Consider the following 115311-nt stretch of genomic DNA (forward strand, 5'->3'; position numbering starts at 1 on the left):
AGTTTTGTATTTCATCAAATGCCTTTTCTGCACCTATTGAAATAATCATGTGATTTTTAACTTTAAGTCTGTTGATATGGTGAATTACATTTATTGATTTCTGGATGTCAAACCAACCTTGCATCCCTGGGATGACACCCCCTTAATCATGGGGCTCTATCTTTTTAATATGTTTTTGTATGTGATTTGCCAGGATTTTGTTAAGAATTTTTGCATCTATGTTCATCAGTGATATTGGTCTGAAGTTTTCTTTCCTTGTTATGTCTTTGTCTGCTTTTGGCATCAGGGCAATACCAGCTTCATAGGATGAGTTTTGAAGGGTTCCCTTCTTTTCTATTTCATGGAATACTTTGAGGAGTATTGGAATTAATTTTTCTTTGAAGGTCTTGTAGAACTCGGCTGAGAATCCATCTGGTCCTGGGTTTTTCTTGGATGGCAGGCTTTTGATGATTTCTTCTATTTCATTGCTTGAAATTGATCTGTTCAAATTGTGTATATTCTCCTGATTCAGTTTGGGTGGATCATATGTCTCTAGAAATCTGTCAAAGTCTTTGAGATTTTCTATTTTGTTGGAGTATAGATTTTCAAAATAGCCTCTAATTATGTTTTGTATTTCAAAGGTGTCTGTCGTGATATTTTCTTTTTCATCATAAATTTTAGTAATTTGAGTTTTCTCTCTCCTCTTCATTAGTGCAGCTAAGTTTTTATCAATTTTGTTCATTTTGTCAAAGAACCAGCTTTTTTGTCAATTTTTTGAATCATTTCTTTTGTTTCAATTTCATCAATATCAGCTCTTATTTTTATTGTTTCCTCTCTTCTACTACTTTTGGTTCTTCTTTTTCCAGGGCTTTGAGTTATAATGTTAGGTCATTTCATTGTTAACTTTTTATTCTTATATTGAATGCATTCCATGCAATGAATTTTTCTCCTTAGTACTGCTTTCGTAGTGTCCCAGAGATTTTGATATGTTGTATCATTGTTCTCATTTACCTCTAACAAGTTTTTTTTATCTCCTTCCTGAATTCTTCTGCTATCTATGCATCATTCAATAGCATATTATTTAGTCTCCAGGTGTTGGAGTAGTTTCTATTTTTTATTTTATCATTGATTTCTAATTTCTTTCCATTATGATCTGATAGAATACAAGGTAATATCTCTATTTTTTGGTATTTGCTAAGAGTAGCTTTGTGTCATAGCATAAGGCCTATTTTAGAGAAGGATCTATGTACTGCTGAGAAAAAAGCTCATTGATGGATAGTAAATTCTATATGTGTCTGTTAAGTCTAAATTATTGATTGTGTTATTGAGTTCTATGGTTTCTTTGTTCTTTTTGTTTGGAAGATCTATCCAGTGGTGAGAGAGGTATGTTAAAGTCACCCAGTATTATTGTGTTGAGGTCTATTTGGTTTCTGGAATTGAGGAGAATTTGTTTGACATACATGGATGCACAATTGTTTGAGGCATAAATATTTATGATCATTATGTCTTCCTGATTTATGCTTCTGTTAAGCAGTATGAAATGTCCTTATTTATCCCTTCTTACTAACTTTGACTTGAAGTCCACTTTATCTGATATGAGAATGGAAACACCCACTTTTTTACTGACTCTGTGTGTGTGGTATGTTTTTTCCCATCCTTTCACCTTTAGTCTCTGGGTCTTTTTCTGAGATGAGTCTCTTAAAGGCAGGGTGTTGGTTCTTTTTTTTTTTTTTTTTTTTTTAATCCAACCTGCCAGTCTATGTCTTTAGATTGATGAGTTTAGCCCATTAACATTCAGGATTATTATTGAGATATAGTTTGTATTCCTGGTCATTTTGTCTTTTTCAAGTTTTGGTTTTTAACTTGAACTTGGTTTCTCCTCTGATTGGCTTTTCCTTTAAGGTAGTTCCTCCCTTTGCTGACCTACATTGTTGTTTTTCATTTCCTCCTCATGAACTATTTCGCTGAGGATGTTCTGTAGTGCAGGATTTCTATTTGTAAATTCTTTTAACTTTTGTTTATCATGGAAGGATTTTATTTCATAATCTAATCTGAAGGTTAGTTTTTCTGGGTATAGGATTCTTGGTTGGCAACCATGTTCTTTCAGAACTTGAAATATGTTGCTCCAGGCCCTTCTAACTTTTAGGGCCTGGGCTGAGAAATCTGCTGATATCCGTATTAGTTTCCCCCTATATGTAATCTGATGCTTTTCTCTTGCAGCCATTAAAATTCTATCTTTATTTTGTATGTTAGGTTTTTTCATTATAATGTGCCTTGGTGTGGATCTGTTGTAATTTTGTACATTTGATGTCCTGTAAGCCTCTTGTATTTGATTTTCCATTTTTTTTTTTCTTCACGTTTGGGAAGTTTTCTGATATTGTTTCATTGAATAGGTTGTTCATTCCTTTGGTTTTTATCTTTGTGCCTTCCTCAATTCTGATAATTCCTAAATTTGGTCTTTTCATAGTTCTCAGAGATTGTAATTTCTTACCATCTTCTCTGGTCAACTTTATTTTCCAGATTAAATATTTTGTCTTCATTGTTTGAGGTTCTGTCTTCTAAGTGATCTAATCTTTTGGTGATGCTTTCTATGGAGTTTATAATTTGGTTTATTTTTTCCTTCATTTCAAGGATTTCTGTTTTGTTTTGTTTTGTTTTCAGAATCTCTCTTTATTGAAATGATCTTTTGATTCCTGTATTTACCCTTTTAACTGTTTTATTGAAGTGATCATTTATTGCCTGCATTTGCTCTCTTAGCTCATTCTTGGCTTCGCAGATCATTTTAATTATGTATATTCTGAACTCATTTTCTGACATTTCTTCTACCAAGCTGTTATTGAATTCTATTAATATAACATCTTTATTTGTTTGAGACACTTTCTTCCCCTGTTTTTTCATGTTGTTTGTGTATCACCCCTTCTAGCAGTGCGAATCTAAGGTATTTCTGTTTCCCCACTATACGCTTATAGTGCCCCTGCAGGTTTCCAATACTTCACCTTAAAGGGGGAGATCAATATTAGCAGCACACAATACAAGTGATATGCAGTTTTAACCCAATATGATTAAGATATTAACCATATTGTCTTAATAAACAGAGATGATGAGTTCTATTATTATCTACAGCATGAACAATAGGTTTACAATAAGGTTTATAATTTCTAATGGTGAACAAAGAGGATGGGGAGGGGTGTAGGATGTAATGTTAATGAGATAAGAAGTGAGTGTATAGAGATACTATATCATAGGAAGAGTGAAAGTGGAATCAAAAGAAGTTGGTTGTTAGCATGGGAAAAAATACTACAAGGAAACAGATCGATAAGAGGAAAATAGAGTGAGAAAAATAATTAACAAATAGAAAAGTAGGAATAATAATAATAATAATAATGAATCTACAACAAAAGTGTAATATACTATTCAACCCTCCCAGTCTTCAGTAGCCTGATGCATGAAATGTACTTGATAATGTGGTGTCCCAGGATGGGAGCTGCCCCAACTAAATATGGCGGTGTCCAGGTCGGGGATAACCCCTGATGGTGGGCAGAGGCATCCCCACTTGTTGGTAGATGGGGAGCCACAGTGCAGCACTGAGTCCACATGGGTGCAGGCTGGGAGGAACTTATTTTTGATGAGCAGACTTTGTGCTCCAGGCATGATTCTTCCATGAACTCATAAGCTCATTAACCTTATTCCAAAATGAAGTTTTCTATGCAAAGAGTTCATGATCTCAATAGGAACAGCCCTCACTTTTCCACTTAGTGCTTATGTGAGTCTCTGTTTTCTCCTATATGAAATAGAAAATAAAATAGTGATCATCACAGCAATGTTAGTTGTTCAATAAGTCTTTTTCTACTCCATAAAATGTCATGGCACAAGGTGTTCAATTCACATTATAAAACAGAAACAACACCAGAACAAAAGGCCCTCCAGCACCCCGTTCAGGCCTGTCCCCAGCACTCTGCCTTCCTCAAGCTCAGTCTGCTCTTTCTGGATGATTTCAAGATGAGACCTTAGGAAGAATCCATCCTGAAACCCTGGAGAAGTGGCAGGTGCTCAAAACACACATCTGCCAAAGGAAATAGATTGATGTATTTAGCAGGAAAGCTGCTTAGCCAAACCACAGAAGCAGCCTTGGCCATAGGTTTTTCAGACTGATCGAGGCCTGGGCAGAAGAAAGTAGTGCTTTTCCTGGCTGAAATACAGCCTGCAGCATTGCCCCACCCCTGCTGAGTTTTCTGGAAAGGCTCCCTGCCCATACCTAGTACTCCAGACACTGCCATTGGACCTGAACCCACCGAGGACCAAAGGGCCTAGGGCAAGACATTTCCTGTTTCTGGCTATAATCACAGCTAAAATAAATCTCTGCAGATACTAACATTGGCTCCTGATTGAATTCAAAACTTTTAATTATCATTTACCTGATCACTGCTGTGTCCCTCGGAATAAACTATCACTATCTCCTTCCTTCTGAAATTCTTGGTTTCCCCCTGAGCCCTGAAACTTGCACTAAAGAGTAAATCTGCTTCCAGGAAAACTTCTAGTTCAGGTTTAGAGGGTGAGGCAAAATGTCAAGGAGTCATCAAAGTGAATCCAGGATGGAGAAAATATTTATAAATCTGATAAGATCTAGTCCTTATCAGAATCCTGAATATATAAAGAACTCTTATAGCTCAACAACTAAAAATTAATAACTACCCAAATTTTAAAATGAGCAAAAATTATCATCTTGTTTGTAATTTTGAGGAATTTGAGTTTTTCACTTATATTGAAAATATTTGTTTATCTTGATGTGGTTGTGATGGTGGTTAATTTTATAATTTGACCCATAGACATCTATGTGCTGGCGCTTTTGTTGGGGGAAGATACTAGGGATTGAACTCAGGGGCACTTGACCACTGAGCCACATCCCCAGCCCTATTTTGTATTTTATTTAGAGACAGGGTCTCACTGAGTTGCTTAGCACCTCACTTTTGCTGAGGCTGTCTTTGAACTCATGATCCTCCTGTCTCAGCCTTCCAAGCAGCTGGAATTATAGGTGTGTGCCACAATGCCCAGCTTGCTGGCACATTTTTAATGAAATATATGTATACGTAAGTTCATTATAAATTTTACTGATTAAAAAGGTTGTATTGCACACAGTTTATAAATAATATGCAATACTCTATAATTCCAGGGTCCCCAAATAATTCTCAAAGATGGCTTTTATTGATTTTTGCCAAACTCTTGCAGACAAAGCCAATCTCTGATTGTAGTTGATGAAGTAGTGTTGTTTTGATTTAATTATTGGTAGATAATTTCACTTTTGTTAACAAGATGGAAGTGAAGCAATGAAGATATATGTTAGACTTCACTTGTTTGTCGGCAGCATGAGAAATTTCATGGCTGAATCAGATAATAGTTTTCAAGTACCAGAAAATATTTCCTCAATTTTTATGCCATTCAAAATGTAACAGCTGTAGATGTGACCCTTTTTCAAGTTTAATGGCCATTATTGACATTTTTCTCCATCACTTTTAACTCTAGCTGATCATCCAAAAACATACAAGGCTTGATTTGTAGTGTTTAACATTTTTTGTGGTATAAATACTCCACTATGGCCAGTCTCATGCCACTAAAATGACATCACTGAACAGAGTTGGAAAGATGTTTGGTAGAACATCATTATACAGTATTTCTACCATGGATCCAATAGATGTAGATGACCTCAAGAGCATAGATATTAATAAAATGTAGTAATTAGGAAGTAATGAGTTTTAACTGTTTACTACTTTTGCTTTTAAGATAATTTATTTTATTATAAACAAATATAGTTTAATTTTTAACAATGGCTATGTTTAATGACCACTCAGAGAATTCCTGGTATGAGCTGGTTCTAGTACACTAGAGTTTATAGAACACAGAAATGGAACAGTGATAATTGGAGGTAGGACACCCATGAGAAAAAAATCTGTCTGTAATAATTGAAGGGACCCAGGGCTGTCTACCTTTAAGAAAGAAGTCTTTCTTCTTTCTTAAAGTAGGGAGGATGGTTGCTGAATTGAGGGAATGTGTGTTTTTAATTTTTCTATACTTTGTGAAAGTAACTACCCAACAGTCCTGACCAAATTATAATTCTATACAAAGTGTAGGGGAGTACCCCTGTTAAACCTGAACATAATCAACCATGTTACTCTTTGCAATTAAAAAGCAAAGAGGGGCATGTTGTTTTAATTTGTATTTTCCAGATTATTTGTGTTTAAATATGGGCTTATTGGTCATCTTGTGTATGTTCTTTTCAATGTCTCTGTATGTCCTCAGTGGCTGTTAGATTATTTGATTTTTCTCCTTTGATTTATAGTAGCTATTTCCTTTGTCTATTAGATATTTTGAAAACATTCTCCCAGGGTTGCCTTCGTTATACTGAGTTCCTGAATTTTCCTGTAGTTAAGTTGTCCATTTTTCTTCCTCTTGGCTTTTGATTTGTATCCTCCCTAGCAGAGATCTCCCTTGCTATTACTTCTTTTTGTTTTCCTTTTTGCAGATTCTGAATCCAGACTTCTTGTGTTCAGATCTTGAGTCCACTTCCTGCTGGCTCCCGGCCTGTTTGCTCATCTGCAAAACACAGATGATGGTACATGGACACTTGCTGACAGTCAGCAATCAACTTAGATATTATCTTTATTGTTATTCAAACAATTTTATAGTTTTTACATATACATTTACCTGTTTTAATCCCTCGGGAGTGAATTTCCACATGTGACATTAGGTAAGGGGTTGCATTAGTTCCTTAGCAATAAAGTAGCACAAACTTGGTGACTTAAAACAACAAAAAGTGATTCTTTCACAGTTCTGGAAGGTAGAAGTCTAATTAAGGTGACAACGGGGTCACACTCCCTCTGAGAATTTGAGTAGAACCTTCTGTGTTAGTCAGTTTTTCATCGTTGTGACCAAAATACCTGACAAGGACAATTTAGGGGAGAAGTTTATACTGGCTCATGAACTCAGAGCTCTCCATCTTTGGTCAGCCAACTCCACTGCTCTGGGCCTGAGATGAGGCAGAACATCATGGCCAAAGGGTGTGGTGGAGGACTGCTCAGCTCATGGTGGCCAGGAAGCAGAGAAAGAGGGAACGAAGGAAGGAGGGAAAGAGGGAAAGAGAGGGAGATTGAGAAACTGGGGATAAAATATAAACCCCAAAGGCACACCCCAGGCTCCCCCTCCTCCAGTCTCTCCCCACCTGCCAACAGTTAGCACCCACTTAGTCCATTCAAAGTAGGATGGACAGATGAGGTTACAGCTCTTATAATCTAATCATTTCACATTTTAATATTCTTGCACTTACCCAGGAGCTTTCCAGGGACACCTCACGTCCAAACCTAACACCTTCCTTACATTGTCTTAGGTTTCTGGTGGTGATAGACATTCCTTGGCACTCCCTGGGCTGCTTCTACATCACTCCAATCTCTTTCTTTCAAGAACACCACTCATACTGTAACAATCAGAATTCTCCAGAGACATAGAAGTGTGAATGGGGTAGGTAGAGAGAGATTTCGATGTATTGGCTTAAGCAATTATGGTGTCTGGCAAATGTAAAATTTGGCAGGTTGGAAACTTAGGTCAAAGTTGATATTACAGTCTTGGGTCCAAAACCTATAGGGCAGGCTGGCAGGCTGGAAACTCAGGCAGTTTTCTGTGTTAACAATCTTGAGGTAGAATTCCTTTTTTTTTTTTTTCTTTATTTCCAGAAAGTATCAGGTGTTTTTCCTTCAACTGATCAGATGAGTCTCACCTACATTATGGAAGAAAATCTTCTCTATTTAAAGACAACTGATTGCGATGTTAACCACATCTACAAAATACCTCCACAACAACGTCTAAACTAGCATTTGACCAACTAACTGGGCTCCAAGCCTAACCAAGTTGATACATAAAATTAACCATCATAGTCACATTCACAGGTACTAGATGCAAATTCTATTAAATATGTACAGAGACAAATCTTTTTAATTCAACCCATAATAGAAGATCACATTGATTTTGTTTTTAAACAGACAGCTAGTTGACCCAGCAATAGATATTGAAAAGTTCATATTTTCCTTACAGATTTGAAATACTTATTAATATTCATGAGCAGTCAGTTATCCTAGGTACCCTTGAGGGATTGGTTTCAGGATACCCTGAAAATACCAAAATTTATGGATGTTCATCTCTTTATATAAAATGACATATAACATTTGCATATAATCTATGCACATCTTCCCATATACAGTCATATGTTTTTTAACAATAGGGATTAAAAGAAATGGATTGTTAGGCCATTTGGTCATTGTGTGACTATCATAAAGTTACAGTTCACACAAATGTCATAGAATTTACATTAAAAGGCAACTATGATGTGATTAGGTGAACACTGTTGTATATGCAGTTCATCATCAACTGAAATTTTCTGAATATTCCTGACCCTCAGTTAGTCAAATCTGAAGATGTAGAATCCAGGTGCAGAGGGCCAGCTGGACTTGTGTGCTTCTCTTTCTCAGATCCACACTCTATTGTAATATTTTTTTTCTTTTCTTCTGCCAATACTGTACTGCTTTATTTCCTATAGCTCTATAGTATGTTAAAATAGATAATGTTCCTTCTCTTTTTCCAATTTTTCTTGACTATTCTTTCATATTTTTCTTCAACATGAACTTGAGAATCAGTTTAATCGTCTAAATATTTCTTATTGGAGGACTTCAATTTAAACATGTTGTGATAGCTAAGTGCTCCTATTTCTCCGTTTCATGAAATACCACAAATATGAGGATAATGCAGGAAAAAAGTATAGACACATCCAGATAATAGGAACTGGAAAAGAGTCAATAGTAGAATAGAAGTTTCAGAACAGCTTTGAAAATGGAAAACAGATGATGAAGCAGTGACTAATTTGGTAGAGCAAAAGAAGATACAGCCTCATTGCTTAAAGAAGCAACGGTAAGATGTGGACAACATTTCCCCAGACATGGGCTAGGGTGGGGCACAGGAGACTCCGAAGTTAAAGGCAGCACAATAGGTAGAGGTATGGAGCTGCAAATGTATTGTAAGTTTCCTCTGCTCCAAGCTCAGAAGTAAATGGAAAAGCAGAGATTTGAGAAGCCCAAATAAAGACTGTGAGGAACTCCAGGAGACAGAGGGTGGTTCACATCTGATTTGAGGAGGAAGGAGCAGCTCCCAGCAGAATATGGACAGGCACCACACTCCACCACAGTGCCTGGAGTGGGTGGTGACCCTCCTTGGCCCCTATAGGCTAGAATGACAGCAGCTCTAGAGGGGACCACAGAATGAGTGGGAGAAGCACCAAGGAAGCAACTGCTAAACAGCAGGAGACAGCAGGTGTAGGAGACCAGCAAGCCCGGAGAGTTCTTTCCTCCCCTAAGAACAGGATTTAGAGCTCTGAAGAATAAAATACAGTGTCACCCCCTGTACAATAGAAGAAAGGGAAATGTCAAAGGAAAAATAACCCCCGAATTTCCAGGATTAGGAAAGATGAAAGACCTCAGACTGAAAGGGCCCAAGGAGTAAGATAAATATAATAAAACACATTATATAAAAAATTAGCAACACAAAGAAAAAGACAAAATTGTACAAGCTGCTAAAGAAAGAGAGACAATCACTCATAAAGGAATAAGAATCTGATTGACATGCAGCTTCTGTTCAACAGCGACAATAGAAGCAAAAAGACAGGTGCATAATATTTTCAAAGTGCTGAAGAACTTCAAACCTCAAATCTATATTCAGAAAAAAATTAAATAAGAGGATGCCATAAAAGTAATTGCAGGCATAAAAAAGGCCTAGTTAACACACAAAACTCTCTTTGAAAACACTCGAGAGAATACTCTGGTTGGAAGAGAAATAAATTCATGATGCTACTATGAGCTATAAAGGAAATGAGTGTGGATTCATAACATAGAAAAGTTAATTTAAGTACTGTATAAAAGAGGAGGGAAGAAGGAAGGAGAGAAAAGGAGGAATGGGCAAGGACAGAGAGTATGCAAAGCACTCAGAACCATCTGGAAATAAAACCTGCGTGCCCCCAGTATGACGAATAATGGGCAGCGGGTGAAAAACAGTCAGCTCCAAAGAGAGCTGGGGTAGGTGAGAGTAGACTTCTTTTGTTATAGAGAAATACATAGGAGCAGTGGCACATGTCTGTATCCCAGTGACTTAGACGTTCAAGGCAGGAGGATGGCAACTTTGGGGCCAGCCTTGGCAACTTGGCAAGACCCTGTTTCAAAAAGGGCTGAAGATGTATCTTCAGTGCTAAAGTGCCCCTGGGTTCAATCCCCAGCAGCACACACACAAAAGATATTTATATCTATCTAGATAGATAGAGCTACATCAATAAATATATGTGGTATAGATCAATCTATATCTATACACATACATATACATACACATACATACAATACTGATTGGGAATTAGTGAGAAATAATAAACACAAATATGATTGCTAGAATTCATTTTAACTACCAAGAGCATAGAGAATAAAATTCAAAATGTTCACATCTTCTGAAGAAATCCTATCCAAAGAAATATTAAAAAGAAGAGAGAACAGTAAAATATGTTAAGTATAAATTAGAAATGAGATGGCTGAAATAAATCCTAATATAGAATTAATTACATTATTTGTGTTATGAATTGAATTGTGTCCCTCCAAAAAAAAATGTACTGAATTTCTAACCCCTAATATCTTAGATTGTAACCTTGCTTGGAATAGGGTAGTTGCAGATGTCATTAAGAGGAAGTCATGAGGCTGGGGTTGTATAGCTCAGTGGTAGAGCACTTACCTGGCATGCCCAAGGCCCTGGGATTGATCCCCAGCACCACGAAGAAGAAGTAGGAAGAAGGAGCAGGAGGAAGAGAAGAAGGAGGAGGGGAGAGAAATACAATTTGTAATCAGATAAAACTCACTAATCAAAAGATAGACACTCTATCTGTTATTGTTTAAAGTAATATCTGGTAATATGTTTTGAACAAGAGATGACAGAGAAGTCACAAGTAAGATGACAGAAAAAATATTTGAGGCAATTTTGAGAGAAATAAAACCAGGGAACAAATTTCATATCAAGCAATATTGAATTTAAGGCAAAAGGCAATCATACAGATAGATGTAACAATATGACTATATATAGAAATAACAATATGAATATATATGCACATTAAAACATAGCTTCACAATACAAAATGCAACGACTAACAGCAGTAGAGAAACACATAGCAACTACATTTAGAGCCTTTTTTGTAACCATCCAAGAAATTGATAGAGCAAGCAGGCAAAATAGAAGCAATGATGAAGAAGATCCAAATGGTCTGGTTCATTAAAAAGTAGATATTATAAGAGAACTTTCCAATTATCAGTTAATAAGAGGAGAAAACATTTTTGAGCATACTTATAACATTCAAAAATCAGCATTTATCAGATCACAATGAGAAATTCAATACTTTAATAAATTGCCATGATCATTATACATTTTATATCTTAATACAAAGGAACAAAATTGGAAATTATTAATAAAATAGCATTAAATCTTTGTAAACTGCAATGTGAATAACATAATGCTAATAATTCTTGGGTTAATAAGAAAAACTAATGGAAATAATAAAATACTTAGAAATTAATGATAATAATGAAAAAGCCATGCCAGATATCTAGAAAGACAGCAGAACCAACCCCGAGAATGAAAGATTGGTTTTGAATACATTTACCAGAAAAAAATGAACTATCAAAAGCAAATGAGCTAAGGTTTCAACTGAAGATGTTAGAGAAAGAAAAATAGACCAAACACATAAAAATAAGAATTCAATACAAGAATGATTACAACAGGGTTGTAGCTCACTGGTAGAGCACTTGCCTAGCATATGTGAGGCACTGGGTTTGATTCTCAGCACCACATACAAATCAATAAATAAATAAATATCCATCGACAACTAAAAATGTTTTTTTAAAAAAATAAAAGAATGATTACAACAGCAGCAGCAACTGCAAAATAGATGAAAGTAATCAAACCCAAAATTGACCTTCAAAAAGATTGTGATGATGTACCAACCTCTAGCAGAAGCTGATTAAGTATAAAAAGATGCAAAAATATAAAATTCAGAGTAAAAGAAAGAAAAATCTTGAAGACAGTCATAAAAGAGTGTTTTGTATAACTATTCACTAATAAAATTAAAATCAAGACCAAATTGATACATTGATAGAAAAATATAAAACTGGCCCAACCAAAATGTGAATAAGCCAACAACAAAGAAATTGAAATTGTTAATTACGCCAACAGAAAAGACACATCTTCCCCAACTCTAAGGGGGAAAAAATGTCCTAGGCTGGGTGGATTTACAAATGATATTTCAAAAAACAAGGTACTCCAGTCTGGAAAATGTGTCCCAGAAAGCGGAAAAAAGATAAAAACTACACAAGTCATTCTATTCAATTATTATAGATTAATTCCAAAACCTAACAAGAATAAGATAAGAAAATAATATGATTTTTTACTTACAGATCCTAAAATCTTAAATAAAGTATAATTCAAGTGAATTCAATAGCATATAAAAAGTATAAATCTGGATTAAGTGAGGTTTATTCCTTTAATGACATAAAGTCATTCCACAACAGAAGTCTATTAACATAATCCATAGGGAGAAAACAATTCAAATAATTTCTCAATCCAGAAAATCATTTAATAGAAATTTCATGTACATCAGTGATAAAACCCCTCACTAAAATAGGAATAGAAAGCAATTAATTTCCTTAATTTAGTAAACTATCTGTACTCAAAATACATAGCAAACATATTCAGTGGAGAAGACCAGAAATAACACAAAGACCACAAACAATGTTGACTATCCAACTTCTGGATATCCCAGCTAATGCTATCTAAAACAGAATAACAACAATCAGAGGATTTAGGTTGAAAGGAAAGTGACAAAACTTTCATAGTTTTCAAAGTATGCACTCTTGAATGACAAACTAAGACTAATGAGAGTTCGGCGGGAGGGCTAAATGCAAGATCCATCTACAAAAAAATCAGCAAAATTTCTACAGTCTTGCAAACACTAAATAAATGGAAAATAAGACATTATTCACAATAGCAACAAAATCTGTAACATAAGAAATTAATAAGTGATGCACATGCTTCCAATGACAAAAGTTTAAAACTTATTGAAGTTCTTTTTTTATGAACCCAAACTCCAACCTATATTCTGATAATCGGTTTTTTGATCAAAAAAAAAAAAAAATAGAGAAAATCCCAAAGTACAAAAATTTTTCTGATGCTTTTCATTATCACAGAACACATCACTTACAGTATGTACAGAAAGGACATGATGGGTGGAAGGAGAGGAATTCAAACTGGGAAAGGCTGGTTGGTCATTTCACGTCTTTTATTTTATCTTTCTCCTTTATAGTCAGACTATCATCATGAGTTTTCTGAAGAGAGTAACAAAATCTAAGAAGAGATCAACACAGTACCAGATATAATCCTACTGCCATTTTCAGCCTTTTCAATAATGAGTTGAATATCAAAAAGGACTAAGCCACACATGACCACCAGACCCTATGCAGGTTTGCCTGGAAAAGCCAAATGGATCCAAAGAAAAGGTTCCCCAGGGAAGACAAAATCATTAGGCTTATGGCTGACATCAAGAAACCTCCCAGAAAGAGATAGCTCCAGCGCTTGGCCTAAAGTGCACTCAGGGGGAAGCAGGTGAAGATCATAGCTGTGCCCATGAAGGCCTGGGAAGGATGCTGGGATTGACAGCAATGCACAGCAGAGCAGGGCCCAGGCCAACTCCTACAAGAAAAGCAGATCTGACCAGAAGTCCCAGTCTTTTCTGCTCAGTTTCACAGCTTCAAGATGTTTCCATCAGACAAATCATTAACCCCAGGGAACCCAAGGCGGAGGAGAGCAGACCAACCTGAATGAAATGAGTGACCACATGGACACAGGCCCCACAATCACCAGAAACTTACAAAGGGAAAAATTGGCATAAACCTTCTTAAAGTGCTACTGTCTTGAGGGGGTTATACGTGAAAATTTTTAAAGTGCATCAAAGTCAATCTTCTGATCAAATCTGTTCATGGTTCTGGAGTCTGTGTGACAGCCACCACTCTTCTGAATCTGCTTCTCTGGCGCCTACCAACTCTTCTAACCTCGGTGTGCTCTCTAAAACTTATTGAACTTTTAAAAGTTTGTCTAAAAGACATAAAGAAGGTAGAAAATGTAGAGCTCTCATTTTTCCAGAATTAATCTATAAAATCAATGCAATCCCAAACAAAATACTATCTGAACTTTTTGAGAAACTTGACAAAATAATTCTACATTATGTTTGGTAAACTAAGGATGTCAACTTGCAATAGGAACAGCCAATATCCAACAACAAAATAAAATATAAAAATTCCAAAAACAAGTCAGAGACTGGGGTTGAGGCTCAGTGGTAGAATGCTTGCCCAGCATGTGTGAGGCACTGGGTTTTATTCTCAGCACCACATAAAAATAAAAAATAAAGGTCCGTTGACAACTAAATATATATATATATATATATATATATATATTTAAAATATATATATATTTTAAAAAAACAAGTCAACTGACTTACAGGATAATAACTATTATACATGACTAGAGGACATTAAAGAAAACCTGAATATAGAGACATAGCAACATACCATTTTCCCAAATACCATAGTTCAGTGTTGCAAAGAAGTCAATTCTCCCATGTAAATCTATAAATTCAGTGCTATTCAAATTCAATTGGTGCCATTTGTGGACACACACACAGACACATACATGTACATGTATTTATTCAATACAAGAGTCTTTATTTCCAAGTATATTGAGAGAATAAAGAAGAAAAAATGTTCTTGCTTACTCTCTCATCTTAGCCCAATCTGTGCACATCCCTTTCTGTTTTGGGAGAGAAGGGATCAAAAAACAAACGAAAACATGCCCAAGGCTGACGAGAGGGGTAAAATCTCAGTATGCATCTCTTCTCTAGCAAAAGAAATCTACCACCTACAAAAATGTCCCAAAGATACCAAGGGGGGTCCTGTGAGTACCTTATAACCATCAGTGAATAGATAGACTTCTGCCACCTCATGGTAGTCTGCTCTAAGAACAGAGTAAAGGTGACAAGTGGAACAGTGGCTCCGCTTGGCTTACTCAGAAAGGCAGGAACAGACTCCTCTTTCCAGATGGCTAGGGACCCAGACTCCCCTGCATTCCCCATAACACCTCAGAGCAGAGAATCTCTGCACTGCAAGGACCCACACTGTGCTGAAGTACTCCTCCCAGGAAGAGAAAAAAACCTTTCCATCCCTCAGCAAAATCAGGAAGAGGGGCACACTCCCATTCATTGTACCAGTCAGCACCCTAGCTCCCTCTTACACTTCTTGGTCTTTCCTTTTCACATCCTTTCCACACTCGTTCTCTCATTCAACAAATTCTACTAGAATTTTCCTACTTACTGAGCACTAGGTCTCTGAGGAAAACATCCTAATTTAGGTACTAATCCAAAGGATGCAACATGCTTCTTCTCCAAAAAGGTTTGTGTTCTAAGAGAGCTCAAAGAGAAGGCAATGCTTAACCCAAAGATGGTCATCTTTCTAAGAAAGATATTTCAGATATTTATTATTATATATTGATAAAAAAAACTTAACCCAACAAAAATCTTTACGTTATTCCTCAAATCAACAATTTAAAAATTTTTTAAATTTTAAAAAAAGCTTCCTAAGAACATTTTCTCATTTAACCATGAAGTACAATGATTGTCACAGTAGGACTTGTCAGAAGATCTATAGGATAGAAAAAAGAATAATATGAGAACTTCTAATACCTCAGAACTATTTCATTTTATGAATCATTTATTTTCTGTATGAACTTTATAACACATACATTGGTATAAATGTACTTGTGTAGAATTTATAAATAAATACATAAAAACTGGGGTGGTACTTAAAAATGTTTTACTAATAAGAAAGCATGATGGAAATTTAAAAGATGCTAGCATCAATAGACAAACAGATATCAGGAACAAACCGTCCAGTGTGTGATGCCTTAAGTCAGTCTTGGTAGCTACAGTCTTGGCAGGTACCTGAGATATCAGGGTCTGTGTCCCCAGACCACAGTCCAGCTCAGTTTATCTCTGGGTCATTTCATTCCAGTCCATAGCCCAAAGGAAATTCTAGTAGAACAATAGAGGGAAATAAGGGAGTCAGAAACAGAGATTGGAGGGAGAATTGGCTTTTCCAGGTCACCGGCACATTCATGGGCAATATCCCAGCATCTAAAAATAGAAGAACCATCTGCAGTTTGCCTCCTGGAGCTTGGATAAGCCCCAAGACAAGCCCTGGCACACTGGTGGCCATGATGACAGCATGGGCCTCCTCAGATGACCTCATCAGATGTTGACCAGGAGACAAAGCAGAAATGCTTTCACAGCCAGGGTCCTCATGGTAAAACAAGAGAACCAGGATTAAGCAGGGACTTTGGCTGTTTAACCAGAGAGCTGACTCTTCCTCCTAGGTTCACAGATTGGCAGCAGTGTGTGAAAGGAAAGGAGAGGGCTAGGGAGGAATTCAAAGGGAATCTCTATTATCAAGTGTGGCTGCAGGACCAAGTGACTGCTCAATGTCCTTTTTTATTTATCTATGAATTTTCCTTGGGACTCTCCGGGCCTGAAACATAGTGGGATTTAAAAATGCCACATGAGAGAAAGAAAATGAGGGTTTATCAGTGCAAGTTCTTGAACTGGACTATATGGTGAGCTTGATTTCCAGTTGGTATCTTCACCTGGAAACAGTTATTCAGGAACAAAGGGAAGGTCCCGACTGAATCCTGGGAACATCTTTGGGCTGGATTTTTGTGAAAATCCACTAGGAAAGGAGAGAAATGAAACTTCCCTCTCCCTCCCTTTCTTAGGGAAAGAGGGTGAAGAACTGGAAAGTTCAGAAGTAACAGGAAAGGGCTCTTCCCCACACTGAAGAAAAATGATAGAATTCAAAGTGCCCAAAGAGGGGCAGGGTCTCCTAAGTAGGACTTCCTCTTCCTCTGTTCCTTCCTGTTTCCCATCTCCAAACTTTCTAGTCTCCACTCCTTCATTCTTTCTAGATGTGCCCTTCACTTTTATTTTGCCCATTTCCCAAGGGCTTTTGAAAATAGACATTTACATGAATTTTTGTTCTTAATCACTTAGATAAACAGCCCATCTTTTCTCATCCCCTCCTTCCATTTGTTCTCCAAGAAAAGGAATGAAGCTGACCTGTGGTGGATAATTCCTGCTACTCCAAATGCATAGAAATGAAGTAAAAAAGTAAAAGCAAAATATATACATATATATGTACATAATCAATTTCAATAAGTATTTGCATTGAGCAAAAACAAAACAAAACTTTAAAAAGTTGTGAGTCAGCTTTTCATCATTGTAACCAATACATCCAACAAGAACAAATTACAGAAAAGACTGAATTTGGCCCACAGATTCAAAGATATCACTCTATGGTCAGCTGGTTCCATTGCTGTTGGCCTGAGGTAAGGCGGAATATCATGGCAGAAGAGCATGATGGAGGAAAACTGCTCAGCTCATAGTTGCTAGAACAGGTTAGGGCGTGAAAGGGAGTTGAAGGGGCTTAGGAGAAGATAAATCCTTCCAGGGCACATCCCCAGTGACCTACTTCCTCCCACTAGGTCCCACCTCCCAGTAGTCCATTCAGGTATCAATGGATTCATCCATCAAATGAATTAATCCATTGATGAAGTCAGAACCCAAATAATCCAATCCTTGCCCAAAAGACCCACCTCTGAACCTTGCTGCCTTAGGGATCATGCTTCCAACACATGAGTTTTGGGGGACATTCCAGATCCAAACCATAACAAGAATGACCTTCAATGGAACTTCTTGTTGGGGTCTAGGCCCAGAAGCTGAAAGGGGCAGCTGAGGGACCTCAGCTCCTAGGGAAACAGGAATGAAAAATAAGGTACTGAAGCCAGGAGTTTCTACCACCCTATGCCTCTCTTAGGTGGAAAAAAAAAGAGGTTAGAAAATACTACTGACAAATGCTAAGAAAATACTACTTACAAATCTCTGTAAACTGAAGCCTGAAGATGTGGGAGGCCAGAGGCAGCTTATACCAGACCCCGAGATCTGTGACAATCCACCATCACCTCAAGGGAGATCTCTGAGTAACCATTATTATAAAACCAGATTCCGAAATAGGTATCAAGTAGGTTGGGAGGAGTTAAATGCAAACCACTAGGGAAGAAGGGATGGGAGGAGAGAAGAATCATAACACAAAAGAAATTAAGCTTTTCACTCAGTTTTTCTTCACAGGAAATGTGCACATTTTTTGATAGTTTTCTGTGTTGGTACTATCAATGAAATTTTTTTCTAATTATAATTCTGATTGGTTACTGTTTGGGGAAGGAATGCCATTGTCTTTATATGTTGATCTGGTATCCAGGGAACATGATAAATTTTTTGTTAATTCTCATGCCTTGTATATTCTCTTGAATGCTTTTTTTTTTTTTTTTTTTTGTAAACACATGGGATACGTGTTGTTTCTGTGTTTGTACATGGAGTAAAGGCGTACCATTGTGTAATCATAAATTTACATAGGTTAATGTTATTTTTCCCTTCCCCCCACCCCTCCCACCCCTCTTTTCCCTCTGTACACTCCTTCCTTCCTCCATTCTTGACACCCTCCCTAACCCTAACCCTAACCCTAACCCTAACCCCTACCACACCCAATTATGTGTCATCATCCGCTTATCAGCAAGAACATTCGTCCTTTGGTCTTTTGAGATTAGCATGATATTCTCCAATTTCATCCATTTGCCTGCAAATGCCATAATTTTATCATTCTTTATGGCTGAGTAATATTCCATTGTATATATATATACCACAATTTCTTTATCCATCAATTGAAGGACATCTAGGTTGGTTCCACAATCTGGCTATTGTGAATTGAGCAGCTATGAACATTGATGTGGCTGTATATCTGTAGTATGCTGATTTTAAGTCCTTGGGGTATAGGCCAAGGAGTGGGATAGCTGGCTCAAATGGTGGGTCCATTCCAAGCCTTCTGAGGAATCTCCATACTGCTTTCCAGAGTGGCTGCACTAATTTGCAACCCCACCAGCAATGTATGAGTGTACCTTTTTCCCCACATCCTCACCAACACCTATTGTTGCTTGTGTTCTTGATGATCACCATTCTAATTGGAGTGAGATGGAATCTTAGGGTAGTTTTGATTTGCATTTCTCTTATTACTAGAGATGTTGAACTTTTTTTCATGTATCTTGATTGCTTGTACATCTTCTTCTGTGAAGTGTCTGTTCATTTCCTTAGCCCATTTGTTGATTGGGTTATTTGTATTCTTGGTGTAGACTTTTTTGAGTTCTTTATACATTCTGGAAATTAGCGCTCTATCTGAAGTATGAGTGGCAAAGATATTCTCCCACTCTGTAGACTCTCTCTTCACATTACTGATAGTTTCCTTTGCTGAGAGAAAGCTGATTAGTTTGAATCTATCCCAGTGGTTGATTCTAGCTTTTATTTCTTATGCTATGGGAGTCCTGTGAAGGAAGTCTGATCCTAAGCCAACAAGTTGAAGATTTGGACCTACTTTTTCTTCTATAAGATGAAAGGTCTCTAATCTGATTCCGAGGTCCTTGATCCATTTTGAGTTGAGTTTTGTGCAGGGTAGGGGTTTAATTTCATTCTATTGCATATGGATTTCCAGTTTTCCCAGCACCATTTGTTGAAGAGGCTATCTTTTCTCCATTGCATATTTTTGGCCCCTTTGTCTACTATGAGAAAATTGTATTTATTTGGGTTTGTGTCTGTGTCCTCTGTTCTGTACCATTGATCTACCTGTCTATTTGGTACCAATACCATGCCGTTTCTGTTACTATTGCTTTGTAGTAGAGTTGAAGATCTGGTATTGCGATACCCCCTGTTTCGTTTTTCCTGCTAAGTATTGCTTTAGCTATTCTGGGTTTTTTATTCTTCCAGATGAACTTCATAATTGCTTGCTCTATTTCTGTAAGGTACATCATTGGGATTTTAATTGGAATTGCATTGAATCTGTATAGCACTTTTGGTAGTATGGCCATTTTGACAATATTAATTCTGCCTATCCAAGAAGATGGGAGATCTTTCCATCTTCTAAGGTGTTCTTTAATTTCTTTCTTTAGTGTTCTGTAGTTCTCATTGTAGAGGTCTTTCACCTCTTTTGTGAGATTGATTCCCAAGTATTTTATTTTTTTCGATGCTATTGTGAATGGGGTAGTTTTCCTAATTTCTCTTTCTGAAGATTCATCACTTATGTATAAAAATGTGTTCGATTTATGAGCATTGATCTTGTAACCTGCTACTTTACTGAATTCACTTATGAGTTCTAAGAGTTTTCTGGTGGAATTTCCAGGTTCCTCTAAATATATAATCATGTCATCAGCGAACAGGGATAGTTTGAGTTCTTCTTTTCCTATTCGTATCCCATGGTATGATATCCCATAGTTTAATTTCTTTGGTTTGTCTAATTGTTCTGGCTAAGAGTTTCAAGGATGATATTGAATAGAAGTGGTGAAAGAGGGCATTCTTGCCTTGTTCCACTTTTTAGGGGGAATGCTTTCAGTTTTTCACCATTTAAAATGATATTGATCATGGGCTTAGCATAGATGGCTTTTGTTAAGGAATGATCCCACTACCCCTATTTTTTCTAGTGTTTTGAGCATGAAGGGATGCTGTATTTTATCGAATGCTTTTTCTGCATCTATTGAAATAATCATGTGATTCTTAATTTTAAGTCTGTCGATATGGTAAATGACATTTATTGATTTCCTGATGTTGAACCAACCTTGCATCCCTGGGATAAAACCCACTTGATCGTGGTGCACTATCTTTTTAATATATTTTTGTATGTGATTTGCTAAAATTTTGTTGATAATTTTTGCGTCGATGTTCATTAAGGATATTGGTCTGAAATTTTCTTTCCTCGGTGTGTCTCTGTCTGGTTTAGGTATCAGGGTGATATTGGCTTCATAGAATGAGTTTGGGAGGGTTCCCTCCTCTTCTATTTTATGGAATACTTTGAGAAGTATTGGAATGAGCTCTTCTTTAAAGGTTTTGTAGAACTCGGCTGAGAACCCATCTGGTCTCGGACTTTTCTTTGTTGGTAGGCTTTTGATGACTTCTATTTCAGTACTTGAAATTGGTCTATTTAAATTGTGTATGTCCTCCTCGTTCAGTTTAGGCAATTCATATGTCTCTAGAAACCTGTTGATGTCTTCGAAATTTTCTATTTTGTTGGAGTATAGATTTTCAAAATAGCTTCTAATTATGTTTTGTATTTCAATCGTGTCTGTTGTGATATTTCCTTGTTCATTCTGAATTTTAGTGATTTGGGTTTTCTCTCATCTTCTCTTTGTTAGTGTGGCTAAAGGTTTATCAATTTTGTTTATTTTTTCAAAGAATCAACTATTTATTTTGTCAATTTTTTGTATTGTTTCTTTTGTTTCAATTTCGTTGATTTCAGCTCTGAGTTTAACTATTTCCTGTCTTCTACTACTTTTGGTGCTGTTCTGTTCTTCTTTTTCTAGGGCTTTGAGCTGTAGTGTTAGGTCGTTTATTTGTTGAGTTTTACTTCTTTTATTAAATGCGCTCCATGAAATAAATTTCCCTCTAAGTACTGCGTTCATAGTGTCCCAGAGATTTTGATATGATGTTTCTTTGTTCTCATTTACCTCTAAGAATTTTTTAATTTCCTTCCTAATATCTTCTGTTATCCATTCATCATATAATAGCATATTGTTTAATCTCCAGATGTTGGAATAGTTTGTGTTTTACTCTTTCATTTATTTCTAACTTCAATCCATTATAATCTGATAGAATACAAGGTAGTGTCTCTATCTTCTTGTATTTGCTAACATTAGCTTTGTGGCATAATATATGGTCTATTTTAGAGAAGGATCCATGTGCTGCTGAGAAGAAAGTGTATTCGCTCTTGGTTGGATGGTATATTCTATAAACGTCTGTTAAGTCTAAATTATTGATTGTGTTATTGAGATCTATGGTTTCTTTGTTCAATTTTTGTTTGGAAGATCTATCCAGTGGTGAGAGAGGCATGTTAAAATCACCTAGTATTATTGGGTTATGGTCTATTTGGTTTCTGAAATTGAGAAGGATTTGTTTGACATACATGGATGAGCCACTATTTGGGGCATAGATGTTTATGATTGTTATATCTTGCTGATTTATGCTTCCCTTAAGCAGTATGAAATGACCTTCTTTATCCCTTCTGACTAACTTTGGCTTGAAGTCCACATTATCTGAAATGAGGATGGATACTCCAGCTTTTTTGCTGAGTCCATGTGCATGGTATGTTTTTCCCCATCCTTTCACCTTTAGTCTATGGGTATCTTTTTCTATGAGGTGAGTCTCTTGTAGGCAACATATTGTTGGATCTTTCTTTTTAATCCAATCTGCCAGTGTATGTCTTTTGATTGATGAGTTCAGGCCATTAACGTTCAGGGTTATTATTGAGATATGATTTGGTTTCCCGGTCATTTGGTTCATTTTTTAAATTTTATTTATTTATTTATTTGACACGACTTGGTTCCTCCTTTATTTGACAATTCCTTTAGGATAATTCCTCCCTTTGCTGATTTGCTTCTTTGTTTTTCATCTCTTCCTCATGGAATATTCTGCTGAAAATGTTCTGTAATGCTGGCTTTCTTTTTGTAAATTCTTTTAGCTTTTGTTTATCATGGAAGGATTTTATTTCATTGTCAAATTTGAAGGTAAGTTTTGCTGGGTATAAGATTCTTGGTTGGCATCCATTTTCTTTCAGGGCTTGAAAAATGTTGTTCCAGGCCCTTCTAGCTTTTAGGGTCTGGATTGAAAAATCTGCTGATATGCGTATTGGTTTCCCCCTGAATGTAATTTGGTTCTTTTCTCTCACAGCTTTAAAATTCTGTCTGTATTTTGTATGTTAGGTATTTGCATTATAATGTGCCTTGGTGTGGGTCTGTTGTAATTTTGTGTATTTGGAGTCCTATAAGCCTCTTGAACTTGATTTTCCATTTCATTCTTCAGATTTGGGAAATTTTCTGATATTATTTCATTGAATAGATTGTTCATTCCTTTGGTTTGTTTCTCTAGGCCTTCCTCAATCCCAATAATTCTTAAATTTGGCCTTTTCATGATATCCCATAGTTCTTGTAGATTCTGTTCATGATTTCTTACCATCTTCTCTATTTGTTCAACTTTGCTTTCAAGGTTAAATATTTTGTCTTCAATGTCTGAGGTTCTGTCTTCCAGGTGTTCTATCCTACTGGATATGCTTTCTATGGAGTTCTTAATTTGGTTTATTGTTTCCTTCATGTCAAGGATTTCTGTTTGTTTTTTTTTTTCAATATCTCTCACTCTTTATTGAAATGATCTTTTGCTTCCTGTATTTGCTCTTTTAACTGTCGATTGTGCGATCATTCAATGCCTGCATTTGCTCTTTCATCTCATCATTCAGTGCGTGCATTTGCTCTTTCATCTCATCGTTTGCTTCCCTGATCATTTTAATTATGTATATTCTGAACTCCTTTTCTGTCATTTCTTCTGCCATGCTGTCATTGGGTTTTATTGATGTAACATCTAGATTTGTTTGCAGCATTTTCTTTCCTTGTTTTCTCATATTGTTCAGGTATCAGTGGACCACTGAGATATTGCAGATTTCCTCTATTGACTTACAATGTCCCTGAAGATTTCTATATATATCCCCTCTTAGCCTTCAGTAGGATGAAGTCTTGGAGGAAGTTGATAATGTGGTGCTCCACAAGGAAGCTGCCTCTCTAGGAGTGGTGGCCTTCAGGTGGGGTATATTCCCTGCTAGTGGGCAGAGGTGCCTCCACTTGTTGACCAATGGTCATCCAAAGGGGAACTAGGCTGCGGGCTGAGGCAAGGCCTGTTTGGGCCTGTGTCTCTGGTTTTACCGTCCTTGTAGGAAACCTCACCCGGCAGGGAAGACTCACCCGGTGGGGAGGTCTCGCTGGTAAGTTCCCTCCTAGAGGTTCCCCTCAATTTAAAGCTACTGCCTGGGCTGGGCTGCCTTCCTCTGCAAAGTTCCCAGGGGCCCGGCCCTACCTCCTGGGCCTGGGAGCCTCACCCTTCACAGATGAATCTCCTTAGGCTGCCCGTCCTCAGAGAATCTGCCCACAGTCCTTCACTCCGCCCCTAAGCATGTCTCTGTGCGGCTCTTCCACCAAGAAGCCTCCTAGATCCTGGGACCCTGCTCTGCACCTAATCACCTGGCTATGTGGCCCCTCCTCTGAGCAGCCACCTGGGGCCCCATAGAATCGCTCTGAGTCCCAGAGACCCGCCGCATGCCTCTTCCTCCAGACAGCCGCCCAGTATTCCGGTGCGGTCACTAGGAGTCCAAGCAACTCACTGCGTGCCTCCTCCTCCCACCAACTGCCCGTAGCCCTGGGCAATCACTCCGAGTCGAAATGACCCGCCCCGTTCCTCCTCCTCCTCCAGGTAACCCCCTGGGTGTTCAGGAGCGGTTGCTCTGAGTGGCTCTGAATCCACGTGACCCACTGCATGCCTCCTCTGGGCAGCTGCCCGGAGCTCTGGTGCGGCCACTCGAGACCAATTGACCCACAGTGCTTCTCCTCCAGGGAGCCCCCCTGTGTTCAGGTGCAGTCGCTTTAAGTCCAAACAACTCACCAATCACCTTCTCCTCTGAGCAGCCGCCTGGAGCTCTAATGCAGTCACTGCAAGTCCAAACAACCCGCTGCGCTCCTCCTCCTCCTCCTCCTCCTACTCCTCCAGGCAGGCCCCGGTGTTCAGAAGTGGTCTGAGTCCAAACAGCTCGCCACGCAGCTCCTCCTCTGGCAACCGCCTGTAGCTCTGGTATAGCCACTCCGAATCCAAGCGGCCACGCTCCTCCTCCTCCTCCTCCTACTCAGGGCAGACCCCGGTGTTCTGAGTCCACACAGCTCTCCTCGCCGCTCCTCCCCTGGGCAGCCACCGGAGCCCAGTGGTTGCTCTGAGTCCCAGCACTGTGCTGAGCGGCCTCCTCTACGACGCTCCCAGTTGTCCGAGTTCACTGCTCCAGCGGGGAGAGTGGTGTCTCGCTGGGCAGCTCTACTTCACAAAGTTCCCTGCATTCCGGGACTACCATCTCATCCGGGATGCCTCCCCAACGGGAGAGACTCACCCGGCTGCTTTGAGTTGGTCCCAAGTCTCTCAATATCTCCTCTTTTGAATCCTGAGTCCTGGAGCAACATGAAATGCAGCCACCCTCTAGTCCGCCATCTTGAAACCGCTCTATGGAGTTTTTAACTTGGTTTATTGTTTCCTTCATTTCAAGGATTTCTGTTTGTTTGTTTTTTTCAGTATCTCTAACTCTTTATTGAAATGATCTTTTGCTTCCTGTATTTGCTCCTTTAACTGTTGATTGGTGCGATCATTTAATGCCTGCATTTGCTCTTTCATCTCCTCGTTTGCTTCCCTGATTGTTTTAATTATATACATTCTGAACTCCCTTTCTGACATTTCTTCTGCTGTGGTGTCATTGGGTTTTATTGATATAGTATCTAGGTTTGTTTGGGACATTTTCTTCCCTTGTTTTCTCATATTGGTCAGATATCAGTGGGACTCTGAGATATTGCAGAATTCCTCTGTGGGCTTATAGTGTCCCTGTAGATTTCCAGTATATCACCTCCCAGCCTTCAGTAGCCTGAAGTCTTGGAGGAACATGATAATGCAGTGCTTCTGAAGAAAGCTGCCCCTAGCCTGCTACTGGGTCCAGGGCTGGGGGCTGGTTCTGTGTGGAAATCCTCTCACTGGGTAGTCCAGCTCCTAGAAGCTGGCCATAGACAGGGCCTGCCCCCGCCTGAGGGAGCCAGGCTGCTAGAGGAAAGCCTCTCCCTGCCCTGCCTTGGTCCCAGAAGCCGCCTGCAAACCGGGGCCCGCCACTGGGTTCATGACTTGGGGTTGGCTCTGTACGGAAAAGCTCTCCCTGGGCGGGCCTGTTCCAAGAAGCTGGCTGTGGACCCCACCTGCTGCCGGAGACAGCAGGGCTGCTTGGGGAAGTCTCTCGCTGCCCTGCCCTGCTCCGAGAAGCTGCCCCCATCCGGGCCTGCCACCTGGGCCGAGCTTCACCCAGTGGGAGAGACTCACCCCACAGTTCTATGTTGGTCCGAGTCTCTCAATACCTCCCCTTCTTTTATTTATTTATTATTTTTTTGTGGTGCTGGGGATCAAACCCTGGGCCTGTGCTTGCAAGGCAAGCACTCTACTGACTGAGCTATCTCCCCAGCCCAATACCTCCCCTTCTTGAATCCTGAGTTCTGGAGGGACAGGAGATGCAATCACCCTCTAGTCCGCCATCTTGGATCCTCCTCTTGAATGCCTTTTTAAAAAATATTTTTGTAGTTGTCAATGGATTTTTATTATGTATGTATGCATGTACGTATGTATGTATTTATATGCAGTGCTGAGAATCAAACCCAGTTCCTCACACATGTGAGCAAGACAAGTGCTCTACCACTGAGCTACAACCCCAGCCCATCTCTTGAATGTGTGATGTAATTACATCATCTGCAAAGGAAGCATATATGCGTCTTTCCAATCTTTTACTTCTTATTTTGTTGCATTATCTATAGAATCAATTGTAGTTGTCCTGTTCTTATTCCTGTATCTAATAGAAATACTTCTACAACTTCATCATTAAGTATGTTGTTTATTAATCTTTTAGAAGTATCCTTAATCAAGTTAGGGAAACCTCTTGTAACAATCTGCAAAGACTTATATTTCTTAATCCAGAAAGAGTGTTGGTTCAATTGAATGTTTTTTGCTTTGCCTCTATTGGAATGATAAAATGTTTCCTTTTGGCTTAAAATCAGCATACTACAGGATGCAGACACATTGATGTTTATAGCAGCTCAATTCACAAAGCTAAACTAAGGAACCAATCTAGATGTACTTCAACAGATGAATGGATAAAGAAAATGTGGTATATATACACATACTTAAAGACGAATGAAATTATAGCATTTGCTGGTAAATGGATAGAACTGGAAAACTTTATGCTAAGTGAATAAGCCAATCCCAAAGAATCAAAAGCTGAATGTTTTCTAATTCACAATAAGGGGGTGGGAAATAGAGGTATCTTGAACTAGACAGAGGGGAGTGAAGAGAGGGGAGGGGATATGGGGGTAGAAATGATAGTATAATGAATCAGACACCATTACCCTATGTGCATGTATGATTACATGACCTGTGTACTCTACATCATGTGCAACCAGACGAATGAGAAGTTATATTCCATTTATGTATGATGTGTCAAAATGCATTCTACTGTCATGTTTAACTAATTAGAATAAATGAATAAATAAATTTTCCTTTAATCTATTAAAATGAGATATTACAGTCAGGGGCAATGGCACACATCTATAATCACAGTGACTCTAGAGGTTAAGGCCAGAGGATCACAAGTTCAAGGCCAACCTCAGGGAGATAACCAGCAACTTATTGAGACCCTGTTTCAAAATAAAAACATATTGAGATATTTTGGGTGATGGAGCTTAGTGGTAAAGTGCCCCTGGATACAATTCCTAGATTTTTAAAAAATGAGATATTACCTAAATATATTTTCTAAGCCATATGGTTTGGATGTGACGTGCCCCCCTAAAGCTCATGTGTGAAACAATGCAAGAACATACAGAATTTAAATGATTGGGTTATGAGAGAACACAGTCAGAGAATTAATCCCCTGATAGGGATTAAGTGAGTGGTAACTGAAGGTGGGTAGGGTGTGGTTAGAAGAGGGCAGGTCACTGAGGGTCACAGAAGACAGGGAGAGCAGGAAATGGCCTGAGCTTAGATTCTCTATGCTTCCTGATCATCATGTGAGCCGCTTTCCTCTATCACACTCTTCCACCAAGATGTTCTGACTCACCCAGAGCCCTGAGGAATGGAGTTGACTGTCCATGGACTAAGACCTCTGAAACTGTGAGCCCTCAAAGAAACTTTTCCTACTTAAAATTATTTTTGTCAGTTCTTTTAGACACAGCAGCAAAAAAAATGACTAAAACATAAGCAAATGTGGCTTAAAAATAATCCTTTCAAAAATGAGATTATAGAGGCAAGAGTGCCTGTTTTATTAGTTTTATTCTTGTTTTCATGATTGAAATATTTCACAACATAAAAAGGAAATTAAGTTAACAAAAAGAAATGAGACTAATTATGCTCTTAGTCCTGGTTCCATAAATTATCTCCACAGGGGATATCTGACTTTAAAAAAATGCAGTATCTATTCACTTTCTTCCAGTAACAGCACCCTGATTTTAATCTAGGATGCAAAACCTTGTTATTAAAACCCTTCATTTCCCCTTTGTAAATTTTAGTTTAAAAATTTTTCACTCCCCCTTTTTAAATTTTAGTTTAACACATACCCTACAATATTATTACTCAAAGGCAATAATAATAAAAGGAACTGCAGTATCCATCTACTTGGGCCGCCATAACAAAATACCATAGACTGAGCCTTAAACAATGAAAATTTATTTTCTCACAGTCTAGAGGCTGGAAAGTCTAAGATCAAAGTCCAGCAGTGTTCAGAGTCTGTGAAGATACTCTTACTAGCTTGCAAATAGCCACCTCCTTGCTGTGTCCTTACAGGATGAAGAAAGATAGAGAGCAAGCTGTCTGGTAACTCTTCTTAAAATGGCACTGATTCTATCATGAATCAGTGATAATCATGTGACCTCCTCTAAATCTCTTTCCTTCTCAAAGACCCCATCCCTAAATACTATTATACTGGTGGTTATGGCTTCAATATGAACTTGGGGGGTGTAGACATAAACATTTAGTCCAGTCAGTGCAAAACAAAACAAAACTTTAAATGTTTTCAATAATCCTATTGTTGACAGGAGCATTGGCATATTCTCAGTATTTTGTAGGATAAAGCAAATGAATAATTGAGAACTAGTATTATTGTCATGGAAAAAAGACGATGGAGATATTTAAACATTTAAATCCAAACCTTGTAGTCCTTTTTTTTTTTTTTAACTGTAGATTGAACCCAGGGGCACTTTTTGTTTTTATTTTTTTTGAGACAGGGTCTTACTAAATTGCTTAGGACTTAACTAAGAAAGAACTTGAAATCCTCCTGTCTCAATCTCCCAAACCATTGGGATTACAGGCATGCACCACCGCACCCAACTAAACTTGTAGTCTTGAATTTGAATTAGAAGCATCAAAAATGAGCTAATGAAACATTTTTAAAAAATACATCCCATCTCTGAAAAGCTCTAGAACCAATGACTAAGCTAGTAGCTTAGTAGTGATCTTCAAAGCTATATCCCACTAAAATAATCCAAGACTCAAAGAAGAAATGACTGATTCCTTAGGCAGAACATTTGCAAGATGAACCTAAAACATCCTTTTTTTTTAAATATGTTTTTGGTTGTAGATGGACACAATACCTTATTTTATTTATTTTTATATGGTGCTGAGCATCGAACCCAGTGCCTCATACATCCTAGGCAAGTACTCTGTCACTGAATTACAAACTCAACCCCGAGTCTAAAACATCTTGTCTTATCAGAAACCTGTCAACAACTGGGTTCAGGTCAAGAAAGCTCAAGAGTCAACTTAAAGAGGTCAAAGATGAGAAAATTTACATGTTACTAAGAATAACTATAATTATTTAAGCTCATTAAATATGTTTCAATCATGAGTTAATAATGTTTCATTTTTAATTTTTTAATAATAAGTTTCATCTGTCACTTGGAGTGTAAAATGAATATTGAATTTCAATGACAATAAATAAAATGTAAAATATCTCAATAATGTTTATATTAATTACATGTTAAAATGATAGTGTATGAAATATGTTGGATTAAATAAAATATTTTATTAGAATTACTTTTATCTGTTCCTTTTTTATATTTTTAAACTATGATATTAAAGAAAATTTTAAATGGAGATCACAGTTTTGATATATCCCTAAGCCGATCACCCATAGCCACATAACTAAAACTTAAGCTATTCTGGTTTCCCTGAAAAGTTATATCTAATCATAAATGAAACTTACATTTTTCCTTTTTTTGATTCTGAACCAATCAGGTACAAATGAACTTACACAGCTCTACTTGTCCTTAATAGAATGTAAGTTTATAATAGCCATACACAGCAGCAGTCAATGTGTTTCCTCATCTGTACTTTATAAGCTGCCCTGTAATTACTGTGAGTTGAGCTTCTTGCCTTTTGTGGTTTGAGGTTTCCCAGTTTAAGAACTGGTTTCTTATGCATAATAAATTCTTAAAATTTTAACTGATTCTGATTTTATTTTTGACAATGACTACTAGAAAAGTTTATCTAGGCAAAAAGCACCAATGGCTACCAACAATACAAAATGACACAAAACAGATATTATATGCCTCCTGGTAGATGTACACAACACTATTAAAAAGCATTCTTACAAAACAAAAATGGGTCCTAAGTCTGAGGAAGCTTTACATCTAGACACTAAACCATTGTAATTACAGGCAGTAGAGGAACAAGGTAATGACATTTTGGGCATGAAATCAGCAAAATCCAAGAGACTCCTGTTTGTACAGCAGATAAACTACAAAGGGGAAAAAAAGAGGAAACTTAGGCGCAAAAAGAGATTTTAAAGCATGTCAACTATGTGCAAGATATTACTGTATTTGGATCTTGATTCAAATGAACTATACCAAAAAACTAGCATACAATAGGATCAATTTGAACACTAACCAGATACATGGTTATATTAAGAAATTCTTAATATTTTAGATAATGGTATTATAGCTTTTCTTAAAGATATATACAGAAATATATATGGGTAAAAATGGTAGAACCTCCAGGATTTGCTTCAAAACAATTTTAGAGGTAGAGGAACAAGAATGGGAATATTATGAAAAGAGATTGGCTATAAGTTAATAGTGCAGGATGATGGGTTCATGGGTGCTATTATATCATTCTCGCTACTTTGATAGGTATATTAAATTTCCCATAATAAAAAGCTAAAAACAACTTTAGAGTATGAAACTCATTATTAAAAATAGAAAGAGGGAAAAAATTCAATGATTTCACCATTCTAATAGGGAACAGGGTTATAGAGCTAATGATTTGTTAAATTTCTTCTGGTATTTTTTCCTACATATTTTATATATAGCACATATTTCACTTAATGTAGAACTTTTTCATCTTGTTTTGTTTGCTTAATGTTTTATTTGTTCAACAAATGAATATACTCAGCAATAAATAATTGTTGAATAAATGAACTGTATTTTCATGCTGCTATGTAGTTTTTGGGGTTTTTTTTTTTTTTTGGCGGTACTGGGGATTGAACTCAGGGCCCTGTGTTTGCAAGGCAAGCACTCTACCAACTGAGCTATCTCCCCAGCCCCTGCTATGTAGTTTTTACATCTGTCTTCACTGACAGCTACATAATACTTTATCCAGTGGGTTGTATCATATACTCAAGTGAGGCCTTCCTAAGTTTAATATTGTAGATGAGACCTCAGGCCTCCTAACCCACCCCAGAGGGAAATTTGTTTCCCTTACTTTAAAAGTTAGTAGTCCTCAGTCAAATGTGTACCTGGGCTGGGGATGTGGCTCAGTGGTAAAGTGCTTACCTGGCATGTGTGAGGCCCTGGGTTTGATTCCTAGTACCACCAAAAAGAAAAAGGAAAAAAAAAAAAAAAAGACAGATCTGCTTACCTCCCAGAATTTTCCCACATGCCACAAGGTTGGCCAGTGTCTGAGCACTGGCCAATCATCATTTCTTATTTTTCACAGAACACTGATTCCAAGACCCTGGTGGATTGCCTCTAGATTACTTGAAACATCTAATCAAGGCAAATGCTGTGTAAATAATTGACATACTGTATTGTTTGAATTACAATGACAAGGAAAAAAAAAAAAAACTATTCATGCTCAGGGCAGATACCATGTTTTTTCAAATATTTACAATCCATGGATGAGGGAGGAAATGATGTGTGCCGGTTCTAGGCCCAGCCTGTAGCAAGTACAAATGTCCCACCTGAGATATTAACTAATCATAAAGTAGAAGGAGCTAGGCTGGGTCTCTGAGCCACCGCTTGGAAGGTAGTTGTCCAATAGACTAACACGGTCAGCATCATCATAACTCTAACACACCCTCCAAGCCAGAATTCAGCCCAAGAAGTCAAAAAAGGAGAGACCTTCTAAGCATTTGAGATAAGAGTGAGTGAAAGCAATTGCCTGGATATTACTCAGGGTCACTACAAAACACAGGAAGACATTTTTCCAGAAAGTAATGTGTAAAGTCATGGTAGGTTTTGTAGCACATGTATAAATTAGTTTTACCACTGGTGAGTTCAAGTTCTGTATTACAATAGAGATAAAAATCAGATCTGAAGTTAGAGAACTGTCACTATAATCCAAGGAATAATTATGTGAAAGGATGGTGATGTATTCAGGAGTTAGACACTTCCTGAAACAGTTCAAGATTTTATTTAAATGGTGATTATAGATCATTGGTAGAATTAATGGTCCTATTAAATCTACCTACCAGATATGAGTAAGTGCATGTGATTATACTAGATTAGAAATCTTATCGCAAGTGAAAGATAAAGAGAAAAGCAACCATTTCTTGAAACAACAAGAAGAGTATAGAAAAGATACTTTCAAGAACTGGATATTGAACATCACAAAAATCACCATTACACAGAAAGAAATTGGTTTCTAAGAAAGGAAACTAAGTAAATTCTAGGAGTGTTGCTTTATATGAAATTAAAGCTAGTCTTTATGTCCAGATTCACTCTAATTTTTACCAACACTGACATTATGTTAAAGGCAATCAATCCATTATGTTTTACTAAGAGATCAAATATTGAGTAGGATATTGAAATTGCTTAGTTTTGGTTTGTGCAGTGATTTTAAAACAAAGTCATGTTAGTTATAATTTGTTATATATTTTTTAAATGAAACTGTAGAATCTGTGGGACCCCTTGGGGAGGAATGTGGATAAGCAGTGTGGGCTTCACAGGGTTTGGAACAGGAAGTGTCAGCAAATATACTTTTGGAGGATAATATTTTTATCAAGTGCAGAGTAGATGACATGGGGAAGAAACTGAGGTATAAATAAAGCTAGTTAGAAGGACTTACAAGAATTCAGAAAGTGTGAAGACCTGGAACAACAGCAGAGGAATTGGAAAAAGAGGAAAGAAATATATCAGAAAAAAGACAGGATATGATTACTGAAGAGAGGGGAAGAAGGATAAAAGATATTAAAGTCCTAAACCCAGGTGCCAGGGAGAAGGACAGAGGAACTGAAAGATGCTGCTGGGGGTGGAGGAAGATGATGATGCCTTGCTCATGAAGACTCGGACAGCAGACAGCAGATTATTCTTGGTGGAGAAGCAAAAACATCATCCGTATGTTAGTAAAACAAAGAAACACCTGGGCCAGCCCGAGAGCAGCTTCCAAAGACAACCCTGGTACCCAGAATAAAGCACAGTACTGGGTGTCAGTCAAGTCTGCTTTTGGATCCTGGCTCTGCCCCTTAGGAGCTGTGTTACTTTGGGTAACTTACTTTATCTTTCTTGGTTTCCATTTCCTCTGCTATAAAGTGAGATCAACCATAAATTAGATTAGGTATTCATAAGTAGGAACAAGCAATTTTGTCTTGATTCTTTAAGACTATTCCCCAAACTAGTCTTAGACACAACCTTTCCTGGGATCACAGAAAGAAATTATTTTTAAATCCCCTCTCCCTTGATCCATCCATAAAACACAGATAATACTGTTTACATCTATGGTTCTCAAGTGTCATTAGTGCATCAAAATCACCTACAAAATGTTCTTAAGACAGAGATTCCTGCTAATCCAAGAAATTCTGCCCTAATCCGAACTTCTAATTTAGCCCTTATGGGAGAGGCACCCGGCATCATTATCTTTCTAGTTGAAAACCACTATTCTTCATCAAAAAGCTGGAGGGGAGATAGAATAAAATGATCAAGAGAAATTGAATAAAACCACATAGCACATTGCCTGGCACACGGTGCACTGATTGGGAGTGGAGGGATGGGGATGGGATGGGTGGTGGTAAGTGATGGAGGTGGAGGTGGATCCTGGCAGTGGAGGTGATAGATGATGACAGGGGTTGAGACCAGGAGGCAGGGAATGGGACATTCCCAATGGGAACAATTGTGTGCTCTCACTTCCATTAAGGATTTGTTCCTGGACTAAGTCAGAGGAGAGGCAACTCTTTGGATGTCAACTTCTATTCTCTGAGGTAAGAAACAAAGCTGAAACCGTAACACAGAGCATGAGTGCATGAGTTCTTTGGGTGGATCCGTTGTCCAGGGGTTTTTATGGGCTCGATTGTCCCTGTAGGTGGGGTATAGGATTCAGAAAGGGGCCAAGCAACTCTATTTTGTCTTCTTCAACAAATCTGGAAGAGTAGTTTTCAAGACTTTATTAACATAAAGGTGGGGGTGAGGGTTTGTTGGCACAAGAGGAAGAGGAAGTGTTTCAGGGATGATTTTGTGGTTGTCCATTGCTAGGGGTAGGGGTGGAGGCAACTAAGGAAGAGCTGTTGTGGTTGAAGCCACCAGGGGCAGTGACAGATGTTCTCTAGACCCTTTGTCTCCTTCCAGGATGGCTTGATGTTCTCCTCCCCTCCTTGCCTTCTCCCAGGCCCTATCCTGTCTGCCTATGGGAGATCTACTTTCCTGCCTTGTTCCCCATAACCGCAAGTTGTGAAACTGTACTTCAACTTGCAAAATTGATCAATTGTACCAAACCATGCTTAGGGAAAACAACTAAAATCAAACTATTTTAACACCATGTCATAAAGATGCAAATGTTGGCACGTGCCTGTAATCCCAGCAGCCCAGGAAACTGAGCCAGGAAGATGGCAAGTTCAGCCTCACCAATATAGCAGAGCCCTAAGCAACTCAGCAAGACCCTCTCTCTAATTAAAGTATTGATAAAGGGCTGGGGACGTGTCTCAGTGGTAAAGCACCCCCGTGTTCAATCCCTGGTATCGAAAAATAAATAAATAATTTGTTTTTGAAAAGATGCAAATGTTCCACGCTAAGAACATGGGGAATGATTTAACAGTGATTCTGAATGGACTCAGGCTTCAGAGACAAAACCTGTAACTATTCCAGAAGTTCACTTGGTTTACAAATGAAAGGCCCAGACTTCACTAATTTCCATCCTACAACTACCCTATCAAAAAAGCTTACTAACATCCCCCTCTTGAGCCCTGTCCAGGTAATGCTCCCTTTCTTGGCATGTTTAATAAACCCCACTATGCTCAGTCACTAGGTTTCCCAGTGGCCTTTGTCAGAGGGCTTCAATAGGCAGAAAGAACCCTGGTCCTTTGCTCTTGGAAGGTCAGCTTGGTTTATCAAAATGGTCAGGTCAGCACCTGGATTTACTGCATATGGAAAATGGACTACCAAGTACCAAATGCTTCAAAGAGGTTAGTGAATCATGCTTCTCAATTCACATCTTAGAATGTTTGGACAAAACCTTGAAGTTAAGTTTGTTTTGAGTCTTTTCATATTCATTTTGAACAGTGACCACAGGCCTGAAGGAAACATCCACAGGACACTTGTCTTTCAATGTTTGGAGCTCTCTGGGTACTGATGGCAGAAATAAAGGCCAATGGAAAGAGAGGATTGATGTGGTTTTTGTCTGCCTGGCCCAGGGCTGGAGGATAAGCTGTCCCTGAAGGTAGTTTGTGTCCTTTCTGTGGATGAGCCTGCATGGGGAAGAAGTGAGAGCCAAGAGAGAACCCCACTTCCACACACCAAGAGCAATCACCTTCCCCTCATCACCTCCAGCTCCTGTTCTAGAATGTTCCCTGCTCTTTCACTCCTCTCAACCTTTGCCCCATGATGCTTGTTAGTAAGTGTCCTAGCCCATTCAGTCTACTGTATTAAAAATCATAAAATGTGTGGCTTATCAACAACAGAAATGCATTGCTCACAGTTCTGGAAGCTGAGAAGTCCATGATAAGACACTGACAGACTCAGGTCTGGGGAGAGCCCATTACGTGGTTCATAGATGGCACCTTCTCCCTTTGTTCTGACATAGTGGAGGGGCAATGCAGCTCTCTGTGGTCTCTTAAAGGACACTGACCCCAATTATGAGGGCTCCACTCTAATGACTTAATCACTTCCAAAGGCCTCAGCTCCTACTACTGATACTGCTCTTCACCGGTGACGAGGCCTGCTTCCTCAGGTGTTGAATTATAACGCCGGCGCCGAGGCAAATGTAGAGTGGAAATGCAGCTTTATTAAAGAAAAGTAAAAGCAGACTTCTCCCGGGTGGAAGAAGGGGACCCAAAGGCGGAATCCATGGGATGAGCAAATTTTGTCCTTTTTATGGGTTTTATTCTCCCATTCTCTCCCCCTTATCTCTTTCCTTCCTGCCTACGGGATTAGGCCTGGTTTTGCAGGTGAGATGTAAAAAGTGAAAAGCGGATGGGGCAGGGGGAGGGCCAAAGTGATTCAGGCAGGTAAGGGCCCAGGGGGCATTCATCAGCATCTTCCTGCCTGTAGTCTCTGACAAGGGCAGGTAAATTTGGTTATCAATGGGCTCTGCAGGTCCTTGACATTCCATTGTCCCACAGCAGTCTCCAACTTCCAGAGGCAGATGACTTTCATGGCCTCAATTTCCTGGATCTCACCCGATCCCCTATTTCGACACTAACTGCCTGTCCCCAATTCTGGCTTCACTACCTTTACTTTGCAGGTTAGGATGCAAACATTCAAACCACAGCCATCGGTATAAAGGTTATTCAGGAAGCGGGGAGGAAAAGAAAGAGAGGAGGGAAAGAGGCAAACAGCAGACCTTGAAGTTCCCTGATATCCTCGCCTTGGACGTGAAGCTGTGCAGTCAGGAAGCTGCCATCTCTGTTCCGATGCCACCATCCCATTCTTAACAGCCTGCTTAGGGAGCAGTTCTCCTTTTCTTTCTCTCAGTTCAACTCTTGTTTTCTTTATTCTTCTGCTTCCAAAATGTCTCCCTGAGACTGATCTTGCTCATTCTCTAAACCACGTCTTTGCCAGCTCTGGCACATGTCTGCCTCTGGGCAGGGCTCCCCAGTTCTAACTCCCAATCCCGGAGATCTTGCCTCCCTGCCAAAGGGGACAGAGCAGAATCTTCTACTCTTGCATTCACCTCCTCTGTCTTCACCAATAATTAACATTGTTGTCGTTGTGGTTAATAAAGACACATAGGATATATTCCTATTAAAGCACCATATTAACACTTGACCCCAAATAACATTTGGAATCACAATGTCACAACCATTACCAGCCAGAAAGTGAATGAAGAGAAAGAACTTGGTGTTTGAGGGGTTTCTGCACTTCCCGCACTAGTGACAGATGGTTCCCAACAACAACAACAAAACATCAGGCACATTTGATGGAAAATGTGCTCACCAAGCCAGAAAGACAGGCGAGAGAAGGACAAATTGACAGCTGTTACTATTACAGCTTCTATTTTGCATTTGAAGACAGGATATGTACACAGACTTCACATCATGCCATAATAAAATCTTTACTTAATTTGAAAAAAAAAAAAAAAAGAAAGAAAGAAAAAAACGTTTATGTGTTCAGTATTTTTTTTCCACCAGACATTGAGATCAAACACCAGACTGAAAGAATGGACATTTTTTTAAGCTGTCTGTTTTATCTCAACTCCCTAAGGTCTCCCTCCCAGTGATGGGAACAAAGCCCTTAAAGCTGTTCCAGGAAACAGCCCCAAACAGAGAGTAAAAGGGTAAATTGAGCAAGATAGTGCTCAGACAGTTAAGATATATAGGATATAAGATTACCAGAAACTGTTGACCAGAATCTATGCCCTGTTGTAAAACATTGTGAAACATGTTGTATGTTATCAGCAAACCCAGACCCCCTTTGGAATTTCCCAGCGGCTTTGTTCCCCTTTTCCCTTCTGTGTGCGACCCCTCCCGATGTGTGGTTTCTGCCTTTATAAACTTGTAAGATTTTCTGCTAGGGACTCGACTCCTCGACTCCTGCGTGAGTCACGAGTTGGGTCCCAGCACGCTGGAATAAAAGCCTCTTGCGGGTTGCATCAAGTGACGCCTCCTGCGGTTGATTGGGGTTGCCGTCGATCCATGGGACAGAGTTAGGGTCTCCTTTTTGAGGGTCTTACAAGTTCAAAACCAGCACTTGGTAACTCTGTTGCCTGCGTGGGTCCCTGGGCCAGACTTAACCAGTTTCACATCCTCAGGAACAAGTTGAGGGGGAGCAATTCCAGCACTGTGGGATTTCCAGGGTCAATTGCTCCAATAGCTGCCATCCTATAACTGCCTTCCCTAACTCCTTCAAGGGCAGGTTTTGAAACTTCCACAAAGGACCCTTATTTTGGTCTTCACTAGAAAGTCATCCATGAAAGGGGAAGAGAGAGTAGTTTCAACCCCAGGGCCTGCTACCACTACCACAGGAGAAGGATGGAGAAGTCAGAGCCAACTCAGTCGCCCTCCCAGATCACCTTCCCTCTACCTAGGAGCTCACAGCAGAGTAAACTTAGGGAAATCACTTCTCCCAAAAATCTTGCTAAGAAGCAGAAAAAAAAAAAAAATCAAGTGAGTTGTTTTGCTTCAAGACTGCCCCAGGGAGCCTCTGCAAGCCCTTACTCTGAAGGAGAAGCAATGACCTCCCGGGGTGTTTTGCTTTCACAGGTACTAAGAGACCAAACAAAAACACTCAATTTCAGAGCTTCCAAGAACCCCTGAAGAGGCTGGAGTTCCCTCAGGCAGCACAATGGTTCCACATGTGCCCAAATTCTAGGAGTCAGGTGTCAGAGGAAAGGAGGGGGAGCACTAAGAACCAGCCCAGTGAAAAGCAGAGATGTCAGTAGTTACCACCTCTTGGGTCCCCCAAAATCCCGGGTAGCTCCAAACTGGACAGTTTTCATTCATTCATTCAGCACCTAATATGTATCTAGGGTTTCCCCAGTTTCTGCCCTGTTAGAACTGGGTTTTTAAAAATATTTTTATTGGTTGTTGATGAACCTTTATTTATTCATTTGTATGTGGCATTGAGAATCAAACCCAGAGCCTCACACAGGCTAAGCAAGTCTCAACCACTGAGCCACCACCCCAGCCCCTATTAGAACTGTTTTAATGGAGAAATAAACAATTTATGGTCTAAAGTACCTAAGGCATTTTCTCAAATAAGCTCAAGCAAGTTGAGGAGTGGAGCTTGAGAGAGAGGGAAGAAGACATAATCCCCAAGGCAGGAAGAGGTGCTTGGGAGAAGTCATATCTAAACTGAAGAAAGTATTTGGCCAGGAGAAATGGGACAGAGGGGTATCTCAGGCAGCTTTCCCTGAGACCTGGGAGTGACGGAGTTGCCATATTCTATACTTTTGAAAGAATTCCGTTTAACTGGTACAGAGAATGGAAAGGAGGGTTAATGACCCAAGAGAATGGAAAAAGAAGTAATGGTCGCTGGCACATTGCAAGTGCGTTAAGGAGTTCAGACATCCTCCTGCAAGTATCCAGACAGTATTAAGGGGGAGAGAGGGATGATGTGGAGACTGGGAGCAAGTGATATGATTAGCTCTGCAAGTTAGAATGATTTCTTAGAAGCAGCACCTTGACCTTAGACTCTGTTGTCTTTGACACTAAATATTGGTAATGCCATGGCCCTCATTAAAAAAAAAAAATAGCATTTTTTTATAAATGGAAAAGTAAAGGTAGGAAATAGAAGATGGGAGGACTTCCTTGACACATATGAGTGTCTTTATGGGATACCAGTTTAAGACTTGCAGGATTAGAAGCTCTCTACAATCCAGAAGTAAGGTGTGTGCCTGCCTCTCTGGCAATGCCAGAGAAAGACCAGGCCTCATACCCTGCCCTGCAGGGAAGCGGAGTACTGCACACAGACTCTCTCTTCCTCTACTGTCCCCAGAATGGGTCAGTTAGATTCCATCAGTTTCCAGTCGACTGAATACTATCAGATAAGGTTGAGTGTATGTTTATAAAAGATGGTAAGGTCCCCGCCACTCCACCTCTCTCCACCATCTCCCATCCCAAGAGAGAAGCCACCCTCCCGCTGCCCTTGAAAGAATGGACATTTTTTTAAGCTGTCTGTTTTATCTTAACTCCCTAAGGTCACCCTCCCAGTCATCTCAACTCCCTAAGGTCTCCCTCCCATTGTCTCAACTCCCTAAGGTCACCCTCCCAGTAATGGGAACAAAGCCCCTAAAGCTGTTCCAAGAAACAGCCCCAAACAGAGAGTAAAAGAGTAAATTGAGCCAGATAGCTAGATAGTGCTCAAACAGTAGGATTACCAGAAACTATTGACCAGAATCTATGCCCTGTTGTAAAACAATGTAAAACATGAAGTATGTTATCAGCAAACCCAGACCCCCTTTGAAATTTCCCGGCAGCTTTGTTCCCCTTTTCCCTTTCATGTGCGACCCCTCCCGATGTGTGATCTCTGCCTTTATAAACCTACAAGATTTTCTGCTAGGGACTCGACTCCTGGACTCCTGCGTGAGTCATGAGTCGGGTCCCAGCGCGCTGGAATAAACACCTCTTGCGGTTTGCATCAAGTGACGCCTCCTGCAGTTGATTGGGGTTGCCGTAGATCCATGGGACAGAGTTGGGGTTTCCTTTTTGGGGGCCTTACACCCTCACTCAGGTAACTGCTCTAGGAGTCTCCATGGAGCCCAGTGGCCCAAAATTTACTGTCCTGTCCATGAAATAGATGTCTCTCTCTCAGGGCCAGGGAACCCAGCAGGCCTGCCTGCTGTCTCACTGACAACTGGAAAAGGTAGGATCCTGCCTCCAAGACCAGAGGGTTTTCTGTGTTGGGACTGAGTGAGTGGAAATCAGGTGGAGGAGGTTCCAGGTCAGTCCCCAGTAAGGGCCTTCTGGTCAGATCTCAGTACCCCGGCAATGTCTTATCCTTACAGAAAGTATCTGAAATTGGGGGTACATGATCATTTTGCCTAGAGATGGGAAGATTTTGAAATATATGCTGTAGTGAGAAAAGGAGAGGAGACTAAAAACTCTTGGTAGTTCCAAATGATCTACTTAATTATAAATTATCTATACCTCAGGTGCCAAGAGTAATAGAAAAACAACACAAGACTTTTGATGCCAAGAATATAACAGCACTTTCTTGAACAATTTAGATCACCTAGAGGTTGAGTGACTCTAAAGAAGTGTCTTAATTTAGGCAAAAATAGATGTTAAATACGGCTCCTTACACAGATGTACAGATGTATAGAGCTTTATAAGCTTGCAAAGATTTATCATCCTCATATTAGATACTCTCCACAAATCAAATGGCATAACAAAGGAAGGTATTATTGTCATTACCATTTGACAGATGAGAAAGCTGGGTTAGTTTTCTTGTTTGGATGCTCTGATTTTGAAACTCTTGTTCAGTGCACACAGGAGCTGTTCATCATGCCGCCAAGCCAGAAGACTGGAAAGAGCCTGGAAAAGAGCCCACCCTGGAGTTGTAGGTTCATCAGTGAACACTGAGTCATCAATGGACAGGTGATGGCTTAAGCCATGGGAGAAGGTGAGATCAAACAGGAAAAGAATCTAATACGTTTTGGCCATGCATGGGAACAAACGTGAGGTGACTATTCTGCCCAAATCTTGGAAAGAGGGAAATATGGTCACCCTCATAAGAATTAAATAGCATTATACAAATACAATGGATGTGAGAAGCTGATTGTGAAAGTAATCTAAAATATCTGTAGTTGCATGCTGGAAAAATTTGAGAAGTCCTTAAACATCGACCAGAATGGTCTGATGTAAACGCCTGTCTTAGGATCTTATCTTTAGCTATGAAGCTTAGTATTCTGCAGCTATCTTACTTTGCAGCCTAAGAAAGGTACAGTATACCAAGAACATCTCAAAGAAACCAAACCAGAGACAAGTTTGAACTATACTCCAATCCTGGGCTTTTACATATCAAATAACTCCCTGTTATTATTTTCCACTGATTTGAGTCAAGTTTTCCAATCTTTGCACTGGGAAGCATGTTAAGCTGGCACCCATGGTGAGCTTGGAAGCACAGTGAGGTGAGGAGATGAATGAGTTTCAGTAGGGACCCACCCGGGACCTACCCACCCAGGCACCAGGCACTTGAGTCTGAGGAATAGGCCTTGTTCCCCATGCTTATTGCATGGATGGTCTGGACCTTTGGTTTTCAGTTTTCAGAACTCTAGACTCAGTAGCACAGAGTTTCTATGGCTCCCTCTTCAGAGTGAAGAAGCATCTTTCTGAACAAACCCAGTAAATTTGCCTTCCTGGGTCCCTGGAACAAAGTAGGTGTTATAGTTTGAACGTGATATATCTATTCCCCAAAAGTTCACATGTGGGAGAGGGTTCAGAGGAGAAATGATTAGGTTTTGAGAACCTTAACCCAATCAGTGAGTTAATCACCTGATGGGATTAATTGAGTGGTAACTAAAGGTCTGTGAGTGTGGCTGGAGGTGTGGGACATTGAGGACATGGCTTTGGGGTATATATTTATATCTGGCAAGTGGAGATCTCACACTCTGCTTTCTGATCATCATGTGAGCCGCTTCCCTCTACCATACTCTTCTACCTTGTTGTTCTGCCTTACCTTAAGCCCCAAGGAATGTAGCTTGCTATCTATGGACTTAGACCTCTGAAACTGTGAGTCTCAAATAAACTTTTCCTCCTCTACAGTTGTTCTGGTCAGGTCCTTTAATCACAGCAGCGAAAAAGCTGACTAAAACAGTAGGCTACAGCCTTCTTTGAACTAACCCTGAAATTAAAACTGAGTCACATTAGCCTGAAATCCCAAGGCCAAGTGAATGAGGTTTTCCTTAGATTAGTCGCAAGCTTGCAGCTGAGGGGTAGGGATGGCTTCCCTTCACTTTTATGTGAACGAGGTTGAAAACCTGAAAAATACTGGGATAATTACCAAATGAAGGGAAATGGTTGTCAGGGAGACAGCCAAGACTTCAAAAAGATCAACCAACTTTACCAATTTCTGGATATTAGTAGGTTTCCTATTTAGACCTAACAGAGGAAAGAACGAAAACACTGCCAATGCAAATATTAAGGTTCAATGTGTCCTAACATGTGTGAGATCTTGGTTCAATCCCCAGCTCTGAAAAAAGAAAAAAGTGTCCAAGTTGTCCTGCACATTAATAAGGATTTACATGGGACTACTGTAACAAATAAACCAAGAAATCTCAGGGATTTAATATGATAAAGGTTTTCTTGCTCAAACTCTAAAAAGTGACAAGGGGAGAGTGATGATAAGTGCTCTGCTTTCAGGATGGGGTTTCAGCCTTCTTCAAAGTGATTTTGAAGATTATCCTGGACAGTAACATGCAGCCAGCAGATGGAGTAAGAGAAAGTGGAAGATGGAGGCAGGTGTTTTATGGGGCAAGCCTGGCAGTGAGTTGCCTTGCTTCTTTTCACAGATACATGCCACACAACTGCAGTTAAGTTTGGGAGAGGTACTCTAACTGACCTAGAGGAAAGGAAAATGGGTGAGTAAACAGTGGCCAATCTGCCACAGTGGCTTCTTGGCATCAACTGGCTGCCTTCCCTGCTTCTACCCAACCTGCCCCTCCATCTCATCTGAATTTCCTAAAAGAGAAAAAAGAACAGGAGAGAGGAGAGAACTCTGGAGAGCAATGAAACTTCATCTGTAAGCCAAGGAGAAAAAGGAGCAATGAAGAAGACTGAGACAGGTTCCTAGAGAACTAAAGACCAAACCCAGAAGAGAGGAGACACAGAGATACAAGGAGGAGGGAGTTCCAAGAAGTGCAATGAGAACACTTAACCCATCTTCCTGTCTCATCAGATGATGCTGAGGAAGAAATAAGAAAGGATGTTCAAAATGGTAATGTACTATAATCCTATAGGACATGATCCCTGATCATCTGCCTGCCTCTTGTTATAGTACAGAGCCCAGCCTATGACATCCAGCTCCTGTAATTGTTAGGTCCCATTCTGATCCCTCCCTTCCTGTACTCCCAGTTGATGGGCCACCTAGCACCTGCAAAAACACCCAATGACTTCAGAACCTCCAGCAGAGTTTCCAAATCAAGCTGTTTCCAAACCCAGTGAGGTCATAAAAGTTACAGCCCCAAAAAGCAATGTCCCATGCCTCCCAGAGAAATACCCACCCCTTGATCACGCTGGACCTGACTAGTCTATGCTTGTGCTTGAAAAAAAGAAAGAGGAGAGAAAATAAATACAAGAAATCTTTTGTACAGGAGGGGGGTGGGAGGGTAGGAGGAGTGTTTCAAAAGCTCTTCTAAATTTAATTATATGTCATTTTCTAATTGTATTTCATAATTGTGTAATTATCCCCAACTATTTTTCTTTAAGTAATAGAACTAGTAATTACATACTAATTGAAATGTGTAATCTCGTCATTAGGATATGTAAATATATAATAGTGTGCAGATAAGGTAATTAAAATTCCAAGGATAACTCTGCCATAAAATCCTGTGACATATTCCTGCTTCTGTCCCAGGATTCTCTGCTTCAATAGGCTATGAAATTCCACCTGGACAGGGAAGATAAGCTCCAAGGCCCGGGAAGCATGTGATGAGAGAGAACACTCACCAGCAAATACAGGCAGCAGGTGGCAGGATTTCTGCCTCTTTCCCCACAGTCACCCAAAAAGCCTCCTTGGGATTTCCTCTTTCACTCTTCCCCATTGGGAAGGAACCCTAGAGTTGTAGAGTAGCTAAATATGGGCTGTCTGAGAAAACTCCCCTCACACCTGAATGCAGAACTCTGAGAGGGCTAGATTGGCCATGGCCCACTGATGCACTAAGGGAAAACTTAACATCTCCTTCCTGTCCTGGAGCAGCTGTGACCCCACAACCCAACACTGATGGATAGGTGAGGTTCCCCACCGTTAGGGAGCCCCATTAATCAGGATCACTATGCAAGGGGTTCAGTCACCTGGATGGACCCAAGATGGAGGAAAAGGCACCTTGGCCATAGCTACCAGTTTGCTGCTCCTAAGTTAGGCCAGGACTCATTCCTTGAGTAAACTCCACTTAAGCTCCTCTGAGCCCTCATCCTTGCCCAGTTTTGGCAAAAGATATGGCTGAGCCAGTTTATCAAGACTCCCTTACCAATTTGGGGATATAGCTCAGTTGGTAGAGAGCCTGTCCCGCAAGCACAAGGCCCTGGGTTCAATCCCCAGCACTGCAAAAACAAAAAAAAGACTCCCTTACCTTTCATACCAAGCCAGGTTCCTCTTACTAATCTATCACCTACTCCTTCACCTACCCATTGGTTTTAAATTCTCATTTGTCTCTGTTGTACAATAGGAGAGTCACATCTCTCCTATTGAAATAGTCTTGATCCCTATTGAAATAGTCTTGAATAAAGTCTTCCTAGCCAATTTTGACAAGCATCTGGCACAATTCCTTTTATAACTAAATCTCAGGGATATAGGCTGTTTCAGTATTTTTGTGCTGCTATAAAATAATACCACAACTGTATAATTTATAAGAACAGAAAATTATTTCTCTCAGTTCTAGAGGCTGAAGACATCCAAGATCAAAAGGACAGCATCTAATGAGGGCTTTCTTGCTGCATTATCCCATGGTAGAAGGCAGAAAGGCAAGAGAAGGCCAAAGGGGATCAAACTTACCTTTGATAATAACACCACTTCCACCTGTGAGGAAAGAGCCATCATGGCCTAATCACCTCTTAAAGATTGCACTTATTAGTACTGTTACAATGGTTACTAAATTTCAACATGAATTTTTGGAGGGGAACATTCATATCACAGCATGGATCTTGGGCAGATCTATCCAAACTGAGATGATATATGTGGTCTCGCCTATAGGGTGACAGGTGTTCTTGTGGGGTAAACAGACTAAAGTAACATGATCTCAACCAGCAGGAGTCAAGATAGGGTTCATGTTCCACCAAGTCAAAGAATGAACACTGTAAACACAAGGTAAGCAAGCAAAAAAGAATTTTATTTAAAAGGAAAGTGAGAGACTCAGAACTCCCAGCACAGCACACCTTAGAGAGGCAAGAGGACTGTTCAAGTCTTACAGAGTTCCTTCTTTTAAAGGCACATAAGAAGCAACTGATAAGAAACTGATAAGATTCTCTTGATTGGTTTTTGATATTTCAGTTGTCCCTTGGTGGGCAGGGGCCAGATTATGGATCATTCTGTCACTTTCCACAAGATGGAAACTTTGAGAAACAAGAACTGTTTTACAACATGTTAAAATGGCTGTTCTTGTGCTTGCCCTCTTGTCAACCTCCACTACCTATCCTTCTCTATCTCGGACACATGGGTGAGGAGAGATCCTTACCCAAACATAGGCAATGGGCAGATGCAGGAAGGGCTTCCTGAGGGGGGGATGACATGTCAACTGAAGCCTGAGGATGAGTGAAAGGCAGGTATGGTAGAGGACTCCAAGCACAACACGGTATGAGGAAGTGGGGACAATATGCACCCTAACTGGGAGGTGAGAATGTGGCCTATTCATGGGGTATAGACCATGCAGTAGATTATTCAGAAGAGACAAGGCTAGAGGGGAGACAGGACCTGAGTTGAAGAGCCTTGTAACCTTCATCAAAGCTCAGACTCTCTTGAGTCTCACTTTTCACTGATATAGAAAATAAGACGTCCAAATGGATGGAAAGATGGACAAATTAGTGAACTGATGGAAATAATAGATGGAAAGTCCCAGATATCAGAGTCTGAGGCAAAATTATAAGCTGGGCTCTACCAAAGTTATGATATTAGTTGAATCTCTGGTTCCCTGGTTCCAGAAGGTCAAGTCTGGCAAAACAGAGACTAGGACCCAAGGCCTACTTTTCTGTCCACCCTGTATGCTCATCCTGGGGACAGAAAGAGCTTTCCCTTCTCCATCCAACACTTCTTATTTGTACTAATCACTTCGCATAGACACACACTTCCAGTGGCTCACACAACACAACAACATGAAAGGCCCTGAGCTTCATGTCCCAGAGGAAGGAACTCTCCAAGGACAGAGTCAGAGACAATCTCTCAATGTTGGATACATTATCAAACATTAGATTGATTTCTTCCCCCACAATATATTTAGAAAGGCTTTGAGATTGTTTGTGGACCTCCAACATCTCAAAGGGACCAAGGATTAACAGGCCAGAAGGGACAAGGCAGAGGCAGGTCACACCTTTGTCTCTGGAGCAGGAATGTCTAAGTGTGGCTTGAGTGACAGAAAGGAGGAGGGAGGGTGGTACCCTGCAGGGAAGCCACTGGAACCCCCCCATGACAGCTTTGCTGTGGGAGGGAAGGGAAAGGGAGATTAATGTCAGAAATTAAGAGAAAGTAAATGAAGACCCTGAGTGTATTAAGCATTTTCTCTGAGTTCCTAGTCAGGTGAGGGTTGAGCTGTGACGGTCCACTGGCTTAAGATGCCAGCTATCTGTTATTAGACCCTTCTCAACACTAACCCTGAAGAATATTTTTTGTAAATCATTTTCCTCTTTCTTTCCTCTGAGCTGTTTCTTTTTATTATTAATGTTCAAAATTCATCCCACGTGCACTCAAAAATTCCTATGCAGATGTTAGCAGCTTTGTTCACAGCACCATGACAGGGCTACGGTGTGGAGGAAGCACCAAAACAGAGGGATTCTCAGCACTTACAGCCTTCCATGCCACTCCCCATGGATAATGGGACCTTCTTCCTGACATTTTCTTGGAAGCAGGACAGGCGGGGGTGGGGGGTGGGGTGGTTGTGGGTCTTGACTGCAGTCCCCGAGGCCACTAATGCTAGGCCCTAGCCAGATGGTTAGAACCTCACCACATTTGTTCAGAAAAATAACTGTTGCCTGGCTTTAGACCTTCTCTATGTAAATTTCTTTATGGACCACCTCAGAGGCACACACAATGGGGCTTACATTAGGGACAATACGGCAGTGCATTAAGTTAAATTACATTTTGAAAGCCATTCTCTACTTTGGAAATCTCTCCCATGAGGCTGTGAAGGCAGGGCTGTGCAGCTCCCCTCTGAGTCATTGCTCAGGGTCTCAGTAGGAATCAGCCAGCTGGCTGGGTGGGGAGAAAGGGGGAAAAGAGTAACTGGTTGCTCAGGATGTGAAGCTGGGATCCCTGGGCACAGCCTGGGGCCTGAGACCTGCCATCCTGCTGTGGTCTCGCAGCCCCAGGCTCTTCAATCCTAGCACTACTGGACCAGAGGTATGGTAGAGGGAGCATCAGCTCTCCAGTCACATCAAGATTTCTCATCAAGACATTTACTTCACCTCTTTGAACTTTATAGTTTCTTTCAGTAAGATTGAAATAGATATACAAGAACAAATTTGAAAAAGAAACATAAAAATAGGAGATCCAAGATGGCAGACTAGAGGAGGTGGAATTCTTGGCTGCCCCATGGTGTGAAACCAAGAATGCAGACAGGCAGCTTCTCCACGAGGCGAGTGAACAAAAAAAAAAAAAAAAGCGGGGGGAGGGGTACTTAATTGGAACCTGAAACTGGACATTCAAAGCAGCTCAGGGACACAGGAGGTTGGATATAATAAAATAAGGAAAAAATCCCTAGCGGCACAACTGCTGCCACAGCTGGACTGGAAGCTCCAGCCAAGGGAATTAAAGGAAGCTGCATTTTGGGGAGGTCTGAGGTGTGTCTGGGTTTGGAGTGTTTAGAAACCAAAGACATTGCCCTACAAACCTGAAAGGTACAATGGAAAGAAGCCACCATCTCTCCAGGGGGCATGCAAAGACAAAGGAAGTAATCATTTTGCAGCAGTGGCCCATGCCAGCAACTGAGGAAGCCGATTCCTGGGAAATGCAAGTTTGGCCCAAAATACAAGCTCAGTAAACACAGGCTGCATGGCATAGAGTGTGCTTAGTGACCAGAAGAAAATCAAACGTGGAGAGAGATTTACACAGGGGACAACTGGTCATGGAGCCCACCGGGCTCTACCCCTCCCCCTCCAATCCAAGTGCTTGTCTAACCAGTTGGGAGATTAGAGAAATTCTTTGGAGACTGAACCCGAGACCAGGAAATGTGGGGTCTTCAGGTGACACAGGGGACTAAGAATTGGTTCCCCACCATACAAGTGGAACACAGGGAAATGCTGAAGTAAAGTTCTCCAGCATGGACCAGCAAGTACCGGGCACTGGAGGTGCACTGATTTTAAATCTCCAGACCAGCTGGAATTCAGTGAAAAGCCTGGAGTGCGCCTATGCCTAAACCCTGCCTCCAGGATTGCCCGTCTCACTCCAGCGATCCAGAGGGTGGAGCATCACACTCCAGATGACTCCACCTGTAACTGCTGAGAAGAGAACCTGAGAATTTTTGAACTCCCGTGGAAAGAATTCTTTAACTTTCCATCAAGATTTTTTTCTTTAATCTTTTTCACTGTTTGTGACCTGAATGGTACATGACATTTATAGTTTTCTATTTTTTCTTCTCATCTCTAGCATTTTTGAAGCCAATTATTTTACATGGATTAGTTTTTTGTGAACAAGGATGTTTGATTAGTATATTTTAGTTTTGTTTTGTATTCTTTTAATTTATTTAAATTTTTGCTTTATGTATATTTTTCTCCCACTTGTTTCCCTTGATTCTCTCTTTTCTTCTGCTAACAGCCAATCTCTATTGTTCTTTCACTCTTCCTTTAATTTTTTACTTCTGTCTTCTCTTCTCCTCCCTCATAATCATCATATCCTATATCACTTCTGTTCTCTCCCTGTCCACCATTTGAAAATGTAAACCCTTTTGCAAATTTGATGTTTTTATTATACGCATAGCTGATCATATTATTTCTGTTTATTGTGATAATTAACATTGTAGATGTCATAGTAGAACTACTTGGTTTAATGCTGTAGATTGTTTGCATTGGTTGTTGTTATTATTTGTCTCCCCCTAAACAGGAAGTTACTGGAAACCTTCAGGGACAATATAAGTCCATAGGATAGAAACTCTACTGCCTCAGAGCCATACAGTTAGATGGGTAGACACACAAACAACATGAAAAAGCAAGAGAAAAAAATCACACCAAGAAAACCAAGATACTCCAATAACAGAATCCATCCATACCACAGTGGAAGAAATGTCAGAGAAGGAGTTTAGAATGTACATAGTTAAACTGAGCTGCAAAGTAAAGGATGATATAAGAGAGCAAATACAGGTAGCAAAGATCACTTAAATAAAGAGATAGAGATTTTGAAAAAAAAAAAAAAAAAAGCAGAAATCCTTGAAATGAAGGAAACAATAAACCAAATTAAAAATTCAATAGAAACCATCACCAATAGACTAGACTAATAGGTTAGAAGACAGAACCTCAGGGATGAAGACAAAATACATAATCTTGAAAATAGAGTTGACCACAGAGAGAAGATGTTAAGAAACCTTGAACAGAACAGAATTATGGGATAACATGAAAAGACCAAATTTAAAATTTATTGAGATAGATGAAGGCAGAGAGATACAAACCAAAGGAATACACAATCTTTTCAATAAAATAATATCAGAAGACTTCCCAAAGCTAAAGAATGAAATGGAAAATCAAATACAAAAGGCTTAGAGGACCCCAAATGTGCAAAATCACAACAGACCCACATTAAGGCACATTATAATGAAAATGCCCAGCATACAGAAAAAAGATAAAACTTTAAAGGCTTCAAAGGAAAAATATCAGAACACATATATAGGGGGAAACCAATTCAGATCTCAGCTAATTTCTCAACCCAGACCCTCAAAGCTAGGAAGTCCTGGAATAACATATACCAAGCTCTGAAAGAAAATGGATGCCAACCAAGAATCCTATATCCAGAAAAATTAAGCTTCAGATTTGAAAATGAAATAAAATCCTTTCATGATAAATGAAAATTAAAAGACTTCTCAATCAGAAAGCCTGCACTTCAGAATATTCTAAACAAAATATTCCATGAAGATGAAATGGAAAAAAAAAAAGTGAAAACCAGGGAAGGGAAGATCTATACTAAAGGGATAGTCAGTCAAAGTAGAAACTAATTCAAATTAAAAACTAGAAATAAACCCAAATGACTAGGAACACAAATTATATCTCAAGAACCCCTGCTTGTTCACATGATCCACGTGAGTGATATTTTTTTCCCAACCTATCACTTCAGTCTGTGGATGTCTTTGCCTATGAGGTGAGCCTCTTGGAGACAGCATATTGTTGGGTCTTGTTTTTTAATCCAATCTGCCAATCTATGTCTTTTTATTGATGAGTTTAGATCATTAATGTTCAAGATTATTATTGAGATATGATTTATGATTTCTAATGTAATAAATCATGCAGGAAACACAGTCTGCATGATTTCAAATTTTTAAAATTTCTCACAGCTTATTTTATGATGGAACATAGTCTATCCTTATTAATTTTCTACTTATCATTTTTGTGCCTAGATCTCTATAAATAACAAATAGGTCAAGGTAGCTGTTAATGTTGTTATGCCTTCTGTATCATTACTCCTTCCAGCAAAGTGAAGGGGGCTTAAAACCTCCAAATATGATTGTGGATTTGTCTTTCTAGTTTTATTAATTCTTACCTCATGTATTTTGAAATTTTCTTATTAGGTACATGCCCCTGTTATACTTTCCTGAAGAAGTTACCCTATTGTGGTTATAAAATCTTCCACTTTATCTCTGAAAATATTTTTCCTTGAAATTTATTTATATTAATAGCTCTGCTTCAGATTTCCCATGCTTATTTTCCCTTCTTTTGCTTTTAATCTATTGGTATATTGATATTTAAAGTGTGACATTTAGTGCATGTAGTTATTATTTGTTTTGTACACAACTTGAACATTTATACCTTTTAATTAAATATCTAGATCATTTATATCTAAATTAATTATTGATATTGTTGAAAAAAAAAAGAAACACCTGACATGAAGGTCAATGGAAAATTGGGTTAATGATAGGTTTGACAATGTAATGTTTTAGAAAATGGGTTTGAATAGTCCTGCTCTCAGACTCAGAGAGATGATTGTTGGAATGCTTTTGTTGCAATTGTTCATCCTCTCATTTATCATTTGGTACACAGCAATAGACTTATTTTATTGTTTGTTAACAATTTTTATTTTGCAAATAATAATATATACATTATATATGTATATATGCAATATATATACATATGTGTGTATATGTATTGTACCATAAAAAATAGGCATACAGATTCATATGATTGTTGTAAAGATTAGATTAGATTAGATAGTGTCATCAAGGCCTGTCACTTATAGGTATGAAATGGTGGTCCTTTCTTGGCTTCCTCTTGATATAGAACCATAACCTGCAGGATGATAACCATAACCTATAGGATTCATTCCTCCTCCCCAGGAAGGAATGTCTACTTGACTGGTTCATCTCCCTGCTGCCCAGCCTAATAAGAAAATAATATTTCTTCAACAATTGCTAACATTTTTGCGTTGTCTCCTTTAATCCTCCCAACAACTCCATGGGATAAGCACTATTATTATCTCCTTTTCAGGTCTGAAAACTAAAGCTTGGCAAGGTTGGGCACTTGTCCAAGGTGGCATATTTGGTAAGTGGAGAGTGAAGAGAAGGATTCACATTCAAGTGCCCCTGACTGCAGGGCTCAGTCACTTGCCCAGCTCACAACACACCTCCCACGGCAGGGCGGCAAACTCAAACAGCTAACCACAGACAGTGTGTACCAGGCATTGCACTAGATTTGAAGGGTCCAAAAGTAAGTAATACCCGGGGAACCTGAAGTCATAAGTAAAGTAGTATAGGTAGTAAACTGATATATGTGTACAGGGCATAACAGAGATCTTCCTCTGGGAAACTTGGTAACGTTCAACCAACCAGGTAATAGAGTTCCATTATTACTCGGTAAGCCAGAGTAGCAGCCAAAAAAGAAAAGGACATTATAAGTAGAGGGGACAACATTAGCAAAGACACAAGGCATAAAACAAAAGATTTTAGGGGAATTCAAGATTTGCTATACCTGAAATGAAATTTGCATGAGCATCATGGGGTAGTGGAGACTGACCAGGCCATGAGGACCTTTCATGCTATCCTGAGAACCTTGTCAATTAGCCTAAAGATGTCAGGAATCACTGATGGGTTTTAAGTGGGGGGGCAGGGAGACATTTTTTTCAGATAGATTGCCCATAATGTTATGTAGAGACTGGATGAGACAGGAGAGAAACTGAAGGCCAGGGAACTCTGGGAGAATATTGCAAATAGTCCAAGTAAGAGATGATGAGAACTTGAACTGCAACTGCAAGAGGCTGAAGACACAGCAGGGACACAGGTGCTATTAAGGAAGCAGCATCTACCACCTGGGGAACCAGGATGATGTGGAGGATGAGGAAAGCATAGTGGATAGCGTGACCAGGGGGATGGTCCTACCATTCCCAATGAGGACCATGGTGTAACAGGGTCCATGTCATGCTTTGACTCTAACCCTTGCTGTTCTGCCATTGTGGTTTATTTTAAAACTGACATTTTTTCCTTTCTTTTCTCCCTCTTTCATCCCTAATCTTAAAGGAAGCAAGATTAACCTTTTTCCCATCCTATGCTAAGTTATCTGTTCTTTGGTTAGAGACACCTGAAGATCTAAGAAATGGCTGTATCTCAAAGCTACTAAGAAATAATAACTCCTGATCAGACACAGCAAGAGTGTAGCCATGATATCTCCACTTTAAAAGCCCACTATTCCCACTGGCAGTCAAAATCACAGCTTCCAGGACAGGATTCCACTGTGTACTCGCCTCTGCTAGAAAAACAATAAACCTTCTTTTTCCTTTTTCTCAAAATCTTGTCCTAGTTATTGGATCATCATCAGGGATAAGAACAAAACCTTGGGTATCACTGGGAGGAATAGGTTTGGGGTGGGGAGAATAAAAAGCTTCCAGTTTTTAGGCACACTGATTGAAGTATCTGTGGGACATTCAGGTAAAGATAAAATATGTGGTTGGAGGTATAGCTTGGACTCAGGAGAGAGATCTGGACAAGAGGTAAAAAATTAGCAGCCATTGATAAAAAATGGTAATCAATGCAAATTGAAATGTGTATGATCATGAAGCAGAAGACATGGAGAAAGGTCAAAGACAGGAGCCTGAAGAACTGCAGTATTATAGGAGAGGACACCATAAACACATCTGCAACAAAAACTAAAAAGGAATAATCAGAAGAGTAGAAAATAAGGGAAGCTTATTGGAAGCTGAGGAGACAGCCCTTTTGGGATGTCTGGCAATGAAGAGAGGAAGATAAACAAGGTGTTACCAAAGTCCTGGCTGCAGAGGAGAAAAGATGGAATGGAATTAAATATGTCAGTGCAGAACTGCATCTGATGAGAAGGAATACTTCCTTCTGAGAGCCTTGGAAGGCAAGGAGAGATGAGTGCTCAATATAGGTGTGGGGAAAGAAAACTAAGGGGGAGGAGGCAGATTAAAGTGCTCTACTAAGATTGAAAGCCATATGTCTGCAGGAGACCTAGCCTAGGTGGCTCTGTGATTGTCTACGTTTGACTATAGGAACAATGAAGGCAAATGGCTAGTGATCTGTCAGACAAGTGGAGAGGGAGAGATAAAACAAGCCAAGAATCTTCAAAGATACTAACAAGAGAAAGATGGAGGCAGTGCATGATGGCTGACAATTGTTCCAGTTAAGAGAACCCCTAGCTGGGTACAAAGGGCAATAAAACCACGAGTGCAGTGATGGATTGGGATTAAAGAAAGAGGCATTGGGTAGGCTTTAGCTCAAGTGATTACTTCCTCACAACAGACTTTCCATCTGTCTAAAGAAAGAGGCAGAAAGATGGGAGAGGCTGAGAGGGCAAGGAATCCACACAGTGAATGATAACCTAGAAGAATGGGGGTGTGGATAATCAGAATGTGATGTCCTGGGGTTTCATAGGCACAGCCATTTTAGCTAATGACCAGGTACCTGGTTTGAGTGAGGGCATGAGTAAGATTACTGAGCCCAGGAAATCAAGGATTTCAAAACCAGGCACAGGTTGGAATTGTATCTCAGTGGCAGGGCACTTGCCTAGCAAACACAAAGCCCTGGGTTCCTTCCCCTGTGCTGCAGGGCGGGCAATGACAGAGCTGCCAGAAGTAATGCACTAGCCAGAATATAATACTGCCTACTTTAAAAGGCTTAGAAATGACTTAAAAGAGAAGATATGCATATACAAAGCAGGTGTGGCCTTAGGATATAAGATTATGGTTACCTGGGGAATCACAGAGGGCTGTGTGGAACAGATACTAATTAAAATGGGCATTAGAGAATAATGGGCAATATTTGGCAATGCAAAGATCAGAGGAAGCAAGCTCAAGAAAATAACATGTTGACTCAATTATTACAAAGTATTCTAATTAGTCTCCTTGACATGTGGTTCCCCCAAGGAGCTGAAACAGAATCAAAAATGTGGTTAATCCAAGCTATTCTCCTTCAAAGTTAGTCATGTTGGTCACATCACAACCCTTTTGAGTCTTAGTTTTCTCAACTGGAAAATATGGATAAAAATATTGTTTTCAGTTACAGGACTAAATGAGAAAGTGACTTGTAAACCGTATAGTTCAATGGTTCCCAGACCTGCCTAAATGTTAGAATTTCCTGCAATGATTTGCTAAAGGAAAAAAAGAAGAAAGAAAGAAGGAAAGGAAGGAAGGAAGGAAGGAAGGAAGGAAGGAAGGAAGGAAGGAAGGAAGGAAGGAAGGAAGGAAGGAAGGGAGGGAGGGAGGGAGGGAGGGAGGGAGGGAGGGAGGGAGGGAGGGAGGGAGGCAGACCCCTAGATTTCTGGAGGTACATAGCCATAACTGCAGGAGGAAGCAGGAAATATATTTCCAGATCTCTCTCCTCCTCACTATCTACCATCAGTGTCCCCACTGACCGAACCTTACAGAAAGCTGGCTGGCAGCAAGCAAGGTCATTCTTCTGAACCTTACAGGGAAAAGGACAAACAGAATAATTACCACTCTCCTCCGGATCTCCCAGTGACTCTCTGTGGCCTACCAAACAAAGCCTAATCTCCTAGGCAAAGAAGTTCAAGCCCCTTCACAATCTACACCATCTTTCCCCATTCTTCTTTCATCTCTGCTCAAAGGTCTGAGGGTGAAATGGGAGTCAATCGGTGTCATTGTTTCTATTCCACTGCATCTCCTCCTATCTTTCTACCTGCTCCAGTCCTCTCCTTGGCTTCCTATCTCTTGCTTGGCCTTGATTCAAGGTCTGACTTAGACAGTCTCCTCCAAGATGGTGTCTTTGGTAACTCCAGTTGAGAGGAGCTCTCCTTTCCCTCTGCTATGTAGATGGCATTTGTACCACCTGTATGCTTCGCCATGCACACCTCACACCTGCCATCCATCCCCACCTTTCCCTGGGGCAAAGTCATGTGTGACCATGTGTTACCTCCCCTATTGCACTGAAAGCTAAAAACTATGCCTTGCATTCCTAAGTTATCAATATGGAACCGACTCAATGACTCCCCTTCTTTTCTTTACCTCACAGACTCCCATGCCTTCTTTGAGATCCAGTTCAAATGCCAACTCCTCTATCTCCTCCAAGCAGAGCCAATTCCCCTTCCCCTTCTCTTGTCATAGGGCTGTGTATAGTCTACTTGTCCCACAAGGAGACAATTTCCTGGTTAGGAGCACTTACTCTAATCTGTTTAGGTTCAAACTTTGAGAATCTATTGATCGAAAGCTATGTGATATTGACAAATTTCTAGGCCAGTTGCTTCACAGCACTTAGCATAAGAAATGAGCTTATGTAAAGTACTTAGGCCACTGCTTAGCATATATATTAAATGTGGAATAAATGTTAGCTAATATTATCACTCAATTCTAAGTTCCTTGAAGGCAGGACCCATGTCTTGATCTTTATGTCCCTAATGTCTACTCAATATCTGGTACATACTAAGGTGCTCAATACATGCTTATTGATTGCATGAATGGTCATTTCATGTTTGGTAAATATTGGGAGTGTGAGTAGGTGGGTGGGTTTATGAATAGATAGATGGATAGATGGATGGGTGGTCAAATGGTAGCTTCTTTGGAAATGCTTATTGGTTGCATGAATAAGTGAATCAGCAGGTATTCAATACATATAGTCTACTTAGTCTATTGCTTAAAACAAGTGAGTGAATGAGAGAATGAATGAATAATAGGTATTTAATAAGAAGGTTGGTTGGCTGCATAGTAGAATTAACAAAGAGATTTTCCACAAATAGCAGATGTTCCATAAATGTTGGCTGGTTGCATGAGTGAACAAATAGCTCTAAAATGTGAAAGCAGCCTGCTGTCAAAGCTGAGAAGATGCAGCTAGAGCACTGGTCAGAGGAGAGGAGTGATAGAGCCTGTTCCTCAATAACTGCCATATGAACTGTACCCTGTCCCTACTATTTCTGAAGCCCCCCACCTGATACCCATTTTTGCATTTTGAATGTTGCTGCATGGTGATACAGGAACCTGGGAGTGGAGAGAAGGACTGGAGATTGTCTAACCTCACCCTCTTCTTCACACTCAGAAGAGGACCCAGCCTCCAGTATCCTGTGCCACCAAGGACTAGCCTCCATGACCTGCCCCAGGTGAGGAGGGAGACCCTCACCTCACAGCACATTAGGAGCAAATCCTGTATTATCTCAGTCCCAGGAGCAGGAATATCAGCTAATTTCCTCATCCTTGGCTCCATTCCCTGGCCCTGCCTTTCCCCTGAGGCAGCCCCAGCAACTCACATCTCTAGTTAATGAATTATTTTGCAACACGTCTGGAGATGCATGAACTAGAAATCTTACACATGTTAGAGGATTTGCCATTTCCATTAAATATGCCATTCATTTGGTGGGTAATTAAATGTGCAATAATGGGCTCTAATTTCCATCTTAAATGATTTCCTAGGAGCAGCAGAAAGGGAGATACAGGGTGTAATTTTCTGGAAGAGTCTTCCCCCCAACCCCGAAAGCTTTTCAGCACATAGAGGAAGAGGGAAATGAGTAAAATAAAGTTGGTTTTGATACTGCAGCACATGTGAGTCATCTGTAATTGTCCCCCATAGGGAAAGAGACTGATGCCTGCAACCCACCCCCAAAGCCCTGGAGCAGCCTGGGGAGGGGCATCCCAGGAGTGTGAACTTAGGGGAGAGAAGAGAGGTTGGGCAGGAGCAGGAGGGTGTGGTGTGATGTGGAGGAGGCATCTTCCTAGACCCTGCAACAGATCTGGGGGTCATGAGTCTCCTTCCTCTCTCTCCATGCTTCCCACCCTGTGCTGTGTGTGAACACACACACACACACACACACAAACACACACATACACATGTGCAGACATACACACAAACAAGCACAGGCTTTGCCTTCCAATTGTAGAAGCACCATTCAGAGCCAGCCACAGCAGCATGGCCAGGAAGCAAGAGGGAAGAAAGGGGGTCCATACCACTCTGGAACGAAAAGGCCCAGTTTGTACTGCCCACCTCTGTGGAAGAAGCATGGCTTCAAATTCAAGTTTCAACACTACCTGTGAGAACATGGTTAAGTTATTGAGTCTCTCTGGGTTTCCGTTTCCTCCTCTGTAAGAAGGAAATAGTAAAACCCAACTCATAAGATAATAATCAAAGGACCAATCACAGGTAGAGCCCTGGCATGGAGTAGTAAGCTCTCAACACACCTGATTCCCTCTGGCCCTTCTCTCCCTCCTCTGGTGTGGACGGCCAGCTCAGTGTAAGCCAATGTGCAGCTCATGGATCCCAGGAGGAGCTGCTATTCCCTGAGAGATGCCTCTATTTCTGCCCACCTCTTCAGTGTCTCCTCTCCTACAGGCTTTCTCCCTCCTTTTCACCCCACCCCCATCCCTTCTCTAGATGTTCACACAATGTCATGAGTTCTCTGGCCTTTTCTGAGACAGGGCTGAGATTTGCAGAGAGACTAAAGAGGTTCTGGGGAAACTGGGCTCCTGATGTGCATACACAAGTAGTACCACAAGTGGGGATGAGGGGGTAGAAAAAGCAAGGCGGGGCCACCTCACTTTTGCTGCCTGTTCTGGAGTGAGTTCATGACCTTCATGGTCAGTACTTGGAGGCATCCTTCCGTAGGGGCATTAAGCAGGGCTTCTTCCATGACTATGACTATGGAGGGCCCATTGGAAAAGCTATCACTGATTGGTGCCTCCCAGCCCCTAGGTCTCTTCAAAGGGGCTTTCTGTTCAGCTTGGCAGAACCTCTGTGTGTAGATGAGGGTGCCAAGAGGAGGCTGAGTACAGCATTAAATCTAGCGGTCTCCCTGCTCCTCTGGCTAGTCTGCATTCTAGGCATCTAGAAAGGAGATAAGTAAATAACTCTGAGAATACAGCCTAGGGTATCTCAGGATCTCAGGCCTGTAAATGAACTGTGTAATTGCTAAGCTGGAAGTAGGTCTAGGGTGTAGTGGGGGTAAAGACAAAATGAAAAGAAATTGTCTGGTTGACTAAAAGCAGAAGCTCCACTCAAATTAAAAGGTATATGGATTAAGGTGTGCTGAGAGTGGGAGTGGGGTCCTACATGGGGCAATATCAGACCCAAAGTAAAAGGGACCCAAGGAACATACCGAGTTATAGAGCCTGGGCCCCATTCCCTGGGGAAAGGGGACAACATATAACTCCCTCAAGCCACTCAGGGTCTCCTCAAAGTTTTTCCATGTATTTATTCTTTCAGGCACTCATTCTTTACTAACTCAATTACTCATGCAATATGGACAATTTTTGGATTGTCAGTTTTACAAGGAGCAGAAAATTCCTATGATAAACATCCTTTAAGTTTTAAAGGCAAGTAGACCTGGTCCGAGTGTCTATTCTATCTATATTTTGGCTATGTGACTCTGACAAGTTACTTAAATCTCTGGGCCTCAGTTCCCATATCTCTGGAATAAGGCTATTGTGAATACAAAAGGATAAAATTCCTACAAAGTGCTTAGCATGATGACTGGCATATGGTTTTTTCATTACCTAAAAATTTATCAGTGCTAAGTCTGTGATAGCAATGTACTTAGACCTTAAAATGCTCCAAACATATGATTATCTCCTTGAACAATCAATGCATAAAATCTACTTTATGTACAATTTATGTCCCCAGAAGAGATCATTCTGTCTTTGTTGCCTATGGGCATCCACCATAGGGTTTTGCACATGGTAGGAGTTATACATCTTCGATAAATGAGGCTAAATTCCTTAATAACCCAAGATACACCATTTCTGAATGAATTAATATTGGACACTATTACCTTATACAGGGATGCTGTGTTAAAGAAATGGCTATATAAGCATGGGCATTGACACAGACCCAAATTTAGCCTACCTATAAAATTAGGTTTGGATTTTTGTAATTCTTCGTCTGAAAAAAATTTTTTAAAGAATAGAGCAAAAAGCATTACATGGAGGCTGTCAGGTACCAGTGCTACAGTGTTCCTCTCTTATCCTTTGTGCAATCCTGTCTCGAAGAATGCTGACATTCAAAGAAATTCCATCTTGCGGGGAGGAAAGGGAGAAGTACTGAAGAGAAGGTGGGCAGGATCCATCAACTCATAGGGCATGAAACAGGTTGGGAGGCTCCTCCTACAGTCCCCACCCTGAAGCAGGAAGGGACCTTAGAGATCACCCACATTCTTCCCATCTGTCTCATAGATGACACAAGAGCCAAAGAGACTCTGTGATTTGACCAAGACCACCAGCTCATTAGTGACAGGGCTGGGATAAAATATGGTCTCCTGACTTCACTTCACTCATCTTCCCCCTGCACACAGCTGTCACCTTCTCTGAACATGAATTCATCTGAGCAAGGAGTGACTGCCTTTTTTCCCCAACCAGACCAAAGGGAATTGAATAGCATCACTTAGCAAAAGAGGTTCAAATACAACTCCCTGTCAGACAGTGACGACAGGGGCATGGTGGCCCTCAAGCAGCTCTGCTTTCCAGCCTGTTCCACAGTCATCCCTGTCTTCCCTCGTTCAAAGGAAGTGAAGTTGTTAAGCATGTTTACATCCACAGCTAAGCCAGCTGTGCAAGAGAATCAGTCCTAGAAACTATTAGAACTAGCACCTGCTTTTAATCATGAAAACAAAAACATTTAAGTTAGTCACTGTTCAGTTATTAAAAAAAAAAAAAAAAAAAAAAAAAGGAGATTGAGGGAGGAGCTCAGGGGAGACCTGAGGGACAAGGATCTCCTAGGGACCTCCTGAGATGAAACCAAATAGAGGAATCCACAGAGACCCAACTCCCTTCTCTTCTGGCCTCCGCACCTCCATCCCTGGGAAAAAAACAGGTCAGCAATGTGGGGCAGCCAAACTGGCTGTCGTCCTTGGGGAGTGAAGGAAAGAAGTTAAGGCACTGAGGAGCTTCCTGCCGATGAGTAACTATTGAATCTAGTCCCTTCTGCCCACCACCTTAGCATCCTAATCCCTCCTCTGAGGCTTCCACTGTCTCCATCCCCCACACCCTGACATCTCCAACCACATACATGGTCTCAGCCTCCACCCCCTTCTTCAAAAGCATTTGTCTAAGTCCACACTGTTCTTTCTGATAACCATTAGAAAGTCTCAAGTGGTAATTAAATTTTCTATCTAGAACTGATACCAGTCCTAATGTGTAGCAATCATTTAATAAATAAGTGTTAAGCAACTAGTAACTTGTGAGCATTAGTATAAAATTGTCCAGGACAATTTTATAGTTTAATTCTATCATTCTACCATATCTTTACAAAAAATGTGTAGGACCCATCAGCTAGGGTAGCAAGGGGCATCATTTTTCAGATAAGAATACTAAAGTTTGAATCAGTGAAAAAGAATTCCCAGAATTACCCAGTCAGTAGTTGGAAAAGTTAAGAATCCAGCAGGTCTTGTGCCTAGAGTCTTACACACTTTTGACCACAAGAGGTGCCTGCCCTGAGCTGCGAATGCTCTGTAGGTAACAGAAAGTGAAAGAGAACTCTCCCAGCAGTCAAGAACTTACCTTGAGGCCATGCACATTGTAGGAGTTCATTATCTAAGACAAATCAACTTAGAGGTATTTGACATTGGAGGCTGTTTTCTCACGGGGCAGGGTGGTGATATAAGCCTGTGGGTGCAAGTGGGGACTGCAGCATTGAAGATGGAGAAAGAAAACAATAAACAAGGCAATTTAACAGTGTTTAGAACTGCAAAAGTTGTCCAAATAGAGGATTCAGAGGGAAAATACAAGGCAACATGCATTGATGGAATTGAGGCCAGGGTTATAGGAGTCAGAGTTTAAGTGCCCAAATTCAGGGAGCAGAGAGAACAGGCTGAATGAAGAAGTCTGAGATGCCTCAAGGAACTGACCCCTGCATGGGGCTTTGAAGAAAGGTTAGAATTTGGTTAGGTGAAGGGGCTGGGATTTCCAAATATGAAGTACAGAGCAAGGGAAGAGGAGGTAAAAAAGCATTTTTTGAGCAACTATCATGTGTCAGGGCCAGGCCAGATGCTGAATAGGGTTGACTTGTGTGACCAATGGGGTTTTGAGGAAGTGATGGTGTGTGACTTCTAAGACTTCTAAGAAATTACAGCTTTTTCTCTGGGCTTGTTCACCCGGAGGGAAGTCAGCCGCCATTCTGTGAGTACACTCAAGCAGCCTTGTGGAGAAATTGCGTGGGAAGAAAATGAAACCTCCCACCAACGAGCCACACCAACTTGCCAACCATGTGAACAAACTACCTTGGAAGCAGATTCTCCTGTCCCAACCAAGCATTCAGAAGACTGCTGCCCCAGCCAGTATGTTCACTGCTACTTCATGATAGAGACTAAGCTACAACCTATAGAAACTATGAATAAACATCATGGTTGTTTTAGGCCTCTAAGTTTTGGAGTGCCTTGTTATACAACCATAGATAACTAATACACCAAATGATGCTGATGTGACTGACCCGGGGATCACACTTTGAGAATAACTGCACTTTTTTAACTCTTGTACCTAGCATGGACCTGGCTTATAGGTGCACTCAACAAATTTTTTAAAATTCATCAATGAGTAAATGGGTGCAGAATGAATGAAAGTTAGACTTAAAGCTATGGTATTAGGGAGCCATTGAGTTGAAGAACAACATGACATCAGAGGCGTTTGGAGATACTAGTTGTAAAAGGTCCATAGAGCTGAAGTTTGCTGAGTGGCCATGCTGACACAATTGCCAGCTCAGGGGAAATCTCCACTCTAGTTTCCAATGTCTCTGTACAAGGATATGGCAATCAGAAGAGCCATCTCTACTTCTTCTTCTGATCTACAGAAGGTCTGCCAGGACACCCATCTGCCCCATGCACCTTGATCCCCCTCAGGGATCTTCCATCTATCTCCCTGCTATTCTTTGACAGCCTTGTTCTGCCATTTGTCCGTGTCCCTCCCCTCTCCTCCTTTTCTTTCCTCTAATAGCCTTGGCTTCCTTGACAAGCCTTCTGGGGAACTTCCAGGCTCCACTGTTACTGGCTTCCTATACACCTTCCTCCTCCCAGCCTGGGTCGTTTTACCCCCTCTGTATTATTCCCACAAATCAGTTCACAGTACAGTGCTACAAATATTTACCAAGAACCAGCTGCCTACACCAGCCAGCACAAGGCTGAGTATATAAAGAAAAATAAGGCCCATTTACATGCAAAAGATCTCTGTCAAAGATTTCAAAGTACCCTGGACCAGCATCTCTGTTTCAACTAAAATCCCTCCATACCACACATCAACCTCCCCTCTTCCTTGTTGCCTTCTTTTTTAAAGCTGGTGTGGGCACAGGGGTTGTGACCATAGGTCTAAGCTACATACCACCTCATCCAGTGGCAGAAACTTGAACAAGAAGATTCAACAAGAACCCCTCTATTGAAGGCGATCTTTTTTAAAAACCACAGTCCAGGACAAACACCCTCAGCTTCTTCATATATTTCTTTACTGCATTTGGAACTAGCCCAGGGTCTTGGAGAGAAACCAGCTTTATTTTAATGTTTTGCCAGCTCTCTCTCCCTTGCTCTATTGGGGAACTCAGCTTCTCTGCCAGAGCTTTAAACTTATTTGTCTTCCCCTGCATTTGTGCTTGGAGTGTTTGTGAAGCAAAATCCAGGATTCAGTTGGGATTTCTGAAAAACAGCATCTCATGTAATACAGGATACTGGGTGTATCTGTCCCACACTTCTAAGCATGACTGAGCTAGGCACAGTATGGATATTTTTAGCATTGTTATGGTTGATTAAGTGTGTCTTTCCAGGTTCCCTTCTCCCCTTTGGGTTTTAGTGTCACCTCCAAGATGCCCAGAGTGTCCAAGAGGAGGGTAGCCAGCCTAGAGGAGGTACCGAGCCCAGCCTCAATATCCAGTCTCTTCTATGCCTTTCCCATCACAGCTCTGGATTTTCTGGATGATACAAATAAACTTCTGGAGAAACTCAACCCACACAAGGAAACAGCCTATGTAGTTGCACAAAGGGTGTAGATCACACTGTGCTCAGGCAGTGCCCACCCCACATCAGGAAAATTTCAGCTTCACCTACTTAGCTACCAGAGACAGTTCCAGCCCCTTCGCAGCGGCTCTTTCCTGTCATGAAATCACCTCACACCTAACAAGCTGAAAACAGAACACTTGATCTTTCCTGTGGATCTGCCCTTCCCACAGTCTACCTGTGTTGAGAACAGTGCTTCAATTCCCCAGGTGCACTAGCTAGAAACCTCGCATACATTCTTGGCACCTTCCACTCTCTTGCTTCTCCCTGCTTTATTTTTTCACTAAGCCCAGAATATCCTATCTCCAAAATATCTCTCAGCCCACCCACTTCTGTCCTTTACTGTCACAACCCTAGCCCAGGTCACTCTCATCTCTCATCTGGATCCCAACATAAACTGTCAGCTCTCACACTTGTCTTCTTTTAGTCTATTTTACACTGTAGCCTGAATGGGCCATCAAAAGTCAGATCTGATAACATCCATTCCCCTGCTTAAAACTTTCCAATTGCACTCAGGAAAAATAGATATATATAAATATCTTAAGTCCCTTATGTGGTTTATCACCTATAAGATCCTTCATGATCTGTCCCCCAGTCATCTCGTGCACTCCTCCCAGGTCACACTGAACTTTCATCCCTCCCTGCCAATCACAGTCCCCAATCATCCTAAGTCCCATGACACACGCTGTCCTTTGTGCCTAGAAGAAAACACTGACAGAGTGCTCATTCTTTGTCTGCTAACTCCAGCTATTCAAGTCTTAGCTTAAAATTCACATCTCTAGAGCCCTTCCCTTACCACTCTAAACTAAATTCAGTTCCTTTGTTCTATCTATTCTGTCATGCACCTGTACTTTTTCTTCATAGTTTGTGATTATACAATTATTTGTGCAATCAATATTTTCTCACAACACTATAAGCTCCAGGAGGGCAGGGTCCACATGTGTTTCTTCACCCCTGTGTTCCTACTATGGGGGTTACAAACATGAATTAGTCCCTCTCTTCCAGGACTCACGCTCATTGGAAAGACACATCTATGAATGGGACAGTCTAATTTAACATCAAAGGTACCAAGACTTTAAGGTTTGACAAGATACTAGGAGACAGACCAGTTGACCCAAGTGAGCTCCAAGTTAACAGAGATAGGTGGCATTTACAAAATGAACCAAAACCAGCCAGTATACTGGTCATTTGGTCATGGTACCTGCTACTCCTATAGTTCCTTCTAAGACTACTGAAGGTCTACCACCCATCCTTGGGCTTAAACTACGGATTGTACTGAGCATCAGATCTTGTCCATCTATGTTCCAATCATGGTGCCACCGTAGGTCTCCAGCACCCTAAGGCAGTGCCATCCCTGGCATTCCATCCCCTTTGGGGTGGCTAGATCATCTCCTCCAAGGGCTTTAGAGATCATTCTCCAACAATGCACATAGATCCTTCTATCAGTGTCTTACCTTGATTCCAACTGAAGTGATGACATCATATTCTTCCTTTTAGCATTGTGTATATAATAACAGCACGGTTGCCTTTTCCTCAATAGGAGACATAAAATTAGCCAGAAACGGTAAATTTGACATTAAAGAACTTGGAGACAGTGCTCTTGAGCCTGAACAGCAAAAGCCAATGCCAAGACACTATGAGTAATCTGTACATACACAGATTAAACAAAAAATAAATACATAAGTGCCCTTCTTCCACCCCTCATTTTAAATCTTCACTGAAAAAAATCATTGTACCTCACCAGGCATGGTGGTACATGCTTGTAGATAGATAGGTAGGTAGGATGAGGCAGGAGAATTTCAAGTTCAAAAGCAGCCTGGGCAACCGTCTCAAAATTAAAAATAAGAAGAACTGGGGATGTTGTTAAGTGGTAGAGCATTCCTGGATTCAATCCCCAGTACAAAGAAAAAAAAGAAAAAGAAAAAGAGGGAGGGAGGGAGGAAGTAAAGAAATGGGAAAAAGAAAGAAAGGTAGGTAGAAAGAAAGAAAGGTAGGGTCTCACACAGACCCATGATTTTATAATGCATTTTTATGACAGCTTTATTGAGACATAATTTATATGCTATAAAATTCATACTTATTTTTAAGTGTACAATTCAGTGGTTTTTATATATTCAAGAAGATGTGCAACCATAACTATTTATTTGTTGAATATTTTCCTACTCCGAAGATACTTTGTACCCATTAGCAGTCACTCTTGGACCCTCTACTAGACCCTGACAACACTGATTTACTTTATATCTCTATGATTTGTCTATTCTGAATATTTCATATAAATTAAATCATATGTCTTTTTTTTTACTTAGCACAATTTTCAAATTCATTCATCTTTTAGCATGCATCAGAACATCATTCCCTTTTTTTTCTAAACCAGCATGATTTTATTTCATAATTATTAACTTAATTAAATCTACAAAGATTATTTTTCCAATTAAGGTCATATTCACAAGTCCTGGATGGTAGAATGTGGAATTGTCTTTTGGGGAAATATTATTAAAGTTGCTACAGTATAGTTTTTGGTGTTTTCTAAATTATTTTTTTATTTTTACAGACTGCATTATGATTCATTGTACACAAATGGGGTACTTCTTTTCATTTCTATGGTTGTGCATAATATAGATTTATACCATTCATGTAATCATACATGTACATAGGGTAAAGATTCATTCCATCATTTTTCATACCCCCCTCCCTCTCATTTCCCTCTATGTAATCTAAAGTTCCTCCATTTTTCTCTCACTCCCCACCCCCCACCCCCATTATATATCATCATCCACTTCTCAGGAAAAATATTCAGCCTTTGGTTTTAGGGGATTGGCTTATTTCACTTAGCATGATATTCTCCAACTCCATCCATCCATTTATCTGCAAATGCTATAATATTATTCTTCTTTATGACTGAATAACATTCCATTGTGTATACATACCATAGTTTCTTTATCCATTCATCTGTTGAAGGGCATTTAGGTTGGTTCCACAATCTAGCTATTGTGAATTGAGCTGCTATAAACATTGATGTGGCTACATCACTGTAGTATGCTGATTTTAAGTCCTTTGGGTATAAACCAAGGAGTGGGATAACTGGGTCAAAAGGTGGGTTCATCCAAGTTTTCTGAGGAATCTCCACACTACTTTCCAGACTGTCTACACCAATTTGCATCTCTACAAGTTTGTGTTCTTGAAAACAGCCATTCTAATTAGAGTAAGATGAAATCTTAGAGTTGTTTTAATTTTCATTTCTCTAATTACTAGAGATGTTGAACACTTTTTCATATATTTATTAATCACCTGTATATCTTCTTCTGTAAATTGTCTATCCAGTTCCTTGACCATTTATTGATTGGGTTCTTTATATTTTTGGTGTAAAGTTTTCTAAGTTCTTTATAACTTTTGGAGATTAGTGTTCTATCTGAAGTACATGTGGAAAAGATTTTCTCCCACTCTGTAGGCTCTCTTTTCACATTATTGATTGTATCCTTTGCTGAGAAAAAACTTTTTAGTTTTAATCCATCCCATTTATTGATTCTTGCTTTGATTTGTGCTTTGAAACACTAGCCAGAGCAATTAGACAGACCAAAGAAATTAAAGGGATATGAATAGGAAAAGAAGAACTCAAGCTGTCACTATTTGCCAATGACATGATTCTATATTTAGAGGATCCAAAAAACTCCACTAGAAAACTTCTAGAACTAATAAATGAATTCAGCAAAGTAGCAGGATATAAAATCAATACACATAAATCTAATGCATTTCTATAAGTGATGAATCTTCTGAAAGAGAAATTAGGAAAATCACTCCATTCACAATAGCCTCAAAAAAATAAAATAAAATACTTGGGAATCAATCTAACAAAAAAGGTTCTACAATGAAAACTACAGAACACTAAAGAAAGAATTTAAAGAAAACCTTAGAAGATGGAAAGATCTCCCATGTTCTTGGATAGGCAGAATTAATATTATCAAAATGGCCATTCTACCAAATGCACTATTCAGATTCAATGCAATTCCAATTCCAATTCCAATGACATTCCTCATAGAAATAGAGAAAGAAATCATGAACTTCATCTGGAAGAAATAGAGACCTCGAATAGTCAAAACAATCCTAAGTAGAAAAAGTGAAGCAGGAGGTATCACAATACCAGACCTTAAACTATACTACAGAGCAATAGTAACAAAAATGGCATGGTGTTGGCACCATAATAGACAGGCAGTCCAGTGGTACAGAATAGAAGACACAGAGAAAACCCCCCAAAAAACCCCCATAAATGCAGTGACCTCATACTAGACAAAGGAGCCAAAACATACAATGGAGAAAAGATAGCCTGTTCAACAAATAGTACTGACAAAACTGGAAATCCATATACAGTAAGATGAAATTAAACCTCTATCTCCTACCCTGCACAAAACTCAACTCAAAATGGATCAAGGACTTAGGAATTAAACTGGAAACCCTGCCCCAAAAAGAAGAAAAATAGGCCCAAATCTTCATCATGTTGGCTTAGGATCAGACTTCCTTAACAAGACTTCCAAAGCACAAGACATCCTTCCCTTTTATTATTAAGTAATATTCAATTATATGGCTATATATCACATTGTATTTATCCACTTATCAGTAGTTGAATACCACTATTAATATGCATGTAAAGATGCTTATATGAACATCTCTGTTCACCGAGAGTAAGACCTCTGATTGAACCTAGTGGGAAGACACCCAGAGCTGGGCAAAGTGAGACATTTTCCCTCTATGGCGCCACTTGCATGTGGCTAGTACTGAGTCTCAGTCCAGGTCACAGGTGTCTCTCGCACATCCATCAATGGCTAAGTGTGGAGAAGGGAGAGAGAAGGAGGGGAACATTGTATGTAGTAATGGCAGTGACCTGTGGCCACCTCAGTCAGTTGAGGGACACAGGATACTCTAGATCCAGACTCATATTCCTATCTTTGAAAGCAGGGAACCTTAGTTTTCCAGCTGATTGGAATTAAATAAACTGATTTCAGCCTAAACCCAAGATTATAGATGCAGAAGAAACAGTCTTCCTCTCCAGGACATATGCCTCTCAGCAATTAATCAGGGCTGGAATGTTCAATCCTCCATAGAGTCAAATGATGAGAATGCCTTGATCAATTTCAAGGCTGTTCCACCTCTCCTCAAACCAAAATGGTAGGCCTTTGTGTTATACCACCTGCAATTCCCCTCAGTGCTTGACAAGGATTCCACTGAGTAATAAAGGTGTTTGCAAAGTCTCATTGTATTGGGAATTTGGTTGCGGACTTGCTTGCTTAATATGTGTCGGTTTACTATTAATATTTTATGTGTTTTCCCTGAAAACAGGGGTCTTAACAGAACCAGGATTAAAACATAAAAACCAGACTTCTAATGGAACAGTGATTTCAGATTTAGTCATCTGTAATGAAACTTTGAGTAACCAAGAATGTTATGAGAAAATACAAAAATAGATTCTAGCTGCCGATCCCCTGTTGACTACTCTCAGATGACCTGAAGTATGTAAGTGAATAACTCCAACCCCATGAGAAATGATTAACAGGAACAGAAGAAATAAAGAAAATAGAGTTCCTACAGTTAAAACACCTTATGACAATGCTTATTTAATTAATGGAAAGCCATGACATCCTTACAGAGGGATGCCTCTTAAGCCCCTGGATTTAGACCCTCCTTTATCTCCCACGGGATATTTAGATGTAAAATCAGGACATATTATAATCTGGTTTGAAAGTATACATATAAGAGTGCAAGATATTCCATTTCTTAAAGATTAGGATTTACTAAATGCTGTAAATATTATTGGCCACCTATCCCCCGGAGAAAAAGTTCCTCAATGTTAAGTTCACACAGTAAAAGATGATGTCATATTATTGTTAGCTTAAACTGTCTAGCACTTATTAACCACAGTAGTAGCCACACAACTGACATTTACTCAACCCTGCTGAACTTGCTTTAACCTTTATGATTAGTTAAGCAATATTAATATGTCTTATTGTTTAGTTATAGGTTATCGGGAGTAAGCAATTACTAAAAATAATGAGAATACTTCATTGCCTGGTCTAGTAATGATTATACAAGATATTTTTGTTATTTTTCCTTGTGATCTTTTTCTGTTCTGGAAAAACATGTGTAACTGTCAACCTTTTAATGTATAAAAAGCTGGCTGGGAAAAATAAAATTTAGAACTTAGCATCCATTCCTTGAGTTTGTGTTGCTTTGTTCTCCACCTCGCCGACACCTACTCCATCACCTGTGATCACTACGGCCCCTGCTAGGGCTGGACCTGGCACCTTTGTGCAAGATCTACTCACCCTCCAGCCTTCAGCAACTTTGACCCCATAGTTTATTAATCTTCAACAATTGAATCAACAGGAGAGCTTAGAAAGAAATTTTAAGTCCAATCCCCATCCTAAAGCAATTAAATTAGAATTTCTAGAAGTGGGTTCATCATTATCATTTTTAGAAAGCTACCAGGATTATTCTAACATGTAGCCAATGAGGAAAACCATTGATAATTACAGTTTTGAATAAAGCCCAAATTCCTTCCCTAGTCTCTGGTGCTTAAGGGAAGGAAGGTGCCCTTTAACTTTAGGTCCTGGCCCTTTGGTAAGAAGGTCCGTGAAGACTAAATTTTTCCCCAAGCCAGCTATGACAGTGAAAGTCTCTGTATTCATCTGTTTTCTTAACTATTACTATAACAAAATACCTGAGGCAGACTATTTTATAAAGAACTGAGGCCCCAGAACTCTTTCCCTGAAAAGAGCCAATGGAACCCAAAATATTTATGCATCTGTCTTCCCACTAAAGGATGGAAACCCCAGAGGGCAAGCACAGTGCTATTTTAAAATGTACTTGTAATTTGTCTTAGTTGGGTATGGTAAGACACACAGACACTCTGAGATGTTCACTGTTCTGGAGATGCAAGTTTGCAGGGCTGCATCTGGTGATAACTCTTTCTGTTTGAATCCCCAGATGGTGCAGGGCGTCATATGGCAAAAGACAGGATCATACGTGTTGTATGTGTGTCTACCTGGTCTTTCTTCTTCATCTTATAAGGTCACAAGATTCAATCATGAGGGTTACATCCTAATGACCTATCCAATCCTAATCACCTCTCAAAAGCCCACCTCTAAACACCATAGTTAGATTGTATTTTCGCCCTCTCAATAGCTCACAATAAGGATCAAATTTCATCTCTGGAGGAATACTCAAACTATATCCAAACCATAGCAGTATCCTATAGTTACTATAGTTAAAATTTAATGATATAACTTGTGAGTCAATCATTCAACAAATATCTATGGCATGCTTATTACGTGCTAGACATTGGAAATCAAACAAGAACAAATACCCACCTTTATGGAGCTTACATTCTCTGGTGGACAAATATACCAAACAAGTAGAATATATATGATGTTAGATGGTGACACACATTATGGATAAAAATAAGGCAAAGAAGGGACCATCAACCTCCCAGGATGGGGGAGGGTTTGCTCTTTATAGGATGACTGAAGTTGGGGAGGGAAGGAGTAGAACCTGTGAAAGTTTAGGGAAAGAACAATCCAGCAGTGGGAAAGAGCCCAACATGGGAAAGTGCCTACCACATGCTAAGCTCTTTGCACACATCATCTTGTTCTATTCCTATACCACAACTCTTCAAGGAAGATGTTATCCCCAGTTCATCACTGGGGTTCAGAAAGGATCAGCAGTTGTCCATGTAGACAGTAAATGTTGGAGCTGAGATTCCAGGTCTGTACAACCTCAAAGGTCCTGCTCTTAACCACCACTCTACTGCCCCTGCCAGCACCATAGCTTACCTTCACCAGCGAGTCATCACAGGTGACCAATGTCTAAGAAGTGACAGGTCTCCCAAGGAGCAAAGGCTCATGGTTGCTCCATAACCCTCACTCTCCTCCCCACTATCAGCACTGCCAAACACTGGCTTCCATGCCAGGCATGGATGTCACCTTCCCTGCTTCTCTCCCCCTACTTCCCTCAGACACACAAACACACACTTATCAAATAGGTCCAGTCCTTCTTCCTGTCCTTTCTGCCTATTGCACTGATCTGCTTCCCACAGGGGATTTTAGACCAGGTAATCCAAAGTTTCACAGCTGTCAAGCTGATGCAGCATGGCCCCAGCATGAGTTTCCATGGTTAAGTCCATCCTCAGGGACTTCATCAGCACTTAGACATCTCTCAGGGCCCTAAAAGCGGTGTCCTAGGGGCAAAAACTTATATTACTGTTTGATCTCGCCTGAAGTAATTCCAAGGCATTCTCTTTCCCATGGGTATCTAGCGGGAGGAGGGAAGGCCCTCTCCAGCTCAAGAGTCTACAGTAGGTCAGTCAGGACTGGCCACTAGGGACGGGCACCTTCTTTCACTTCTCTCTTGGGCTTTCCTTTTTCTCTTTCTTTTCACAACTTGAGAGTGGCTTCACATTAGAGCATGAGATGTACTCTTACGCATGGAGAAATATTTCTCTCAGGCACTTACTGATGAAAACCTACAGCACCATCAGTTTGAGCTACAGCCAAGGGTCCCCATTTCTAAGGAGCTGATATGATCTCACTCAGTTGAAGGTGTAAAAATGGAGATTCCTGGAGCAATGCACAGCCCTGTCCCCTCCCCTCATGTCTTCCAAAACATCTGCACTTGTTCAACAAACCCTACCAAGGGCCAGCTTGCTAGGCTTCGGAAGATAATGTCCAACTAGGCAAAGCTTCTGCTCTCAGGGAACAGTCAGAATGGGAGGGAAGAACAAACGATCGCACCTCAGAGGTGACTAATCAGTGTGATGCTCATGTTGTGCCAGAGGGGTGTGTGTTATTCAGTTTTCTGTCACTGCGACAAAATGCCTAAGATAAAAGAAGAAAAGATTTATTTTGGTTTGTTGTTTTAAAGGCTTCAGGCCATGGCTGCTTGGACTGGAGGCTTTGGGGCCTACTATGAGGCAGGCCATCGTAATGGAAATGTTATGGTTAGAATATGAGGTGGCCCCCAAAAGTTCACATGTGAAACAATGCAGGAAGGTTCAGAGGAGAAATGATTGGGTTCTAAGAGTCTTAACTCAATCAGTGAATTAATCCCTGATGGGATTAATTGAAGTGGTAGGGTATGACTGAAGGAGATGTGAATTGGGGCATGGCAGTGGGATATATATTTTATATCTGAAGAGTGGAGTCTCTCTCCTTCTCTCTGCTTCCTGATGATATAAGCTGCTTCCCATTGCCATGCTCTTCCATGGCATTCTTCTGCCATGATGTTCTGCCTCTACCTCAAGCCCCAAGGAATGGAGCCAGCCTTCTATGGACGAAGACCTCTGAAACTGTGGCCCTCAAATAAACCTTTTCTCCTCTATAATTACAGTGATAAGATCATTTAGTCACAGCAGTGAAAAAGATGACTAAAACAGGAAATAATGAAAGCATGTGGCACAGGAAAACTGCTCACTCACCTCATGGCAGCCAGAAAGCAGTGAGAGAGAGAGAGGAAGAGAGAGCCAGAGGATGGAGACTAAATATACCTTTTGAAGGCACACCCCCAGGGACTTATTTCCTGCAACCAGAATATCCCCTCCCCACAGTACCATTAGCTGGAGACCAAACTTTCAACACATGAGAGTTGGGGGGACATTTGAGATCCAAACCATAACAGACCCATTACAATGATCCAGTGCTTCTCTCCAGCCTTATCTCTCACAAACTACTGAGTCTTTCTCATTCTCTTCCCTCTACCTACAATACCCTTGTTACCTGCCTGTTGCAGTCTCTCTCTGCCTGGTGAAATCTTTTAAGTTCCCTGTAAATACCACCTCCTTGGGGCCAAACCCCCCAGACTCTTTCCCATCCCTTGCAGAGTGAATCATTTATTTCCCTGAGGTCCTAGAGCTCTTTGCCTATAAGAAGCCAATAGAATCTAAGTAATTTATGCATCTGCCTTCCTTCCAGAAAGTAGGAACCCCAGAGGGCAGGCACAGTGCTGTTTCAAAATGTACTTGGGGGTGGGGTTGTAGCTCAGTGCCGTAGTGCTTGCCTTGCACATGTGAGGCACTGGGTTCGATCCTCAGTACCACATAAAAATAAATAAATAAAATAAAGGCATTGTATCCATCTACAATTAAAAATATCTTTTTAAAATAAATGTGCTTGGGATTTGTTTTATTCTGGTACAGTAAGACACGCTGACACTATGAAGAAAGATGTTTTTTACTCATGGTTCCACAGAAGCAGGAGGCATGTCCTGGGGATGGGGCAGGGATGGGGAAGAATCAGGGACAGTCAGGGGACAACAAGAATGAAGGGAAAACATGGCAAGAGACTTTATTGTGGTTTCTGTGGCAAGGGAATGGGTGAGGCAGGGTAAGCAGGCTTCAGATTGACAAAAATGAATTGTTTCACTGGGCTCTGGGGAATAGGGCTGCCCTAGTTGTTTGGTTCCTAGGCCTAGGACAAAAGGAATGTGGGTTATAAAGAATGATTCTGGAGGAGATCCAAGATGGCAGACTAGAGGGAGGTTGCATTCCTTGTCTCTCCATAACTCCGGTTTCATGCAGACGATATCTGTTTCTTGGTAAGGCAGTTTTTGCTGCTTATCGATCCCCTGCTGTTTACCCCATTTGTCTGCTGTGATCACCTGCAGTCTGCCAGCATATAGATGCGTTTTTTGAGTGCAGATTGCTCACTGTCAGTCGCCTATCATCCGCCATTTGCCTGCCTCTCGCCTGTCCTTCACCTGCCTTACACCTATCCATCACCCAATGCATGAGGTTCACCTCCCGATTGTCCGACAACACTCAGCAAACTGATCGCCAATCACCAGTGCAGCACCAGCTGCATGCTGTTGCCTGGAAGTTCACTGTAACAGTACCTGCAGGTTTGATTACACGTGGCTGTCGCCATTTTGAGACAACAGCCAGACCTCATAGGACCCCTGGCCGGACTGACTGAGCCCCGTCTCCAGGATCCCTCAGTCTGACCAATCACTCCCTGCCTCTGGGGCCCTCACATCGACTGACTGCTCCCTGCCATCAGGACCCCCAGACCAACTGACTGCACCCTATCACCAAGACCCCAGACCGACTGATTGCACCTGGCCTCCAGGATCCCACAACCACATCAAACACACCCGACCTCCAGGACCCCTGCCTGACCAACCGCATCCCGCCTCCAGGACCTCCTGCTGACCACGGCCACACCCTGAACTGCAGCTCCCCATTTGCCAACACATTTTGAAGCCAGAGCAGCCACCTTGGATAATCCTAGAAGCCATAGCTCCGATCTTTAGGTGGGACAAAACCCATCCTGATGCCTGCTGGAGGCTTGAAGCTCATTGTCAGGTACCTCCCATGCATCAGGCTACTGAACTCTGGGAGGTTTCATTACTATATGACTGTTATACTGTAGATTTTCTTTTTTCTCCTTATTGAACAATTTTAAGTTTTTATTTCTTTACTTTTCTTGCTCTTTTCCTTTTGTTTACCTGTTCCCTCAGAGTCTTTTTCTTCCTTTTTTGCATGCTACCATCCAATTTCTTTTGATTACACTCTCACCCTTTCTATTATCTAGAACTTCTGTATATTCTTTTCTTATCCCATTAACAGCCACATTCTACATCCCTCTGCATCCTCTTTGTCCTCCATTTAAAACTGGAGACCTTATTGCAAATCTGTTTGTTTTACTGAAGATAATATCTGAACTCGTTCTGTTTATTATGACAATTTTGTTATTGTCCTCATAGGGGCTATTTGGTCTAGGATTGCATAGTGTCTGAACTGGGCACTGCTAATATTGATCTCCCCTTAAAGAAAGGGTTTTGGAAACCTATAGGGCCACTATAAGCCTATAGGGGGAAATCTGCAATACTCCAGATCTGCACTGCTAGAGGGGAAGATACATGAACAACATGAAAAAACACGGGAAGAAAATAATCCAAACTAATCTAGATTCTATAGTAATAGAATCCAATGACAGTATGTTAGAAGAAATGTCAGAAAAGGACTTCAGATTATACATGATTAAGATGATTCACTAAGCAAAGGATTAGATAAGAGAGCAAATGCAGGCAATGAATGATAATACCAATAGGCTGAAAGAACAAGTGCAGGAAGCAAAAGATCATTTCAACAAAGAGATAGAGATTCTCAAAAAAAAAAAAATGGAAATCCTTAGAATGAAGGAAACAATAAACCAAATAAAAAACTCAATGGAGAGCATCACCAAAAGCCTAGACCACTTGGAAGACAGAACCTCAGACAATGAAGACAAAATATTTAATCTTGAAAATAAAGTTGCCCAAACAGAGAAGATGGTAAGAAATCATGAACAGAATCTCCAAGAACTATGGGACATCATGAAAAGACCAAATTTAAGAATTATTGGGATTGAGGAAGGCACAGAGATACAAACCAAAGGAATGAACAACCTATTCAATGAAATAATATCAGAAAATTTCCCAAACCTGAAGAATGAAATGGAAAATCAAATACAAGAGGCTTACAGAACACCAAATGCACAAAATCACAACAGATCCACAACAAGGCACATTATAATGAAAATGCCTAACATTCAAAAGAGAGACAGGATTTTGAAGGCTGCGAGAGAAAAGCATCAGATTACATATAGGGGGAGACCAATACAGATAGTAGCCGACTTCTCAACCCAGACTAAAAGCTAGAAGGGCCTGGAACAACATATTTCAAGCTCTGAAAGAACAAGGTTGCCAACCAAGAATCCTATACCCAGCAAAACTAACCTTCAGATTTGAAGATGAAATAAAATCCTTCCATGATAAACAAAAGTTAAAAGAATTTACAAATAGAAAGCCTGTACTACAGAATGTTCTCAACAAAATATTCCATGAGGAGGAAATGAAAAACAACAATTGAGGCCAGCAAAGGGAGGAACCTTAGAGAAAAACCACTCAAAGGAGAAACCAAGCCAACTTAAAAACCAAAAATAAGCCAAATGACTGGGAATGCAAATCATATCTCAATAATAACCCTGAACATTAATGGCCTAAACTCATCAATCAAAAGACATAGACTGGAAGAATGGATTAAAAATAAAGACCCAACAATATGCTGCCTGCAAGAGACTCATCTCATAGAAAAAGACATCCACAGACTAAAGGTGAAAGGATGGGAAAAAACCTACCACGCACATGGACCCAGTAAAAAAGCAGGGGTTTCCATCCTTATATCAGATAAAGTGGCCTTATATCAAGCCAAAGTTAGTCAGAAGGGATAAAGAAGGATATTTCATACTGCTTAAGGGAACCATAAATCAGGAAGACATAACGATAGTAAATATTTATGCCCCAAACAATGGTGCATCCCTGTACATCAAACAAATCCTTCTCAATTTCAGGAATCACATAGACCACAACACAATAATTGTGGGTGACTTTAATGCACTGCTCACCACTAGATAGATCTTCCAAACAAAAACCAACCAAAGAAACCATAGAACTCAATAACACAATCAATAACCTAGACTTAATAGACATATATAGAATATTCCATCCATCAACGAGTGGATTCACTTTCTTCTCAGCAGCACATGGAACCTTCTTGAAAATAGACCATATATTATGCCACAAAGCAGCCCTTAGAAAATGCAAAAAAAATAGAGATACTGCCTTGTGTTCTATCAGATCATAATGGACTGAGAGTAGAAATCAATGACAAAATAAAAAACAGAAATTACCCCAACACCTGGAGACTAAATAATATGCTATTGAATGAAACATGGATAACAAAAAACATCAGGGAGGAGATAAAAAAATTCTTAGAGGTCAATGAGAACAACGATACAACATATCAAAATCTCTGGGACACTATGAAAGCGGTACTAAGAGGAAAATTCATTGCATGGAGCGCATTCCAGAAAAGAATGAAAAGTCAACAACTAAAGGGGCTAACATTACAGCTCAAAGCCCTAGAAAAAGAAGAACAGAAGAACAGCAAAAGTAGTAGAAGACAGGAAATAATTAAAATCAGAGTGGAAATGAATGAAATTGAAACAAAAGAAACAATTCAAAAAATTGACAAAACTAAAAGTTGGTTCTTTGAGAGAGTAAACAAAATAGACAAACCCTTAGCCACACTAACAGAGAAGGAGAGAGAAGACTCAAATTACTAAAATTCGTGATGAAAAAGGAAATATCACAACAGACACCACAAGATACAGAACATAATGAGAAGCTACTTTGAAAATCTGTATTCCAACAAAATAGAAACTACCAAAGACATTGACAAATTTCTAGAGACATATGCTCTAGACATACACAATTTAAACAGATCAATATCAAGCAATGAAATAGAAGAAGCCATTAAAAACCTACCATTCAAGAAAAGCTCAGGACTAGACAGATTCTCAGCCGAGTTCTACAAGATCTTCAAAGAAGAACTCATTCCAATACTTCTCAAAATATTCCAGGAAATAGAAAAGGATGGTACTATACTGAACTTATTCTATGAAGCTAGTATCACCCTCATACCCAAACCAGGCAAAGACACATCAAGGAAAGAAATTTTAGACCAATATCCTTGATGAATATAGATGCAAAGATCCTTAACAAAATATTGGCAAACTGTATCCAAAAATGTATTAAGAAAATTGTGCACCACGATCAAGTGGGTTTCATCCCTGGAATGCAAGGATGGTTTAACATCCATAAATCAATAAATGTAATCCATCATGTCAATAGACTTAAGGATAAGAATCATATGGTTATATCAATTGATGCAGAAAAAGTGTTCAACAAAATACAACACCCCTTCATGCTCAAAACACTAGAAAAAAATAGGGATAGTAGGAACATACCCGAACATTGTAAAGGCTATTTATGCTAAGCCCATGGCCAACATCATTCTTAATGGAGAAAAACTGAAACTATTCCCTTAAAAACTGAAACAAGACAGGGATGTCCTCTTTCACCACTTCTATTCAACATTGTCCTCAAAACTCTAGCCAGAGCAATTGGACAGACTAAAGAAAATTAAAGGGATACGAATAGGAAAAGAGGAACTTAAGCTGTCACTATTTGCTGATGACACGATTCTATATTTAGGGGATCGAAAAAACTCCTCCAAAAACTTCTAGACCTTATCAATGAATTCAGCAAAATAGCAGGCTATAAAATCAACACACATAAATCTAAAGCATTTTTATACACAAGCGATGAAACAGTTGAAAGGGAAATGAGGAAAACAACTCCATTTGCAATAGCCTCAAAAAAAAAAAACTTGGGAATCAATCTAACCAAAGAGGTAAAAGATCTCTACAATGAAAACTACAAAACATTGAAGAAAGAAATTAAGGAAGACCTTAGAAGATGGAAAGATCTCCCATGTTCTTGGATAGGCAGAATTAATATTGTCAAAATGGCTATACTACCAAAAGTGCTATACAGATTCAATGCAATTCCAATTAAAATCCCAATGATGTACCTCACAGAAATAGAGCAAGCAATCATGAAATTCATCTGGAAGAATAAGAAACCCAGAATAGCTAAAGCAATCCTTAGCAGGAAAAACGAAACAGGGGGTATCGCAATACCAGAACTTCAACTCTACTACAAAGCAATAGTAACAAAAACAGCATGGTATTGGCACCAAAATAGACAGGTAGATCAATGGTACAGAATAGAGGACACGAACACAAACCCAAATAAATACAATTTTCTCATACTAAACAAAGGTGCCAAAAATATGCAATGGAGAAAAGATAGCCTCTTCAACAAATGGTGCTGGGAAAACTGGAAATCCATAGGCAACAGAATGAAACTAAACCCCTATCTCTCACCCTGCACAAAAATCAACTCACAATGGATCAAGGACCTTGAAATCATACCAGAGACCCTGCATCTTATAGAAGAAAAAAAAAAGTAGGTCCAAATCTTCAACTTGTTGACTTAGGATCAGACTTCCTTAACAGGACTCCCATAGCACAAGAAAAAAAAGCAAGAATCAACAACTGGGATAGATTCAAACTAAATAGCTTTCTCTCAGCAAAGGAAACTATCAGCAGTGTGAAGAAAGAACCTACAGAATGGGAGAATATCTTTGCCAATCATACTTCAGATGGAGCACTAATTTCCAGAATATATAAAGAACTCAAAAAACTCTACACCAAGAATACAAATAACTCAATTAACAAATGGGCTAAGGATATGAACAGACACTTCACAGAAGAAGATTTACAAGCAATCAACAAACATATGAAAAAAATGTTCACCATCTTTAGTAATAAGAGAAATGCAAATCAAAACTGCACTAAGATTCCATCTCACCCCAATTAGAATGGGGATTATCAAGAATACAAGCAACAATAGGTGTTGGTGAGGATGTGGGGAAAAAGGTACACTCATACATTGCTGGTGGGGTTGCAAATTAGTGCAGCCACTCTGGAAAGCAGTGTGGAGATTCCTTAGAAAACTTGGAATGGACCCACCATTTGACCCAGCTATCCCACTCCTCGGCCTATACCCAAAGAACTTAAAATCAGCATACTACAGAGATACAGCCACATCAATGTTCATAGCTGCTCAATTCACAATAGCCAGACTGTGGAACCAACCTAGATGTCCTTCAATTGATGAATGGATAAAGAAACTGTGGTATATGTTTACAATGGAGTATTACTCAGCTATAAAGAATAATAAAATTATGGCATTTGCAGCAAATGGATGAAATTGGAGAATATCATGCTAAGTGAGATAAGCCAATCTCAAAAATCCAAAAGACGAATGATCTCACTGATAAGCGGATGATGACACATAATGGGGGGTGGGAGGGGGGCAAGAATGGAGGAAGGAGGGACTGTATAGAGGGAAAAGAGAGGTGGGAGGGGTGGGGGGAAGGAAAAAATAACAGAATGAATCAAACCTCATTATCCTATGTGAATATATGATTATGCAAAAGGTATGCTGTTACTCCATGTACAAACAGAAACAACATGTATCCCATTTGGTTACAATAAAAATAAATTAAAAAAAAAAAAAAAAGAATGATTCTGAGTGTAAGGGCCCTGTGAGAGCCCAACAAAAGGAGGCAGTTTAGGGGGATGAGCTTTGGACTGGCTAGTCTGCCTATGAAAGTCTCACTTGCAGGCAAGTCCTATCTCTAAGAATTAGTTAAGCCTGGGAAGGCAGTCACACCAGGATCAGCAAGGTCTCAGCTGTCAAAACATCAGACAGTTCAGGTGCCTTCACAGATATCCATAGAGAAGTAGTTCCAGGACCTCCAAGGATACCAAACCCACAGGTGGCAAATTTCCTTCTCAATCTAGGCACAGCCTCCTATATATTTTAAATCATCTCTGTATTACTTCTCATAGCAAATGCTATGTAAATAGTTGTTATACCATATTGATTAGTGAATAATTATAAGAAATATTTTTACATATTTAGAACACATGGAAATTTTTTTCACATTTTTTTCCATTCACAGTTGATATATAGTCATGGAGCCCATGGAAATGAAGGATCAACTGTACAAAAAATAAAAAGCACAATGTAATACAAGTACCAATTCATTTATCCCTCTCCTCCTGCCTCCAGCACACCCCTGGCACATAGCAGACATTCAGTGCATATTCACAGAAAAGACTAAGAGAAGCAGAATAGGAAAAGCAGTTATGTCTCTGGAGATACCCAAGGATGGGCATAAAAGTTGTTGATTAGTTGCTTATTTTTCATCCCTGATGGGTGAGCTAGGCTCACAGTCCCTCCCACAAGTCTACATAGACTCAACACTACTCCTGCATTTACCATCACTACCCACTTCCCAATTCAATTCTTAAAAGACCTGAAATGCCTGGAGCTGATGCCCTCATCCCTGAGCAGCTTCCATTGTTCCCCAGAACCAGGCTGTCTGCCCAGGACTTGGATCAAAAATTTATGTCCTACCAGGCACAGTGGCCCATCCCTATAATCCCAGAAGCTCAAGAATCTGAAGCAGGAGGATTGTGAATTCAAAGTCAGCCTCAGCAACTTAGCAAGGCCTAAAGCAACTCTGCAAGATCCTGTCTGTAAATAAAATATAAGAAAGGGCTAAGGATGTTGCTCATCCTTAAGTTCATCCTGAAGTTAATTGCCCCTAGCTTCAATTCCCAGTACAAAAAAAAAATATATATATATATATGTGTGTGTGTGTGTGTGTGTGTGTGTGTGTGTGTGTGTGTGTGTCTTTTCTTGTGCTATACAAAGGCAAGTTTTGCCTCCTCTATGGAGCTTTCTCCATTCTTCCCCACAGTTACCACACTCAAAGGAATTATGAATGACTTTCCTCTTGCTTGAAGATAGTGAAATCTCCATCAGTTCAAACCCATAGTGTTTGGGGATCACATTCACTCAGGGGCCCCACTGGCCACAATGGGAGGAGAGTAGAGTCACCAGTTAGTTTAACACTGGTTATTCTTCTATAAATGAACACATACTTGACTACACATTTGCTTTCATCTTATCTTCACAACCCTGCAAAGGGGAAGAAAAGGATATTATTCCCATTTCATTTATGTTGGAAACTGAGGTTTAGAAAGGTCAAATAACTCACCTAATGTCAGGGCAAGAATTTAGAATCTCTGACTGCCATGGGAAATAGTTGGGCCTCCATCCTGCTGGGAGACACTGTTCTTGGGCTTCCAAGCAACTTCTTGCCTTCTGTTAGATGGCAGAAGTAGTGAAGAGCATAGATTTTAGAATAAGAAAAATGTGGACATGAACACCGCCCTCCCCTTTACTAGCAATGTGACCATGTTCCTTAAGCTCTTTGAGCCCTAGATTCCTCATTTACACAGAGGAAAACAGACCAGCCCTCCCAAGGTTTTTGTAAAGACTCAGTGAACCAATCTATGTAACACACCTGGCTTGGTGCCTGACACAAAGGAGCTGCCCCCAAATCACTAGTCCCTCCTTGTGCTTCTATGTGATGGTGATGGATGGGCCACATGGATAGAAGCTACATGTGCATTCAGAGACATATGTGAAGACCTGGCAGGACCCCCCCCCCCCCCCGCCCCCGGCTCCTGGAACTGAGAGCTTGAGGTTTGTGAGCTTTGAGTAAGGGGTATGAGATTCTGGCATAATGCTCAAATTAAACCCAGGTCTAGATATGGGATGGCTCAGCATCTTTGAGGGTCACTTGGAAATCATAACTTTGAACATTGGGCATGTATTGGTGCTAGGGAGCTGAGAAGAGGCATGCTGAACTTCACTGTGAGATTCCACAAGGTTGGGCACCTTCCCTGAGCTTCCTGACTTCCTTTCATAAGCCCTTTCTATCTTCAGTCTCCAAGAACTCATTAAATTTTTTCTTGATGCCATTTACATTTTGTGGCTTGAACACCAAAGGTAATATCAAGCTCCATAAAATTGCTCCCAGCAGGAGATTCCTTTTGTTAATCCTGAAATAAATTCTTTCTGACTTCAAAGGGTGGGTGGCCACTATGAGACAAACATGTCAGCCTTCACCCCAACCATGACCTGATTCTAGAATGTGTTGCCCCTGCCAATCAGAGCATCCCTGAAGGATGCATCTTCATTTACTCAGTCTGCTTAGCTTAGTGTTCGTTCTTGAGGGAATCCAGCTGGCCTCCTAGGAACTTCTCTTAATAGACTGGTTTTGCAATGGCTACCCCTCCCCTGCTGTCAATTTGACTACTTTGCCAAGTCACTTTCATTCCAGTCTTTTCATACTTTTTAAATTTCTACCTTCATTGGAGGCTTACTGGGCTGCTTTTTTTACTTGGAAGGACTAATACCAGATAAAAGTGAGTTTGAAAAGGATTTAGAAGCCAGGATCACGCCTCACTCAGAGCCCCAGCATCCCATCACCCTCTCTGTTTCAGTTCTGTCCTTTTCCCCAACCTCTTAGTACCGTGGATCTTAGAATTAGAAGATAAAAACAGAGACTGCCTCTTCAGAGGCACCTGATAGCATCACCCAGACCACAGATGACTCAAGCTCAGCTCCAACAAGTATACTTCAAAAAAATCATATGTATGTTAAATACTCTCCCCATTTGCATTTCAGATTGCACAATTTCTACTGAATTCCCCTCCCAAACCTTATCACAAGAATCCATGTTCTACCGCTAGCACTGGGAGCATTATTGGGAAAAATTAAAGGACAAAATGCAGTATTCATTCCTAAGCAAAAGATATTTGACTTCAGGGGTTTAAAATAAACTCTTACTGTGAAGAGGCACAATAGAGCATAGTTATTAGGAATCGGAGGGGTAGAGTCGAAGTGCTGGATTCAAATTCCACCTCTGCTGTGTGATTTGGGCAAGATGTTTAACCTCTTTGTGATTCAGTTTTCTCATCTGTAAAATGAAAATAATAGTATGAAATATCTCATACAGCTGTTGCAAAGACATTAAAGCTGTTAAAAGTCATTGCATATAAAATATAAAGCAATGCCCAACACACAGTAAGTACTCAATAAAAGAAACTATTGCCATTCTCTTCTTGGTGAGAACCTTAGTCTGTTTTCTGTTGCAGTAACAAAATACCTGAGACCAGGTGATTTGTGAAGAATAAAAGTTTATTTGGTTCAGGATTCTGGAGCCTGGCAAATGCTAGAGCATGGTGGTGGCATCTACTCGGCATCTGTAGATGGCCTCATGCTGCAAGGCATAGCAGAGGGCATCATATGACAAGATAAAGTGAGTATACTTTCCTCTTTTAAAGTCACTAATGCCATTATGGGGGAGGGGCCCACCCTCATTATCTCAACCAAGCCTAATTACTCCCAAAGGCCACCTTCAAAGTCCCATGCACTTATGAATTTGGGATTATGTTTCCAACATATTAACTCTTAGAGGACACAAACCACAACAGTGGATTTTTGAATATGTGGAGGCTCCACAGAGTACAAAGTCAGGGGTTTCCAAATGGATATGGGGTCTTCAAGTATACTGATATCAGGACAATTTGTGTGTGTTCTCCAGTGTTCATATCACAGATCAGACAATTATTAAGATTATATAAATCCCTCATGCTGTCCCTAGAAAAGACAAGCTCAATGTAGCCACCTCTCCTACTCCTTCCAGTTCTATGAGAAGCTCCTCTCAACACCCACACTGCTGAAGTCTGCCATGATGAAGGCCAGCTGCTGTCCCCCAGGGAATGACTGACTCAAATAAGGAGCATCATTCCCTTCACTCTTGATTGCCTTCAGTTTCCATAAATGGTTTGGGATTTCTTAAATATTTGCCTTTAATTTCATTTAAAATACATTTTTACCATCTAAACCATAATGAAAGTGTTTTTATAAACCACTTTTGATTCATAAAGACCACCAGTCCATTAACTTGGGCTGCCAAATTAACTCATTTTTAAGCAGGTCTCTGAAAGCACTTTTTAATTAAAAGTGTCCTGAGACTAAAAGTCAAGCTGTGAAAAAGCCAGTGCTATTTGCAACTACTTAACCATATAGGAATCTCTTGGTGCTAGGCAATCAACCAAAATCTAGAAATAGACTGAGTAGTGAAGCTGATATAACTCTGTAATTGGATACATAGCCCCTAATACCACCTTCATCAAAACAACATCATTCACCATTCATACAAAATTCAGTGATATCGAAAGAAGAGAGGAAAGGAGGAAGAGGAGAAAAGGAAAGTCAGAAGCAGGAGGACAGAATGGCCATACCTCCCACACCAGACCTGCACACCTCCCAGAAGTATAGACACTGTCCTTCCAGATAAAGCTACGTCTCCAGGTTGCCTGTGACTTTGCTAGTCCTTGCTCTTTCACAATAATAATACTTTTGATTTCATTTCAGATGCACAACACTAACAATTATGAGGCATTACTACTCCTATTTTATAGATGAGACCTACAGGGATAAATCCAGGATTCCACTGAGGATCGGATCTGTCCCCTCTGTAGCCCAATTTTACCTACCATTGAGTGTTTGTGTGTATGTATGTGCAAGCATGCACAATTTGGGAGAGGGGTTTACTGTGATACAGGAGGATCTTAGCCATTAAAAATGATTCCCCCAAAGCCTGCCCTATCATGAATTAGAGGCAGTATTTTGTCTTAGGATTTTTATTCTGGGCAAATATGTTGGTAAGGAAACACTTCTCAGATTACAATCAAAATGCCATTTGCCTCTATTGGTTTTCTTAAAACATTACATGCTGATAATAAGTGGAAAGTTTCCACATTTACCATGTCAATTCTTCCCTGTCGACAAGAAAATGGTTGTGTCTGCAAATGGCTGTAAAGTAATTATGGTGGATTCTTTCAAAATAGTCCATACCTGTGCTTTTATAGCAAATAACACACATAGCCACTCTTCAGTGTCTGTTTCCAGCTAGATGGTGAAACCCAGAAGGTGGCGCTATTTTATTCAGTTCCTGTGTTCAAGGCATAGGTGGGGTGGCACCAAGGAGACAGACATTTAATAAATGGGCTTTGCTTGGATAAACAAGACAGCTGGCCGATTTTTCAGTACAAGTTGGAAGCCATACCACTGTATATTTGCCTAGCTTTACACTACCTCCAAACACTTCTTGCTACTTTATTTGACCTGGTCTTTGCTGTGGTTTGAATGTTCCCCCCAAAATCATATGTTGGAAACTTAATCCCCAGAGCAACAGTGTTGGGAGGTGTTTAATTCATGAATGCTCCACCCTTGTGAATGGGCTAATGCCAGTGGAAAAGGGTTTAAGGCTACAAGTTCTATTTTGCCCTTCTACCTTCCACCATAGGCTAACACAGCAAGAAGGAATTCACTAGATTCCACCCTTCCACCTTGGATTTTTCAGTGTCCAAGACCATGATCCAGATAAATTCCTTTGCTTTATAAATCACCCAATCTCAATTATTCTGATATAGTTACAGAAAATGAACCAAGACAATCTTCCCACCTGCGAGTTAAGTCAGGCATATATTATCAGTCCTATTATATAAAGGAAAAAAGAGAAACTCAGCAAAGTCTAGTGACTTTGCTGGGATGGTAAACAAGCAACAGAGTCCAGTTTGGAATCAGGCTTTCAAGTGGAAAGCACCCTTCTCTCCTCCTCACCCAGTCTCTCACAAACACCCCCCACACATGGAAAAATTTAATACCTGACTGACATGCTCCACATCCAGCCTAGATCCCTGGGTTGCTCTCACATTTACTGCACTTTTTATGAGCATCCCTGATAACAACTTAGTTTAATTCAGGTCTCTTCAAATTGCATGTGGACTCATCCCAGATCCTCTCCCACAGCTTTTCCTTGACCCCTACACATCCGTTTTTCCTAATTAGCTTTGACTCACCTCAATTTTTATTGAAGTCTGCTCTATTAGAATTCTGGAATGCAATCTATTTGTATGCTAGAGTTTTTCTCAGTGTTTATCTCATTTCAATTCCAGGAAGCCACGTGAGTGGGGACCATAATGAATCACTTTGGGTATTTTTCCACTGAAAATAAGCCCAGGGCTGATGTAAAGATAGAGACCCTTTTAATGTGATCAAAGGATGCTTTATGGTACTTTTGGGGTTCACAAGAGAGAGATCTCTTTCTGCCTTCTTTTATGTCTTACCTAATGGACCAAAATAAAGATCAGCTCCCATAAAGACCAGACAAGAGAAACCCTTCTTACTGTGAACTATTCACTTGACACAGTTCTGTCCTTCAGGGCGAAGATCAGGATGTGGCAGGAGCTGGTCTGCCCTTTTGCCCCTCAGGTGCCTCGTTTGTCTCACCCTGGTCCCACCCTACTGTCCTGATCCTTTTTTGGCCAGACCCTCCCTAAGGGAAGAAGTTCACAGGGCTGAGGCCTTATGCCCACCCAGAGCATATGTCCCCTCTTCTAGACCATAAAATCCAGTGGCCCTGAACCTGCTCCCAGAGGCTCCACAGGCCTCTTCCCACTTAGGGCAATCCCACCTGGGGAGTATACCCCTAAGCAGAAGCGGGTATCCATGGTTGCACAGAAGGCCCCTTGTAGGAGATGATGGGTCATGGATGGAAAGAAAATGTAAGCACAAACCAACACTCCCCATCCACCATGCTCCAGGACAGAAATCCAAGGATTTGAGAATTTGAAATTTGAATCTGGCCTTCCATATCTTTATAAGGATGTGTTTGTTATAGTAAGATGATAGAATATTTTTAATTTAAAAATGTGTTAGCCTGATGTATTTTAGCTGTTCAGACATGTGGTCTGTGGGCCTCCATCCACTCTTGCCCCAGGCCTTACAAATGCTAAACATCTTGAGAGAAAGATGTTAAAAGTCAGAAGTCGCCATGGAGAAACGACTCACCTACACACACACACACACACACACACACACCTGCTGTTGTAGGTCTGTGTTCCTTATATAAGACCATCACAATTAATTCTTCATGTTCATGCCTGCCAGCTAAAGAACTGAGGGACTGCATGTGTGTGTGTGGTGGGGGACGGTAACAGCCATAGCATGGTCACCCCTGAAGAATGAGGATATTTTTGGTGAGGAAGAAGTGTAGTACTATGTATGAGAATTTTCCTGACATTGTCTATGAAGGGGATGGCTAAAGAGGTGGGGGCACTGCACAGGGAAACTGGCTGAAATCAGATCTTCCTTTTTCATAGAGGAGAAATTCTGTACAGAATTACCTCAGTCTCCTCAAACTTCTCCCCTACCCTCCTCTTCTTCAGGCCCTTTTGTTTCCCACAAACCCACTCGCAAGCATGCACACACATACACACATAACATGGATTGAATCTTCTCCCAGGGCCTTCCCAGCCCCTGAGGGTTCTCGCTCTTCTGCTACCTCCCATCATGAGTTTGGATTGCCTCTGTACACCCATCTTTAAGGCCTTTGGAGAAGTGCAATATCACCAAAATATGGGTTGTGTAGACTTGGACATACATGAGGAGATGACACTAGACCCTGTCCAAGGTCACATTCAGCTGCAAAGTTCTAAGTCACAGTCCCAACCCAGGCCCACCCAGGCCCACACCAGACCAGGCCAAAATAAAAGTCATTCCTGGATATGCCCATAATGACGATCATGAATGATACACCTACCCCAGAACCTTATCTTTCGGGGTCCCTTTGGCAGCACACTGTCAGCCCACCACCAGCCACTAGGTAAAGAAACTCTCAGACCAGCTCTCTGCTAATGGTTCTGCTGGCCCAAAGCCCTGTGCACTGCTCCACCTCATACATGGGGAAGGTTGAGGGGTGCATTCTGGCCTCTGGCAGTTGGAAAATTGACCTAAATACACTCCTCCCAGTCTCACCTTATGTGCTGCCCTGGGGTTCCTGAAAGAGACCTTGCACAAATCTTACTTTCCTTCCCACCTGTTCTAGAGCCTCTCCTCTCTGGATCTACTGTACAAATACAGAGCTCACTGCCAAGATGTGGGAACAGTAAATCTTTGCTCATTCTTTTATTCATAGCCTCACCTCTGCAGACGAAGCTGAGGAAAAACAAACCCCACAAAATCCCTATGGGCTCCAGCAATCTGGCAGTCTCTTCTGTGCTCCTCTCTGATTACTTCTGGAAAGCAGAGGCCAGGAGAAGAGGCCCATTCAGCTCCTATGGGAGCAGCAGGCACCTTCCTCCTACTCCTCAAGGATTCAACTACTCTCATCTAGCACCTGTTACATGCTGAGCCCAGGACCAGAAATCAGTGAGACCTGGGGAAACTGGGAAATCAATATTCATGGATTCCTGGAATGGCATTATCTCTATCTCACCTTCCTAGTCTCCCCTCAACTGTCAGAGAGTTTCTGGGCCCAGGAGGGCCAGACTATTTGCTTAAAACATTAGGTGAGCTAAAGCAGGGCCACCCTGGTTGCAGACTCAGGAACCACTGTAGGGAAGAAGAAACAAACAGGTCAACTGAGAGCTCTGCAGGAAAATGGACTCTTTCCATAAGGGCCACAAGGTCAAGACAGTACTCACTGATGTGCTGTTTTTGTAAAACAATCCAGACCTCAGGAACTCCCAGGACTTTCCTCTTCCCTGGAAGGGTTCCCATGAGCTGGATAAGATTGAAGAACTTTGGGAAGAGGCTGGGGAGAACTGTGGTTTGCCTTTTATACTGAAGAGAGAGAGGCAATGGGCTCAGGGTGACTCACTGTCCTGGTTTGCCCAGGAATGAAGAGTTTCCTGAGATATAGGGTCTTCAAGTATTAAAAATCAGCATAGTTCTGGGCAAACTAGGAAGATGGGTCACCCTGAGGGACTGTGGAAAATGATTCTCCTTTCCTGAGCCTGGCATGTGACTTTGACCCCAGGTATCTGCTAATGGTTTCACTAGCCTAAAACTGTCCTCACTGTTCTACCTTATACAGGGTAGAGAGTGGAGAGGGCTCTCATAGCCAACCTAGGAACTATCAAGGGAAATGGGAAGAAAGTGTTTGTGGTCTTTGTGGAAAGCTGCCTTTGGGGAACTAGGACCCATGTGACCCCTACACAGAGCCTGGGATGTCAAGAAGTGAGCTGGGGAGAAACTGAGTAAACTGTCAGATTAAGGGGCTCAACCTGTTCCTTGAACCCTTTGCCCAGTGTACAAATGCTGGGCAGAAGAGAATGGGGATTTAAAATCTTCTGCCTGGTGTCGATTCCTCCCAGGGATCTAGAAGGAAGGCTTTGGGGGCAAGAAGCTTGTGATCCTGTGAAGTCATAAGTCTTTGAGTCTGTCCTGGGAACAGGGTCCTCTCAAAGGGTGTCTACATTGGCAGTGGTGGGGCAGACATCTCAGAAGGCAAAGAAGTTTTGAACTGAAGTTAATCTGATGGGGTAAGTCCCATGAAAACCACCTTGCTTAGATCCCTAATTTGATAAGTAAAAGACCCAAATCCAGGGAGACAGAGTCATTAGTTCTGACTGTGTTACCCCAAGCTGAGCTAATGGGGTAACACAGTTATAGTTTGGCTATATTGTTTCCCCAAAATGCTCATGTGTTAATGCAAGAATGTTCAGAGCTGAAACAATTAGATAATGAGAACTAACCTAATCAATGAATTAATAATTTGATGGATTAATAATTTGAAAGGATTACTACTTTACAGGATGGTAACTGAAGGCAGGTAGGGTGTGGTTGGAAGAAGTAGGTCACTGGGGGCATGCTTTTAGAGTTTATATATCTTGTTTCTCTCTCTCTCTCTCTCTCTCTCTCTCCTTCCCCCACCCCCGCTCTCTCTCTCTCTTGCTTCTTGGATGCCAAGAGATGGCCAGCTTTCCTCCACCATGACCTTCTGCCATGATGTTCTGTGTCTTCTTGGGCCCAGAGCAATGAAGTCTGACAACTTGTGAATTGAACCTCTGAAACCAGGAGCCAAAATTAAACTTTTCCTCCTCTAAGTTGTTCTTGTCCACTATTTTGGTCACAGCAATGAAAAGCTGACTAACACAAATACATTCCTATGTGAATAGAGACCTAGATGCAACCCTGTCAGAAATTAGATTCTATGGCCAGAGTTTCCCTGGAAGGGAGAAAGGTTAGAGGATAAACCCAGTCCTGGGCAAGTCTCTGCCTTTTTGGAGTCCACCTGCTATTCTGAGAGAGGCACATTAGTGAAGGAACTTCTTTCTCCATTCTTATCCAATTTGGTCCACTCCAGCACCAACTCCTGCTAAAAATCTTCCACAGATCTTCCTGAAGAGTTCCAACCTGCTGAAATCCCAGGAAATACTGGCAAGCCCCGCCTCTCCTTTTCCCATCCTTGGAGTTTGTGGGGAAGATCAGTCTCACCCCTCAGGAGTGAGAAGTCACTCCCTCCCTACTTCCCTAGGAGACTTCCTGGAGGTGGAAGAATTTAAGACACAAACAGTAACAACATGAGGCTCCGTCAGTTTAGAAAGAAGCAGAGTCCTGAAAGTAAGATAAGTGAGGTAAACCCAGAGTTCACTTTGGTGTCTCTAACAAGGAGGTACAGAGGGATGCTGAGAGGAGGCTAGAAGGGGGCTGGTAAAGGTGGATTCTCCTTTCAGTAGCTAGCATGACCAGGACAGAGCAGAAGAGAAACCCAAAACAAAACAACAGAGGGACTGAGGAAAACAACTCCTGACAACTTTTGCGCCAGCTTTTAGCATTTAGAGTTTGTCCTATTGTGAATGTGCCCAGCACCTCCAAAAAGAAAATGCAGGAAAGAGCTTGATAAATGTCCCCAGGGAATGGCAGGGCTATCCCCTTCTTCCCAGCAATGCTTCTAGGAAAAGCAAGATCCACAGAAGATGTCATGAGGAGAGAGTGTCTGCACTCCATGGAGTCCTTGAGACCCCCACAAGCATGGAAAAGTAGAAGAGAGAAGGGCTCTCCCATGACCTGGTGACCAAGAATCACCTTCTTGGGAAGTCTCGGGAAGCTCCACATTACTGCCCAGGCAGGTGGGGTGCTGAATCCTTGGGGAGAAGAGCACAGGCGCCCCACACACACACAAAAAAATCCCTGTTCATTCAACAGTAGGCCCTTGGAGCTTCCCTAGCAATTACTACCTCCCCATTCAGCTTCATGCCTGGGCAGCCACTAATAATTTATTGCAAATAAGTCTCATAGCTCCAATAAGACAGTCAGTTTTTCTACTTCTGAATTCCCTACAGAGCTTACTTAGCACAGCTGGAAACCCAGCTGGTCCCCATTAATACCTCTCTGGACCTGAATCTTTCCATCCTTCCTTGCCACTACTTCCACCCCTACATTCCAGCAACTGGCCCACAGGAACAGAGCCAATGCAGGCCACTCCTCTTCACATCCTAGAAGCTGTCTAGCAGATGCTAACAAAGGGAAGTGAGAGCTTCAGGGTCTAGAGCTCTGATTGGCAGCTTAGCAAAAGCCACTGGGAACTTCTGTAAGCAAGGTATCACTACTAGCAAATTCCAGTGAGGGTACTCTTTCCAGTTCTCTTTTGGAAGATAGTCATTTATAAGGTTTAAGTTAGGTCTTCAATCTCAGGGAGAAGTGCAAATTTCCTAGAAGGTTTCCTGAGGAGGGTCTCTGGGATTTTAACTTCCTGGGTTTCCATTACTTAACCTACACAAGGTGGTCATGCAATGAGTTATGGTAGGCAGGTGGGTAGGCCAGGTGATCTGATCAAATACCTTCCAGTTCTACACTTCTGTGAATACTGGTCCATCTTATTCATGTGTAAGACAGTGACATGGTTTTGGAGCAAGAAGACCCACAGTTCACATCCTAGTTCTGATACTTCCTAGCTGGGTGGTCTTTAGGGTGGTCTTTAATCCCTAAACAAAAATTCTTACTGTAATATGGGGACAATAATAATAATATCTTTTTCACATAGATATTTGGAGATCCCACACATGAACAGTTTACAAAAACTATAAAGAATACTTTCAAATGATACAGATTGTTGAAAGGTCTGATTATTATAATAATAGTAATAATAAACCCCTTTCTTTTAAATAAGCAAATGTTTATGGTTGGCATCAGAAAAACTGAAAAGATCAGAGTTGACGGATTTGCTGCTGACTCCTCCCTGCCCAGGGGACCTGTGGCCCTCTTACTGCCTCCTGGTGGGGACCTAAAAGAACCCAGTAGTAAATGCTGACTTCAAGCTCTAGTCTAGAGGTACTCTGCCACCCACCAGAACCTCTCCTTTGTTGCTCTTGTAATTTGACAGCTGATTCCGCAACCTCTTCCCCAGGTAATAAAGATGACAGTAAATGGAGGTCCCTCTATTTTAGTGTACTTCATGTAAAGGGAGCAGACCCTCCAGGAAGGAAGACTCATTCAAAAAAGAAGAATCTCTCAAAAAAATGTGCTGATAAACTCACAAAGTTCCATTATTACTAAACATTAATTGCATTTCCTTGGGTAAGCATGATAAAAAATTCATTGCAGTTTTTGGAAACAAGATGCCAATTGCATTTTAATTGCTAAAGAGGAGAATGTATAGGAGAAGTTTTGCCAGGAAAATGCTAACTGGGCATAAACTCAGAAAGCAATTTCCCCAAGCCAAAAGGCCCAGTTCTGAAACAAGAGCTAACTAAGGAAGAGAGATGGGCTCTGCAGGGAAGCCAAACCTTCCCTAAGAGAGCACCAACTTAATATTATCAGACTCAAAGCTGCAGAGACCCTGGACAGTTGGAGTTTTTTCACTATAAAGCATGATGAAGATTTATCAAATTTAAAGAATTAAAAAATTAGGCATCTGCCAAAATTCTAGAGTAGATGAACAGGAGTCAATACCAAATGTTCAAAAACCACGTATGAGCCCAGCATGGTGATACACATCTGGAATCTCAGTGACTCAGGAGACTAAGACAGGAGGATCACAAGTTCAAGTCCAGCCTGGACAATTTAGTGAGACTCTGTCTCAAAATTAAAAATAAAATGGACTGGAAATGTAGCTCAGTGGTAAAGTGCTCCTGGGTTCAATCCCCATACAGACAGAGAGAGAAAGAAGGAGGAGGAGGAGGAGGAGGAGGAGGAGAAGGAGAAAGAGGAGGAGGAGGAGGAAAAAGAAAGAATGAGAGAGAGAGAGAAAGAAAGAAAGAAAAAGAAAAGAAAAGAGAGAAAAAAAGAAAAAGAAAAGAAAAGAAAATGTATGAGAGCAAAATTGTATTTCTATCCCATAACTTACAAATGAGGGGGCTGGGGAAAGTTGGGTGGCCAAGGGCCAAACACAACTTCAATTTAATAACAGAACTCTTTGGACCAGTTCACAGAACTGTCATTTTAAAACCATATGCTAGTTTCCAATTCCAACCTCCTTGTTTTACAGTGCCTCTGCCCCATGCAGGGCCCACCAGAGCTAGATGAGAACAGGTGAGATAAGAGAGCAGTGGAGAGGATCCTGAGTCCTATGGGCTTACACTGGGCAACTCAGCTTTTTTTTTTTTAAGGCATTTTTTTTTTTTTTGGCCTTTTTTTTTTTTTTTTTTTTTTTTTTATTAAAGGCAATTCAGCTTTGATCCCTTCTCCCCAGGAACTCCTGAACCAAGGGATCCTCTAGGGAGGCACTTAGCCCACCTGAGGGCACAGGGAGAAGGCAGGACTAGGAGCAACCCTGAGATCCTCCCCCAAATGTGTACACAGGGCTGAAGAGAGGATAGGGCAGAAGGGAAGGCCGCCAGCTGCTTCCAGCAGCTTCTTCTATCTCTCCCCTCAACCTCCTCAGTCTTAGTTCTCCCTCCCCCCATTCCCAACCCAACCCCAGACTCTTTCCTGTCATGGAGCCACTTTGATGAGAAAAAGGGACTAGAAATCATGGCCTGAGAGGAGAGGCCAAGTGGTCAGGCTGCTGGCCTGTGGGCAGTGATGTCTTGTGTGCAGTGGTAGGAGATCCACTCCTGCATCCATGGAGACTGTTTCTTCTCCAGCTAGTGGACCTGCCAAAGAGCACAGGAGACATGATACTGGTGTGTGTGAGACTGCAGCAAACAATGGGACTTAGTGCAGGAAGTCCTGAACCAAAAAAAGAAAGAGGCTAGATTGCCAGCATGCTCCACCACGCACTAGCCAAGTCACTTTTATCTTAGCAACTCACTTAACCATTAGGAACCTTGATTTCTACTTCTATCACATGAGACTAAAAGTATCTGGGGCTTTAGAATTTTTGGAAGATTTGAATGAGAAGATGGACATATACATCCTCTGAAACTCTAAAGTGTATTATCTACCATCTGCTTCTATGTTCGACCTTGGAGAAAAGATGGTTTTCATTATTACACCCTTGCCATTATATTTAACACAAATACTGCTTTGATATACACTATTGAACTTGGCCCCCTCACTGAACAGATGAAGCCTAGTGTCACACAAGAATTTAATTAGATGAAGAATCCAAGCTGCTAAGTGCTGAGCTCTCTCCATAGTGTAGGCAATGCAGTCACTTAAACTGCCTTAGAACTAGGGCTGAATGACAATAATGCATAAGTACATTAATAACACTATGGATCACTTACCCTAAGCCTAGCACTGTACAGACGTTGACAGGTCTCATCTCCTTTAATCATCAGAGTGGCATATAACATAGCCAGGATGGCTATGACCAGATCATTGAGGTTTACCAAGGGTAGGAACTTGGCAAAAGTCACCCAGGAAATGGCAGATCTAGGCTGCAAACTCAAATCTACTCTTACCCAGTTAACACTTAAATTAATAGAAATCCAATGGATTTCTTGTTATAAACATCACTTCTTCCTCCTCACATTCTGGAGAATGTTCCCTAGTCCCCTCTTCTGCTCTTAGCAGGGCCCAGGCTTGTGGGGTGAGGCTCACAGTGTCCAAGGGGCAGGTCCTTTACAAGCCTCACAGCCCCAACACTGCCCCAACACTCACCTGCACAGTGTCGTGGATCCAGTCCAGGAACTCAGCCACCTTGGCATAGACGCCTGGGTGATTGGGCTCTGCGCAACCATGACCCCAGCTGACCACGCCCACAAGGTGCCATTTGCCCCCATCTGGGCAAACTAAGGGGCCTCCGCTGTCTCCCTGAGGAATCCAGACATGGAGACACAAAGAAATAGACAGTCAGACCTTCCTGATGGAGAGGAACCAGATCCCCATAAGGAATAGACTCTCCTTCCCAGAACTTTCTGCTTCCTGCTAGGTTACTGCTGGCCTCCCCCTCCATAATCCCTTAGCATAAGCATTCCTCTTAGAGGCTGTCTCATGCTACCAACATATGCAGACCAGGGACTAAGTTGCAGCAGGCCCCCATCCCCTCCCTCCACCACAGACCAGACCTGGCATGCGTCAGCCCTCCCGTCCAGGTAGCCAGCACACAGCATGCGGGGGGTGAGGGCCCCGCTGTATATGCAGGAGCTGTTGCAGAGCTGGGTGCTGAGCAGGGGCACCACTGTGTCCTGCAGGGTGTCTGAGCTGTGGGCTGTGGAAGACACCAAGAAAGGCTGCAGGGCACCAAGCAAAGCCAGTAAGGCAGAGAAGCAAAAGGGGAAGAGTCAATGGTCCCAGAGGCATGGAGACTTGAAAAGAGGAGCCCAGGACAGGAATTGTGGACCAGGACAAGGGTGCAGGGGTCGAGAAGATTTGGGGGCTAGAAATGAGGAGAGGAGAAGGAGAACTCACATATACACAAATGCTGAGGCCATGGTACTCCTGGGACAAGGGGAGAGGGAGTAAGAAGTCCTGGGCTTGTTCTCCCCAGAGAGGCCCAGACAGGGGAGACTGGATTCCCCAGGACTGGCCACTGATGATGCCAGGGGAAGAGGGCTGGCACTGCCACGTGGCCAGGGAAAGTGGAGTGCCTCCCCTTGGAGAACAACGCCTCGCCCCACCCCTTTTGCACTGAGGGCCCTTGGAATTAACTCACTATGGCTGGGGTCGGTGTGGCCCCAGCCAGACACCCAGCACTGCGAGCCCCTTGGAAAATGCTGCTCCTCAGCTGGCAAGCACACAGCGCCCACAGTGTCTGTGAAGAGGCACATGGTCCTGGTCCCGATTCAGGCTCAGTTTCCCTCTAGCAGATCCTGGGCAAAGATCCTCTTCATCCCTCTTCCCAACAGTCCTGGTGCCTTGCCTCTACCAAGCTTCATGTAGGGCTGTATGGGCCTGGCACAGTCCCACCCTGGGGGTGACTCTTTAGGAAGCAATGTGCAAACAGCAGTGTGCATGGTGCCCTCTAGAGGTAGGCAATGAACTTGCTGTCCATCCTCCACCTGGGAATCAAGGGAGGATGGAAACACCTCTGGCCCTGGGTACAAAATTTCTACCAAGGACCCAGTTTGGGCTTTTCCCCAGGTTGTCTGATCCTTCCTGGGGCAGTATTTTCAAAAGTACATGACACATCCTATGGGTGGAGCCAAACATGATTTTAGGTAGTATGTAGATGTGCCATTTCATAAACACTCATCCACTTGGGAAGAGAACTATTTCCTTTTCAATTCTCTTTCAGTACCTCTTATTGTATCAAGGAGAAAGACTCTGTCTGGTGCTAGTCTGTAGCTCTCTCAATGCTGTCAATCTCCCACCTGAAGAGAGGAGAGCAAGCCCTGGTCCAACAACCCCTACAGAGGACTCCAGTAACACACCAGTTTGTTTTCACCAGAATTTACACATCAGTTTGTTTCCACACTACATATTTTCATGTTTACTACCTATAGTAATATAGGTTCTCCAGTTAGTAGTTTTCCCTCTAAAATACATTTATTTAAGTGAATTTAGAAACATTGACTATTGAGCAATAGTACACATATGTATAAGATTCGTGAAATGTGTATAGCAACCACTGTTGTTTGGGAAATCCAAGGCTGCAGATGATGATGGGAAGGAGGAGTGCTCTGTGGATAAATTTGCATGGGCATGTGAATGACACAAACATAAGGGTAATCATGTCTGTGCATGAGAAAGTGTAAATGCACAGGTGTGTCTGCGCATGCAACCCAGTGCACACTTGTGTTTCTATAAGTGTATATTTGTAGGGAAGTGTCCATGTGCAGGTGTATGTTGCGGGGAACAGTTGCTGGGACAACTACAGCCTGGGCTCACCCTTCTATGGCAGATGCTATGGCAGGAGAAGTCCTGGCTTTGGAGTTAGAACAGTTTATCATGTGGCCTTGGAAAAAGTCACTTCCCAGAACATCAATGTCCTTGTCTGTATATACCTGTTTCATCTACCTGCCAGGGTTGTTACAAAGACTGAGAGGAAGGATATTTGGAAAAGTAAATTTCTTTAAAATGTCACAAAATGGCTGGGACCTGGGACCAACCTGGGAAAAGTGGTGGAGTAGTCTATTGGTGAATGAGGCAGCTGTAAAGCCCTGCTTGGAACCTCAAAGCAAATTCCATCAGCATGTCCTGCTATGAAGAAGACCTGAATTTCTGTCCCCAAAAGAGCCTGTACAAGAGTTGGTACAATTTCAGGTCCAGGAGATTGCAAAAGTCACTATGATCCAGAGCAAATGACATGTTTTGTAGTTTACATTGCTAGGAGGACAACCCTAGAAATCAGTCAGCCTCTCCTGCCACCCAGTCCCTGTTCCTCTCTCACTACAGACCCTAGCCTGCTAGTCCCAAGGCCAGGGCCTCTCACCTGAGAAGTTGAGTGGTATCCGGAGACGCAGAAGGGCAACATCATAGTCATGACTTTGGGCACTGTAAAGGGGGTGGGAGATGATCTTCTCCACCATAGCCCCCTGATGTGGCTTAATGGTGCTGTGGCTGACCAGTCCTGCATGAACCCGCCAGCTGGATAGGCGGAACAACCTGAAACTACACACAGGGACCATGCTGAGCCCATGGAAAGAAGTGACAGAGGAGGTAGACATAAGTAAGGTAGTGGGTGGAGGAAGCTGACCAGAGAGGTCATTAGAAGGGGCTACTGTCACAAACCTCCAAGTTCCTGGGACCCAAGGTTCATGTCTCTTAGTATCACCCTAGCAGTTGGCAAAACACTAGACATGCAGTAGGTGCCTAACAGGTACTTAATGGCTGATGGACAGAGAAACAAGATACTATGGGTCATCTGCAACCACCACTCATTCCCTCTCTCTCTTGTATAATCCCCCTTCAGGCTTGATAGTGAAGGGCCTTGTGTGATATAGAAAGTCCAAGCTAAGTCAGAAAAACTTCCCTCAATCCTGTCTGTCCACTCACTGTGTGTGATCCTGAGAGAGGTTCTTCCCTCTCTAACATCATTTTCCTCATTGTAAAATGGAGCTTATACTCTCTGCCTTGCCCACCACCAAGAGAAGAGGATCAAAGAGCTCATCCATTCATCATTCATTTGTTTGTCCCTCCAACTAATATTTATTAAGCACCTACTATATTCCAGGGACTGTTTTAGGTCCTGAGGACACAGTAATGGAGAAATCTACAAAGGAATTTTTAGTGATAAATGAAACCAAGAGTTCCTGCTCTCCTGGAGCTTCCAGTCTACAAGGGAAAGAAAGACATTCAATAAGTAATTACGTGAAAAATGATTTAATTACAGAGGTGATAAACATTAAGAAGCACAGGGTGCTGTGAATGTGAAAGCATCTTAGAAACTTAAAAACTGCATGAATATAAAGAACCAATCTTTGTCTGATTACTGCTATTTGTGCAGAGCTGAATTTGGCACTGAACAGGGAGAATACCACCCTTGCCCACTTGTAATGGATACCTGGAGGCAGCAGCTATGCGGGGACATTTTATGCAAAACAAACAGAAAAGACAACTGAGACCCTCACCTCCCCAGCAGCCCCGACTTGCCTGTGTATGCAGTGTGCAGCAGTCACCACCCAGTGGGGCGCCAGCACAGAGCCCCCACACGTGTGCCGGGAGCCAAGGGTCACACTGGCCTGCCACGGCCAGCGCCCAAGAGCTACAGCATGCCCACCAACTATCCGGGAAGCCAGAGGCCTTGTCCCACACTCTGCCAACAGAGAAGGGTGAGACAGAAAGCAAGAGCCAAGTGCCTGAGAGACAGTGTGAACAGTTCACTTATTATTCCTGGTCCTGACTAGGAGGGACAGGAAGATAGGAATGTTGGTTACCCAGGTTGTGGGCTTTCTGAAAGAAGGAACCATGTCTGTGGGATCTATGGAACCCTAATGTACATTCCACAATAGTACTCAAAGTATCATTATATGGATGGACATGTGCAAGTCCAATGGATATGTGGCTAGATGGATGGGAAGATAGGTGATAGGACCCCCACAGACTGTTTTCCCATTTGGTCCCTATTCACTACCCACCCTTAGTCTCCTGGAACTACTAATAAATTTCTCAGTGGCCAATAACAATTCCACCTTTCAGGTCCTTCAGAAGAAAGGGACAGTGAATGCTAGAGGTCAATACAGTGGAGTAGTGAAGTAGGAACGTTATCAGTCAGCACAGTGTCTGGTTGGGGGCCATGATAGATGATAAAAGGGCTCTGTTTGGGTAGACTTTACCTGCAGGAAGGAGCCCAGCATATGATTGGGCACACAGGCCAGGACCCTCCACCCAGACACAACTGAGCCTGTCCACAGGGCTCTTCCATACTTGGAATAGCAGGGAAACTCCTTTCTCTCACGTCACTTTCCTAGGTCCAGGACGTGACTCACCAGAGCATTTGAGGGAAACAACTTGACCAGAAGTGCAGTTGTCCCTGCAAAATAGGCACCAGCAAAAAGCTGGACAGAGCCAACCCAAGGCTGTACTTACCCAGGGCATGGAGGAAGGAGTGTTGGTGAAAAGTTCTTAGGGCTGTCATGTAGACACAGCCATAAGAATACCACTGTTCTCTTCCTGCCTCCACCCAAATACCTTGTAAGCAGTTCCCAGCACACATTCTGCCCAGTCTTCCAGAGGTAACAGAAAGCTTTCAAGGTCCTTGAGGATCTACTTTGGGCAAGGCCCAAATTTACAAATGGGTTATTTATAGATGAGAAAGTCCAGCTGTTTCCACTAAGTGGCCCTGAATAAACACGTATTCAGTGGATGAATGAATGGATATTGAGTGGATGAGTGAATAGAGCCTTTTTCCCTGTGCTCCTTCCCAGGTTCACTCTGTTCTCTGTCACAGGTCCTTTCTGGGCTCTGCATATTTGTATTCTTATTCTCCTCTTTCCTGCCTCTCTCTTAGCATAAGCCTTAATTCCTTTTTAACCCAAATGCTCTTCTCTTTCTTTACTCATCTCTTTCCTCCTGCAGCCCAAGACCTGGTCCTCTTAGATTCTAATTTCCCAAATCCACAGCCATCCTGCTGTCCTGGAGGAATCAGTCCCACCCCCACATCCACTTGCCCATTCAGGAATCTAAGACAGGGAGTTGGTCAGGCCCTCCTGCCTCCAATATATTCCTGAGGATGGCCCCTTGAGATGAAGTTGGACAAGAGGGGTCTCAGAGCAGAAGGATGAGAAGTGGGTCAAGGATGAGAAGGCTTCAGAGCAGTAAAGGAGAGCCTAACCCTCCAGCCCAGGAAGTTTCTAGGCAGCCTGAAACTGCCCAGAGGAAGCCCAGGCAGGGGCAAAGGCCTCTCAGCTTGTGCCCAATCACACCGAACCACCCTCAGGGTTTGGGGAAGAGCCTGCTCCATTCCCAAGCCTCTTCTCTTGGACACACTTGAAGCCCCAAGCAAGCTCTTAACCAGAACCACTCAACCATCTCTCTACAAAAGACTCCAGAATTATCCAAATAAAATGTAGCAGCATTGAGAGATCACTTAGCTTAGAGAGAGGCCTAGTTTCAAGACTCTTGGCCTGGATATTTATTGGTTATGAGATCTTGGACAAGATTTTTAACCTCATTGAGACTCAGTAAAAGGGGATAAGAGTAACATTCCAAGTTCTATGATAACAATAACCAACCCTGCATTCCTTGTGAGAGACAAACAGTATATGGCAGCTGTGATGGGCAGGGCCCATGTGAACTAGGTTTATAAATTTCTGACTGGGAAACATTCCTCTGTTCTCCTCCTTACACTGCCAATGACCACACCACCATGATCCCCTGAAAGGAGATTTTTCTAGACTGCCCACCAAGAAGTAAGGGGCCCCACTCACCTAACCTCAGAAACCCTACCTGGTCTGCCACACCTCCTCCAGGAGGCCCCCCAGCCTAGGAGAGAGCTGAGCAAACTCCTGGGAGCTATTGAGCTTGATGTCAGACAGGTTGACTCCCTTGTGGTGAGTGAGTCTTGGCAGAAGAAGGGAACAGAATGGGAGAAAATGAGCTTTAAACTGCAATGGGAGAGATGCTGGTTAATCACAACTGGAATGTGCACAAGACACTCGACTAGTATAGTGACTATGACAATGATTTCTGAGAGTTACATTTGTTAAAAAGCTGGGATGCTAAAAGAAAACAGGAAAAAAAAGCAGCAAAACTCAAAGGAGAGAAATATCGGGGGCACCATCATGCCCAAAGGCTAGAAGATGATCAGAATGACCACTTGCTATTTGCTGAGCACTCTGATGGTGACAAACAAACAGAGGTGTCCAATTCCAGTTCTCCCACCCACCAGGTAGCCCTCCACCTCCCCAGGCTCCAGGTCTGGCTTTTATTACCTGAGATGCCCAAGGCTCTGGCAGATCCTCATACCCAGGGAAGGGTTCCAGCCGTCATGGCAGACTAGGAGCCAGTATGGCCTGGCTCTCACCTGCACTTCCAGCAAGAAGTCTTCATTATTTATTCTGAAAGATACTAAAACCACAGCATGAAAACAACATCCCACCTGCTTCAGGGACAGGGGTGGGACAGAGGAAGAGGACCTGGAGCCCTGTGGGACTCAAAGATGCCTCTGTGATCATCCAAGTCACCCCATGTCAAGCTCCCTATTCCCTCATGTATTAAGCCAACCCTAAAAACAATATAATCCCTATTTGTTGAGATTTTCCATTTTGTGTTTAACTGTGTGCTTTGGAAGGTGCTCCATCCATCACTCATCATGGCAGCTCTATGCAATAACTATTACCACCCTTCATATTCTGCAGAGGGAAATAAGGAACAGAGGTGAAGCAACTCATCCAAGATCACAAAATCAACAAATGATGGACACAGGGACTCTAAGTTCTGGTCTTTAGATTTCAAACCCCATGAAAATAATAGTTATCACTTATTGAGCATCTGTTAAGGACTGAAATGTGTTCTCACAGTTCCTGTGTTGAAGTTCCAACTTCCAACGTGACAACTGGAGATAAGGCCTTGAAGTATGTAATTAAAATTAAATGAGGTCATCAGAGTGGGCCCTGATCTGATGGAGCTGGTATCCTCTTAAGAACAGAAAGAGATACCTAAGTGTACTCTTGCTTACTTTCTCTCTCTCTCTATGTCCTAGCAAATGAGAAGGAAGGTCCCAGGAGGACACAGCAAAAAGGCATCCATCTCAAGCCAGAAAGAGAATATGCACTAAAAAACAAATTATTAATACCTCACATTTGAACTTCCAGAATGATAAGAGAATTAATTGTAGGTTAAGCCACCCGGTCTGTGGTACTTTATATGGCAACCCAAGCAGGCTGCACAGCCTCTCAACTAAGCTCTTTTTGTATATTAGATTGTTCTCCTTATAGCTTTATGCAGTAAATACACACACACACACACACACACACACATGCACACACACAGTGTGTGCGTGTGCGTGTGTATATTTATATATATTGGTACCAAGGATTGAACCTAGGGGTTCCTAACCACTGAGCCTTATCTCCAGCCCTTTTTATTTTTCACTCTGAGCCAAGTTCTCACTAAGTTGCTCAGGGCCTCACTAAGTTGCTGAGGCTGGCTTTGAACTCACTATCCTTCTGCCTCATCCTCCCAAGTTGCTAGAATTATAGGTGTGCACCACCACACCTGGACTGCAGTAAATTTTTTTCCTTCTTACAGAGAAATGGAAGCTCAAAGTAATAATGTACCCAAGGTCATGCAGTTAGCAAAAGAAAGAATCCAACCTTATACTAACTTCCATGATTTATTCCAACCCCCAGGCTCCAAGCAGCATCATGTTCCTACCTGGAAGGAAAACAAAGGTCAGGGAGGGTCAGGGAATGATGTGGAGAGATATCCCTAGATACCTAGGTGACCATGCTGGTCATACAACAAACCCCTACCTACAAACATCTAGCTCTTCTTCCCCTGGCTCACTGTGCCTCAGATGGTAGGTTCCATCCCTCCTTCCAGTCTGGGCTTCTGACCATGCCCCAGTAAGAGATCAGGTTACTCCCTAGGGAGGTTCAAAAGTCCCAAATCAGAGATCAGTGCTACAAGGATAGACCTTGGTACCACCCTCACACAGAGGAGAGAGAGGCAGATGGTGGCAGTGAACTGACAGTCCTTTATTTGGGTCCTCCTGCTCCTGGAAGGGGGATCCTAGAGATGTAAAGGGCCCTGGGCTGAGTGGAGAGTGGGTACCTTTTAGACTCAGGAGTGTGGCCTACCTGCTTTGGGAAGTGAGGAGAGCAGAACTTCCTCGCTGCTGGCCCCTGAGCAGTTCAACATCATCTCCTCATCCTGCAAGGTCCCGGAAATGGGCTGAGAGGCAGCTGGCCACAGATATAGTACTTTAGAGAAGAACAAAAAGAAGCTTACAGAGAAGAGCTGGGGAAAGAGAAGGAATTTCCATTGTCAAGGCACAGGACAAGACACTCCTGCTGCAGAGGCAGACCTGGATCTGGGGACTCCTTCTCCACCACCTGCTTTTAGGCACCCCCTACCCAACCTTCAGAGAAGAGGCACAATGCTCTGTCTCTGTCTTTCTCTGTCTCTGTCTGGCTCTCTCTTTGTCTTTCTGTGTCTCTTTCTTTCTCATGGAAAAGTTTTCTAGAAAAAGGCTGACTAGGGCTACCCCAGATCATCCATTCAGGTAATTCAGGACACTTCTCCTTGAAGTAAAACTAAGCATTCTTCTCCACATGGAGCCTAAATTCATTCTGCTATATTTCACCCCTTCTCCCTTTGTTGTCTACACAGAGTAGCTGAGGAAGGTGCTCATTCCAGCTGCCAATAATGTCTGTTTAGCACCTACTTCTCCCTTCCAGCTTCTCCCAAATCCTGTCTTTGTCCCTCCCAGACCACAGAAGGGCCCCAGCACTGACCTAGGAGCCATGAACCGACACCCGCACCAGCCAGCAGCCCCAGGACTCCCAGCACCGCACAGCCATGTCTCACAGAGCACCAGCATCCCACCTCAGAGACTGTAGAAGAGGACAGAGGGCTCTCTGGGTTCCCAACTCCTGCCAGCCAACTTTACTCCACCTTGAGACACACACCAAGCTCCCAACAGGAGCCCACCCCCCGCTCCCTGAACCTAGAATGGGTAAGGGCAGGGCCCTGATCCCTGAAGTCACCAGGTCCCACTCAACCCCCCCCATATGGGAAACAGGAAGCAAAAGCAAGTGGGGATAAAGAGTGTATACTCTCTCACCATCAATCATGTGGTGCTGACCCAAGGAGAAGAAAGGTAATATAGGAGGATTACCCTTTACTGCCCCCACCCTGTCATTCCCCAGTCTGGCCTACTGGACTGTGGCTGGTCTCCTGGCTCTGCTCTGGAGATCGCAATTGCTGGGCCCTCCTCTGCACACTGAACTTCCATAGGTACTTGATCATCCAGCATCAGGCTCTGGGGAAATAGTTGTCAGATCCCAGGATCCCCACATCAAGGACTGCAGAGAAAAGCCTCAGCCCACTCCAAGTGCACACTCTAATCCTGGTCATGACCCTGCTGCTGCCTACAAACCTTTATCCTTTTGGGGGCCTCCCCATAGGTTCCCTCCAGGCCCTCTCTGCACTCCTGGAGCCCTTAACTCCACCCATCTCACTCCCACAAAGCCCTGAGTATCAGAGTGAATTTTTGAATCCAGACCTGGTCACATCAAAGCCCACACTCCTAATTAACCTTTCCCTGGTCTTACCTCCCATAAGCATCAGGGCATCTGTGAGATTCCTCAACATCCCAGCCCAGGCTTCAAAATCCTACCCTCCTTCATTCTTCCTATCTCAGAGGGAAAGGAGTCTCTCCTACCTATATCCACCCTTCCCTTCATTCATTCAGAAAATATTTTTTAGCCCAAGTGCACAGGTTACTATGGGGATACTGTAGGAAATAGAGGAAGTAAGCATGGACCCACTCCGCCACTGCCTAAAAATATTTGTAGTACTGTCCCAAAGATAAGTCATAAAAACAAAGTGGAATGTGGTAAATGACCCAAGAAAAGTTCAACTGAACTACCATTGGCATTCAAAAGAATAAGAGCTGACTTCACACTGATGAAATCAAGGGAGCCTTCAGAGAAGAAGAATCCTTCATGGATGAACAGGACTTGAACTATAATAGGCATTGGGTAGTCCAGGCAAAGAGGGCTGAGTATGCAAAGACATTGGGATAAGAAAGCATAGAGCAGAATAAGTCACATGTATGTCTGAGGCTCTTGAGCCATGAAAAAGAGTAACAAAACATAAGATCTTGGGGGAAAATACTGGACAGTTCAAAGTAAGATCTATGTTCCCACTATGTGAACTGGGAAAACTCAGGCTATCTCACCAAACTTCAATTTTCTCATTTATAGAATGTAATACTTGCTATTGAGTAAATATATCTCTAGTGTCCTATCTCCCTCTGTTATTCTCCATGCTACAGAGTCAGAGTAATCTGCAAAATTAGGTCACAAAAAAGCAAAATGAGTGTGAAGACTCCATCTTTAAAGTACTCACTGAATCTCTGCAGCCTTGGGACCAATTCAAACTCCATGACATGTCACACAGTCCCTCTATGATTTCGCCCTTTCTCATTTCTCCACTAACTCCCTCCACAGCACAACTCAGGAGCACGCTCACATACATGCTGTTCCCAAGTATCTTTAGGTACTCTTATACCACAGAGACTTTGTACCTGCTTTCCCCTTCCCCATGAAGCCGACTCCTACTGACCTTTCAGGACTCAACATAGATGTCACTTTTCCAGGGAGTCTTCCTCAACTCCTACAGCATCTATTGTGGCCCTGTATGGTGCTTCTTTCTCTTTCCTTCCTCACTCAGCTATGTATCCCAGGGCCCATGTATAAGATGACCGACTCTTGGTCCCCTTTTGGCAGGGAAAACAAGATGATGTGATTGAAATGGCTTTATAAATTGTAAAGCACGATGCAATGGTGAATAATAATACGAATAAGGAATACATGCAAGCAACAGATCCTTCCTCAAGGAACTTACAATCTAGTAGGGTAGATAAGACCCCTTATAATTGGAGTGACACATCTCCCCTGCAGATCTCTGTCCCTGTCAACACACAGGTTGTTTCCATTGATCATAATAGTCTGAAACACAACTCCAAAACATCATTGGCCTAGATGTGATTTTTCATGTGTTGCATGAAATGTCCTTTTCTCACTAAAACCCTCCTTACTCCTGCTTTTATGCGCCACGGAACTGGCTTTCCAGTAAGGGAGGCCTTTGTCAGACTCACCCAGGACAGTCACCTCCAAATGGTCCGAAAACAATTTCCTGGGACCCATGAGCATTCACACCAGCTCAGCTCACACATGGAGCAGCAGCCCAACACTTTCCTATGAAGTGAGGTACCAGCACACCTCCCCATCCCTACACCAATCTCAGCCAGGACCTGTTAGACTGGACCTCCCACAAGAAGCAGGCCTTACTTCTCCAAGAGAAACACTGGCCATGGTTTGCATATTACTACACACACTCCTTCAGTGCTTAGAGATGACACTCACAGAGCATGGGCATGAGATTGAAAGATGGCAGGCTTGGAAGAAGCAGCCAAGAAAGCAAAGAAGTGGCAACAGTGTGTGCATGTGAAGTTTTGGATTCTTTTCTGAAGCTTCTCTTCAGTTGATGTCCCTAAGAGCAGAAAGGCAGGGCCTGGTCTAGAAAGAATTTCAGGACCTGTCCAGACTTTCCTCCTATTTCAGTATCCAGGGAGCTAGACTTTAAAGCCGATCTGTGAACAAACTAGCCTCACCTCAGCTATTGCCCCACCTCAAATTCCACCTACCCAAGCTCATGTGGTGGCCTTAATACATGGTCTTTAATAGTATAGGACCTCTTGGTCCTCTTTTGAAGTGGAATCATTATTTGCTAAGTACCATCTATGTGCAAAGCACTTCACCAGGCCTACAGAAGATAGGAAAATAAAATAAAAGGCACTTCCTAGGGAGAAAACAGGGGGTTATCACCAAGGGGCCTTGCTAGAATTCAGCCCATGTACCAGAGCTGCACGAGCAGGCTCTTTTCACCAGCCTACAATCCCAAGGGCAGGAGAGAAAAAGAAAGGCAAAGACCAGAGCAGGGATGGCACAGAGGCGTAACCTTACCATGTGGGTCACTGGCACTGATATAAGGCTTCAGGGTCTGCTAGGCAGGGTTCTGCTCCTGTCCCTGTGTCAGCATTGATTAAATAGCCCAGCCAGCTTGGTTGCAAGAAGAAGTCTCCCTGGTTTACATATGGCCCTTCCCTTTGTCCCCCCTACACATACACACTCACACACAGACACACACCAGAGAGACAATAAACTCTGCTCAGGACCCATGAATAGATCCCTTGTTGCAGGGAAGGGGGCCAAGGGCTGGGCTGGACTGGGCAGCCCCAGCCCCTCCCATCAGCTAACTGGAAGCACAGAAACAGAGAAAAAGGTTATGGGGAGGAGGGGAGGCCAACTACTGTTGCTTAGCAACCAGGTCCCTTGTGCCAAAAAGTGTGCCCCATGCATGCTAACACAATTACCCCTTCCTGCTGACAGGACTGTATGAGAGAGACTGAAATTAGCATTTGTTGAAATGTTTCTGAGCCCTCTGGATTACATCTCGCCTCTGTGTGGGTTGGCTTTTCTAGCAGTCTGGGGATGTCGCCTTACATCAGTGGCATTGACCCACATGTGCCATCTCTGTTCCAACCCCTCTCTCTCTCTCTCTCTGTCTTTCTCTCCCGCCCCCCCCCCCCCGCCCCCCACTGGTGGAAAGAGCCTCCTCTAGCAATTCTGATGTGGGGGCTGAATCCTAGCAAAGGCCCTGCCTGGACAACCCCTGTTTTCCCTGTTTCCTCCCACAAGAACTTCCTCTTATTCTCTTCTCTTGTAACACATAGGTTGGAGTTGTTGGGATGAAGATGAGAGATCCTATCACGTTTCTCCTCAGGGCTACACCTCTCACCTTAATGCTAAGAGGAGGAGCCTCTCCACCCTACCTGCCCTAGGAGCCAGTCATTATAGGAGCCCTCAGTGCTACCTTGTTTCAAAGTATTGAGACCAAACTGGGCTGAACACACCTGGAAGCCAAATTCCTTTAAACAAGGAGGCAGAACAGTCCTGAGAAAGGGAAAGGCTGGTATGGCTTCCTCTCATAGAGCCTTCATAGGGAACGGCTAAGAATATGGGCCTCATCGTCAGGTTTCCATCTAACTCCAGTTTTCCCATTTCCCTTAATCAGCCTCACCTGTAAAATTAGGGCAATAGTACCTAACAGTGTCGATAGAATTAAGTGTAACATGGAACATAAAGCTCTTATCTTGGTGACTAGTATTGATTATTATTATCACTGTTTAAGCTCACCTACACAGGCTTTATTTTCACTTTTTGCTCCCTATGTTCCACATACACTTAGTATGTCCTCTGAGCTTGTGGCCAGCACCCAGAGTTCTTCACACACAATACAACAAGAGATGGAGGTCAGCTATGAACAATAGATACAGGAGAGAAATGGTGGCTATTGCTGAAAATCCCCTGGTTATGTTCTGAGGTCATATAGAGCAATCAGTCTACAAACTGTGTCAGGAAGGAGCCTGGGCATGTGGGATGAATAAGTCACAGGCTTGGAGCTAGCAGGCTGAAAGGTGAGATAGGAACAGATATAAATAACTACAATTTGTGAAAAGTGCAATTACAGAGGCCTGAACACAGAGGTATAGAAGAATAGAGGAAAAGTTGATCCTTTTGCCCAGAGGGCCTCACAATGGAGGAGACATTTGAACTGAGTTTTTTGAGAAATGAGAAAACAATCACAGAAAAGGGCATTTCAGACATATCTCAGGTGATGTCAATGAAAATGACAGAGTAAAGACCTCTGAAAATTCTCTCCTCCATTGAAGCAGTGGAAAAAACTACCAAAGAAATTGTCAGAATCAATTTTTCAAAACTCTGGAAATTAGTCAAAAGCTCACAGCAATCTGGGAAGTGTTTATTTAAAAAAATGGCAATGTAATCTCAGTAAGAATAGTCAGTTTTGTGCATTTTAATTTGCTCTAATTCCATTCCCCTCACTTCAATTCTGCATTAGACTTGAAAACCAACATCCCACAATCACAATAGAAAATAGCAGTCAGGTAGCCTCAAGAATGGAGAGAAAAGTCTTGGCTCTCTTTCAAAACCTCATTCCAGCAAGTTGTCATGATTTGACCTGTCTGGTGGTTCCTGGAAGATCCCATTTGCTAGACTGTCTTTATTTAAGCTGACTTGGTGCTTTCCCCACTTGAAAAGCTTTTCACCAAAGGGCACCTATTGAAAACAATTAGAGACAATTATTGGGTTTCAAAGCTGGCATAGGAAGTAGATACTAGTTGGGTTAAACAACAGTCAACCTAAAATCCTCAAAAGGAAATTCTGGTGAAGAAGATGACAATAAGCAGCTTTCAGTAGCTTCAATAAATTCCTGGGAATCTAGAAAGCCCACATGTTGTGTTAGTCAGCTTTTCATCACTGTGAGCAAGATACCTGACCAAAAAAAAAACTTACAGGACGGAAAGTTTATTTTGGCTTTTGGTTTCAGATATTTAATGCAAGGTGGGCCAACTCCTTTGCTCTGGGCCCAAGGTAAGGTAGCACTTTATGGCAGAAGGGCATGTCACAGGGAAGCTGCTCAGGACATGATGACCCAAGAAGCCAAGAGAGGGAGAGGAAGGGAAGAAAGATGAACCCTTCCAGGCATGCTCCTAGTGACCTACCTCCTCCAGCTATGCCCCATGTTCCCACAGTTACCACCCAGTTGATTCAAACAAGGATGGACTAATTAGTATAGCTCTCAAAATATAATTATTTTACCTCCAAAATTCCTGCAATAACACAGGAGCTTTTGGGGGACATCTCATATTCAGATCATAAACACTCCACCCCTGACCCCCAATAGCTTATGTCCATCTCACAATTCAAAATGTATTTTGAAGTTCATTGTCAAGAGTCCCATAGTGTTAACAGTTCCAGTGTTTATTTTAAAAAAATGGCAATGTAATCTCAGTAAGAATAGTCAGTTTTGTGCATTTTAATTTGCTCTAATTCCATTCCCCTCACTTCAATTCAGTTTCAACAAGAAATTATAAGGCACACAAACGAAGAAGGAAATAAGGCCCATACATGGGGAACAGGGAATAAATCAATAGAAACTCTACCTAATGAAGTCCAGATATTGGGAAATCCTATGGATTCTGGAAGAGAGCCTGTCCCCTTTCTGATGTGACCTTCATGGTGCCCAAGTAAAACATATCACAAGTTTTTATCTTGAGCATCAAAAAGCTTTCTGCTGAGAAAAAGGAAAAGAAAGGTTATGGGTAATAGAGTGAGGAAGTTGCTAATCTCAAGAAAATTGAAGAAAGATCAATAAATTAGAGGAAAGGGACCATGAAAAGGGAACGGGGAAACACTGAGGAATATTGGCCAAATTATACTATTATATTGTGTATATATCAAATATAACAGTGAATCCCACCATTATTTATACTTATAATACACCAATAAAAAATACAAAAAAAGTAAAGCAAAAAGCTCTCTGTTCCCTAATAGGTGCCCATCTCTGATAGCTATCAAAAAGGCTCAGTTTATAAATTTCTTATGTAATACTTTGCACACAAAATTGTCACAGCTTCTATCCTGTCATTGTCAATGACACCATTACCCTGTTCGGGTCCTTTAGGGGACCTTCAGGTGAGAGCTTTTAGTACATATTTTGGGTTCAATCTGTAACTAAGAAGAGGAAGAGAGTTACATTTGGTCTCTGCCACTATGAAATAACAACAAATAAATACATGTATAATGTAACAAAATGTATGTAGAAAATTAAGGCCTTAAAATTTTAAAATTAAATTAAATTAAGGTTTTTGCCAATTAGAAGTGAAAAAATAGCCAGGCAACTAGAGGATACAAGCTATTGTTGTTTTAGGAAGCATCCTGTGGTGTTATTGTAGGATGAAATGTGTCCTCCCAAATTCATATTTTCAAGTCCTAACATCCAGTTTGTTAGACTACAACTGTTTTTAGAGATAAAATTCTTTAAAGAGGTCATTTAGTTAAAATGAAGACTTTAAGGTGAGGCCTAATTCAATATAATAGATATCCTTGTAAGAAGAAAACATTTGAACCAGGGAGAAGGCCATCTGTAAGCAAAGGAGATGCCTCAGCATGAGATCAACCCTGCCAATACCATGATTGCAACTTCCAGCCTTCAGAACTGTGAGAAAATAAATTTCTGTTGTTTTTAAGTCAAGAAAATAAGTTTAAAAAAAAACTTGCTGCTCCAAACTGATGATGCAGATCACCTCTGCACCTAACTGAAGGTGATCAGGACTGCCCTGCTGGCCTCACCTTGCCATCCTCCTACCATTCTGAATTGCCCAGGCATCTGCTGACTCTTTGGGCATAGCAACTTAGTTCTTGTCCTGTTGCATCCTCTTCTACCTCTTTCATCTAGATTATTTCTCAAGAAGGCTGGCAGTGACTTGCATGCTTAGAAGGGAGAGCTGTGGTCACTTTTACTCAAGTCTTGGCAGCCAGCATTCTCCCAAATCCAGTCCCTGATTTGGGTCACTCTGAGAGTAGCTCTACAAAACTCCTTGGATTCTGTAAGATAACACAAAGCCATTGCTATATAGATTCTAATCTCTATTAACCTCAATACTGAAAGTGGAAAGAAGTCACTGAAGACTATAAAATAATGATTAAAACAAAGTACTGCCAACTCTACTCTCCAGAGATAGATTAAGACTTGGCATAAATAAATACATTATAGTCTTGACTCTCAAGAGTTTACAACCCAGTTGTGGAGACAAACATACATACCAGAGGAAATGACCTGAGAGGGGAGGTTGGAGAAATGGACCATGTGGGCTGAGGTAGAGCCAGCAGCCCTGAGTTCCATGTCAATACAATGACTGCATTGAAACCCTGCTGTCAGGAGAAGTTCATAGTAAAAGTTTCTATCCTTAAATCTAAGGGTTGGTACTCTCTTCTTCTTCCTCATTATTCTGACCAAAGTCTGGAGTAAGGGCAGCCTAAATGTGAAGAACTATAGCCTCCTCAGAAGGGCCCTGAAGTGCCTAGAAGTAAAGTTCTCTCAGCTTTCTCCACTGTTCATCCTTTATCTTCCCAAAAAAACACCCACTGGCGAAAAGTTTAACCTTTCATTGGGTCTATTCCACAACCCAGTTGTGGCAGGGCACTGAGATCCACTGCAGATAGGCCAAAGAAAGTGTCCAGAGACAACATAGGAGAGAGTTTACTGAGGAAAGTTTACCAGAGATCAGTGACTGCACCAAGAACAGTAAGAGTTCAGTGGTGACACACTAACAGCACCTCTGTCCTTCATGTAACTTTGCCAAGCAGTACCTCCTGTCCCTCACATGTTTTATCAAGTGGCAGCCAGCTGAACAAGTGATATGTATCCTTTCCACAGTGCCCTCAGTTCTGTACTATCCTCACTGACAGGGATTTTATAGGTAGGTTGCAGAAACAGTGACATCATCAGCATTGCCTAGTTTGCTGACAGCATCCAAGGAGCAACTGTCCTGTATACATGCAGGAAAGTAGCTTTCTACAGATAACACTAACTTGCCCTAGTTCCCAATGTGCATAAAAGAAAGTCAGTGTCCTGCTGGGTGTGGTGGCACACACCTGTAATCCCAGTGACTCAGGAGGCTGAGGCAGGAGGATCATGAGTTCAAAGCCAGCCTCAGCAACTTAGCAAGACCCTAAGCAACTTAGCATGAACCCTGTGTCTAAAATTTTTAAAAAGGCTAGGGATGTGGCTCAGTGTTAAGCGCCCCTGGTTCAATTCCTGGTACCAAAGGAAAGAAAGCAAGCCAGTATGCTCCAAGATTATGTATTTCTGGCCTAGAAATGCTCTTTGTTCTCTTAACTCATCTAGGTTTGGGGGAACAGAATGCAGTTTGGGGAGTTTAGGACATGTTTTTTATTGATTCTCCTTTTTCTCTAGTGATAATACACCTTGACAATTAGAAATTATTAATATCTTGGGGTCTTATTTGCCTACATCCAAGTCTCACCTTCCATCCAGTAACTCAAATTGGATAGCTCTTGGGCTGGGGTTGTGGCTCAGTGGTTGAACACTTGCCTGGCATGCATGAGGCACTAGGTTCGATTCTCAGCAGCCCATATAAATAAGTAAATTAAATAAAGGTCCATCCACAACTAAAAACAACAAAAAAAGGAATCTTAACATTTAATCATTTTAAAAACAATTGGATTACTCTCAAACTTACCCCCTCTTCTAGCTTGTTATCACCCTACCTGTCCATTAGCATCTTCCT

The 115311-nt window shown here is 41.5% G+C and overlaps 1 protein-coding gene and 1 pseudogene across 2 annotated transcripts; both read right to left on the reverse strand.

Moving 5' to 3' along the window:
• Positions 1-13358: 13358 nt before the first annotated feature.
• LOC306639528 (bax inhibitor 1-like) lies at positions 13359-14094 on the reverse strand (annotated as a pseudogene). Its single transcript has one exon. The product of its transcript is annotated as a bax inhibitor 1-like (transcript).
• A 1901-nt stretch (positions 14095-15995) lies between these two features.
• On the reverse strand, positions 15996-109236 carry TMPRSS5 (transmembrane serine protease 5). The gene is made up of 13 exons (XM_079102736.1): positions 109100-109236; positions 106287-106389; positions 105863-105961; positions 105206-105328; positions 103337-103472; positions 102852-102965; positions 101393-101436; positions 100557-100719; positions 99397-99575; positions 97678-97776; positions 97091-97233; positions 96684-96836; positions 15996-16171 (listed from the first exon to the last, which is right to left on the reverse strand). The coding sequence occupies exons 1-13, from the start codon at positions 109100-109102 to the stop codon at positions 16127-16129; spliced, it is 1404 nt and encodes a 467-aa protein (XP_078958862.1). The 5' UTR covers positions 109103-109236; the 3' UTR covers positions 15996-16126.
• Between the last annotated feature and the right edge of the window lie 6075 nt (positions 109237-115311).

This window comes from Sciurus vulgaris, assembly GCF_902686455.1.
Source record: "Sciurus vulgaris genome assembly, chromosome: 11".
Classification (NCBI taxonomy): Eukaryota; Metazoa; Chordata; class Mammalia; order Rodentia; family Sciuridae; genus Sciurus; species Sciurus vulgaris.

Bases quoted from the DNA above. Each gene is read 5' to 3' on its own strand.
- TMPRSS5 (XM_079102736.1), bottom strand. The intron at 102,966-103,336 runs GTAATAAAAGCC...TCTTCTGCCAAG, and splicing joins CAGAGCCTTGGGCATCTCAG to ACTCACTCACCACAAGGGAG. The intron at 97,777-99,396 runs GTGAGAGGCCCT...GCCTCTTCACAG, and splicing joins GATACCACTCAACTTCTCAG to ACACTGTGGGCGCTGTGTGC.